Source organism: Melanotaenia boesemani, chromosome 14, assembly GCF_017639745.1.
Source record: "Melanotaenia boesemani isolate fMelBoe1 chromosome 14, fMelBoe1.pri, whole genome shotgun sequence".
Classification (NCBI taxonomy): Eukaryota; Metazoa; Chordata; class Actinopteri; order Atheriniformes; family Melanotaeniidae; genus Melanotaenia; species Melanotaenia boesemani.
Window position 1 is genome coordinate 33,456,996 of NC_055695.1, and position 144,179 is coordinate 33,601,174.

At 43.7% G+C, this 144,179-nt stretch overlaps 2 protein-coding genes and 1 long non-coding RNA gene across 3 annotated transcripts; 1 reads left to right on the forward strand and 2 right to left on the reverse strand.

Annotated features, from left to right (window-relative positions):
• Positions 1-13,570: 13,570 nt before the first annotated feature.
• On the reverse strand, positions 13,571-105,642 carry tbl1xr1a (tbl1x receptor 1a). Its single transcript, XM_042007012.1, has 16 exons — positions 105,285-105,642; positions 50,320-50,378; positions 25,161-25,262; positions 19,844-19,989; positions 19,477-19,702; positions 19,270-19,402; positions 19,027-19,168; positions 18,225-18,288; positions 17,867-17,964; positions 17,725-17,785; positions 17,534-17,655; positions 17,342-17,416; positions 16,941-17,068; positions 16,364-16,529; positions 16,187-16,288; positions 13,571-16,113 (listed from the first exon to the last, which is right to left on the reverse strand). The coding sequence occupies exons 3-16, from the start codon at positions 25,216-25,218 to the stop codon at positions 16,087-16,089; spliced, it is 1,548 nt and encodes a 515-aa protein (XP_041862946.1). The 5' UTR covers positions 25,219-25,262; positions 50,320-50,378; positions 105,285-105,642; the 3' UTR covers positions 13,571-16,086.
• LOC121653487 lies at positions 36,319-42,247 on the forward strand. The gene is made up of 3 exons (XR_006012795.1): positions 36,319-36,449; positions 37,678-37,682; positions 42,236-42,247. It is a non-coding gene; the product is annotated as an uncharacterized LOC121653487 (long non-coding RNA).
• On the reverse strand, positions 42,530-45,493 carry LOC121653484 (E3 SUMO-protein ligase ZBED1-like). The gene is made up of 3 exons (XM_042007007.1): positions 44,206-45,493; positions 43,703-43,853; positions 42,530-43,598 (listed from the first exon to the last, which is right to left on the reverse strand). The coding sequence occupies exons 1-3, from the start codon at positions 45,489-45,491 to the stop codon at positions 43,167-43,169; spliced, it is 1,869 nt and encodes a 622-aa protein (XP_041862941.1). The 5' UTR covers positions 45,492-45,493; the 3' UTR covers positions 42,530-43,166.
• Positions 105,643-144,179: the final 38,537 nt, after the last annotated feature.

A 144,179-nucleotide genomic window follows, 5' to 3' on the forward strand; every position in this document is an offset into this window, starting at 1 on the left:
ATCCGCACACCTACACATCTACACACCACATCTATACACCACATCTACACACTACATCCGCACACCTACACATCTACACACCACATCTGCACACCACATCTACACAATACATCCGCACACCTACACATCTACACACCACATCTACACACCACATCTACACACTACTTCCGCACACCTACACATCTACACACCACATCTACACACCACATCTACACACTACATCCGCACACCTACACATCTACACACTACATCTACACACTACATCCGCACACCTACACATCTACACATCTACACACCACATCTACACACCACATCTACACATCTGCACACCACATCTACACACTACATCTGCACACCTACACATCTACACACCACATCTACACACAACATCTACACACTACATCTACACATCTACACACCACATCTACACATCTACACACCACATCTACACATCTACACACCACATCTACACATCTACACACCTACACATCTGCACAACACATCTACACATCTACACACCACATCTACACACCACATCTACACATCTACACACCACATCTACACATATACACACCACATCTACACATCTACACACCACATCTACACATCTACACACCACATCTACACATCTACACATCTACACACCACATCTACACACTACATCCGCACACCTACACATCTACACACCACATCTACACATCTACACGCCACATCTACACACCACATCTACACACCACATCTACACACCACATCTACACATCTACACACCACATCTACACATATACACACCACATCTACACATCTACACACCACATCTACACATCTACACACCACATCTACACACCACATCTACACACTACATCCGCACACCTACACATCTACACACCACATCTACATCACAAGGGCTGCATGTATGATCTTGGTCTCTACAGGAAGCTGAGACGTGTGAATAAAACAGTCTTCTTGTTAAATTATGAGCCTTCAAGGTCAGTTTGAAGGTTGGAAGGTCAGTATTTCGTGTAGTGCTCATACTGACATGTTGTTCTCCAGATTAAAACCTTTCCAATGATGCATTTGCTTCAGTGAAAGCCAAAGTTTAAAATGGTCTCATTTAATTGGCGGAGACTTTAAGGCCCTAGCTTCAGAGAGCATGTGCAAGACCTAGTATAGAAAATAAAGCTTTTTTTATTTTCTTCAAATTTGGGGGAAGTATAGTTCAAAATGAGTCACTTTTAGAGTTGTAATAATATTCAATATCTAGGACATTCATAAGCTTGAAAGAAGGCCTCAATGCTGGATTTAGGGTCAGCACACAGCCACGGGTCCGAGTCAGGGTTACACAGATTATCGTACCCATCCATTGGCTTTCATTTCAACAACCCTTGAGAAATAATGTGTAAAAGATCAATAAAATGACAAAAGTTTTTTTGAAGCGAAATTTGAATGTAAAAATTATTTACAGAAAGAAAAAGCATTTGTTTTTTAAACTGGACATAAAACATTTTCAGAATTTGCTTGTGCATAAGTAATTAAATGATGCACTGCTGGGTTTTTGAATGGCATTAAGTCCAGTTTGATAAAATAAATTAAAGTAATACAGGATTTAATAAGGGATGTGGTCTATATAGGCCTGTATAATTAAATATTGACCACATTTTTATAGTAATATAGAGAGAAAAAAGAAAAGACCTACCTGGTTGCATGTCAGCGGTTCTGCTCAGCACTTCCCCCGCAATTTCCAGTGGTGTAGCTCCGTCTTCTTCATCAAGCAACGGTTACCTAACTCCCTGAAAAATACCAGATTAGGCACGTAACCGATGCAGAGGATGGACGAAACTGTCCGTCTTCTGCATTGAGCATAAATGAGCCTTAATGCCGCTACCTGAAGGTCATTTGAAACGGAAAGCAGCCCATTGCTGGCAGATGGGCAAAACCAGAATTGGAACGTGCCACATACATAGCAGCGTCCATGGCAACCATGGCAACCGTGGTAGCAAAAAAAAGACTGTTTAGCTTTTCTATTTAATAATCTGTTTAAGGTCCTTTGTGAAGGAGAAGCAGCCTTTTCATTGCTGTTTTGATCATAGTCACAGTTTGAATGTCATAAATTTATGTAGGTTTTTCTGAAAATGCGACGAAATGCTGAAGATTTGAGGTCTGCTTGCGGACTGGTATACAGTCAGACGGGATTGGGAGTCTTCCTGGATCAATGCTGTTGATCAGTGATATGTAAAAATGACAATGTCCCATGCCCCATATGAATGTGCTGATAACCACTGATAATGTTTATTCATTAGAGATCATCTGCATCGGGATTCCATCCAATGCGAGCGCCTCATTGGTTGAGGTCAGTGTCTGACTATACTTCTTGTTATTACCAATATAATCAATTAATTAATAATAGGAGGATAAAATGATCCTTTTAATCATATAGCTAAATTAAGCCATCCAAGAGTCAGTGGGTTTCATACAGAATGATCTGATGAGGTAAAAACACACACACTCTAATAACTTTATTAGAGAATAAACTTTCATAGTGTACCGTAGTTAATTCAGTTAAATCTTCATAAAGATTTTAAAAATGTGTTTTCTGGACTCTTTTGCCTTTTGTTATCGTTTCTAAGCCAGAAAAATCGTACAGACAGCACAACGCAGCGCTTTCAGTGACTTGGACACTGATCATAATTTTGTAGGAATATGTATGAATATCCGTTCACTGTTTTTCATAGGAAATCATATGAACCTTTTGTGAGAGCAGTCCAAGATAGTCTATGACCAGAAGAGTGAATCCTTCACTATAAAATCTCCTTTATCTCCATGGAAACCAGCAGGACCTTCATGGTTCATTTCAAACAAAGGCAGAGTCGTAGGAGAACACGTTAGCAGAGCTTTTAGAGCTGGAATCAAACTTTTCTCCACAAACAGCAAAAGTAAGACCTGGTTTCTGGTTCTGGCTGCTAGCTCCAGAGTTTCTGTCCCACCGTGACGAGACAGACGTCTCTGGAACCATCTGAGTCTCTGCTGTCATGTGAGTCCTGGTTTGTGTGGAGAAATTAGCAGAAGCTCTAAAATGGACAGAGCTGTTTGGTTTGGATGTCAATGCTCGGTTAGAGTTTTTTATAAGTTTCTCCCGGTCATGTTGCTATGCTACATGTTAGCATTGCTGCTTCCTGGTGTTTGCAAACATCTTCTAGACTGTAGGATCTCATGCTAATTTCTGGTGTCATCAAGAAGATGTTAAATCAGAGGACACAAGGGTACAGCTGGACTCTGCAGGACTTTAGAGGAGTTTAGAGCTCTCTGCTGGGCAAACTATGTAATCACACTATTTTTAAATTTCCATCAGGAATAATCTGATTAGGCACAGAGGTGCTCTCAGCTCACAGAAGCAAGATGATGAGACAAAGTGGAGACTAGTGACGTTCTGATTGGTCGAGTACTTTCAGGACCTTATTCAACTTCATGGTTCAGTTCAGTCAGCTGGAGACAAATCAATCAAGACAGAGTCTTAGTCGTGACTAAAACTTAGTAAATATATGAATAATCTCATTTTCAGAGCATTTCAGCTTTAAAGTAAATAAAATCAGTCTCAGCTCATCCCTGCTGGACAAAGCTGTGCAGTACCAACGTCTGATCTGTGTGAGTCCTGCTCATCAGACAGTAGTGACACAAAGCTTTCTCATCTTCCAGGAAAAGGACTTCTCAAAGAAACTTTTTAGGTGTTTTTCTTAAAAGTTCAGAGTCTTTAAAATATGGTTAAGCATATAAGCTAAGCAGCTTGACTGTTACACCACTGTAGTTACTACTGTAGACATAGAGTAGACGAGCCGTGTGGCTGCCATCTTGGACAGGTTGTCACCTCCTTTTATTTACCTGTTTAAAAGGAATAAAAATGACCAGAACTCATTGGGTTCTTGATCTATTTTCCAGCGGTTTTTCTTTTTTGCAAAAGTCAGACAGGTTGCTCTGATACAGGATGCTTAGTTACAGTGAAAACACTTATTTTCATAGTTTACAGGCAGATATTAGCTTAACAGTGATAAAATATTTTGTGATGGTTTTCAGGTACATGATGTATTCAGTGAATCATAAAACACACACATGCATAGAGAGACAGTAATAGTCAGTTTTACTTAATTAAAAAAGTAAATAACTGATTATATAAATATAATCAATAAGACATATATACAGAGATAATTGAAATATTTAAATACATCTGTTACAATATATTCACACACGTACAATATAAACACATTTTGTCACACACTAAAATATCAATAAAATATAAAATGCATAGTAAAAAGGAACATTTCATGATACAGGTGATGTTATTCTGCTGTGCATTTCTGCCTGACGCACCTCCACCAGTGCCTTTGGACGGGTGTGCTATGACACCTCAAGGAACACCTCTGTGGGCCTACGTGGGTCTTCAGCTGGGGACCACCAGTCACTGACGTTTCGCTCCTTCAACCCCAGTAAACATTAAGACCCACTCCACGCAGTCTGGAGTCCACTCCACAAAATGTTTCCACTCGAACGTGGATCTCGAGATGTTTCCTATGTTGGAATGCAGAGATCTTGCAATACTACAAGTGTTTATGGTTGCTGGAGCAACAGTGCTCTGATAATGCATCAAACGTGCAATGGATGACCAGAGATGGATGCCAGTAGCAGAGCAGCTGGACTGGTTGTGGAAGATGAGCTTTCGACCAGAGCCTCTGCGAATGTAGCGAGGGCTGCGAAAAAGTCCAAGTTCCTTAATAATGGGAGTGTTAATTCCAGGAGTGATTACGGGATTCATTCAGCAGAGTTGTGAGCTGGAATAGCTGAATGCCATGCTAACCAGAGAGGGATGCTAGCCAGGCAGCGTTGGTGCCTACAAGAAACGGTGGTAAGGACGACATGTTATCTGTCAGCTGAGCTTAGATTGGGGGATCTTTCAAAGATCAGACCATGAGATGGGCTTGTCTGTGAGACCTTCTCATGATGTCCAACATCCTTGCTGGCCCTGGCACTGCTTTGATGGTAAGTTGTTCCTGTTCAGTTTTTGCTACCTCTGCCACCACCATCGCTCTTCGATCTTCTTTAGAAGCCATTGACCAGAACAAAGGAGTCTTGCCTTTCCCAAGTTCTACTCGACCTTCCTGGACTCTGCCAACCACCTCGAGGTGCTTCACCCTGCCGATTGCCATGTTAACTTCTTCCTGGGCTTTCCACTTCCTTCCTGTTCTTATTTGGGTGCCTGCTGCTCTCATCAGCTGGTCAGAGGATTCCATCAGCCCCAGCATGAACCAAGCCTTCTCTTGCCTGTATACCAAGCAAGGATCCAAGATGGATCGCAGTGACAGTGGTATATACTGGTAACACCATACTTTGTACCTTGTGCAGAGTTGGTGGGGGACTGACCCATATGCAATTGGCAAGGTCCAGCCACACAGCGTGCAGGTCGCCTCTCTCTCTTTTTGCCCTTTGTATCTGCTCCCATATTACTACTGAATGTTCCATGCACCCTGAGAAGTCTGGTACACTTGCCTCCTGGCAGCTGGTGTCAACGTACCTGTTACTTATAAGGTAGCTTGACAACCTCTTGGCCACGATGGAGAAGAAAATCTTCCTTTCAACATTCGGGAGAGCAATACTCCTAAACTGGCTGATGGTACTGGAGTCCCGTTTTTTTCGGGATGAAAACTGTGACAGCTCATTGCCACACGGATGGGATGACTTGGCTTTTCCAAGCCACTCTCATCAAGTTCCACAGGTGTCTCAGGACCCCTGGGCAGTACTTGTACAGCTTGTATGGTATCCTGTTAGGGCCTGGGGCTGAAGCTGCCCTTGCCCTCTGGACCACGTCTGCTAATTTGCTATGTTTGGGAGGACAGCATTGAACAGGAAGGCTGGGGGAGCTGGGCGAGGCACATAGCCAGGGGATCCCAGCGGAGTCAGCCTCATTGGGCCACTGTACTGCTCCCTGATGTGATCTTCAAGCCCTGGTCTGGTAATCTCCACCTTCCCACTTTTCTTGTCCTCTAGCAGCTGTCTTGCATGCTTGAATGGATTTTCGAAGAAACTGCTCCTTTGCTTCTCTGCGGCTGGGGATAACTCCAGTTCTGTGTTGGGGATAACTGGTTCTGGTTCCGTGCTGGGGATAACTCCAGTTCTGGTTCTGTGCTGAAGATAACTCTGGTTCTGGTTCCGTGCTGGGGATAACTCCGGTTCTGGTTCCGTGCTGGGGATAACTCTGGTTCTGGTTCCGTGCTGGGGATAACTCCGGTTCTGGTTCCGTGCTGGGGATAACTCTGGTTCTGGTTCTGTGCTGGGGATAACTCTGGTTCTGGTTCTGTGCTAAAGATAACTCTGATTCTGGTTCTGTGCTGGGTATAACTCTGGTTCTGGTTCTGTGCTGGGGATAACTCTGGTCCTGGTTCTGTGCTGGGGATAACTCTGGTTCTGGTTCCGTGCTTGGGTTTACTTTGGAGATGCTGGAGCTGGTTGTCCAGGAATTATGCCGCACCAACTGCTAAACACAATCAGAATCAGCTTTATTTGCCAAGTATGAACACATACAAGGATTTTTTTTTTTTTTTTTTGCCAGCAGACGTCACTCTAGTAGATGTATTGGGATAAATAATAATTAATATATAAGTATGAAGTAATAAAACAAACTGTTATATAGCGATTTCTACTATACACAGAGCAAAATATTCAAATATAAATTACAACTACAAATATCAATATATAGTAGATGCACTAGAGGGGAGGTATAAAATGAAACGTTAGTGATGAGGTGTAATTATGGATTGTGCTACTGGTTGGCAGTTTATCTGTTCAATAAAGTGACTGCAGTGGGGAAGAAGCTGTTCAGATGCCTGTTAGTCCTGGTCTGCAGGGTTTTGAGGTTCAAAAAGACTGTGTGCAAAGTGAGAGGAATCCTTTATGATGTTCCCTGCTCTCCTTTTAATCCTGGAGGAGTACAGGTCCTGAATAGAGGGCAGGGGGTTTTAATGATGCTCTGCAGTCCTCACAGTGCTCTGTGGTCTGGTTTTGTCCTACTTGGTGGTAGCCCCAGACCACACAGTGATGGAGGAGCAGACAGACTTAATGACTGCTGGATAGACCTGCAGCAGCAGCTCGCAGGGCAGTTCGTGGTTCCTTAGGAGTGGCAGTAAGTACGTTCGGTGCTGGGCCTTCACGAGTGTGTGTTTAATGGTCACAAAATAAAATAAAATGAAAAAGATAAGGTATTATCAAGATAAAATTGTATCTACAAAATTAGATCATTTTTTTGTAATACACTTAATGAATTAGAAAAGGGAGGTCAATACCACAATTTTTACCCATTTTTTATCTTAGTTGTTACTTTAGTGACAAAATTCAATTTATGCGAGATGGGTTGCACCTTGATGCTGATGAATTATCTAGTAATGTGATCACAAAAAATAATGGGTAATAAATCATGTAATTTGCGTTTGAAAATATTTATACTGATACAATATTGAAATTACACAGAACAAGCAAAGAAAAACATTCAGGTGTTGACAAACTTGTTACTGAAACCTGTAGCCGACCTGATTGCTCTGCCTCTTGCTCACGTTAATTTAAGTTTAAAAACATGTGAATGTCCTTTTGAATGGAAAATAGCTCAAATTATTACTTTACCAAAGAATAAGAAAGAATTATTTTACCTAGCACAGGTAATATACTTATAGGTCTACTATTTTTACCTGACAGTAATTCTCTTTCATCATACAAGACAAATAATATATGAACAAATTAAAGTTTATTTTAAGAAAAATGGGTTTAAATCAATATAGCAACATGCATATTAAAAAAGGGTGCTCCACAGCTACGGCACTTGCTTGGATGACAAAAATAGATGACAAAAAAAGTTGGTGCTGTATTGTTAGATTTGAGTGCAGCATTTGATGTTCTTGATCATGATGTATTACTAAGTTGATGGGTTTCAACCAAATGCTATTTGACTGAGGAAAAGTATAGTATACTTTAATGGTGGCTATTCTGAGGGGAGTGCTATGAGCTGCGGCATGCCACAAGGGTCCGCTTTTATTTTCAATATTCATTAATGACCTTCCTTTAATTTTAAATCATGCCACTGCTGTAATGTATGCTAACGACTCAACAACTTATACATCGACACACACACCTGCTGAATTAACTAGGATTTTAAATGATGAGGAAATAGAGTTAACGGAGAAAAGAATGAGAAAAAAAATGTTTCTGAAGAAAAACTAAAACTAAATGTATTGTTTTGGGTTCAAAACATTCACTGAGGGAAGATCCTTAGTTATGATGAACTATGGGTGATGTAGTGCCCCATGCCCCCTCAAAGACCCCGAAGAGGGTGTAGAGCTGGTCCACTGTTCCACAGCTGGGACGAAAACCACACTGCTCCTCCTCAATCCGAAGTTCGACTAGCCGACGGACCCTCCTCTCAAGCACCCCTGAATAGACCTTACCGGCGAGGCTGAGGAGTGTGATCCCCCTGTAGTTGGAGCACACCCTCCGGTCCCCCTTTTTGAAGAGGGGAACCACCACCCCAGTCTGCCAGTCGAGGGGAACTGTCCCCGATGTCCACGGGATGCTGCAGAGGCGTGTCAACCAAGACAGCCCTACAGCATCCAGAGCCTTAAGGAACTTACAGGCGAGGCTGAGGAGTGTGATCCCCCTGTAGTTGGAGCACACCCTCCGGTCCCCCTTTTTGAAGAGGGGAACCACCACCCCAGTCTGCCAGTCGAGGGGAACTGTCCCCGATGTCCACGGGATGCTGCAGAGGCGTGTCAACCAAGACAGCCCTACAGCATCCAGGGGTCTCATTTATAAAACTGTGCGTAGGATTCTTACTAAAAGTGTACTTACGCCCAAAACCGGAAGTTGGCGTACGCCATAAAATATTCTGATTTATAAAACCGTGCGTACGCACAGGTGCAAGCATTTTCCCCTTTATAAATCACACTCGTCCTTGAAGTTTGCGCAGGTGAATTTGGCTCATGTTCCGCCCACTACACACCCACTTTCCACCATAAATGGTCAATGCAAAGTACCTCAGCGTGTATTAAAATGAGCCAGCTGATCCATGTTGTGATCCATGAACAACGGCAACCGCAGGGAAGCGAACCAAAAAACGCAACTTCACAGAGGCAGAAATCGATGCATTAGTGAGTGAGGTGGAGAGTCGAAAAATTATTTTGTTTGGTAGCCACAGTAGTGGCGTGACAAATAAGAGTAAGTGTCGTGAGTGGCAACACATAGTTACCTCAGTTAACTCTGTGAGCGGGACAGAGCGGACCATGGCGAGATCAAAAAGAAACCATCAATGAACTGAAGGAAATCAGAACAACACTGCATAATTTGTGTGACATTATGTTCGACATTTCAAACACATTAAAAGAGCTTGTGAAAAAGTGAACCTTATTGTCTGCTTAATCGCTGCATGACCTCCTCACGGAGCCGTGCCCCGTGTTGGAACTCTCTGTGTCTGGGAGGGGGCTGTGGGTGAGGGTCGGCATTCCGAGGAGGGGGGAGGCCAGGAGGTAGTTGGATGCCGTGCCTCAGTGCCAGGTTGTGCAGCACGCCACACGCCCTCACGATCCTGCGCACCTTTTGGGGATGGTACAATAATCTACCCCCTGACGCATCCAGACACCGCCACCGGCATTTTAAAAGGCCGATGGCGCGCTCTACAGTTGAGCGCGCACGGGAGTGAGCGGTATTGAACAGGGTCTCCTCTGCGCTCTGGGGGTTTGGGAAGGGGGTCAGGAGCCAGCGCCGGAGGGGGTAGCCACTGTCCCCTGCATTTCAATGAAACAGTGCATCAGTGGTCTGCATCTGGCTAAGCTGGTTGTCAATATAAAGTTATTGTCTTACCAAGAAGCCAGCCATCACGTACAGCGCCTGCCTGCAGTCTCTTCTCTACACTGCTTTGCGCTAGGATGTAAGAGTCATGTGTAGAGCCAGGCCATCGTGCAACTACATTTGTCAACATCATGTTGGATTGACATATGACTTGAACATTGATAGTATGCACATGCTTCCTATTGACATACATGAATTCATCGACATATGGGGCCCTTATAGCAATATGAGTGCAGTCAATTGCGCCGATTACATTAGGAAAACCGGACATTGCTGCAAATTGCCTTTTAATGTCGGCCTGTTCTCCTGCAATATAGAGAAATTGGATGTGGAAGAGTGTAGCAGGACGCATAGACAGCGGAGACGGGTTATGAACTCTTGCCGGGTTGAAGTCATGCACGCTGACCAGTGAGCCGAAATCACATCTGCGGTCATACAGCCAGAGCGCAAAATTAATTGGAGACATGGTGACAGGACCCCACGCTGCCACAAGAGGACTCTGGATGCAGTGTGTTGTTAATTCCCCACCTCTCCATCTGTGTCGCCAATTCCCCCAGCCTCCAAAACCAGCGTACGCATGGGTCAGAGCTGCCGTGAAAGACCGCACATTTTCACGTCAAGTTTGTTTTTTATAAATCACAACCTTTGCGTGAAAAGAGGCGTACGCCAGTTTCAGGCCCCATTTTGTGCGTACGCAACGGTTATAAATGAGACCCCAGAGCCTTAAGGAACTCTGGGCGGACCTTGTCCACCTCCGGGGCCTTGCCACCGAGGAGCTTTTTAACCACCTCAGCGACCTCAGCCCCAGAGATAGGAGAGCCAGCACCAGCTAGCCCAGACTCTGCTTCCTCATCAGAAGACGTGTTGGTGGGATTGAGAAGGTCTTCGAAGTATTCCCCCCACCGCCTCACAACGTCCTGAATCGAGGTCAGCAGCCCCCCATCCCCACTGTACACAGTGGTGATGGAGCACTGCTTTCCCATCCTGAGCTGGCAGATGGTGGACCAGAATCTCCTCAAAGCCTTCCGGAAGTCATTCTCCATGGCCTCTCCAAACTCCTCCGATGCCTGAGTTTTTGCCTTAGCGACCGCTGAAGCTGCGCTCCGCTTAGCCAGCCGATACCCATCAGCTGCCTCTGGAGTCCCACAGGCCAAAAAGGCCCGATAGGACTCCTTCTTCAGCTTGACGGCATCCCTCACTGCCGGTGTCCACCAACGAGTTCAGGGGTTACCGCCACGACAGGCACCGACGACCTTACGGCCACAGCTGCGGCTGGCAGCCTCGACAATAGAGGCATGGAACACAACCCATTCGGACTCAATGCCCCCCGCCTCACCCGGGACATGGTTGAAGCTCTGTCGGAGATGGGAGTTGAAACTCTTTCTGACAGGGGACTCTGCCAGACATTCCCAGCAGACCCTCACAACACGCTTGGGTCTGCCAGGCCTGACCGGCATCCTCCCCCTCCATCTGAGCCAACCCACAACCAAGTGGTGATCAGTTGACAGCTCCGCCCCTCTCTTCACCCGAGTGTCCAGGACATGCGGCCACAAGCCCGACGACACGACTACAAAGTCGATCATCGAACTGCGGCCTAGAGTGTCCTGGTGCCAAGTGCACATGTGGACACTCTTATGTCTGAACAAGGTGTTCGTTATGGACAGTCCATGACGAGCACAGAAGTCCAACAACAAAACACCACTCAGATTTAGATTAGGGGGCCGTTCCTCCCAATCACGCCCCTCCAGGTCTCGCTGTCATTGCCCACATAGGCATTGAAGTCCCCCAGCAGAATGAGGGAGTCCCCGGAAGGAGTGCTCTCCAACATCCCCTCCAAGGACTCCAAAAAGTGTGGGCACTCTGAACTGCTATTTGGTGCATAAGCACAAACAACAGTCAGGACCCGTCCCCCCACCCAAAGGCAGAGGGAGGCTACCCTTTTGTCCACCGGGGTAAACCCCAACGTACAGGTGCCAAGTTGGGGGGCAATGAGCATGCCCACAACTGTTCGGCGCCTCTCACAGGGAGCAACTCCAAAATGGAAGAGGGTCCAGCCCCTCTCAAGGACAGTGGTTCCAGAGCCCAAGCCGTGTGTCGAGGTGAGTCCAACTATATCTAGCCGGAACCGCTCAACCTCGCGCACCAGCTCAGGCTCCTTCACCACCAGAGAGGTGACATTCCACGTCTCTAGAGCTAGCTTTTGCAGCCGAGGATCAGACCGCCAGGGTCCCTGCCTCTGGCAGCCGCCCAGCTCACACTGCACCCGACCCCTATGGCCCCTCCTGTAGGTGGTGAGCCCACGGGAGGTGGGGCTCATGTCACCTTTTCAGGCTGAGCCTGACCTAGCCCCATGGGCAAAGGCCCAGCCACCGAGCGCTCGCCTCTGTGCCTCACCTCCAGGCCTGGCTCCAGATGGGGGCCCCAGTGACCCACGTCCGGGCAAGGGAAACCTTGGTCCTTGCTTTCTCATCATCATAGGGGTGATTTGAGCCGCACTTGGTCTGGTCCCTCCCCAAGACACCTGTTTGCCATGGGTGACCCTACCAGGGGCATGAGCCCCCGACAACATAGCTGCTAGGATCGTCAAGACGCACAAACTCCTCCACCACGATAAGGTGGCGGCTCAGTTTTGGGTGTAACTGTAGAGTCAAATGTCCTAGAACAGTCAAGTTGAGCAGATAGTGCAGAGAATGGGTAGAGGTGTGGCTATCATATTGATATCTAAGTCCAGGTTCCACAGTCAGCTAAATCTGGTCTCCAGTTGGTCGGACCAGTAAAATAACAGCATAATAACCTATAAATAATGAAAACTACACAATTTTCTCCTTTAGTACAAAGAAGTACATTACTGAGATGTTTACATTTGACAAACTATCCTTTTAGAAAATATTATGAACCTGAAATTTCTGGAGAAAAATTAGTGAAGTTTTGACTATATTTTCCTTTATTTCCACATTTATTCAAACTTCAGATCAGCATGGATCTACAAACCAACAAACACTTAATTTCAGGTATCTGGAAGAGAAAAATCCAGTATTTTAAATGATCAGAGTAACTTGTTATTTTAATGTACATACGTGTACGTTTCCACATGCGTGTAGTAATCCTGACCACCTGAACTGACTCACCTCATCATACAAGTCACATCTATGAAGTCAGAAAGATGGAACAAGTTCTCCTCCTGCCTTGGGAATGTTTTACCTTTAAACATGAAACCTGGACACAGTGGAGATCAGTTACTCTTATTATAAAATGAAAAGAGTTAATATCTTCTACGCCCCGGGCTGTATGTACGACACCTCCGCTAACGCATGGCCACACTGTACGTAGGCTGCATCGTAAGCGCTGCCCAGTCTGGTTCTGGTTTTAAGTCCAAGCTCAAGACCCACCTCTTCAAATATCTTGCTTTTACTTTTTATCCTGGACTTTTGTCATTTGTTTTTTTATGGATTTTAACTGTTTTACTGTGTAGTTGTTTTATTGTTCAGCTCGGGTTGCAGGAAATTTGCTATACAAATAAATGTGAACCTGAAGCTTCAAACTCATTCAAAACTTTTATTTGCTTCATTAAAACCCATAAAAATTCATTCTTTGTGTTTTGACAAGTAATAAAACACAGACACGTGATTGTCACCCACTTCTGTGATTTTTTTCTTTTCATTTACCCCCCCCCCGACACACACAAATCAAAACTCCAAACTCTTATCAAAATATATTTTATTCTGGACTTTAAGTTTCACTGATCTGATGACATGGATGTGATGCAAGCTGCAGACAAAAGAAAAGAACCAGAACGGCTTGGAGAGCCCTAGCGCAGTGACACATGACGGTGCAGATAAAGGCTGACTCAGCAACCATCAGTAACCAGACCCAACCCCACTATCAACACAGCCGAAGTCTTACCAGTCCAGTTTGAGCAATGCCCAATTGATTACCGGGGAGGGAGAAGGTTCATTACAGATGTTTGTGTAGGGGGAGGCGCTCATGGAGGCAGCTTCTGTTCGGGTTCAGTTACACCTCTGACCGGTTTCTGAGCTTCATCTGAGCAGGGCACGGGTCTGAGGTTTTCCTCGAAAACTGGACATGCTTCAAATCCAAATGAAGGAAGCTGATGGAGATCTCACCTTGTCACTGTGACATGCTGCAACATTCCCGAACATGTATGACTCAATCCTGAACCTGAGACACCGGATCTGCCTCCAGAGCAGCTCCCACTACTAAACATCTGCAGGAATCCCAAAGTTTCAGGAGACATCTGGTCAAAACTTCCTGAAGAATCAGATAAAAACAGGGAAATTTAGTGGGGATTTTCTCCTGGGACAGGAAGCTTTCTGTTGCCGGGTCAACCTCTCCGCATGGAAGTAGCACAACAAAATTTTCCCACGTCATAACACGGCCCAGAAATCAGCAGCTCCTTGATCTACAAAGAAATTACAAAAATGTAATTTTAAATTTGTATAAAATGTGTTGCTGAAACACATAAAACAAACTGAACTTTGGTGACAAAGAGCCCAGAACTGATGAAGATGATGAAGATGCAGCTCGGTCCCAGCATATTATGCACGTGAGGAGAAAACTTACTGAGTGTTTGCTGCCTCACGGCTTCCAGAACATCCTGATATCTGCATGAACACGGGAGGAAAACCCGGACAGGAAGCTTCATCTCAGATCTTAGACTGGTTTGAAACTGGGAACTAAGGTTTGGGGTTGTGGACTGATCAGTTTAACCCAAATGGATTTAGGTCTGACTCACATGTTGTTGGGTTTCTAAAAGTCCAGTTTCTGAGTGGACCTGGTTGAGGTTCTGACCTTTGATTCCTCCCGGTCTTACTTGCCCGTGCGGATGCAGATGTTTGATCAGGAGGGTTTCTGGAGAAGACCACATGTGATCTGAGTCCAGTCCAAATCAGATCTGAATCCGGTCTGGATCTAGTCCGTATCTGGTCTGAATTCGTTTGGATCTGGTCTGAGCAGCTCCAGGCAGAAATCTAACACAGATGGTGGAAATCATGATGATGCTGTTGTTCAGAGGTGTCTGGCGCGTGTGTGCCGGTGTGTGTGTTGGAACATGTTTGGTGTGTGTGTGATCTAGCCACTCCCCCCTCCTCCTCCCAAAGATAAAAAATACAAAAACATTAAAGGAGATCAGAAATTTAAAAAAAACTAAGTGCCGTCCTGTTTGGTGGCGGAGACATGAAGACGTGGAGACATGAAAATGAGAAACGTGGAGACGAGAAACGTTGAGACGTGGAGACGAGAAACATGGAGACATGGAGACGGGAGACGTGGAGGCGAGAAACATGAAGACGTGGAGACGAGAAACATTGAGACGTGGAGACATGAAAATGAGAAACGTGAAGACGTGGAGACATGGAGACATGAAAATGAGAAACGTGAAGACGTGGAGACATGGAGACGAGAAACGTGGAGACAGAGACAAGAAACGTGAAGACGTGGAGACGTGGAGACGAGAAACGTGGAGACAGAGACGAGAAATGTGAAGACGTGGAGACATGGAGACGAGAAACGTGGAGACATGAAAATGAGAAACGTGAAGACGTGGAGACGTGGAGACATGGAGACGAGAAACGTTGAGAAAGAGATGAGAAACGTGGAGACGGAGACGAGAAACGTGAAGACGTGGAGACATGGAGACGAGAAACGTGGAGACAGAGACGAGAAACGTGAAGACGTGGAGACGAGAAACGTGGAGACGTAGAGACGAGAAACATGAAGACATTGAGACGTGGAGATGTAGAGACATGGAGACGTGGAGGTGTGGACGCGCTGTGAGCTGACTGGAATGAAGATCAACACGTTTTTATTGATTTACGTTGTCATGGCGATGGTTAGAGATGGAAAAGATGAAAACAGCTTCCAGAGTTTGGTACATATACGGATCTGTAACTTTTTCTTTCTTTTTTTGTTGTTTTTTGTCTTTTTTTTTGTTTTTTGTCTTTTTTCTGCTGCGTCCCTCCTGAGTCTCTCTGAGAGTCTGCACAGACAGCGAGGGACGCCTCCATCTGTCCATCTGTCCGTCCTTCTGTTCCTCCCCGTGTCTGGACCTGCTGTGTCGGGTACTTCCTGTTCCTGCTTCCTGTTTGTCGTGGGCAGGGCCTTAGTCGTAAGCGTGGGCAGTACGCAGGGCACGCAGGGACAGTCATTTGGCTATGTACACATTCATGGTCGGTCCATGGCTTCCAACAAACAGCAGCTCTATTTCCGAAGATCTAATACACACACCTGGAAGACAGGACAGGATCTGTAGGACGAGTTTGAGACAGGAAGGAAAATGTCCATCCAAACATTAACTTACAGATCCGTCTGATGCGCTGGCTCCCACTTTGTCTCCTGCTGCGTTCCAGCAAACCTCGAATATTCCTCCCGTCCCTCTGTAACTGTGGACTAAAGCTCCCGTCTGGACACAGACAGACCCGTGTTAGTCATGTGGGAATTTCCTGAGACAGCGACAGCTAGCTCCTTCCCGTCCTACCTGCGTATTCCAGATGTGCACACATTTGTCAAAGGAGCCGCTGGCCAGATGGCGGCCGTCGGGGCTGAAAGCCACACTGTAGACCGGCTCCTGGTGTTTGGTCAGAGTGTGGATGCAGATACCTCGATCCACATCCCAGAGACGCACCGTGGAGTCAAACGATGCGCTGCATGGAAACCAGACAGCAGCCGTTACAACGGCCCACCGTCACCGTCTAAAAACTCGCGTAAAAACGGATTTTACTGGAACTAAAACAGAATTTCTTTTTGGTTGTATATGTAGATGATTTGGCTCAGAGAATAAAAAAAGAAAAAAATATTACAAACCTGAAATTTCTTGAAAGAGATAAAAGTGCAGTTTCAACAATAACTTGCCTCCATGTTTATCTATTTTTACATAATTGATTTATAATTTATTTTTTATCTGCTTATTGTAATGAATTTATTTGATATTTAATTATATCTATTCTACGGGAGCGAAAAGAAACAAACGGATGTGCTTTCCCTGAAAATCAGCAGCACGAAGATGTAAAAAACGATGGAACATATCACACACACACACACACACACACACACACCTGGCTAGCATGAGGTTAGCGCTGGGGTTGTTGGTTCCAGGACCTGTTGGACTCCATTTGATGGTGTAGATTTCTTTACTGTGAGCCTGCAGGTCGTGGACACATGAGTCCTGCTTCATACTCCAGATCTTAGGACACAGGGAAAGACCAAAAAACCAGCCATCAGGTGGTGGAGACGAGCAGCGGTTAAAATCAGAAGGGCTGGACTCTCACTGCTTCAATAAAACTAAATGGTATGTGGCCGTGACCGCTTGTTAGTCATTACATCCACTAGAGGGCAATGCAGAGAAATCAGCACCCTGTCGCCATAAACTCAGTAAGTTGATAAATCTGTGTGATCCGGTTTGGTCAGCAACAGCCGTTTAGAGATCAAAGAGTCCATGTATGACATCACAACTCACCTTCAACGTCATGTCATCTGAGCAGGAGGCTAACAGGTTCCCCATGGGGTCCCACTTGATTGCATTTACTTCATTCTGGAAGAGGAGAGGTGAAGGATGAAGCGGAAGAGGTGTGGACCTCCACCCTCCAGTCAGCTCAGCACCAAACATCTGCTTCAACATTTATGGCTGCAGGTGTGGACGCAAACTTACTGTGTGTCCCTGGAATGTCTTTATGGGTCTGTCCTGTCCCAGTTTACAGACGTGGATGCACATGTCCGTACTACATGAAGCAAACGTGTTGTTGCTCTGCCAGTCCACGTCTAACGCCGGAGCTGTGGGACAGGAAGTGGGAGGTTAAACACACTCTGACATCAGGAATCCACCAACGGACGCTACCATACCTGAATGGAAGGGAAACTGTTGCTTGGCTTCTCCTGTGTGAGCGTCCCATATGATTGTTGTCTGCAGAGACAGGACAACCAGTTAATCCACCTCCCACATGACAGGGAAATATCCCACTAATGGAGGAAATGAGCTGTTTACCTTGTCTACCCCTGCACTCAGGATAAAATTGCCTTTTTTATTCCATTTCAGGGCAAAGATGGGACCTTTGTGTTGTCCGAGCGTACTGGCCAGATTACCTGGAATTCAACACAAAATCAGTAAACATCAAATCTGAATGAAACATGTCCAGGAGGAAATTCGGCATGATGTAGTGATGTAAAGCTGCCAGCAGATGGCAGCATCAACCCATCACCACCTGCTCTGTGGTGGCATTTACAGCTGAAACGCCCCAGACATCATCACAGTCACCTTTATACAACTTCTCTACTCAATCCTAGTTTTTCCTGGAGGGAAAACAAACTTTAAGCCTATAGGCTGAGAGTGAAAGCTGTCTTACCGTCTTTCGTCCATATTCTGGCAAAGCCGTCATACGAGCCTGTTGCTAACAGCGTGCCTTCACTCTGTCAGGGAGAAACAGTTCATCAGTACGGACAATCAGACTCCACCAGAGCAGCTTTAAACCCACAACATCCGTCTTCCTCTCAGAGTTTTAATGCCAGCTTGTTCAGATACCAGAGTGATAAACACTGACTACCATCTAACGTTACCATTCTTCAGGTACCGCTGCAGTCTGCTTCCTATATATGGGTCTCTAGCAGGGAACCGAAACCTACGTTTGTAGGCACTTCTTTGATCCATATCAGAGTTTGTTCATTCACACCTCCCCAAACGTGCCGGACTTTCCAAGCAACCAAAGCAGAACATCTTTTACTGCAGAGGGTAGCGGTTCTCTGGGCCGTTCCCGGTTCTCTGGGCCGTTCCCGGTTCTCTGGGCCGTTCCCGGTTCTCTGGGCCGTTCCCGGTTCTCTGGGTCGTTCCCGGTTCTCTGGGCCGTTCCCGGTTCTCTGGGCCGTTCCCGGTTCTCTGGGTCGTTCCCGGTTCTCTGGGCCGTTCCCGGTTCTCTGGGCCGTTACCGGTTCTCTGGGCCGTGTGTGTGTGTGTTTGTGTGAGGGAGGAGAACCCTTCCCACCTCTACGCTGGCTCTCTGTGAGAACCATCACACTGCTGACGTCCGTCTGGACACGTTAACTTCAGACGTTTCGGCAGCATCCACCTCATTTCACAGATTAATATTAATGATTCACATCTTACATCTGGTGTGTGTTAGTGTGTGTGTGTTAATGTGTGTGTTGTCTTACATTCCAGTCCAGTGAGGTGACATCTTTGTTGCTGGGGACGTCCTGTCCTCCCTCCCTTATGCAGTGCCTCAGGACCAGCTGTGTGGAACTGCTCGTACTGTTCTCACTCAGGTTCCAGATACGAGCCGTCGAGTCGCCAGACCTGACGCACACACACACGCACACACACATTTTTACCTCCAGCCCCTTCAGCAGGTTTACGTTAGCGATGTCTCCCTCAGAGAACATGGTCTGTGGTCTCACCCTGACGCCAGCAGATCGCTCACTGGATTCCAGGCACAAATGAAAACCTCCGACTCGTGGCCCCTCAGGACCATGGCCTTGTTCTGAGGGATCTCTACATCTCCATCTACCTCCATCAGGTCTGCATGGTTGTCTGAGGACAGAGTTTGATGGATCAGACACACAGCAGGAGAACAACAAGCTTTCAGGAGATGCAATCCCACCCACTTGCTAAGGCATGGGCTCCATTCTCCTCTCCGTTGGCAGTATTCTCTCCGTTCTTGGTGTTCCCGGCGAGGCTGCCTCCTGCGGCCGACGCCGGTGCTGAAGCTGCAGCTTGCTGCTGAGCCATTTTGTCTCTGTAGGCCTGCTGCCTCGTCTGCACGACGTCCGGCATCACGGCGTCGATGAGGGACAGGGACTCGATGGGCCGCCCGTCAAACAGCGTGCCGTCCTGCAGACAACGTAGATCAGACACAGAGGAAGAGGAGTGAAGCCAGGCAGCATCTCCTACACAAAAACTACAAATCCTTTCTGTAAAAGTCTGAAGCTGTAAAAACGTCTGGAACTACAGAGAAGTGATGCTGGTTCCCACCTCGTTGATGCTGACTTCCGCCTCCACATACTGCAGGCCCTTCTGAATGATGCTGATGAGGGCAGCAGGGGGAACCAGAGCACCGTTGATGTTGGACTGACTGATGTGGCTCTCTATGCCGAAGGTAAAAGCTGAGTGGGAGAATCCTGGGGGGGGACGATGACACAGTTACTGCCAGGCTTAGCAGACCAAGACCATTCAAGACGTCAACTTCTCATCTTCATCCAGGTCTGATACATCACAACCTCATCAGGAGCTTTTACTCTCCAGTCAACCTGAACTTATACTTAAAAATAAGAGCATCAGTAACCCACAGGACAACGGCTGCTTTTAAATATTAATAACAATAAAAAAGAGACAGTGTGAGCTAAAGACATAAAAATTCAATCAAATAAATAAATAATTCAAATCTAGAGCAGGGCTACTCGATTCTGTCCTACGATGGCTGCAGCGCTGCAGGTTTTCCATGTTTCTCTGCTCCAACACACCTGACTCAAATGAATGACCTTCCTAGGCTGTTGGATCCATTTAACTTCGATTGAGCAGGTTAACCTAACATCATGTGTTTGGATGGTGGGAGCATCCGGAAAGAGCCCATGATCAAAGTCCTCTGTGCTAAGAACGAGCTGTCGGACTATCTAGTGTTCCCAGATTATTCACATACATCCTGCTTCCCTTTTAACACTTTCTCCTAGACCTCAGTATTAAAAAAGCTACCATTGTTTCCTCAGAGGTAGATTCCTCCGAGGTAGAGGTTATGTCCTCTGCTTGCCTGTCTTTTAGCAACATAACTCAAAAAGTTATGGACAGAATTGATTACATTTTTGGAAAATGTCAGAAATAGAATGAAGGATCATGTGATTAGATTTTGAGGCTGATCCGGATCGCTGCCTGGATCCAGGATTTTTTACTATTGGGACATAGGAATCACAGCATCTAACTAATCAGTTAATGCCCAGAATTATTGGCAAAGAAAATACAGGAGGACATCATGGTAGATGGTATAATCTGACATATTATGGAACTGGTGGAAATATAGGGGGTACTGGGTGGGCTGGTCTGCGCTCTTCGAGTGCTTTTAGGTTTTATTATGAGTATGAAGCAGCTACAGACATCACTGTTGATTGACTTTAGGTTTATTTTATAAGGTTCTCAGAAATAATATAGAAAAACATTTAAACTGGATTAATGTAGTTTATCTGTCTCTTTTATTAGGAAATGATGTGTTCAAAATAATACCAGTAAAGATGTGACAACACAACAATGTTCACAGGAATGGATTTGGTATCGGCAGATATCCGATTTCAGATATCAGCATCAGACCGGAACCACAAAAGAAGATCAATGCATCGATAGATACAGCAGCATAAAGCCGACCAGAAGAAGAAAGCAGAATTTTCTGACAGTAGTTTTTCATTTCCAGTTATTCCTGCTACTATCTACCTGCTATCCTCACTAAACCAACTCCAGCTCAGCTGCTTTGTGGCGCCACCGTGCATCAGAAACGTCTTCTTGGCTTTATTCCAGCCATAGAGGAGCATTATTTTTCTTCTTTTCACACACACATAGAACTTTCTGCTCACTGGTTGATCTTTGGCTGCTCCTGATTGGACGTTACCGTCAATCTAAGCTCTCTGATTGGTGAAAAGTCTGACTGGAAGTGGCTTCATCATCATGTCTAGGTCTAAATAGAGGTCTCTTAGCAACACAGTAGTGATGGTGATGTTTTTATGATGAAATGTGATAAATAATGCTGTTATCATGGATCATTGTGGATTTACCAGATAGAGTCTCTGAATAAAATTACATTTGGTGGCTGGATTGTAAACCTCCTGGACGGGATAGAAATGCCTGGAAAATGTCTGTAGATCAGCTAAATCAGGGGTGTCAAAGACACAGTGGGCCAAAATGAAAAAGAAATAAAAAATGGAACAAATTGGGGCCAGACTGGCAAGTTTATTTCTACAGGACATTTCATGTACAGGACAATTCAAAGTGGTTCATGTAAACATTAAAATCATTGCAGATGGTGCAAAGAAAAAGTAGTAAAAGACAGCAAATAGCAAAAATCCTAATATAATCATAATAAAATCATATATTACATTAAAATGTATAAAAGAAGAACAAGTCAGTGGATTTAAAAGTGTCTACGTTTGGTGAAAGTTTCATCTCCACTGCCAGCTGAAAAGCTAAATGCTGCTTCTCCATGTTTAGTCTGGACTCTGGTCTGGACTCTGGTTTGGACCCTGGTCTGGAGTTTGGTCTGGACTAGTTGACCAGAGTGGATCTAGGAGCTCTGCCAGGTTTATATTCTCTGAACAAAACACAGATGGATTCTGGGCCTAAACTGTTCTGGGATGTAAACGATCAGAAGGGTTTAAATCTGTTCTGTGACTGGAAACCAGTGTAAACTGGAAACCAGTGTAAACTGGAAACCAGTTTAAACTGGAAACCAGTATAAACTGGAAACCAGTGTAAAGATAGTAAACTGGTGTGATGTGTTCAGATCTCTTAGTCCTGGTTAAAACTCCAGCAGCAGCATCTGGATGAGCTGCAGATGTTTACTGGTCTTACTGGGAAGTCATTTTAAAGACCAGTACGGTAATCCAGCCTACTGGAGATGGATCATGAAGGAGTTTCTACTGGTCTTACTGGGAGACTAAACTTTTAATTCTGTTGATGTTTCTGGTAAAAAGCTTCTTAGTGAAGCTTTGATATGGCTGCTGAAAGTCAGGTCTGAGTCTATCAACACTCCCAGGTTACCACCTTGGTCGGTGGTTTTAAGAGCCCGAGTCTCCAGATGTTTACCAGTGCTGACCCTCTTCTCTTTCTACCAAACAGAATAATTCACTTCTGTCTTCATTTAATTGTAGAAAATTCTCCTCATCCAGGTGTTTATTTGCTCCAGACTCTGACAGAGTAAGTCTGTTGGGCTGCAGTCGTCTGGTGACAGAGACATAAAGTTGTGTATCATCTGCATAACTGTGATGGTTCACTCATTGACTCATTTTCTGTGCCATGTGTGCATCCCAACCATTAACAGGCGAGAGGCAGGTACACCTGGACAGGTCGTCAGTCCACTGCAGCGGAGTGGTTCAATGTTTATTAAAAGCTGATTAAAATGACCTTATTGCACATATTGAACCTTGAACTAACAGAACATGTTATTTATTGCCTATATAACAATATTAATCATTAAATAAATTTTAAAAAGGTTCAAATTTGTTACACTTATTTCTTATGGCTCTATGTACATTTTTTTCCTGTGATTTCAAGTGAAAACATTTTCTACACAACAGCCAGAAATAATTTCCTCTGGCCCCCCATTAGAACTTTTCTAGACCCGGCCCTGCATAGATGAAGTATAAATCCTGCCGACCACCAGCAGCTACTGTTAGAGAAGGTCCTGCCAAAAACAAGACTTTGGGGTAAATATATAAAGGTGTGAACCATGAACAGCTAGTTTCCTCCTTCTCAGCTGATCCATAAACACACGCAGCAAGAGAAAAAAGCCGACAGCCGCCATGATTCATGAAGCAACATGAGAGGAGGAGGAGGAGGAAGCAGACATGTCGGTGCAGAACGCAGGATGAGGTTAAAAAAAAATACGCGAAAAGTGCAGGTATGGTTCATCTTTTCCATCTGGCCTCTCCTCACCTCTCATAAGTTCATAGTGAAGGTTATAGAATCTAACATAGCTGCCAACCTGTTAGGCCACAATGTGAAATTAGATGAGTAAAATTACTGATCATAATCTCTGGTTCATATTTAACTATTTTTTTCTCACAGTTTCCTTTAAAAACTTTTTAAAACTCTGGCGCCTAAAGGGTTAATAACTTCTACCATTTGGAGCCTTGTCCAGGCGTTCGTATCTGTCATGGTGCTTCATTCAAACTGTGTTCTTACGTTGTTTTCCTTCCTCACTGTTTCCACACAGACACTCAGCTGTGAGTCTTTCACATCCACAAACATCTTCTCTGTTTACAAAGTCAACTTTTCATTTAGCCATTTTTTGGGGAGAGGGGTCGTTGACAAAGATGAGCAGCTATGTCAGGCTGCTAGAGAAAAAGCGAGGTATGTCCTCGCAGCCTGTGGTTGACGCACCAACACACTGGCAGTGCATTGTGGGTGTTGTAGTATTATAGTGGTGCATGCGCTCCATCAGCGGGCCAGCTCTAGTGGTGATTAAATATGATCATGCGGGCCAAAGATAATTCATTCATGCGCTGGATGTGGCCCGCGGGCTTTGAGTTTGTCACATGTGACCTAAAGGATAAGCTATACATCACAGTTTACCCCACAGAGTTTCACACTAGAGTTCCTGAGGCACAGATGATATAAGTGATCTGGTGGAGTTTTAAAGGTCCCATATTAAACATTTTTTCATCAATTTCATGTGGGTATCAGAGGTCCCTGGTCCTTAGTTTCATTCATTCCAAATGTAGCTTAGGTGAGCGCTAATGAGAAGGGGTTGTTTCTGTGTCTGAACCTTTAAATGTTCATGAGTGGTGCCTGTCCACACTCTCTCTGGGAGAAGATGTGGTTTTCGCTGGTGTCCGCTTGGTATTTTTAGAGGGCAGACTCAGCTAGCGGGGGGGGGGGGGGGGTGTCGGGGGGGGCTTAAATCACAGCATCCACTACTGGGGCCGCGGTCATTTCCCTTCGTGACGTCACAAAGGGAAAGCAGCAAGCGAGAGAGGTAAAGCATTTTCTTATTTTGGGGCCTCACACGGTCTATGAGGTCACATGACTGTTAGAAAACCTTTAGAAAGTGAATTTTGCATAACACGGGACCTTTAAGGGTTGATAAGTTAAAATAAGTCATGTTCAAATAAATGTGGGGAAAGATGAACAAAGCTGCTCTGTTTGTGCTGATGAGTTACTTTTTCCTAAATCTGTGTGACAGAGGTAAACAACTACCACAGAGACAGAAAAACCTCAGAAAGCCACTAAAATATAAAATCTATGGTTTAAATGGAGCTTGAATAACAGCGAACAATCATCAAACAGCTGATGGAGTTTGTCAGAAAAGAACCTGGTCTGGTTCTCTAAATGTTTACTGTGTCGGGTAAACAGAGTTCACCACGAGCATGCTGGGTAAATAAAGGCTTACATGAAGTTCTAACAACGGTTTAGAGATACTCAGCTGCTGTCCACAATGTGGGCCCTCTAGTGAAGTCTGTTTGCCTGAAATTTAAACTAAAGGGCTAAATTTAGCTGGCAACATATTAAGGCATGTTACCAAGACGATAACAGATTATTTCTTCTAAAACAGGTCAGTAAGGACATGATAAACTTAGTAATATAAGAGGGATACCTGACTCCTGTAGGTATCTGTAGACCAGGAAGTTGACCTCATCACTGCTAATGCTCATCTTTAATCCCGTTACACCATGAGGTCAGCACGCACACATCGAGCCTGGAAAATAGAGAGAGCTTCATGAAGGACAGTGAAACAGCAAATACAAGCCTTCATCACACAACATCTTCAACAACAGCTTCAGTTCCGGAGGTACTGTGGCCTTGCTCCCTGCACAATGTGGTCACTGCCCTTCAATTTTAATTGCAAACACACAGGTCACAAACAGTCAGGATTGGGGAGGAGGAGGCCAATGGGGACCTCTCATACCCCTGGTCGCCGCCAGGGGGGCGGGCAGGGGGAGGTGGCTGCCCTGGGAACTGGGACCCGGATTGACTGAGCTGATGGGGGACTGGTGGCCCTGGGGGATGACCAGCTTGCCTCATGACTGCAGGGGGCTCTGGCTGGGACTCTTCTCTGGGACGGGAGTCATCTTCGATGTGGAGTAGCTTGGGTTGGTGCTCCGGGGCTGGTTGTTGTTGTGATACTTTTTTTTCTTTTTTATTTGGTGATTATTTCAGAACTCTTGATTACTGTCAGCTCTGTTTTTCTGTAAAAGTTGTAGGAAACTTTCTGGTGTGTTTATGTACAGGTGTAACGGTGTGTTGTCTGGTGATAGTGTGGATTGAAGGGTCGTTGCTTCTGTCTGTGGAGTTTTTTTCTTCTTTCTTCTTTCCCTTTTGCTTCTTTTTGCTGTCTTCATTCTTTTTCTGTCCCCTCCGGTCAGGTCCAGCAAGCTTACATAGATTCCATGATTCAACATAAATAAATTAATCAGATTATCAACAGGAGCCTTATACCCATAACCCTCTGGACAGGTTAGAAAGAAAAAAAAAGAAAAACTTATTTGTTTACCTGACTTAATTAATGTATTTATTAATGCATTACTTTTATGACAAAACATGGGAGAGCAAAATAAACATACTTGCTCGCAGGTTAAACTACTGTCATTCATTCATCAACCCCCCTGGGAAAAAAAATCCACATGAGCGACCTCTTTGGAAGCACCTGCCCTCACTATGCGTGCTCGGAAACTCACCATGCACATGCGAGGCCTTTCATGTGTGCAGGAGTTTCTGTCAGGCACCCCTCGCTTGAGGACGGTGGCCCTGGTGGCTGCAGATTGGCCTCCATTGTCGTGTGTAGGGTCATGCTTGTTGTGGTCGCACTAGTATAACGCTTTGGTCTAAGCCCTGCATGCCCAGTGGCGGTCCGACTTGCAGTGAAAACACAAGCCTGAATTGACTGGACCATTCTAAAACATCCGAACCGCACCGGCCTGGACCGAACCGCTCATTTTTACACTTCTCTATGCATTTGTGCTTCGTTATGTAAATGAGGGGGCGTGTCCTTGTGGCAGATCTTCATCTATTGGTCAGTCAACACTGAGCAGGTCACAGGTTGTTAGTGCAGCCTCAGCTGTGCAGCCTGCCTGGCTGTACAGGACCTTCAGCCTGTTGCTCTTTTAGGTGAATTATCACACGATCACTGATGACTGTTTTCTGTTTGCTGTGGATCAGTAACTGAGAGGCTGTTCCAGCTGCAGAGCTGCACAACTAACGGGCTGAACGTTCTGGTGAAGTTGGCTGTGATGCTCAGAGAACGTTGCCTGGATCAATGACAGGAAAACTTATCTAAATGTACCATGAACGCCTTCTGAAAGTTGCAGCTAAAATTTAAAGAACCTTCCCTGAACCACCTGCAGCCGCTGCTCCTGGAGAAAGACATGCTCCTCTCGGACTGTGGAGCAAGCCGAACCTTCATTTAAGTCATTATACGGGTTTCCCTGACATCACATGACATCATCAGACCAAGACCACCCCTAACACATGACATCATCAGATCAAGACCACCCCTAACACATGACATCATCAGACACAGACCACATATAACACATGACATCATCAGACACAGACCACACCTAACACATGACATCATCAGACCAAGACGACACTTAATACAGGACAAGTTACTGACAGGAATTTTATGTTGTGTTTAACCCCCACTGTTTTTAGCTTTTGTGTCAACAAACTGTTTTTGAATGAAGTATCATCACATGATTCTTCCAAAATTTCATAATATCAGTGTAACATCAACTTTTTACATTGTGTTTCAATTTCACCTGAAAGTTGAATATCGCTATATTTTTGTGATTTGTAATTCTGTGTTGGGCAACATACAATGAAACACGCATGTACTCACTGACGATAAAAGTTTGTGTCGCAAACATGAGCAACTTTTACTTTTAATTATACATATCTATACATATATATATATATATATATATATATGTCTCTCAGCTGGGAATGTCAGCTGTGTCTCTGACGGATCCGTGATCAGGTCTCCACCGGCTGCAGGAGCAGAGGCGGCTGTTGGAAGTAGTCCTGGTGAAGCTGTTTGCACCGAGGGCATCCACCACATGAACACAGACATGACGTCATCGTCTTATAATAAACTTGTCATATCTTGAAAACCAAAGCAGCGCAAACATTTTTTTTTCGGCACAAACTAGCACTAATGCAGCGGAAAGTGGGTGTTGCGTGGGGTGGGGTGCCAGCTTCTTGAAGAGCAGGAGGAAGAGATGCTCTCTGCACGAAGCCAGCTGTTGCTCGCCGGTGTGGATAGGGGTTGATGAATTTATGCGTGATGGTGGTTTAACCTGCACAGGAGTATGTTTATTTTGCTCTCTCATGTTTTGGCATAAATGTAACACAATAGCTCATCAATAATCGGGGCAAAGATCAACACGACACCCTTGAACACGGTGATGTTTCATCTTCCAGACCTGAGACGGTTACTGGAGGCTGAATGATGATAAACAGGCCATTATGGTGTCAAGTTGGAGGCTGCTGGTCCATCTGGAGCCGCAACAACCTCAGACAGGTTTGCTTTGATTTTCAATAAGATTTTACTTTCTCATGTTAAACTTCTACTTGGTGATATTATTCTGTATCTGGAACTTTTCACTGAGAACAATAATTGAACAATGAGCCTTAAACAACATCTTTAGAGATTTCTATAAAACTCTGTATACATCACTAGGGCTGCCACAATTAGTCGACTAGTCATGATTATGTCGACTATTTTAATTGTCGACAACTAATTTAATAGTCGAAGCTTCGTTATTTTAAAAAGAAACCTGCAGCGGCATTTTCCACTGCCGCCTCTGCGTTTCTGTCCATGGCACACATGCGCAGTAGAGGTAATCGGGGTCAGACGTGATGTCACCGGAAGTAAAACCAGACGGGCTTTTGTATCATCATGGCTACCCGGCAACGGACTTCTAAAGTGTGGGAACATTTTAAGAAAACAGAAGAAAAAGCTGTCGAATGCGTTATCTGCAAGGCAAAACTTGCCTTCCACAACAGTACAAGTGCGATGCACGAGCACCTGAAAAGGAAGCACATTGTGGCTGATTGCGACAACGAGGAAGATGGACCGTCGTCTAGGTAAGCTAACTGGCTAAGCTAACAACATTAGCGTAAAACTTACTTTCTCATACCGATAGCTGCAAATGTTAACATAAGTGATGACGATTTGATTAACCTTAGTTAGCACACACGTCACATGTCAGGAGTGCTCTGGAAATCCTCCTTCAGTCTGACACCGACAGTCAGAGTGAAAATGAAGATGGAGAATCTGAGGAGGACCGAAAGAACCAAGTTGTGATAAGTGAAGTTCGGCTGTACTTTGGAGAGGCCTCGCTCTCCAAAAAGGATGATCCCCTCAAATGGTGGAGGGAAAATGAAGGGCGTTTCCCCACATTATCAAAGCTAGCCAAATCTTTTCTCTGCATCCCTGCAACATCCACCCCATCAGAGCGGATTTTCTCTGCAGCAGGGAACATCTGCTCTCAAAAGAGAGCAAGCCTTTCAACAAAACATGTAGAAATGCTAACTTTCCTGGCTACAAACAAGAGCCTTCTGTAGTTTGGGACTGTAGAGAGAGCGTGTGGTCAAGTTGACTACAGTTGTGAGTACTGAGTAAAATGCACTTTTTTTTATGTAGTTTTGTTACAGTTCAGTCTGTGAGACCAAAAGTTAATTACTGGTAATATTCCTTATTTTCAAGTGCCTACCTCATTTGATGTGAATGTAGCTCTGTTTGAAGCCAGAGACGAATGATGGAAAAAAAGTATTTTGTGTTGTTTTGGCCAGTGCCTTATCCTTATTCCATCAACTGTTTGCACTTTATGATACGTGTTTGTTGCTACAGGCTGCATATTTCATTAAAGGTTTAATGAACTACCATCTTAATCGTCTTTATTTTAGTTAGCATATACCTCATAATATAATCATATGTAAATTAGATGTAAAATCTAGGTTTTGTATCCAATTTATATATGATCCGATTAGTCGACTAATCGAAAAAATAATCGATGACTAATCGATTATCAAAATAGTCGTTTGTGGCACCCTATACATCACACTTAGATCCATCAGACAATGATATCCATCATTTTCTTAACAACATAGATCTTCCAGGTTTACAGCAGGAACAAGTCACGGCCTTAGATTCCCCCCTCACAGTGGAGGAGCTACATGAAGCCCTTAAACATATGCCCTGTAAAAAAGCCCCAGGTCCGGATGGCTTCCCAGTAGAGTTCTATAAAGAATTCTGGTCAATACTGGCCCCAACATTTTTCAAAATGGTGACACAAATAAAGGAAAATGGTTACTTACCCCCAAACATAAACTCTGCCACCATTACTGTACTATTAAAACCAGGTAAAGACCCCACAATACCATCTAGCTACAGACCCATATCACTGATAAATGCAGACCTTAAAATAATTTGCAAAGCATTAGCTGGAAGGTTAGAGAAAGTAACTCCTCTCATTATACACCCTGATCAAACAGGCTTTATAAAGGGCAGATATTCCTCTGTTAACATGCGGAGACTAATTAATATAATAGATTATTCTACTATCAATAACCTGGAAACAATAATAGTTTCTTTAGATGCAGAGAAAGCTTTTGATCGTGTTAACTGGAAATATTTACTAGCTACTCTAAACAGATTCGGCTTTGGCCCATCTTTCATTAACTGGATTAAAATCTTATACAGTTCTCCTAATGCGAGTGTTAGAACAAATGATCAAATCTCTTCAAGTTTTAATCTACAAAGGGGTACCAGACAAGGTTGTCCACTATCTCCCTCACTTTTTGCTATATTTATTGAACCGCTAGCCGCTGCAATTAGACAAAATAAAGCTATTAAAGGCATTCAGTCCAAAAACATATTTCATAAAATAAGTCTTTATGCTGATGATGTTTTACTATTCCTCCAGAACTCACAAACCTCTCTATCTGAAACAATCTCACTAATTAATAAATTCTCATCACTGTCGGACTACTCCGTTAACTGGTCTAAGAGTACAGTTCTACCCATCAACTGTAGCTTTCAAAATCTACCCAGCATCACCTTAAAATCAGGTAACATTAGATACCTGGGTGTAAATATTCCCTCCAGGCTCTCAGAACTAACAAAACTTAATCACACTCACCTTCTCAAGACTATAGAAGATGATCTTGCTCGCTGGAAATCTCTACCCATTTCACTCATGGGGAGAGTCGCCACCATAAAAATGATGGTTCTACCCAAAATCAACTATTTGTTTTCTATGATTCCTATGAAACCCCCCTCTACCTGGTTTAAATCGCTAGAATCACACATCTCCCGATTTCTCTGGAAAAATAAACCACCCCGGATCAGTTTAAAAACTTTACAGAAGCCGAAAGATAGAGGAGGATTAGACTTGCCTAACTTTCAACATTACTTCCTAGCTAATAGATTGCAATATGTCCTAAAATGGCTCAAACCTAGTCCACTAGATGACCTGTGGATAGACATAGAACAAACATTTTGTGACAATTTGGAAATTTCTGATCTTCCTTTTTTCAGCTTAAGTATAAAAAGCAAAAGTGCTTTAAAAGTGTCAACATCAGCACTTCTCTGACAGCCTGGTGGGAATTTCTCAATAAAACCAACTCCTCAATAATACCATGTAAACTCACACCCATCTGGAACAATCCTGATATTCTACTAAACAAAAATATGCTAAACTTTAACCAATGGATTAACAAAGGAATTAAATACTTTGAACATATTATCCATAATAGAAACATGTTATCTTTTAATACACTCTTATCACAATATGGGATTAACAGCAACAGATTCTTAGAATATCAACAGCTCAAAACCGTAATACACACAAAATTCCCCCTTCACCGAACAGATCTGGAACTTCCTCCAATAGTAGCAGATTTTATGGACCTCTGTACCCCCAAATTACTTTAAAAAATATACAGATTAATGTTAAAAATAGATGACTCAAATTCCCTACCTACTTCAAAATGGGAGATAGATTTATCCATCAATCCTAGTCAACCATTTTGGTTACAAATATGTCTTAATGCCTTTAATATGACAGACAGCCCAAATTTACAACTCATACAATACAAAGTCCTCCATAGAACGCATTATACAGGACAAAGGATGTTCAAGATGGGTCTTAATCACTCCGATATCTGCACACAGTGCACAGGTAACACAGCAGATGATTACTTACACGCTTTATGGCTTTGTGCACCTGTCCAGAAGTTCTGGAATAAGGTCTGTGAGGATTTATCAACATGGGTTAGATGTAACATTCCTGCATGTCCAAAACTTTGTTTACTAGGTGACCTAAGTGACATTAATATAGACACTAACAAAGCACATATGTCTGTATCGGCATCCATTAAACACCAATCAGTTAACTCTCAGTCTTCCTGGACCCCGCTGATTAGTCACATCATGTAGTGGGAAGGGGTGCTGGGGTCTAATCGTTCTGTGGGGGTCAGGGGTGGGGCTGGCTGGGGGGCCTTGGGGGTCCATCGGCCCTGGCTGTTTCTCTGGGTCGGTGGTCGGGGGGGCCATTGAGTAGGGGACGGTGTGGCTGACTGGCTCCGGGGCCTCTCCCAGTTGTGCCCCTCCCCGAGCCCCTCTCCTCCCCCGCCACCCCACATCACACACACTACACATAGGGCACTGTGGGGCGGGTGGAGGCGGTGGGTTTGGCTGGGGGGTCCCCATTGCGGGATCCCCCGGTGGACCCCTGTGACTGCCCGCCCCACTAGATTTTAATCACAACCTAGACATCAATATACATTTAGGGCCTCGGGGGGATGGGCACATGGGCTATGGGTGGGCGGAAAGGAGCCACCGAGGTGGCCCTTCCTCCATCCCCTCCCTTTGTGACCTCTCTCCCCCCGATTTTATTTACATGTTAGACACTACCACATTTAACAGTAGTGCACTACACACATAACACACACTCACACACACTGAGGGAGTCCTGAGGGGGTCCTGCTGCCTGGCAGCAGTGGGACCCATCACCATCTCATGGCTCCTTCCAGTTTTTAATTGCATTATAAATAGCCCATACTCATGCACACACAACTCAGGCTGGGGGGCAGGGGGGCCGGGGTCTTCCTACGCCCTCGTGTCCCGGGATGCACTCGGGGCTGCGGGGGGTGGAGGTTCGGTGCCTGCCTGGAGTCCTGTGTGGGGTGCTGCTGGGCGCCATCTGCCCTGGGGGCTGCCCTCGGTGCCGCATCGGGGGGCTGGTGAGACCCCAGGGAGAATGTATGTGGTTGTGTGGGTGTGTGTATGTGGAGAGGGTCGGGTCTGGGGCCCACCAGGCCCTAGACTCCCTGGGCTGCCCCTGGTGGGGGCGGGGGTGGTGAATGGGTAAGGGTTGGGGTAAAGAGGGTTTCTTTTTTTTTGGGGGGGGGGGGAACCCTGCGGACATGTTCTTGTCCCTGGGGTGCCTAGCCTTGGTGTTGGGTTGGCGTGGCCCACGGTGGTTTTGCCTGGGGCGGTCGGGCCCCGTCGGGTTCCTGGGTGGGCTTTGCTGGGCGGAAAGGGTGGCCCTTGGGCCTGTGAGGCGCCTGCCCTCCGTGCGGCCCGCGCCGCAGCGCCCGGCGCCCGCTGGGCCTGCTCGCCATCGCCCTGGGCTGCCCGGTGCCCCTGCCCCGTCGCGCCGGGGGTTCCAGTCTGGGGACCCCTCTGCTCTGGTCCGGGTGGGCCGCTGCTCTGTCTGCTTTGGCTGTCCCGGGCTTGGTACTCTGTGGATCTGCTTGGCCTTTGGGGCCTCGGGCTCCCCCCGTCCCCCGCTGATGCTTCGGGGTGCAGCGTGATCGCGGCCCCCTTGCGGGTACACATTTCCTCCCTGTTGCATGGCCACACATGCATATTAACACGTGCATGCTCACAAAGGTGCTCGTCTCTCCATCCGCTTCTCACTAGATGTAGCTGATGTTTGTGTGTTGGTACGTTCATCTGCAGGTACGTTTGATGACTATTTTAATTTTTTATATTATCATCATTCTATCTTTCTTTCGGTATCATGTAGTACTGTGGTAGTTTATGTTGTTGTTTTTTTTTTTTGTGATATGTTCTGGGCAGCATAGACAACTGTTATTTCTAGAGATGCACCGGTCAATCGGCCGCCGATCAAAAAGGCCGGTTTTCTATCCAATCGGCCCAGTCGGTGACCGGCCGGTCACTGTCGTCATTTCCGGTTTTTGGCCGGTCACGCTGACACGCATGCGCAGCAGCTCAACGCGGACAGCTCAAAACTGAACCAAAGCAAAACAAAGATGTCGTTGATCTGGACATATTTTACCGTGTGCCAGGACGAACCGAAACAGGCTATGTGTAATGCTTGTAAGTCTAAAGTAAGCCGTGGAGGATCAACGCCTAAGACTTATGGAACAACCAACTTAAGACGCCACTTGGAAAAGAAGCACCCATGCTTGATTAGCAAGTATAAAGAAGACACGGCTGCTAGTGCTAAGACTAAGAGGGATGTACCTGAGTCACAGCAACAACACCCCACCGTCGCCCCTATGTTCGACACGAGTGTTGAGAAGTCTAATGCCACCACTCGAAAAATAATGGAGTACATGGCACTGGACGACCAGCCGTTCAGCGTAGTGCAGGATAAAGGCTTCGTCAACCTGATTAAACACCTGAGTCCACGGTACAAATTACCAAGTAGGCGATACTTTTCTGATACAGCGCTGCCAGAGTTGTTTGAGAAGGTTTCAAGCCATATACGCAAGCTACTCAACGCCACCAAATCTCCGATCAGTTTCATTTGGACTTCTAACGTGAGCTTAATGTCAATGTTGAGTCTGACCGCTCAATGGCTGGATGATGAATTTGAGCTACATCAAGTCCTGCTATACTGTGAAGAATGCCCTGGTTCCCACACTGCGGACAATTTACGAGCCAAATTTGAAAAAATGATGGCAGAGTGGAACATCGACAAGAAGAGGGTTCATGTCGTGTTGCGTGACAACGCTCGGAATATGACCAAGGCACTGGATGACTGCAACTTCCCCAGTCTCCCGTGCATGGCACATACACTCCAGCTAGCGGTGAATGAGGGACTGCAATCTCAACGCGCAATCACCGACGCCGTGGCAACAGGCAGGAGAATAGTCACGCACTTCAAACACTCACCGCTAGCCTACTCGAAACTCCACGTTATCCAGGAGGAGTTGGGTCAACCCAAGAAACGCTTGCAACAAGACGTTCCCACACGTTGGAACAGCACGTTTTACATGTTGCAGTTGCTGTTGGAACAAAAACGCGCCTTGAGCTTATACGCAACAGAACACGAGCTGCCGACAATATTCACCACACACCAGTGGGAGTTAATTGAGAATGTGTTGAGCATCCTTCAACCTTTTGAGGAACTCACAAAGACAATTAGCTCCTCGTCAGCCACCGCCTCGTCCGTCATCCCTGAAATCACTGCACTGAAGCGCCTTTTGGGGAGAGCAGCAGACACCGACCGTGGTGTGGGCACTGCCAAGGCCACGCTGTTGGAAGCGGTCCAGAGACGGTTTGCAGACATCGAGAAGAATCCACTGTACGTTGTGGCCACTGCTATGGATTCTAGGCAAGTAACAACTTACTACTAAGGATGTTTATTAGCCCAGTAGAAAATAATAGAAAGCCTTTATTTGTCAAAACATATTTTTTGTTGCCATTTTAATGCAACAAAAAAGCCTATGTAGCCTATGTACAGAGTGCACAATATTTATGTTTATGTCTGGCTGATGTGTCTGTGTAATATAAAAAAAAAATCCTTTTGTCTGTTGATACAGATACAAAACTTGCTACTTCTCAGCAGAAACAAAAAATGAAGTGAAAAGGGTACTTCTGAACATGCTGGACAGAGTGGACACCAGTGCCATCAGACCCACACCTGATCAGCCTCCTGAGGAACCTGCCATCGCACCTCCAACCAAAAGGGCAAGCCTACTGCTTTCTGTGCATGATGAGATACTGATGGAGAATGCTAGCAATGAGGAGGAACACCTGCTAGGCCGCCCTGCATCTGTTCAGTTACAGCGTTACCTCTCAGAGCTGCCCATCAAGAGATCTGAGGATGAAACTGTAAATGATGTACTAAAATACTGGCGTGAAAACAAAACACACTACCCTGCACTTGCCCCGCTTGCCCAAGCATACCTCTCTGCTCCATGCACAAGCATTGATAGTGAGCGCTTGTTTAGCTTGGCTAGTAATGTCCTTGATGAGAAAAGAAACAGGCTTTCTGGGGAGAAGGCAGAAATGCTGCTGTTTGTGAAGAAGAACCTGCCATTGATGGTTGAGTGATTGCACTGGGAGTGGGACAGAGCACTTTGTTCACAACTTAAAGCTACCTGTTTATTTCAATGTTATTTTTTTATTTAGAGATGTCAAGAGAGGTCAAATGCAAATGTTAAAAATGTTATGAGAACCAGTTTCAATTGACAAGAGCATGTGGTGCACTTTATTTTTTTTATCCTAGGCCTATATTAAATCCTGCACTTATTTTGAAATGTGAAAAGAAATAAAAGGCCTAAAATGTGATTTACTTAGAGAACCAGTTTTCAAGTATGCATGGTGCACTTTATCTTTTGTTTGTCTTAATATTTTAGTTTTTTTCCTATATTGACCTGTAAACTGGACTGAATGTTATGGTCAGTGTTCTAAATAAATCTGCTCAGGGGGCACTGTTGAAACTCACTATATCTTATTTTTGATGTTTTATTCTCAAGCCAAGTAAATATGGTGTCTATTGTATGATTATAATGATTTCTTAGATAGAAAATCGGTATCGGTAAAACCGGTTTTGGCAGGTCAGACCCCCTCAAAAACCGGAAATCGGTATCGGCCAAGAATTTTGCAATCGGTGCATCTCTAGTTATTTCCACATTTTAATCCTGTCCTTTTCTCCCTTTTTTTTTCTCTCTCTCTCTTTCTCTTCCTCTATCTCCCTGTCAGGTTCGGCACTGACATATAAGACTAAAGAAAATAAGATTACAATAAAAATAATAAAAATATCAAGGGCAGCCATGTATATAACATGTCTCCCTTGGTAGAGCAAATCTGTCAAGCAAAATATGGCACACAGACCACCGTTCTGTATGTTAGGATGCTGGACAGGACAGGGTTAAAAAAAAAAAAAAAAAAAGAACAATGAGCCTTGTGCATCATCGAGACTTTTGTCCATTTGCACCAATTTTTCCTCTCGATCTGGATGTCGTTTTGGCTGTTAGTAGAACTCAACGATTAATAGTTTTTAAATCGAATTCCCAATTTAAAATGTTGCAGTTTTACTGCTTTAGACGTATTACCCATCTGAATGTCTTTTACCCGGACACGTCCTCTTTTACCCGGACACGTCCTCTGTTACCCAGACACGTCCTCTTTTACCCAGACACGTCCTCTGTTACCCAGACACGTCCTCTTTTACCCAGACACGTCCTCTGTTACCCAGACACGTCCTCTTTTACCCAGGCACGTCCTCTTTTACCCGGACAAGTCCTCTTTTACCCGGACACGTCCTCTTTTACCCGGACACGTTCTCTTTTACCCGGACACGTCCTCTTTTACCCGGACACATCCGTCCTCTTTTACCCGGACACGTCCTCTTTTACCCGGACACGTTTTCTTTTACTCGGACACGTCCTCTGTTACCCGGACACGTCCTCTTTTACCCAGACACGTCCTCTTTTACCCGGACACATCCGTCCTCTTTTACCCGGACACGTCCTCTTTTACCCGGACACGTTTTCTTTTACTCGGACACGTCCTCTGTTACCCGGACACGTCCTCTTTTACCCGGACACGTTCTCTTTTACCCGGACACGTCCTCTGTTACCCGGACACGTCCTCCTTTACCCGGACACGTCCTCCTTTACCCGGACACGTTCTCTTTTACTCGGACACGTCCTGTTTTACCCGGACACGTCCTCTTTTACCCGGACACATCCGTCCTCTTTTACTCAGACACGTCCTCTTTCACCCGGACACGTCCTCTTTTACCCGGATACGTCCTCCTTTACCGGGATACGTCCTCCTTTACCCGGACACGTCCTCCTTTACCCGGACACGTCCTCTTTTACCCGGACACGTCCTCTTTTACTAGGACACGTCCTCTTTTACCCGGACACGTCCTCCTTTACCCGGACACGTCCTCTTTTACCCGGACACGTCGTCTTTTACTAGGACACGTTCTCTTTTAGAGAGGAGAGCATGAGAAGCATGACCTGGCTGCTACAGCTACGTAGCAAACTATGTGTTTACATCCCATGTCAGCGAAGACACTTTGCTGGTAAGAAATAAACACAACAGAACTTTTATATTTAACACCAAAAACAATGTGTCGAACCACCGGGAAAACCAGCTAGCTAAAGCAATCTGCAGGCTATGAACTCTACGCTCCAGGGCTCAGGCCTGTTACTATGACAACATGATGGAATCAGCCTGTATCATACAAGCTGTTCTGGACAACAGTTTCTAATAATCTCACCTACAGCATCCTCAGTATAATCAGTTTCTTCACTCAGATCTATTCATCAAAGACCTCTCTGTACAGGAGGCAGCATGAGATCCTACTGACCTGAAGATGTTGGCAGACAGCAGGAAGCAGCAAGCTAACATGACAGGACAAACTCAGCTAAAAGACTCTTCCAAGCATCTGCATCCAAACCAAACACAGTTCAAACCCCACGTAAGGAGACTACGAGAACAGCTCTGTACACTTTAGAGCTTCTGCTAATTTCTCCACTTCAAGCAATCAATTCTGGTTATTGATCCGGTTCTTCATAGATTCCCTTATCAATTGATGGCCCACTTTTTTAACAAAAGGAAATTAGTATCTACTACACAGATTTAAGGTCTCGAAAAAAGACTTTAATACCTAAAAAGAACATACTGAGTTTAGAATCTTTGTTAACTCCAAATACTGTAAAGAAAGTACTCAGATTGATAATATTTTATCTGATCAGGATGCCAACACTACAGATCTGGTCTGAAAAGGGTAAATCACTTAAACTATAAACTCTGGATGTTTACATGAAGTTAACCTAGAATGCAGGTCCCTGACTTTTCTTGAAACTATGAGAATAAATAAGAACAAGTTTTAATATTTAGTATAAACAGAGAAAATATGATCATTTATACCTAGTGGTCATTTTGACTGCTCTATTTTTTAGATTCCCAATCATGTGGAAGTATCCTGTAAAGGATGGTATGCAGAGATGGATCCATGCTGCATTACATCATACTAGACCTTGTAGGAATAAACGTTATCATCAAGAAATGGGTGAAACACCTCAAAGGGGTTTTGCAGAGGAGAAGTTTATGGAGGGAGTCTTTCCTTCTCTCTGCACCTGTCGACCACATGCAAGCGCGCTTAATGAAGGCAACAATATTTATACTGTAATGGGCTCGACACACGGGAGGCGACCAGTGACGGCAGCGGTGTCGTGCATCGTGCTCTCAGATCACTTTTCTCCAAGAAATTTGATTGGTTATGATTTTGGTGGGGATTTTGACCTTTTCAAGATTTTGCATGAATTGACAGAAATCTTGCTGTTTACTGTATAAAAGAAAGACGACCCAGGCTTCATCCGAGTTTACAAAATAGGAAACAGCATCCTGGATATCATCATTTGATGGACCTCAAGGCTGATCCAGATAAATCCAGAACCTACGTTCGGACTAATTCAGTCTGGCGCTACGTGGCTGCCTTTTATTCAGCTAAAATGATCCATTCTTCCATGTTCAAAGTGTTTGCAGACTGAACTGTCCAGCCTGCTCTCATTGGTCAGTTCATCAAGCCCCTCGCTGGTTGGCTGTAGCACCAGGCGACAGCGGCAAAAATTCAACTTTTTCTGTTTTCTTGTGTCGCGTCGCCCTGTGTGCACGTCTGCACGAACGAGCGCAACATTTCACATGCACAAATGTCGCCTGTCACTTGGCAGGAGGAGGACAGCGATTTTCGCCCCATCACACAGGTTCCATAGGAAATGATGGAGGAGGAGCAACAGCGCCTCCCGTCTGCCAAGCCCATTATGCTATGAGGCTAAAACAACTATTTGGAAGCAGAACCGATCAGACCGGCTGCACGGAGAGGACGTGCTTTTCTTCCTAGCTTGGTGCTGCAACCACTTCTAGACTTCATAGAATAAAACAAAACGTCTCTCATCTCAGTTTTGCGCATAGACCAATGTGAACACAGAAAGCATGTCACATTTCCTAGGGCTACTGTACTCATTCCTAGGACTAACGTACTCATTCCTAGGGCTACTGTACTCATTCCTAGGGCTACTGTACTCATTCCTAGGACTAACGTACTCATTCCTAGGGCTACTGTACTCATTCCTAGGACTAACGTACTCATTCCTAGGGCTACTGTACTCATTCCTAGGGCTGCTGTACTCATTCCTAGGACTACTGTACTCATTCCTAGGATGACTTTACTCATTCCTAGGACCACTGTACTCATTCCCAGGGCTGCTGTACTCATTCCTAGGACTACTGTACTCATTCCTAGGATGACTTTACTCATTCCTAGGACCACTGTACTCATTCCCAGGGCTACTGTACTCATTCCTCGGACTACTTTACTCATTACTAGGGCTACTGTACTCATTCCTAAGACTACTTTACTCATTCCCAGGACTACTTTAGTCATTCCTAGGGCTACTGTACTCATTCCTAGGGCTACTGTACTAATTCTAAGACTACTGTTCTCATTCCTAGAACTACTTTACTCATTCATAGGATGGCTTTACTCTTCCTAGGACTACTGTACTCATTCCCAGGACTACTTTACTCATTACTAGGGCTACTGTACTCATTCCTAAGACTACTTTACTCATTCCCAGGACTACTTTAGTCATTCCTATGGCTACTGTACTCATTCCTAGGGCTACTGTACTCATTCCCTAGGACTACTTTACCCATTCCTCGGACTACTTTACTCATTACTAGGGCTACTGTACCCATTCCTAAGACTACTTTACTCATTCCCAGGACTACTTTAGTCATTCCTAGGGCTACTTTAGTCATTCCTAGGGCTACTGTACTCATTCCTAGGGCCATTGTACTCATTCCTAGGGCTACTGTACTCATTCCTAGGGCCACTGTACTCATTCCTAGGGCTACTTCACTCATTCCTAGGACTATTGTACTCATTCCTAGGGCCACTGTACTCATTCCTAGGACTATTTTACTCATTCCTAGGGCAACTTCACTCATTCCTAGGACTATTTTACTTATTCCTAGGGCTACTGTACTCATTCCTAGGACTATTTTACTCATTCCTGGGAAAGAAAGCAGTCTAACTTGTAATGATGAAATGAATAAAGATGGTTTTACTGAGTGGAGTTTCTCTAAATATTCTTAAACTTAAAATCTCAGATACAGTGTTGATGTTAATAAAACCTACAAGAATACTGGATCCATTTTAAATTGTGTTTTAAAATGTCATTTTCCATCCCTCTCAGCTGTATCCACAGCTTCATGTTTTTACTAGTGTCCACATAAACTAGCCATCACACTGATTACATAAAACAGCTGATGTTAAAGGTTAGCTTGTGTTTGTGGAACGGATCCATACAGCCCTGAATGATAGCATGCTAATCACGTAAGCTAATTCAGTTTTACTATGAACTCCACTGACTTGCTTTAGTTGGAAATATTCCCAAATTTACTGAGTGAATAAGAAAACATGGGAGTAAAGATGTGCAGTGTGTGTGAGAGAAGATGGACACACCGGTCCTGTTTCAGACTTATGTAATCTTCATCATCACCAACGTCTCAGCATGCTGCCTCCAGGTCTGTGATGATAACAGTTAAGTTTCATGTTCTCTGAGGTTTTTCTGCATTAAAGCTGTGAGTGCTGCAGCAGCAGAACAGAAGTAGAGCTTGCCTCTATTTAAAGGTCTGAGAGCTGATGGTGTGGCTCTATTTTCAGAGATGGAGGGGGAGGGGTTAAACACATTTTTTTATAATCATCCAGTCAAAACTCACATGTCAGCTTAGTTTATCTGTAAAAGCTGTAGGAAATTCTCTGTTGTGTTTCTGTACAGGTGTAGCAGCTGGTTGGTGTTAGGTTGGACTGAAGCTTGTTGCTTCTATCTACTGGATCTTTGTCTTTTTTCTACTTTCCATTTCACTTTGTCCAGTTTTCTCTTTTTTTTCTGTCCCCTCGGGTCTTGTCCATGAATGAATTTATGAATGGCATGTCATCTCCACACTGAGGGAAACATGAAGACACATCTTTAGTTGTCAGGATAGCTCATACAGAGTTTAAACAGTTAGCTACCAGACACACTGAAATCATCCCAACTGTAGGGAAGAGATGTTTCCAGAAGTTTTGCTTCCTGCTCGTTGATTCACATGTGAGTAATTTCATAAAGATAAACGAGAGGGCAGCCGGTGCTTCAGGTGAATAACTGCAACAGTTTGGCTTAAATGCTGTGTCATGTATACCTCCTGATATGATACTGTGTGTGTGTGTGTGTTTGTGTGTGTGTTTTAAAATCATTAAAAGGAAAAAAATAACAATAAAAGAAACATGTTAAAAACACATGTTTAAAATGTATAGGTAAAGTCAAGAAGCCCAAAGGGCTTATTAGCAACTCTCCCCATAATATACTTATATTGTGCAACTACACCCCCCCGACATAATACAGAAATACAGACACATATCTTCTTCTCATATAGGGCTGGGTATCGCCACAAATTTCCAGAAACGATTCGATTCGATTTTTCAAGAGCCAGAATCGATTCGATTTCGATTAAATCCGATTCGATTCAATATTGATTCTTTTACAGTTATTTTTGTAACACAGATTTTTCTTGAATATTACACATGTTCTCAGATAACTATTTTTATAAAACACTGAGGCAACCTTTCAATTATGAATATACATTTTAAAGTTTAATTTACACTGAAAAAATGTCTAAAAACAGCAACATGTCACATGACTACCATTTATTTGTGAAAAGAATACATTAAATGTTTAACACAACAGAGTGTTACTGTAACAGGACTGGGTATAGCCACAAATTGGGTTTACCCTTACACAAACTTTTTAGTCAACAACAATGACCAAATTAAATTAGGTGAGCAAACTGTACACCTTAACTGCAATTGTATTACATGTGCATTGGCTGTGCATGTTACTTATTGTAAACATATTAGCATTTCTGAAAAAAACATCCTTATTCCTGGACAGGTTCTTTTTAAAAGAACAGCAAAAAGATGTGTGAAAAATAAAGTGAGAACTTAAACTGAATCATGTCTAGACAGCTAGTGAACATAGTGTCTAAAAACAACAAGTGAACATCACTTATGCCGTAGGAAGAACATGCACAACCTTTTCATTTTACACAGTTTTTCTGCTGTCTAGTAAATTTACAAAGACCGACAGTCATATCTGTCTCAAATAACTTGAGAATGGACCCAAACAGATCAGAATTGTAAAGGCTCCAAACTTGATTTAAAATTGTGCAAAACAAAGAACATAAGTTTTTTTCAGTCTCTGAGATGGTATTATATAACAACTATAGCTAACTTAAACTGTATAGGTTATGAAACTGAAGACCTTTATGATTGCATTCTTATTTGTTCACAACTGCAAGATTTTTCTGCAAGAAAAGTAACTGGTCTACATGTTGTGGAGTGAGGCAGCTCCTTTGTGCTGTTACAATGTCCCCAGCTGTTGAAAAAACACGCTCTGAGGAGACACTAGTCCCAGGTACACAGAGATACCTCCTTGCTAGACAAGCCAAAAGGGGATACTCCCCTGCATGTGCTTTCCACCAGGTCAGTGGGTTGTCAGAGAGCAGGATCGGTTTTACCTCCCTATATCTGTTCACTTCTTCCTGTGCCTCTTCAGCTGGAGTCTTCTGTGATGTTGCAGGTTTAGATGCATAGGCAGATCCAAGGAGAGTCACCAAGGCTGATTCCCTTAATCTCTTTGGTGAAGGAGGGGTGGCATCCTTAACAGGACCAGGAGGGATGCATTTCTCCTTTGCACCACCACCAGCTTGCTGTTAAAATATGAAAATGATGTCTTAGGGAAAAAAAAATTAACATCAGTCTTTCGTTGTTGTTGTTAATGTAAAAACTTTTTTTTTTCTACATTTTAACTCACGTTAGATGTGTCCACTTGCTCAGGACCTGCAGCTTCAGTCACCAGGCGAGAAAAGGTGTTATCACGGGCCTCACTGGACAAGAAGGGCAGAGTCTTGAAGCGAGGATCTAAGGCTGATGCCACATACAGCTTGTCCTTCAGGGTCAAATACCTTCAAAATATTATATGATTATGTGAATAACCTCATTAGTTGATATTGTGTAATCATTGAGATATATTGTATATGTTTCACAATCAGAATCAGTTTTATTGCCAAGTAGGTTCACCCGTACAAGGAATTTGTTTTGGTGCGTTGATGCCAACAAGAGCAGATATATACAAAAAAAAAAACAAATGGATAAGAAAATAAAAATTTGAACCACCCAATACTAAATTTACAACAATAAAGTATTAAAAAATAAAAAAAAATAAAAGGAAAAGCCGTTACACATACATGCATACATTAACATACTAACATACAGCATGCGTTCTAAAATTTTATAATGTATATTTAATTAGCCTACCTTGAGTTCAAGTTGTTGTATACAGCAGCCTTAAGGTCTTTGATGACAGCTGTGTCATGGGTTGCACCACTCATCTCCAGCAGCAGCTGTGCATGCAGGGGTGCCACAACTGACAGAGTGGGGGTCTTCTCCTCAGACATAACCAGTGTGGCTGCTTTCAGGGGCTGAAGAGCCTTCATCACATCTTCTGCCGTTGTTATGTCTGCCTCAGTCAATGTGCAAAGATCACTCTCTTTCCTGCGAACTTCAGGTGATAGAAGAGCTGCTGAGATGGCTGGCTGTTGCTCCAGGAAGCGCTCCAACATATCCATTGCGCTATTCCACCGAGTCACCACATCAATAACCAGCTTATGTGCAGGCAGATTTAGCATCCGTTGCTTTTCTTTTAGTTTGAGGTTAGCCATAGCACTACGATGAAAGAATGACACGATGTACCTTACTCTCCCGAGCAGGCGTGCAACAGCTGGGATCTTGAGAGCTGCTTGTGAAGCCAGGTTTAGGGTGTGAGCAAAACACCCGACGTGCAACAGAGACGTTAACTCCACAGCTCGGACTATGTTTGCAGCGTTGTCTGTCACGATGACAGGGTCTTTGTCCGTTAGTTCCCACTCCTGTAAAGCATCAGACAGAAGGTCTGACAGATTTTTTGCCGTGTGACTCGTTTGAATCTTCCTGGTTTGTAAAACATGAGACAACAGTAGCCACTCCATATCTATATAGTGGCATGTTATTGTCAGATATGAATCTGTGGCTCTCGATGTCCAGCTGTCACAAGTTAGGGCAACTCTTGTCGCCAACTTCAGCGAAGTTGCAACGCCATTTTTCACCTCTTCATAGAGCTTAGATATGGCCACCTCGCTTAAATGTTTGCGTGTTGGCAACACGTAGCGTGGCTCAAGTAATTTAACGAGGCTTTGGAAGCCGTCATTTTCAACCACGCTAAATGGTCTTAAGTCTTTACATATAAACACTGCGATCGCTTCAGTTATTTTCTGGGCCCGCGACGAGCTTGAAGACAACTTGCACACAAACGCGTTTTCTAGCTTGGTTTGCTTTTGGTCGCTTGCGTTCGGCTGCGTCGTAGGGTGATGCCTCGTTAAATGGTTTCTGAGGTTGGTGGTATTTCCACAATATTTTACCTCGATGTCGCAGAGTTTGCAGACCGCTTTGGTTTTGTCCAGCTCCTCTATGTTGCTTTCACTGGGTTTAAATCCAAAATAAAGCCACACATCTGCCTTCAAACTTGAGGGTGCTTTCAGTAGTGTTGTTTTGCCTTCTCCTGCCATTATTGTCCTCAAAGCCCAAACTCGCGAGATTTCGCTGAGCATAGGCAAGTACCGCGGGAGTACGGTCATGTGACCAGAAATTAAATACTTTATTTTAAATCGATCTCTGAGTTTATTAATCGATTTTCGTTTAATATAATTAAAATCGATTTAAATCAATGAATCGATTTTTTTAACCCAGCCCTATTCTCATACACACAGGTACGTACGATACTACATTAAACCTCATTTAAAAATACTTACAAGCCACAATAGAAAAGTGACTAGGACATCTGAAGGGATGCTTTAAACTTGGTCTTAACGTTTTTAAAGAGGAAGATGATCCTGTTAGATTTTTTTATGTCATTCCACTGCATCGCACCTTGATAAACGAACGAGAATTTAGCAGCAGTGATCCTACAGAAAGGAACGTGTAAGTCATTCTTACTTCTTGTAAGATGTGCATGATAGCAACAGTTAGACTGAAAATAACTTTGAAAAGAAAGAGGAAAAGATGTCGAAAGGCCAACCACTTTATACAAAAGAACCCCTGTTTGGAACTTGTTGATCTCATAAATTGGAAGTAGTTGCAACTGTTTAAATTACGGTTTAGTTGAAGCTAAATAAGAACTGATGGTAATTCTTACAAAGGATTTATGAACTCTACAGATTGTAAGTAAGAAGGGTGCTGGCCCAAATTATCTTACAGTAAGAAATGTCAGGATAAATTAAACTGTAAAATAAGGTTAAGAGTGTGCTGTTTTTTAAATATTGTTTAACCCTTTTTATAATGCCCAATGATTTAGAAATCGTCTTACAAACAAACTCACAACGATTCTTAAAGCAGAACCTTTCATCAGTATAGACGCCTAAAGCTTTCCTGATGAAACTTGTGCAGGTGCATTATCAATGATCTAGATTTTGGCTCTGTCTGCATTGTAAGTCTTGTTCTTATTTCTAAAAATAATGAAATTAGATTTCTTGACATTGAGTGATAACCTGTTTAACTTAAATCAGTGGGAAAAATCAATGAGTCCAGCATTTGTCTTGGTAATATGGGAATCAAAATTTTGGTCAGAGACAAAGAAGTTAGTATCATCAGCAAATAAAACAGGTGACAATATACTTAAAGCATTAGCAAGATCATTAACGTATATTAAAAACAACAAGAGTCCTAAAATGGACCCTTGTGGAACACCACGTTTTAGTTCAGCCAGTTGTGATGGGTTCCCATTAAAAAGAAATAAAATTAAACTGCTCTTCTGTTTAAGTAATTAGCAACCCATTGTAAAACCTGTTTTTAAAAACCATAACAAAACATTTTTGATAATAAAATTTCATGATTACCCGTATCAAAAGCCTTTAATAAATCTCGAAATGTGCCAAAGGCATACTGATTTTTCTCCAGAGCAGTAATTTTCTATCTAAGGTGTAAAAGAGCCATATATGTAGAATATCTCTTCCTAAATCCATATTGGTGTTCGAAAAAGATATTGTTGTTCTAGGTGTTTCATGATTCTATTATATACTAACTTTTCAAGAACTTTAGAAAGTCAAGGCAGTCTGGATATAAGACGATAATTTGAGAATACCGATGGATGATCAGATTTAAAGAGCGGAATAACCTCAACAATTTTAAAGGCTGGAGGGAAAAAAAGGAACGGCGACACCAACAGTCCAGAATAAAATCAAGGAAATGCTGTGAAATGTGAGACATTTGTGTACAATCCACTTTTACCTTTCACACCACATGTTAGATATTAAAGCTGTTTGCAGAAATGAATAAAGACACATTCCATATTAAATCTCCTAAGAGCCACGGGAAAAACAATAGGAATTTCAGGAAAAAGGGAGATGATATTAATACGAACCTCAACCACTAAAACATGTTCTGTCACTGTGAAACAAAACTTCCATGTTATAAAATCCATCCAGATAAATAAGGTGGACAGAGTCTAGCTCATTCTTCCTGCGCTGATATCAGATCTTTGTAAACAAACAACAAATTAATATTTTGTTTTTACTGGTTCCACAGCCTCTACAGCAGGGCTGCCCAACTCCAGTCCTCCAGATCTACTATCCTGGAACTTTTAGATGCAACCCTTCTCCAACACACCTGGATCAAAAGGCTCAGTTCCCTCCTCCACATGCCACTCAGCTCTGCAGACACCTGGCAACGAGCCGTTCAAGTGTGTTGGGGAAGGGCTGCATCCAAAAGTTGCAGGATGGTAGATCTTGAGGACTGGACTTGGGCTCCACTGCTCTACAGCATCCATGGTTCCACAGTGTCCACGGTTCCACAGCCTCCACGGTTCCACAGCCTCTACAGCATCCATGGTTCCACAGCATCCACGGTTCCACAGCCTCTACAGCATCCATGGTTCCACAGCATCCACGGTTCCACAGCCTCTACAGCATCCATGGTTCCACAGTGTCCACGGTTCCACAGCCTCCACGGTTCCACAGCCTCTACAGCATCCATGGTTCCACAGCATCCACAGCCTCTACAGCATCCATGGTTCCACAGCATCCACGGTTCCACAGCCTCTACAGCATCCATGGTTCCACAGTGTCCACGGTTCCACAGCCTCCACGGTTCCACAGCCTCTACAGCATCCATGGTTCCACAGCATCCACAGCCTCTACAGCATCCATGGTTCCACAGCATCCACGGTTCCACAGCCTCTACAGCATCCATGGTTCCACAGCATCCACAGCCTCTACAGCATCCATGGTTCCACAGCATCCACGGTTCCACAGCCTCTACAGCATCCATGGTTCCACAGTGTCCACGGTTCCACAGCCTCCACAGTTCCACAGCCTCTACAGCATCCGTGGTTCCACAGCATCCACAGCCTCTACAGCATCCACGGTTCCACAGCATCCACAGTTCCACAGCCTCTACAGCATCCATGGTTCCACAGCCTCCACGGTTCCACAGCCTCTACAGCATCCATGGTTCCACAGCCTCCACGGTTCCACAGCCTCTACAGCATCCATGGTTCCACAGTGTCCACGGTTCCACAGCCTCCACGGTTCCACAGCCTCTACAGCATCCGTGGTTCCACAGCATCCACAGCCTCTACAGCATCCACGGTTCCACAGCATCCACAGTTCCACAGCCTCTACAGCATCCATGGTTCCACAGCATCCACAGCCTCTACAGCATCCATGGTTCCACAGCATCCACGGTTCCACAGCCTCCACGGTTCCACAGCCTCTACAGCATCCACGGTTCCACAGCCTCTACAGCATCCATGGTTCCACAGCATCCACGGTCCCACAGCATCCGTGGTTCCACGGCCTCCACAGTTCCACAGCATCTACAGCATCCATGGTTCCACAGCGTCCACGGTTCCACAGCATCCATGGTTTCACGGCGTCCACGGTTCCACGGCCTCCACGGTTCCACAGCTTCCACGGTTCCACAAAGTCCATGTTTTCTTGGCGTCTACGGTTACATGACGTCCACAGTTCCACGGTGTTCTACTTTGTTTCTACTGCCCGACCAACTTCATAGAACAGCGGATGTTCATCACGTCTCATCTTCAAACCTAATCTCGAACTAATTCCCATAAAAGACTAAATCTCTGAAACAAAAACCCAGAGGACAGAAAACATGTCCAACATGTAGCAACCCTTTTCTAGAGGAAACCTCCACAGGTTGCATCTTGTAGTGATATTAAAGCCAGTTATATCTTAACGTGGGAATATAGAGCAGTTCATATTTATCATTTTGTCATCCCATGTGGTAATCCTCCATCTCATGTTAGAGACATTTTTCTTCATGAACACTAAACAGAAGCTGAAATTTAAAAGACAAAATCAAGATATTGGTCAGAAAAATCAGTGAGATTTGTTTTTTCTCTAAATCATTCAGACCTTCAGCGGGTCCAGTATGTACGACGTGCACCAAGAAGCAAGACTCAGATGAAGCCGATGAAAGAGTCCTGTCAGTGGAAATGTTACAGTGGAAAACTGGAGTCCGGTCGATTATGTTTGTTCTGGATGTTGACGGAGGTAACGGGAAGATTTCTGAGTGGTGTGGAATCGAACAATAAAGTTTATCTGATACTAGATTTCTACTGTAATTATGCAGCGTTGACTACAACATGACTTCATGGTTCCACCTCTCTGCCGGGAGGAAGATGCTGAAAAGGAACTGGTGGCTCGGTTACCTGGAGATGGTTCGGATTCAGAGCTGCAGATGAGCAGCAGAGTGGTGTTTTCCACCATTTACAGCAGCGCCATGAATTTCCGTATGAAGAGTTAAACTGAAAGCCAGACTGGGAAGCTGCTCCCGCCTCCCACCCCGAAGCAAACTACATACAAAACTCAAATACACATGATGCAGCGCTACTAAAGCAGTAGCTCAAACATCGGTTCTTCATTTTGTGATAAAAGCAGCTAATTTGACAGGTATGTGATTAGATGTATAGGAAAGAAAACTGGATATTTGGACATAAATTCACCGACTGGTGGCAGGAGAAGTTGCCGCGTACATACAGCCTGATGTACAACACAAACATCATCTAGACACCTGCTCATACAACCTGGAAAAGTACTAACTGATGAGTCAAGAACCAGCGAGTTTAGATTTAATAATGTTCTGGTTTACAGGTTCAACAACTCATCAGCTGATCTAAACACCAGTAAATGTCCACAAACATTATGCCTTGAAGTATCTGACCTAACCGAAAAATCTACAGAGCCGAAGCATGTATTGATCTTCTCCAACAACACAGTGGGACACTTCAGCTAACAAAGTAAACAAGCGGGCATGGGCGAGGAGAAAGAAAGTAAAAGACTCGAGACGGTCTCAGTGAGAAGAGTCTAGTTTTACACTCACCACAGTCTGTAGGAACCTGAAGGATGTTCAGTCCAGGGTTTGGACCATAGGCTCAGAATCTGCACAAGAAAAAACTCAGTTAGAGGTCTTTAAACCTTACACATATTAATATTAATAATAAGGTTGTAATAAAACCAAAAGACAATTTATATTCATTTATATAAACATGTAAATGAATATGGATACAAGCAAAAAAATACTTCCACATGAATATCAGATTGTTGTGGTAAATACAGCCAGATGACGTGATTTGATCTCTCTCATGAATTTGGAGGTTTGCTTTGAAAATCCATCATGATAAGTAAAGTCAGACACATATTTATTTATATTTCAAGAAAAATATCAGTAATTGTTGGAAATGTGTTCAAATAAATGTTAAAAACTGATGTTGAAATTTATTCTCCAATAAATGAGCCATGAGTCTGAGTCATGTTTTGTTTTTTTCTACACCAGGGGTCGGCAACTACATTTGGTCTGGGGCCAAATTTTTTCTCCATTCACCCATTGTCTGCTGTTTATCTGGAGTCGGTCGCAGGGCAGCTGCCTAAGCAGGGAAACCCAGACTTCCCTCTCCCCGGCCACATTCACCAGCTCATCCGGAGGGATCCCAAGGTGTTCCCAGACCAGCCGAGAGATGTAGTCCGTCCAGCATGTCCTAGGTCTTCCCTGGACAGTGCCCGGAACACCTCACCAGGGAGGCATCCTGACCAGATGCCCGAGCCACCTCATCTGGCTCCTCTCGATGTGGAGGAGCAGTGGCTCTACTCTGAGCCCCTCCCGGATCACGAGCTTCTCCCCCTATCTCTAAGGAAGAGCCCGGCCACCCTGCAGAGAAAACTCATTTCGGCAACTTGTATTCGCGATCTCGTTCTTTCGGTCACTACCCACAGCTCGTGACCATAGGTGAGGGTAGGAACGTAGATCGACCGGTAAATCGAGAGCTTTGCCTTTTGGCTCAGCTCCTTCTTCACCACGACAGACCGATGCAGAGTCCACATCACTGCAGACACCGCACCGATCCGCCTGTCCATCTCCCGCTCCATCCTTCCCTCACTCATGAACAAGACCCCAAGATACGTGAACTCCTCCACTTGGGGCAGGACCTCATTGCCGACCCGGAGCAGGCACTCCACCCTTTTCCGGCTGAGGACCATGGTCTCGGATTTGGAGGTGCTGATTCTCATCCCAGCCGCTTCACACTCGGCTGTGAGTGTGCATGAGCCGCCACCTTACTGTGGTGGAGGAGTTTGCGTGTCCTGATGATCCTAGTGGCTATGTTGTTGAGGGACCAGATGATGCACGGCTCAAAAACACCCCTATGATGATGACAAACCATGGACCAAGGTTTCCCTCGCCTAGACGTGGGTCACCAAGGCCCCCCTCTGGAGCCAGGCCTGGAGGTGAGGCACAGAGGCGAGCGCTCGGTGGCGGGGCCTTTGCCCATGGGGCTAGGTCAGGCTCAGCCTGAAAAGGTGACATGAGCCCCACCTCCCGTGGGCTCACCACCTACAGGAGGGGCCATAGGGGTCGGGTGCAGTGTGAGCTGGGCGGCTGCCAGAGGCGGGGACCTTGGCGGTCTGATCCTCAGCTGCAGAAGCTAGCTCTAGAGACGTGGAATGTCACCTCTCTGGCGGGGAAGGAGCCTGAGCTGGTGCGCAAGGTTGAGCGGTTCCGGCTAGATATAGTTGGACTCACCTCGACGCACGGCTTGGGCTCTGAAACCACTGTCCTTAGAGGGGCTGGACCCTCTTCCATTCTGGAGTTGCTCCCGGAGAGAGGTGCCAAGCAGGTGTGGGCATGCTCATTGCCCCCCAACTTGGCACCTGTACACTGGGGTTTACCCCGATGGACGAAAGGGTAGCCTCCCTCCGCTGTCAGGTACCCACCCTTTTTGGAGTCCTTGGAGGGGGTGTTGGAAAGCACTCCTTCCAGGGACTCCCTCGTTCTGCTGGGGGACTTCTATGCTCACGTGGGTAAGGGAATTTTGGCCGTTTTTGCCACTTTCCCTTACGAAATGAATGGGCTTTTCCAGGACGTGGACGCTTTCGTCCACGAAACGGTGACGAAGCCTTCGTCATGTCCGCGAACCCGACTTTTCGTGACGTGTCCTCGGACAGGTAATAGACGTGGACGTGGCCATTAGATGGCGCTCACGCTCCATCTAGGACACGAACTGGAACTGCGTCCACGTGCAATGAATTTCGGACACGAACCTGGATATGTGTCCACGGTCAATGACTCTCGATGAGCGATTGTACCCGAAGTGGGATTTCTGTACACCAACTGTCATTTAGGTGTGGGGGGGGTCCCAGATAGGTGCGGGAGGGGTCCCGGTGTCCACGAACTGGAATTTCTGTACACGAACTGGAACTTTAGGCTCTAACCACCGGCTTTCGACGGGAGGGGTCCCAGACAGGTGCGGCGGGGGTCCCGGTGTCCACGAACTGGAATTTCTGTACACGAACTGGAACTTTAGGCTCGAACCACCGGCTTTCGACGGGAGGGGTCCCAGACAGGTGCGGCGGGGGTCCCGGTGTCCACGAACTGGAATTTCTGTACACGAACTGGAACTTTAGGCTCGAACCACCGGCTTTCGACGGGAGGGGTCCCAGACAGGTGCGGCGGGGGTCCCGGTGTCCACGAACTGGAATTTCTGTACACGAACTGGAACTTTAGGCTCGAACCACCGGCTTTCGACGGGAGGGGTCCCAGACAGGTGCGGCGGGGGGTCCCGGTGTCCACGAACTGGAATTTCTGTACACGAACTGGAATTTTAGGCCCGGACCACCGGGAAGGGTCCCAATAGGTGGGGGGGGGGGTCCCCTGTCCACGAACTGGAATTTCTGTACACGAACTGGAATTTTAGCCCTGGACACTCTGTGTTGGACGTGGGAGGGCCCCGTGTCCACGAACTGGAATTTCTGTACACCAACTGGAATTTTGTCCAAAAAAGCTCCGATCAGGCCGCCCTTCGCAGGGTGCTTCCCGCGGACCCCCGAGAGCGCCCCCTAGCGACGGCAGCTCGATCCGAGCAACTTTTGCCCAAAAGCGGTCCGGGGTCCGGTTTGACGTTTGATTCGCGTTTAGGGCACCCCCCCGACGCCGCCTACCAAACGCCGGGCCCCCCGGACCCCCCGGGGCCGAGATATTAAAGCGTGTCCGCAAAGGCGCGAAACGCGGTCCGTCCGGTGTCCCGAGTCCCACACGACGTCCCCTGGCGATCTGGGACGGATCGGACCCTCGGGGTCCGAAATACGAGGGGTCAAATATCTTCAAAAATGCCCCCAAAGCAAGATTCACAGCATTTTCCAATGCTTAATTGATTTGACCTGTGACCTACATACAAATTAAGGCCATAACTTTTTGGTTCTGGGTCCCATCGGGGTCAGACCGGACAGGGGTCATCGGGGGGACGTGCCGAGCGGGCCGCCGTTGCCGCGGCGACGCTAGCACGCTCGGAAAAGGAAGTAGCCTCGGGGAGGGTTTGGGGCCCCCAGCTCTGGGATTCTGACAGGGGACTTGGAGAAAGGGCCAGCGGTCCAAATTTGGTGAAAATTGCACAAAATTTGTCCAAAAAAACCAGCGTCCACGTCCAATGCATTTCCCATTGACGGTACCCTACCGACAACGCCCATTCATTATTATAGACACGTGGACGGCCTCCCGCGGGCACGCCGTGCGTCGCAGCGGCCCGGGGACGCCTGGAACGCGTGCGGGGCGGCCCCCCGAACAACATATCGCGACTGTGTCGCGGCGCGGCGCGCCGAAAAATTTTTGCCCCCCTCTCAAAAACTTTCCAAAAAATCCTCTCAGACTCTTAGAGCAGAAGAAGCCCTGAGGTTTTTTGGGGTGAAAAGGGGGGGGAAATTTTTTCGGGGGCGCTGCGCGCCCCGAAACTTTCAGGGGTTGTAGAGGAGGCCCAGGCGCACGCCCACGCCGAATCTGGGGCCTCTCGGACCCTCGGGGGCCGCGCAGGACCCCCAAAAGCGCTCCATGAAAACCCCATAGACGACTACGGTCGCTTCTGCGTCGGGGTACCACGCGGCCCCCGAACGGGCTACAGACACCAAAATCGCATCAGTCCTAACTGAGGTCGAGCTCTACCGGGGCCAAGTGGAACGGTGGCGATAGGTTATTCCTGTGCGAAAAGCCACACCGTTTTATACTCCCGGACCCGGCCTCCATGTTAAACTGTGGGTCAGAGAGGTCGAGCTCCCTTTTGGGGCCGTACGCGGCCCGGGAAGGGGCTAGAGACCCCAAACTCGGGTCGGTGCAAACTGAGGTCACGCCCTACGAGGGTGCGTTGGGAGGGTGGCGCCAAATCGTTCCTGCGCCGAACGCCGGCCCGTTTCTCACTGCAGAAAAATGGCCTCCTCAGGCCTCCATGTTACAGTATGGGAGGAAACACACATCTAAATATCTCGGCCCGGGAAGGGTCTGGAGACCCCAAACTCGGGTCAGTAATCCCCAAGGACATGCTCTACAAGGGTGCGTTGGGAGGGTGACGCCAAATCGTTCCTGTGCCGAACGCCAGCCCGTTTCTCACTGCAGACAACAGGCCTCCATAGGCCTCCATGTTAAAGTATGGGGGAAACACACATCTAAATATCTGGGCCCGGGAAGGGTCTGGAGACCCCAAACTCGGGTCAGTAATCCCTAAGGACATGCCCTACAAGGGTGCGTTGGGAGGGTGAAGCTAACTCGTTCGTGCGCCGAACGCCAGCACTGCAGAAAACAGGCCTCCATGTTAAAGTATGGGGGAAACACACATCTAAATATCTGGGCCCGGGAAGGGTCTGGAGACCCCAAACTCGGGTCAGTAATCCCCAGGGACATGCCCTACAAGTGTGCGTTGGGAGGGTGAAGCTAAGTCGTTCGTGCGCCGAACGCCAGCACTGCAGAAAACAGGCCTCCATGTTAAAGTATGGGGGAAACACACATCTAAATATCTGGGCCCGGGAAGGGTCTGGAGACCCCAAACTCGGGTCAGTAATCCCCAGGGACATGCCCTACAAGGGTGCGTTGGGAGGGTGAAGCTAAGTCGTTCGTGCGCCGAACGCCAGCACTGCAGAAAACAGGCCTCCATAGGCCTCCATGTTAAAGTATGGGAGGAAACACACATCTAAATATCTGGGCCCGGGAAGGGTCTGGAGACCCCAAACTCGGGTCACTAATCCCTAAGGACATGCCCTACGAGTGTGCGTTGGGAGGGTGAAGCTAACTCGTGCGTGCGCAACGCGACAGGCTTCTACACACATGTAAACAACATGGCCGCCAATGGAAACTGACCTCAAAGTGTTCCAAGTTTTAAAACACTTTGACTTTGTTTCATCACCACCCACGTGTTCCCAAGGCCCCCAGGAACCCCTCATTGAAATCCCAGGTCTCTAGCATTAAAAATGACCGAGCTAGGCCAGTTTGAAAATGTGCGTCCACGACTAATACCTTGACATTGGGACTCAGGTGGAGTTCGTGGACGCAGGCTGTAACTTAGTCATACTTGGTCCTAGAGGCCTGAAACTTGGTAGGCTGACTCAGACTAGGTCCCTGAGTCTGTGATATCATTCCCAGATCGATATCTCTAAAAATGACCGAGTTACAGCCTCTGTCCACGAACCTCACCTGACTTATAATGGAAAGTATTAGACGTGGACGAAGGCTGTAACTTGGTCATACTTGGTCCTAGAGGGCTGAAACTTGGTAGGCTGACTCAGAAGGGCCCCCTGAGTGTGTGTTATCAATATCACATCAATATCTCTAAAAATGACAGAGTTACAGCCTCTGTCCACGTCTAATACTTTGCATTCGATTTCAGGTGGGGTTCGTGGACGCAGGCTGTAACTTGGTCAAACATGAAGATATCGGGCTGAAACTGATACCACACACTCAGGGGACTCCCCTGAGTCCACCCAGCGAGTTTCAGCCTCCTGGGACCATGTTTGACCGAGTTACAGCCCGTGTCCACGACCTGGAATTGGACATTGTGTTACAGTTCCAGGACGTGGACACGGGCTGTAACTCGGTCAAACATGGAGATATCGGGCTGAAACTGATACCACACACTCAGGGGACTCCCCTGAGTCCACCCAGCGAGTTTCAGCCTCCTGGGACCATGTTTGACCGAGTTACAGCCCGTGTCCACGACCTGGAATTGGACATTGTGTTACAGTTCCAGGACGTGGACACGGGCTGTAACTCGGTCATCTTTTAAGATATCGGGCTGAAACTGATACCACAAACTCAGGGGACTCCCCTGAGTCCACCTGGTGAGTTTCAGCCTCCTGGGACCATGTTTGACCAAGTTACAGCCTCTGTCCACGTCTAATACTTTCCATTCAATTTCAGGTGGGGTTCGTGGACACGGGCTATAACTTGGTCAAACATGGAGATATCGGGCTGAAACTCATACCACACACTCAGGGGACTCCCCTGAGTCCACGTAGTGAGTTTCAGCCTCCTGGGACCTTGTTTGACCAAGTTACAGCCTCTGTCCACGTCTAATACTTTCCATTCAATTTCAGGTGGGGTTCGTGGACACGGGCTATAACTTGGTCAAACATGGAGATATCGGGCTGAAACTCATACCACACACTCAGGGGACTCCCCTGAGTCCACGTAGTGAGTTTCAGCCTCCTGGGACCTTGTTTGACCGAGTTACAGCCTCTGTCCACGAACTGCACCTGACTTATAATGGAAAGTATTAGACGTGGACGAAGGCTGTAACTTGGTCAAACTTGGTCCTAGAGGCCTGAAACTTGGTAGGCTGACTCAGAAGGGCCCCCTGAGTGTGTGATATCATTCCCAGATTGATATATCTAAAAATGACCGAGTTACAGCTTCTGTCCACGTCTAATACTTTGTATTGTATGGTCAGGTGGGGTTCGTGGACGCAGGCTGTATCTTGGTCAAACTTGGTCCTAGAGACCTGAAACTTGGTAGGCTGACTCAGTTGAGCCCCCTGAGTGTGTGATATCATTCCCAGATCGATATCTCTAAAAATGACCGAGTTACAGCCTCTGTCCACGAACCTGACCTGACTTATAATGGAAAGTATTAGACGTGGACAGAGGCTGTAACTTGGTCATACTTTGTCCTAGAGGGCTGAAACTTGGTGGGCTGACTCAGACTAGGTCCCTGAGTGTGTGTTATCAATATCACATCGATATCTCTAAAAATGACCGAGTTACAGCCTCTGTCCACGTCTAATACTTTCCATTCAATTTCAGGTGGGGTTCGTGGACACGGGCTATAACTTGGTCAAACATGGAGATATCGGGCTGAAACTCATACCACACACTCAGGGGACTCCCCTGAGTCCACGTAGTGAGTTTCAGCCTCCTGGGACCTTGTTTGACCGAGTTACAGCCTCTGTCCACGAACTGCACCTGACTTATAATGGAAAGTATTAGACGTGGACAGAGGCTGTAACTTGGTCATACTTTGTCCTAGAGACCTGAAACTTGGTAGGCTGGCTCAGAAGGGCCCCCTGAGTGTGTGATATCAATATCACATCGATATCTCTAAAAATGACCAAGTTACAGCTTCTGTCCACGTCTAATACTTTACATTGTATGGTCAAGTGGGGTTCGTGGACGCAGGCTCTAACTTGGTCATACTTGCTCCTAGAGGCCTGAAACTTGGTAGGCTGACTCAGTTGAGCCCCCTGAGTGTATGATATCAATATCAGGTCGATCTGTCCAGAAATGACCGAGTAACAGCCTCTGTCCACGAACCTGACCTGACTTATAATGGAAAGTATTAGACGTGGACGCAGGCTGTAACTTGGTCATTTATGAAGATATCGGGCTGAAACTCATACCACACACTCAGGGGACATACATGAGCACCCCCAGCGAGTTTCAGCCTCCTGGGACCATAAATCACCAAGTTACAGCCCGTGTCCACGTCCTGGAACCGGGACCCAATGTCCAATTCCAGGACGTGGACACGGGCTATAACTCGGTCATTTCTTAAGATATCGTGCTGAAACTGATACCACACACTCAGTGGACTCCCCCGAGTCCACCTAGCGAGTTTCAGCCCACCAGGACCACGTTGGACCCAGTTACAGCCCGCGTCCACCACCTGGAACCGGGACCCAATGTCCAGTTACAGGTGGTGGACGCGGGCTGTAACTTGGTCATACTTGGTCCTAGATTGCTGAAACTTGATAGGCTAGCTCAGAAGGGCCCCCTGAGTGTGTGTTATCAATATCACATCGATATCTCCAAAAATAACTTAGTTACAGCCTCTGTCCACAAACCTCACCTGACGGCCCCATAATAAATCCCTACTCGTGTACAAGAGGCCATAACTTCCCCAAATCTTAACCAAAATGGATGAAAATTAATATTTGGGGTCCTTGAACTATTCCCAACAGGTGTGTGAAGTTTGGTGAGGATCAGACCAGCAGAAAAAGATCGTTAAATGCACTTTGGAGATGACTTTAATGCAAGATGGAGGCCCTCACGTTCGATCAAATAAATACATTTCTCCTGGACAGAAATGGATGAAACTCCAGATTTATGTTCCCAAACCCCCCGTGCTTGTGTCACATTGATTTCAGCTGGATCCGTGGAGATATGAGCCGGTTCTGGCCGCGTGTCCGTCGCGGACTTCCCCCGGTGCTTTTCTCCAATTTGGTAGACGGGACCGGGCTGAGAAGTATCACACATGTCCCCAAATGTCCCAAAAGTAGACCCTGCGATTCTCAGCTCGATCCGTGCAGAAATGCCTGCGCTGTGGCCTCTGAAGCGGGCCCGAGCGTTACTCAGCCTTCTATCCGCTGCACAGTGCTCTGATGCCGGCCAGCGTCTTCCGCTGGTCCCCGGTCGACCAAGTCGGGCTAATAACGGAGAAACCGCCAGTCAGAAAATTATGAAATAATTTACACATGTTCCTCAACATCCAACGAGTCTGTCACACCGATTTCAGCTCGATCCGTGCAGAAATGCCTGCGCTGTGGCCTCCGGACGCGGCCCCGACGTTACTCAGCCTTCTATCCGCTGCACAGTGCTCTGATGCCGGCCAGCGTCTTCCGCTGGTCCCCGGTCGACCAAGTCGGGCTAATAACGGAGAAACCGCCAGTCAGAAAATTATGAAATAATTTACACATGTTCCTCAACATCCAACGAGTCTGTCACACCGATTTCAGCTCGATCCGTGCAGAAATGCCTGCGCTGTGGCCTCCGGACGCGGCCCCGACGTTACTCAGCCTTCTATCCGCTGCACAGTGCTCTGATGCCGGCCAGCGTCTTCCGCTGGTCCCCGGTCGACCAAGTCGGGCTAATAACGGAGAAACCGCCAGTCAGAAAATTATGAAATAATTTACACATGTTCCTCAACATCCAACGAGTCTGTCACACCGATTTCAGCTCGATCCGTGCAGAAATGCCTGCGCTGTGGCCTCCGGACGCGGCCCCGACGTTACTCAGCCTTCTATCCGCTGCACAGTGCTCTGATGCCGGCCAGCGTCTTCCGCTGGTCCCCGGTCGACCAAGTCGGGCTAATAACGGAGAAACCGCCAGTCAGAAAATTATGAAATAATTTACACATGTTCCTCAACATCCAACGAGTCTGTCACACCGATTTCAGCTCGATCCGTGCAGAAATGCCTGCGCTGTGGCCTCCGGACGCGGCCCCGACGTTACTCAGCCTTCTATCCGCTGCACAGTGCTCTGATGCCGGCCAGCGTTTTCCGCTGGTCCCCGGTCTAACAACTGGGGCTTGTAACGGCAAAAAAGCTGGCCAGAAAATTCTGAAAAAATTCACAGATCTTTCCCAACATCGAAAGAGTCTGTCACACCGATTTCATACCGATCTGTCCAGAAATGACCGAGTAACAGCCTCTGTCCACGAACCGCAACTGACGGCCCCATAATAAATTCCTACTCGTGTACAAGAGGCCATAACTTCCCCAAATATGCTCCGAAATGGATGGGAATTCATATTTAAGGTCCTTGTTGAAGGCCAAACAAGTGCTTCAAGTTTGAAACAAATCGGACAAAGTACAGTCCGGTTATGACACTTTGAAACAGGTGTACACGTCTGATACTTGCCATTCAAACTCAGGTCGAGTTCAAGGACACGATTATAACTCGGCCGTACGTGCACGTAGAAAGCTGAAACTCCAGATTCAGACTCCTGGAGGTCCACTCACACGGCCACACTGATTTCATACCGATCTGTCCAGAAATTACCGAGTTATAGCCGCTGTCCACGAAGTCGACCTGGCTTTTTAATGTCAAGTCTCACCCGTGTACAAGAGGTCATAACTTCCCCAAATATGCTCCGAAATGGATGGGAATTAATATTTAAGGTCCTTGTTGAAGGCCAAACAAGTGCTCCAAGTTTGAAACAAATCGGACAAAGTACAGTCCGGTTATGACACTTTGAAACAGGTGTACACGTCTGATACTTGCCATTCAAACTCAGGTCGAGTTCAAGGACACGATTATAACTCGGCCGTACGTGCACGTAGAAAGCTGAAACTCCAGATTCACACTCCTGGAGGTCCACTCACACGGCCACACTGATTTCATACCGATCTGTCCAGAAATTACCGAGTTATAGCCGCTGTCCACGAAGTCGACCTGGCTTTTTAATGTCAAGTCTCACCCGTGTACAAGAGGTCATAACTTCCCCAAATATGCTCCGAAATGGATGGGAATTAATATTTGGGGTCCTTGAACTATTCCAAACAGGTGTGTGAAGTTTGGTGAGGATCAGACCTGTAGAAAAAGATCGCTAAATGCACTTTGGAGATGACTTTGACGCAAGATGGCGGCCGTCACGTTGGAGCAAATAAATAAATTTCTCCCGGACAGAAATGGATGAAACTCCAGATATGTGTTCAGCATCCCCCCGTGCTTGTGTGACTTTAATTTCAGATCGATCCGTTCACATATGTCCACCGTTATGTCCAACAGAAACTGGTGTCCACGGCTGAGACTTTACAATGGCAGCCTTAGGTCCACTTCGTGTACACGGACCTAGCGTAGTCCTGCGGTCACGCAGAAAGCTGAAACTCCACACACGGGGTCCAGGAGGTCCAGTCACACGGCCACACTGATTTCAGACCAATCTGTCCAGAAATGAGCTCGCCATAGCCCCTTTCCTTCCGTCAATGTCTCGGAACGGCCGAACTTTTCAAGATGGCCGCCGAGAGGTTTTCGGACCATTACTGGCGAACGCCTTGCTCTAGAGGGCTGAAATTTACAGGGCGTGTGCGCAGAGGACCCCCGCACGTGTCCTGCGAGTTTCGGCCCGATCGGTTCCGAAACGGCCCCGCCAGAGGCCGCTGTCCGCGGCTCGGTACGTCCGGCCCATGTTCAGGTATAGGGCCGAGGACACGGCACTTAAAAGCTCGGTTCTAAGAACGGCGTTGCCCCACAGACACGAAACTCTCCGGACCGGTTCTGACCCGTCCAAAGAACCCGTCCTGTGAATTTCACACACGCCAGTTCAGGGGAAACCCACTTTCCGGGCTGAATGGGTGTTGGGAATCCCGCCCTCCGGTGGACGCAGCGCGCAACTGCGTTTGCGTCCCCCTCTTTGAGGATTTATTTCGGGGTCACCGCCCGGGGGTACGCGCGCCCTGCCTTCCCGTAGCGTAGAGGAGACCCGGACGAACGCGTGGATACCAGGCACGCCGCCGTGCGTCTCCGGGGGAGCCCGCGCAGGGCTCCCGAAAACGGCCGAAAACGGCACTTTTTCCCCAGTCAAAGGTATAGGGACGTGGACGGCGTTCCGACCCCGTAGGCGCTAGGGGGGTAATGACAGTGAGATCTGCAGGGCCGTGATTGGGAAGTACGGCCCCCCTGATCTGAATCTGAGTGGTGTTTTGTTGTTGGACTTCTGTGCTAGTCATGGATTGTCCATAAGGAACACCTTGTTCAGGCATAAGAGTGTCCACATGTGCACTTGGCACCAGGACACTCTAGGCCGCAGTTCGATGATCGACTTTGTAGTCGTGTCGTCAGACTTGCGGCCGCATGTTCTGGACACTCGGGTGAAGAGAGGAGCGGAGCTGTCAACTGATCACCACTTGGTTGTGGGTTGGCTCAGATGGAGGGGGAGGATGCCGGTCAGGCCTGGTAGACCCAAGCGTGTTGTGAGGGTCTGCTGGGAACGTCTGGCAGAGTCCCCTGTCAGAAAGAGTTTCAACTCCCATCTCCGGCAGAGCTTCAACCATGTCCCGGGTGAGGCGGGGGACTTTGTGTCCGAGTGGGCTGAGTTCCATGCCTCTATTATTGAGGCGGTCAGTCGCAGCTGTGGCCACAAGGTTGTTGGTGCCTGTCGTGGTGGTTTATTCTGAAATCCATCCATAGCGTCAGCAGGCTAATCTTACCTATCTGGCCTCTAGACACTGCCATGTCCCGCCATCAAGAAAATGGGCCGAAAGGACCTTCGAAATTGAACATGAGGCGGCTACTTTGCCGGGTAAACTAAACACAGCACCCACAGCAACAACAAAACTAGTTATTTTCCTCATCTTTTCATCTGGTCTTTTTCCCCCTAAAGCAACTTTTATTTGACCATTTAGTAACCGTGCTGCTCTGGTCGGCTGCCTCCAATATCGGTAAAAACTCCAGCAGAAACAGCTGTTAAACTCTCTGCCTCCACACCAAGTTCAGGAGGCGGAGGAGAGGTGATTACCCCTGTGTGAAGCTGCAGCTAGCTTCAGGCTTAGCTCGCTTCGCTTAACCCAGCAGTTAGCTGCAGCTAGCTTCAGGCTTAGCTTCCTTCGCTTTAGCCAGCGGTGGTGAAGCAGACACAGGACTCTACTGGAACTAGCAGAGCTGTGTGGTGTCTATTGCTAAAGCTGGTAGCAAAACATTTACTAAACAGGAATTTTCTCACAGCGACTATTTTAGGAACGTTCCCCCTTCCCTTCCAGCTCTGCCATTCTTAAAGGGGCCAAGCTATTTTTTAACACAACGCTGTAAACACCACCATGTCTCTGCACATTGACATGTAACTTTTGCCTGGAAATCAGATTGTGAAAATCATTATTAATATTCTCCTTTTTTAACTTTTCCTTTTATTTAAACTTTTATCCTCTACCTGACATTTTTATTTAATTCTATTAAAGTTATTACTCATTCCACATTAAGAGTTTGGCATTAACTTAGCAAAAGAACCTTATTTTGGGCATGTAGGTGCATTTGTCACAGTCGTTAACAGCCTGGATTTGTGCAGTCGACCAGATAATATTGCCCTGGCAGTGCTCACTTAAGTCTCTGTCACTAAAGACGTGGACGGAGAAGTTGAGAGAAAGCGGCTCGAATAGGAGGCAATGTGATTCCACTGCTGTGAAAAGTATACAGAGTAGACCAAGTTAACACTGCATAACTGGCTCCTGGGTAAATAATAAAATATCTGCCCTTTAAAATGTCTGATTTGATACTTTCTTAAAGGTACAGTGTGGAACAGAGTCAAAGATCAGTGATTTTGTCCATTCAGTGAATGTACGGTAGCTGTCAGTAGCCAAATTTCTTCCAGCTGTATAGATGTTTTCATGTGTGAGTGAATCCAGGGCAGCAATAACAGAACTACAGGAAGCTACATACCGTCTTCTTCTATGGTGCTTTTACATGTTACTTATCCCAAACTGTGCTTTAGCTCCTGTCAGACAAGCTGCTCCTGCATTGTTAAAGCTTCAACCAGAGTTGAACTCAGGCCTAAACTTTGAGAACCACATGAAGGGATCCACAAAATCAGCCTACTATCAGCTTAAGAACATATCAAGGGTAAAAGATCTGATGTCTCAGCAGGACCTGGAAAAACTAGTCCAGCTTCCATCTTTAGTCGGCTTGATTATTGTAACAGAGTTTTTACAGGTTCTACCTAAAACATCAGTCAGACACCTGCAGCTGATCCAGAACTCTGCTGCTCCAGTCCTCACTAAGACCAAGAAAGTGGACCACATCAGTCCAGCTCTGAGGTCTTTACACTGGCTGCCGGTCCGTCAGAGGATAGACTTTAAAGTTCTGCTGCTGGTCTATAAAGCTCTGAATGGTTTAGGACCAACATACATCAGAGGCCTCTTGACCCAGTATGAACCTACCAGAACCCTCAGGTCATCTGGATCCAGTTTCTTATCAGTTCCAGAGTCAAAACCAGACATGGAGAAGCTGCATTCAGCTTCTATGCTCCACATGTCTGGAACAAACTCCCAGAAAGCCTCAGATCAGCTGAAACACTCAGTTTATTTAGATTCTCTGCTGCATTTCACTAGTTCTTACCAGGAGTCCAGATCTGCAGCTGGTTCTTTTACAATGAAATCTTAACTTTATTTCTTTATCTGAGCTTTTCTTTCTGTTTTTATGTAATTAATTTTATCTTTTTTTAATCTTTGTTTTTCTAATACACTTGTCTTTTTTCTGCACCTTGCTGTAATGTTTTTATGTTTTGTGTAAAGCACTTTGAATTGTCTTTTACATGAAATGTGCTATACAAATAAATTTGCCTTGTCTTGCCTACTAACAGAAATACCTTGTTGCAGGGCACACACAAATGGAATTGAACACAAAATGGTTAGGTATCTTCACCCCGAGGAACTACATCATCATACTTCAGGACAGAAGGATCAGGCCATCACCTTACCATGTGAAGGTGCTCAAGCATGATCAGTTCCTGAAAATGAACGGATCTTACTTCACTAGCATCAGACCAGACAATAAAGCTGAGGATCCAACTGTCCATGACTTGTGAGCTCTTCAGTTCAGCAGTGATGGCAAGGTCCATTTTAAACGGTCCTTAGAGGACAAGCGTTTGAAAACCACTGATCTAGATGGCGCACTGAGCAGCAATCACAAACAACAGGTGAGTGAAAACATAAAATGCTAAATTAAAGTGGCTAACGCTACTCTGGGCCTAGATCTTTGAACATTTTAGCCAGTGTGGGGTTGGTCTCCACAACCTCGCTCTCAGCCCTGAGCAGGACTCAGCAGAGGGGAGGTGGTGGTGTAGAACCGGGTCCTGACATTTTCTACTGAAACTTTTCAGCATCGACCCAAACAGGAAATGTTCTGAGCTCAGTCGACACCACGGATGGTTAGACAGTTCACAACAACAGCAAACATTAGGCGCATTCCGACAGAGAAGTTCTAAGAACGCAGTTCTAATAACTATCTTAGTTCTATGAACGGCCCTTCTCCAGGGGAACTGTTTCATGTTGCATTCGCACATGAGTTGGGGGCGGGTAGCGGGACCGATGTGACGCATACGTCTGCGACAGTGGCGTGTGACTTTAGCGCCACATAACAACAACACAAAACCCGCTAAAAACAAAACAACACGGCAAGCTAATATGGAGAACGAAGAGATCGTAGTGTTCATGCTCTGCTTGATGGAGATGTTACTGATGGACTATAAAATCAGGCGTCTCACGTCGAGGCTGGAAGGCTCCTGAAAGTCAGAAGATGAAGAATCTAGCGGCAGGAGATCCGCCGCAGACAAAGGAGACGACGTGTAAGTTTAACTTATTAAACATGCGCCGATTGTATACGTGTCTTATGAGTAAACATTTCAGACGGCGGGTTTATTGTAACTCGTGTTCTGTTTCAGATGTTGCTGCAGCTCATTGAACCTCCTCACCGTCCGGCTGGTCCGAAGCAAAGCTGATAACTAGCGGGAAAAGGTTGTTCTCAATTTTACCGATGAGCAGTAGATAGAGAATTTCTGTATGTCCAGGGAGACATTTCAATACATCTGTGGCCGCCTGAAGCTGCACTGGAGAGGATGGACACAACCACCTGCTGCAGATACTGAAGGAGATGGAGAACAGCCTGGATGCTTTACCTCCTGCCTTCCAGCTAATCACAACACACCTCTTCATAATAAGCATCATGTTCTGGAAGTTCGACAGACAGAACATACATGTATACATGATGTACACATTTAAAGAGAAAATGTTCCATAGAAAATGCATCATTTCATTTCATTTTTTTTCTCTTTTTTTTTGTTATGTGTAAAATAAAGATCTCATCATCTGCTATTAAGCTTTGTGTGTTTTATGGAATCATCAGTAGAAAGATGGAGGAGTAATCCGTCACTGGAGGGTTGGTTGTGACTGACTTATGGTTTAGAATTATGAGGACTTAGTCACACAGATTTAGCGTATATGAAGGTAAAGATATAAAAAGGGTGGTGAAATGTTTACAGGTGTGTAATTTGTGTCAGATCTTGGTTAAACATGATTAACTTCGTTCTGTGACATGGAGCATATTATAAAGTTGATAAACTAATGTAATTTACACCCAGGATAAGACTTAAAATGTAGCGACCAAAGATAGATTATTTAATATTTCATAGCTGTGATAAGTTAATAACTACTCAATATTTTTATTAGCTAATATTTTATAGATGTGGCCAAAGCACATCTAACAGACACAAACTGAAAACTTCAGACTCTTTAGTAAGTCATTTATTTTTTTATAGTGAACACAGCAGAGCAAAAATAACTATTTACGTGTGTGTATATGCTGCATATCACACTGGCTTTTCCTGCCGCACGCAGGAGTCATTTGCTGCGGCGTTGCCCGAGTAAACATGTCGGTGGTACAAACTGTCCAATTTACTGTTTTTTCGGTTCGTCCCGCTCCGGTTGTCGTGGTCCTTAATTTATTTGTAGTCTTGTGTGAGTTTTCTACGTGCGCTGCTTCGCGTTATCCCGCTCTCTGACTGAGAGCTGATCGTCAGGAATATTTTTATATTTTGCTGAGAACCTTCAAAACCTCTCTGAAAATCCTCTGTGGCGTAGACGGTCAGAAGAGCTTCGACCTCCTCGTCGGTCCATTTATCGCTTGCTCTGTTGTTGTTTTTGTCCGTATGTGCAACCGTGTTTTTTAAATGTGGCGGGGACACAAAATGCGGAAATCTGGCAAGGGGCGTAGCTACCAGTCACCAAACACCTACGTCATGAGGGTTCCTATAGAACCCCGCTCAGACCCTGCCTTGGAGCAGGAGCTAAAATGGGACCTTGGCGGTCTGATCCTCAGCTGCAGAAGCTAGCTCTAGAGACGTGGAATGTCACCTCTCTGGCGGGGAAGGAGCCTGAGCTGGTGCGCAAGGTTGAGCGGTTCCGGCTAGATATAGTTGGACTCACCTCGACGCACGGCTTGGGCTCTGAAACCACTGTCCTTAGAGGGGCTGGACCCTCTTCCATTCTGGAGTTGCTCCCGGAGAGAGGTGCCAAGCAGGTGTGGGCATGCTCATTGCCCCCCAACTTGGCACCTGTACACTGGGGTTTACCCCGATGGACGAAAGGGTAGCCTCCCTCCGCTGTCAGGTACCCACCCTTTTTGGAGTCCTTGGAGGGGGTGTTGGAAAGCACTCCTTCCAGGGACTCCCTCGTTCTGCTGGGGGACTTCTATGCTCACGTGGGTAATGACAGTGAGATCTGCAGGGCCGTGATTGGGAAGTACGGCCCCCCTGATCTGAATCTGAGTGGTGTTTTGTTGTTGGACTTCTGTGCTAGTCATGGATTGTCCATAAGGAACACCTTGTTCAGGCATAAGAGTGTCCACATGTGCACTTGGCACCAGGACACTCTAGGCCGCAGTTCGATGATCGACTTTGTAGTCGTGTCGTCAGACTTGCGGCCGCATGTTCTGGACACTCGGGTGAAGAGAGGAGCGGAGCTGTCAACTGATCACCACTTGGTTGTGGGTTGGCTCAGATGGAGGGGGAGGATGCCGGTCAGGCCTGGTAGACCCAAGCGTGTTGTGAGGGTCTGCTGGGAACGTCTGGCAGAGTCCCCTGTCAGAAAGAGTTTCAACTCCCATCTCCGGCAGAGCTTCAACCATGTCCCGGGTGAGGCGGGGGACTTTGTGTCCGAGTGGGCTGAGTTCCATGCCTCTATTATTGAGGCGGTCAGTCGCAGCTGTGGCCACAAGGTTGTTGGTGCCTGTCGTGGTGGTTTATTCTGAAATCCATCCATAGCGTCAGCAGGCTAATCTTACCTATCTGGCCTCTAGACACTGCCATGTCCCGCCATCAAGAAAATGGGCCGAAAGGACCTTCGAAATTGAACATGAGGCGGCTACTTTGCCGGGTAAACTAAACACAGCACCCACAGCAACAACAAAACTAGTTATTTTCCTCATCTTTTCATCTGGTCTTTTTCCCCCTAAAGCAACTTTTATTTGACCATTTAGTAACCGTGCTGCTCTGGTCGGCTGCCTCCAATATCGGTAAAAACTCCAGCAGAAACAGCTGTTAAACTCTCTGCCTCCACACCAAGTTCAGGAGGCGGAGGAGAGGTGATTACCCCTGTGTGAAGCTGCAGCTAGCTTCAGGCTTAGCTCGCTTCGCTTAACCCAGCAGTTAGCTGCAGCTAGCTTCAGGCTTAGCTTCCTTCGCTTTAGCCAGCGGTGGTGAAGCAGACACAGGACTCTACTGGAACTAGCAGAGCTGTGTGGTGTCTATTGCTAAAGCTGGTAGCAAAACATTTACTAAACAGGAATTTTCTCACAGCGACTATTTTAGGAACGTTCCCCCTTCCCTTCCAGCTCTGCCATTCTTAAAGGGGCCAAGCTATTTTTTAACACAACGCTGTAAACACCACCATGTCTCTGCACATTGACATGTAACTTTTGCCTGGAAATCAGATTGTGAAAATCATTATTAATATTCTCCTTTTTTAACTTTTCCTTTTATTTAAACTTTTATCCTCTACCTGACATTTTTATTTAATTCTATTAAAGTTATTACTCATTCCACATTAAGAGTTTGGCATTAACTTAGCAAAAGAACCTTATTTTGGGCATGTAGGTGCATTTGTCACAGTCGTTAACAGCCTGGATTTGTGCAGTCGACCAGATAATATTGCCCTGGCAGTGCTCACTTAAGTCTCTGTCACTAAAGACGTGGACGGAGAAGTTGAGAGAAAGCGGCTCGAATAGGAGGCAATGTGATTCCACTGCTGTGAAAAGTATACAGAGTAGACCAAGTTAACACTGCATAACTGGCTCCTGGGTAAATAATAAAATATCTGCCCTTTAAAATGTCTGATTTGATACTTTCTTAAAGGTACAGTGTGGAACAGAGTCAAAGATCAGTGATTTTGTCCATTCAGTGAATGTACGGTAGCTGTCAGTAGCCAAATTTCTTCCAGCTGTATAGATGTTTTCATGTGTGAGTGAATCCAGGGCAGCAATAACAGAACTACAGGAAGCTACATACCGTCTTCTTCTATGGTGCTTTTACATGTTACTTATCCCAAACTGTGCTTTAGCTCCTGTCAGACAAGCTGCTCCTGCATTGTTAAAGCTTCAACCAGAGTTGTCTACTCCATTTTAGTAAAGTCTTACATACCAATAGAAACAGTTTTTAATGATAGATTATGTTTTTCTGTTACTGATCTTTGATTTCACTGCTCCAAACCAACCAAGTCATCAACTTCTCAGACCAGACTGTGATCAGCCATGACAAGAGGTTCTAACTTCCTCCTCACATTTACACACCACCTCTACTACACACTACACCCACATCATAACGGCATACATCCACACAACAGACCCAGAACCAGATCGGTCAGATCCAGGACCAGACCGGTCGGATCCAGAACCAGATCAGTCTGCTCCAGGACTAGATCGTTCAGATCTCGGACCAGTTCTACCGCTATATTGGGGTCCACAGTGGGAATATGACACGTGATAATGACAAGACGGCTTTACGTGACACCTACGCTCAGCTGTGAAATCATGTGGATTTCCAACGGACAGGTTACCTGGTGCAGCTGCAGAGTAAATAAAAACCAGCTTCCCTCCAACAACATGATGTCGATGTTAACACTTAAAAACGCTTTAGCTGCTAACATGCTTTGGAAAACCTCAGAGACCTGAAAAACCTTTTCTCATCTCATCATTCTCTCAAGTCTTGGCTTTCAGGAGAAAAAATATTGTTATTGAAACAAACACACAACAGAAACTATTTCCATGTTTCCACTTTTTCCTCATTTCCAGTTATTCCTGCTACTATTTACCTGCTATCCTCACTAAACCAACTCCTGCTCAGCTGCTTTGTGGCGCCACCGTGCATCAGAAACGTCTTCTTGGCTTTATTCCAGCCATAGAGGAGCATTATTTTTCTTCTTTTCACACACACATAGAACTTTCTGCTCACTGGTTGATCTTTGGCTGCTCCTGATTGGACATTACATCAATCTAAGCTCTCTGATTGGTGGAAAGTCTGACAGGAAGTGGCTTCATCATCATGTTCAGGTCTAAATAGAGGTCTCTTAGCAACATAGTAGTGATGGTGATGTTTTTATGATGAAATGTGATAAATAATGCTGTTATCATGGATCATTGTGGATTTACCAGATAGTCTCTTTTGGAGAAAAGTGACAGTAGGTGTGTTTCCATTACGCCTAGAATTGTGCAAAAGCTAAATATCGCAATAAAAAAACAGTAACCTACATTTCGAAAAAACTCAAATATCGCTCAAATGTCACCAGGAGACCGAGGCCCCGTACAGGCACTTGGTAAATGCATTGAGGAGATTAATGACTGGATGTGTCTGAACTTTCTTCACTTAAACAAAAACAAAACTGAGGTGATGGTTTTTGGAGCCAAAGAGAAACGATTAAAGGTCACCAGAGAGCTTCAGTCTATACACCTAAAAACCACCAACCAGGCCAGAAATCTGGGTGTAGTGATGGACTCAGACCTAAAAACCACCAACCAGGCCAGAAATCTGGGTGTAGTGATGGACTCAGACCTAAAAACCACCAACCAGGCCAGAAATCTGGGTTTAGTGATGGACTCAGGCCTAAACTTTGAGAACCACATGAAGGGATCCACAAAATCAGCCTACTATCAGCTTAGGAACATATCAAGGGTAAAAGATCTGATGTCTCAGCAGGACCTGGAAAAACTAGTCCAGCTTCCATCTTTAGTCGGCTTGATTATTGTAACAGAGTTTTTACAGGTTCTACCTAAAACATCAGTCAGACACCTGCAGCTGATCCAGAACTCTGCTGCTCCAGTCCTCACTAAGACCAAGAAAGTGGACCACATCAGTCCAGCTCTGAGGTCTTTACACTGGCTGCCGGTCCGTCAGAGGATAGACTTTAAAGTTCTGCTGCTGGTCTATAAAGCTCTGAATGGTTTAGGACCAACATACATCAGAGGCCTCTTGACCCAGTATGAACCTACCAGAACCCTCAGGTCATCTGGATCCAGTTTCTTATCAGTTCCAGAGTCAAAACCAGACATGGAGAAGCTGCATTCAGCTTCTATGCTCCACATGTCTGGAACAAACTCCCAGAAAGCCTCAGATCAGCTGAAACACTCAGTTTATTTAGATTCTCTGCTGCATTTCACTAGTTCTTACCAGGAGTCCAGATCTGCAGCTGGTTCTTTTACAATGAAATCTTAACTTTATTTCTTTATCTGAGCTTTTCTTTCTGTTTTTATGTAATTAATTTTATCTTTTTTTAATCTTTGTTTTTCTAATACACTTGTCTTTTTTCTGCACCTTGCTGTAATGTTTTTATGTTTTGTGTAAAGCACTTTGAATTGTCTTTTACATGAAATGTGCTATACAAATAAATTTGCCTTGTCTTGCCTACTAACAGAAATACCTTGTTGCAGGGCACACACAAATGGAATTGAACACAAAATGGTTAGGTATCTTCACCCCGAGGAACTACATCATCATACTTCAGGACAGAAGGATCAGGCCATCACCTTACCATGTGAAGGTGCTCAAGCATGATCAGTTCCTGAAAATGAACGGATCTTACTTCACTAGCATCAGACCAGACAATAAAGCTGAGGATCCAACTGTCCATGACTTGTGAGCTCTTCAGTTCAGCAGTGATGGCAAGGTCCATTTTAAACGGTCCTTAGAGGACAAGCGTTTGAAAACCACTGATCTAGATGGCGCACTGAGCAGCAATCACAAACAACAGGTGAGTGAAAACATAAAATGCTAAATTAAAGTGGCTAACGCTACTCTGGGCCTAGATCTTTGAACATTTTAGCCAGTGTGGGGTTGGTCTCCACAACCTCGCTCTCAGCCCTGAGCAGGACTCAGCAGAGGGGAGGTGGTGGTGTAGAACCGGGTCCTGACATTTTCTACTGAAACTTTTCAGCATCGACCCAAACAGGAAATGTTCTGAGCTCAGTCGACACCACGGATGGTTAGACAGTTCACAACAACAGCAAACATTAGGCGCATTCCGACAGAGAAGTTCTAAGAACGCAGTTCTAATAACTATCTTAGTTCTATGAACGGCCCTTCTCCAGGGGAACTGTTTCATGTTGCATTCGCACATGAGTTGGGGGCGGTAGCGGGACCGATGTGACGCATACGTCTGCGACAGTGGCGTGTGACTTTAGCGCCACATAACAACAACACAAAACCCGCTAAAAACAAAACAACACGGCAAGCTAATATGGAGAACGAAGAGATCGTAGTGTTCATGCTCTGCTTGATGGAGATGTTACTGATGGACTATAAAATCAGGCGTCTCACGTCGAGGCTGGAAGGCTCCTGAAAGTCAGAAGATGAAGAATCTAGCGGCAGGAGATCCGCCGCAGACAAAGGAGACGACGTGTAAGTTTAACTTATTAAACATGCGCCGATTGTATACGTGTCTTATGAGTAAACATTTCAGACGGCGGGTTTATTGTAACTCGTGTTCTGTTTCAGATGTTGCTGCAGCTCATTGAACCTCCTCACCGTCCGGCTGGTCCGAAGCAAAGCTGATAACTAGCGGGAAAAGGTTGTTCTCAATTTTACCGATGAGCAGTAGATAGAGAATTTCTGTATGTCCAGGGAGACATTTCAATACATCTGTGGCCGCCTGAAGCTGCACTGGAGAGGATGGACACAACCACCTGCTGCAGATACTGAAGGAGATGGAGAACAGCCTGGATGCTTTACCTCCTGCCTTCCAGCTAATCACTACACACCTCTTCATAATAAGCATCATGTTCTGGAAGTTCGACAGACAGAACATACATGTATACATGATGTACACATTTAAAGAGAAAATGTTCCATAGAAAATGCATCATTTCATTTCATTTTTTTTCTCTTTTTTTTTGTTATGTGTAAAATAAAGATCTCATCATCTGCTATTAAGCTTTGTGTGTTTTATGGAATCATCAGTAGAAAGATGGAGGAGTAATCCGTCACTGGAGGGTTGGTTGTGACTGACTTATGGTTTAGAATTATGAGGACTTAGTCACACAGATTTAGCGTATATGAAGGTAAAGATATAAAAAGGGTGGTGAAATGTTTACAGGTGTGTAATTTGTGTCAGATCTTGGTTAAACATGATTAACTTCGTTCTGTGACATGGAGCATATTATAAAGTTGATAAACTAATGTAATTTACACCCAGGATAAGACTTAAAATGTAGCGACCAAAGATAGATTATTTAATATTTCATAGCTGTGATAAGTTAATAACTACTCAATATTTTTATTAGCTAATATTTTATAGATGTGGCCAAAGCACATCTAACAGACACAAACTGAAAACTTCAGACTCTTTAGTAAGTCATTTATTTTTTTATAGTGAACACAGCAGAGCAAAAATAACTATTTACGTGTGTGTATATGCTGCATATCACACTGGCTTTTCCTGCCGCACGCAGGAGTCATTTGCTGCGGCGTTGCCCGAGTAAACATGTCGGTGGTACAAACTGTCCAATTTACTGTTTTTTTCGGTTCGTCCCGCTCCGGTTGTCGTGGTCCTTAATTTATTTGTAGTCTTGTGTGAGTTTTCTACGTGCGCTGCTTCGCGTTATCCCGCTCTCTGACTGAGAGCTGATCGTCAGGAATATTTTTATATTTTGCTGAGAACCTTCAAAACCTCTCTGAAAATCCTCTGTGGCGTAGACGGTCAGAAGAGCTTCGACCTCCTCGTCGGTCCATTTATCGCTTGCTCTGTTGTTGTTTTTGTCCGTATGTGCAACCGTGTTTTTTAAATGTGGCGGGGACACAAAATGCGGAAATCTGGCAAGGGGCGTAGCTACCAGTCACCAAACACCTACGTCATGAGGGTTCCTATAGAACCCCGCTCAGACCCTGCCTTGGAGCAGGAGCTAAAATGGTTATAGGAACTGGGGGCTTTGGTCCCTAGTTCCTATATGTCGGAATGCGCGAAAAAACGGCCTGGTTCCTGAAAAGGTTATAGGAACTGCAAAAGGTTCCTACAGTCGGAAAGAGCCTATAATTATGTAACACGATCAGATCTGTGGTCTGTCGGGTCGACCAGGCCCGGGAAGCCACCAAATGCCCACCGTCCCTTTGACCTTCCTGTCAACACCGACAGCAGCTTCATCAGGAAACTCCTGCACGTCTCCGAAGTAAACAGACCTCAAACTTCAGCATCTAAACCCAGTCACATTTATTCTAGTTCAGAGTCCACATTCAGCTCAATCTGGTCTCCAGTGGGTCAGACCAGTAAAATACCAGCATAATAACCTAGAAATAAAAAAACTTTTTCTTTGTTTTAGTAAAAAGAACAAGTATATTGTCAAGATGTTTACATTTAATGAAGTATTCTTTTAGACGACAACATGAACCTGAAAATTCTTTAGAAAAATTTGCATCAACTACATGTCTGCATGTTTTAACGTTATATCTACTTTAATTTCCTACGTTCTTTGTTACTGCTGCTTCCAAGCCACTGGAGCTGGAAAGAATCACCAACCAATAAAGTAGAAACAGCTTTATAAACAGCTTGTTTTTGTTTTTTTAACGTGAACATCAGTGACTATTCTTTAGATACAAATCAAATATTCTGTAGGTGCAAACATAAACCAAATAAAGTCACATCTTAAAACTAATGCATGTTTTACATGCTCTTGATCGCAAACAAAAAGGATGTTTGGATTTATGTATATGATTTGATTCAGCTACTTACATTACATTATATATGTACAGGTCTGGATATCCTCACTAATTTCCTGAAATCAATTCGATTCACACCAGCCAGTTTCGATTCGATTAAATCCCATTTGATTCCATATCGATTCATTTACAGCCAACTGTGTAACACCACCTATTTTCCTTCAATATGAACCCTTAAAGTATCAGCACCGATAGAAAATGACACCCGTGATTCGAACTAGCGCAGCTCCTCAACCGTTTACGCAGATTCTGAAAGCAGAGAAACGTGGCTTTCTGATGATATACGACCTGCTACGGCTGTGGCGGGTGTTCGCGGGAAAGGGCGGGGCAAAGTGAGCAGCCGCGGGAACGGAGACGGATCCAAGCGTCTGTAGGATCGTAGCGGAGATTTAGTGGATTTTCTGCTGTGTGTTAGTATATTTTTTATAGGTTTAGGGTGTTTTTTTCGTGTTTTTGCTGTAATTCATCTTTTTTTTTTTTATATCATTTCATGTTTCTTGCTAACGTTCGTCTTTTTGCCTGTAGTTACATCGGGATAGTCGGCCTAATCATTAGAAGTCATTGTAAAATTTGGTAGATATTGTAAATAATGGACAGATAGAGGAAAGTCCCAGATGATTTCTGGAGGAGGAGACAGCTGCTGCAGGCCCTTCATTTTTCTCTACAAACCTTTTTTTTTTATAAATCTTTTCTAATGTCATGATATGTTTATATTTTTCAGATATTACTCTGACGACGGTCATTTCAGTGATGGTGATAAAAGGCGGGGGCGGAGTCAGATCCATGGCCAAGGTCGAAGGAGCAGATGTGATGATGCTAATGGCGATGCCCATCGCAGCAGATCACCACATCATGAAGAGGCCTGGAAAACAGAGGCAGGCCGTGACACTGCCAACCCTCACCCACCCAGATTTAGCCCTAAACGTAGCCCTGGTGTCCCACCCCCTCTGACCATTAGCACACAAGCACCAGAAGAAATTTTTCCCTCTTCTTTCACACCGAGGTGCTCAAGCTGTTTGTTGTTTGGACCAACATAACCCCACAAGAGATTTCAAAATACCAGCATGATGCTGTTTATGTCTGTCTGCAACCAACCAAAAATGTCCGACTATCGGAGGACAAAAACTTTTTTTTATGTGTCTTTTCCTGTTTCAGTCGTGTCAAGAGAAAGGTTTCGAGCAATCCCCGCTAACTCCAGAAAATGATGCAATCAATGAACTGAAGAAGGAGACGGAGGAAACCGTGTGTACCACCCAAAGCAGCACATCTCAGCAGATGAAAGGCAATCACAATTACGATCTGGGTTTTCAACGATCATAAAAATGAAATGGTCCGATTATTTTTGTCCTTCACAGTTTCCTCCCGTGCTGTTCTCAGTTGCAAATCGAGCGCAGCAGGCATTGAAGCGCTCTGCTGCAGACTCCTCCCACAGCCCCGACTGCTTTAGTTTTATTCAGCGCGAGTTGCAAACACCTCGCCAGTTATGGGCTGGACACACGGGAGCGGAGTCGCTCCTTCTCCATCATTTTCTATCGAACTTGCGCGATGAGGCGGACATCGCTGCCCTCCTCCAGCCGAGCGACAGGCGACAGTCGTGCATGTGAAATGTTGCGCTCGTGCACGCAGACGTGCACACGGGGGCTTGCGATGTGACACAAGAAAATAGAAAAATGTTCCATTTTTGTGAGTCGCGACTAAATAATCCACCAGCTCCCAGAGTCACAGAGAGACAAACGTTATAAACAAACAGAACTTTTTTCTCATTTAACACAGCAAACAATTCAGGATTTAAGAAACTCATCAACACTTTGGACAAATGGCATCACTGCCATCTCAACACCATTTTAGTGGAGTGTCTATCCTGCCCTGTATGATGAGTGTGGTGAGGGTGTTGTGAAAGACGTGGCGACAGTCCGATGTTTCGCCACCACTATGGAACTGTGGTCAAGCCGTATAGAAATGTCTCGCTACCTTTTATTGACGCGGATTTCAACGTGAAAACAAAATGTTTTCAGACTATTTTTTTCCAAGATCACACCGGGCAGAACACAGCTGCTGGTCTCAGAGAAACAATAGCTACGGGGACCTAGTAGAAAGAAACTAGTCTGTATTACCACAGTAAACACTTAAAATGTCACAATGACCCCCCCCCCAACTCTCTCTTTCTCTAATCGTGTTAAATAATCGAGATCTCAATTTCAATCAAAATAATCGTGATTATCATTTTTCCCATAATCGAGCAGCCCTAATCTTCCCCATCGTGTACCTCATCCATGTGTGTAGTCCTTGTAGCACACTGAATGATGGCGGCTGCAGCTGTTAATGGGGACCGTCTGAGAGCTGAACAACCTGTGTCAAGGTTGGAAACATGACTTTGTCTAGCAAGTTGAATACGCAGTGCACATCATTAAACGGAATACTTTCCATTTTGTAGGTCAAATAATTCTTGGCCACTAAGATCTCTTCAGCTTTTAGATCAACATTGTAATGATCTGCCAGACCTCTGAGGTCCTCCTCACAAAGAAAACTGTCTGATCCAGGGTGACAGGCCTGAATACCTCTGAAAACTTCACTGGTAAGAGTTGAAAAACGATCCATCTCAGCAACCATCCTGTCAAGGCATGGTAGAAACAGGTTTCTTTTTAGCTGCTCTGCATCACCGAGCTCCTTGACTAGAGTGCACCACATGGTCATCCATGCGTTTCTGCCTTGGTCTGGCTGCAGCACAAGCTCTCAGCAACGTTCTCATCTGTGCACCTTTGTTTCATAGTGTCACATACAGCTCCTTTGTACTCTTAAGACAGCTTTAGTAAGTTCATCTGTTTCACTGTGGAGATATTTGTGAAGGTTCTCTATGACAGAAAAGCCTGAAACATTATCAACTGGTATACTGTGGAGAATCAAAGTTAGACATTAGGGCTGCCACAATTAGTCGACTAGTCATGATTATGTCGACTATTTTAATTGTCGACAACTAATTTAATAGTCGAAGCTTCGTTATTTTAAAAAGAAACCTGCAGCGGCATTTTCCACTGCCGCCTCTGCGTTTCTGTCCATGGCACACATGCGCAGTAGAGGTAATCGGGGTCAGACGTGATGTCACTGGAAGTAAAACCAGACGGGCTTTTGTATCATCATGGCTACCCGGCAATGGACTTCTAAAGTGTGGGAACATTTTAAGAAAACAGAAGAAAAAGCTGTCGAATGCGTTATCTGCAAGGCAAAACTTGCCTTCCACAACAGTACAAGTGCGATGCACGAGCACCTGAAAAGGAAGCACATTGTGGCTGATTGCGACAACGAGGAAGATGGACCGTCGTCTAGGTAAGCTAACTGGCTAAGCTAACAACATTAGCGTAAAACTTACTTTCTCATACCGATAGCTGCAAATGTTAACATAAGTGATGACGATTTGATTAACCTTAGTTAGCACACACGTCACATGTCAGGTGTGCTCTGGAAATCCTCCTTCAGTCTGACACCGACAGTCAGAGTGAAAATGAAGATGGAGAATCTGAGGAGGACCGAAAGAACCAAGTTGTGATAAGTGAAGTTCGGCTGTACTTTGGAGAGGCCTCGCTCTCCAAAAAGGATGATCCCCTCAAATGGTGGAGGGAAAATGAAGGGCGTTTCCCCACATTATCAAAGCTAGCCAAATCTTTTCTCTGCATCCCTGCAACATCCACCCCATCAGAGCGGATTTTCTCTGCAGCAGGGAACATCTGCTCTCAAAAGAGAGCAAGCCTTTCAACAAACCATGTAGAAATGCTAACTTTCCTGGCTACAAACAAGAGCCTTCTGTAGTTTGGGACTGTAGAGAGAGCGTGTGGTCAAGTTGACTACAGTTGTGAGTACTGAGTAAAATGCACTTTTTTTATGTAGTTTTGTTACAGTTCAGTCTGTGAGACCAAAAGTTAATTACTGGTAATATTCCTTATTTTCAAGTGCCTACCTCATTTGATGTGAATGTAGCTCTGTTTGAAGCCAGAGACGAATGATGGAAAAAAAGTATTTTGTGTTGTTTTGGCCAGTGCCTTATCCTTATTCCATCAACTGTTTGCACTTTATGATACGTGTTTGTTGCTACAGGCTGCATATTTCATTAAAGGTTTAATGAACTACCATCTTAATTGTCTTTATTTTAGTTAGCATATACCTCATAATATAATCATATGTAAATTAGATGTAAAATCTAGGTTTTGTATCCAATTTATATATGATCCGATTAGTCGACTAATCGAAAAAATAATCGATGACTAATCGATTATCAAAATAGTCGTTTGTGGCAGCCCTATTAGACATGTTCCACTGCCATGGGCTCGCTGATGCTAGAGAGCCACTGAAGGACTGCAGAGATTATCTATGATGGCGTTTACAGAACGCAGCTGACATGACCAGCGGGTTTGTGAGAGCTGCACGAGTTCAGACGGCTGTAACTCCAGCTGATGCTGAATGTCTTTGAATTTGTGATGATTCACAAGAGACACACTGAAAGATGAGAACACACTCTCTAAAAGGCCAAACAAATCCCGAGCCTCTGGTCCTGCCTGACAGGTGCGACAGCACTGAGTTGATGTGCACAGAAATGGCCTGGGGATGGTTGGCTTAGAATTTGGCCTGGACACCTCCAACCGTCCCACTCATCACTGTTGCACCATCATACGTGTGCACAACACAGAGCATGCTCAGTGTGAACCAGCTGTTCTTCAGCTGCAGAAGTTCTGCGTTCAGCATCAAAGCCCGGTGGTTCTGTCATGGCCAGCAAACACTCCTTTACTCTGCCTCAGTGACTGAACACATATCGCCAGCTGCTCAGAGTTTCATCTGCAACAACTGAGAACGTTCCAGCATTTGTTCGCTTGCTGTCGCCTCCTCAGCACAGCACTCAATCAGGGAATAAATATGTGCTTCGTGATGGAGCCGAGTACGACTGCGGGAATGGATCAACCTCTTTCAAGAGTTTCATGCATGCCAGGAAGTTTCCTGGACTTCGGCTCAAGACTCCTTCGTGACCACAGAATGGAATATTTTGTTCAGCCCAGAACTGCGACAGCCACAATACAGGTGACGTTTTCCCACCTCTTTGCTTTCAGCTTCACTTGCTGCTAGGGCTGGGCGATATGGCCTAAAAATAAAATCTCCGATTTTTTATAACCAAATCCGATTTCCAATTTTAATCGATTTTTTTTCCTTTGCTTTTACAAAACATAAATAAACTTATTAAAAACATTTATTTGTTTATATAGATGAATGTTAGCAAAAATAAAGCATATATTGTCATAGCTCTTCCACCATATAAACAACTTCATATCTTACATTGAAATATGCGACACAATGCATCCGTGATCTCTTTCCATCTGGATCCTTATCATACAGGATCCACTGCAGAAATAATTCCCCTGATGAAGGTTGTCTCTTAACTAGTGTTTGTGGGTTAAGTTGATTTCTGCATCTCGTAGAGAGCAGCATTTCTCACTGCAGTTATACGTACAGCTAAATCCCAGGCGTGAGTGACGGTCACTTTACTGAAAATCTGTCAGACAAACACCGTTCTGGTGTGGAGGGAGGGCTAAGTCTGCTGCTAACTAACTACGGAAAAAAAATCCCGATTTTCAAAAAAATTAATCTCCAGAAATGGAAAATTTGATTTATCGATTTTATCGATTAATCGCCCAGCCCTACTTGCTGCATTTAACTGTTGGACTCTTTACTCCGAGCCACACTGGTTTTAAAGGCTGGACCGTGAAAGCGTACTCGCTTTATGGACCAATGTTCTTTCACACCTTCTACAGATATCAAAAGCCTTTTCCAATATCTAAAGCCAATATTTACAAATGTGTCATGTTTTCACCAAACCCCCTACATGAAAAACAAGAGGCAGCATCTCTCGATCTGGAATATTCCAACCATGGAAAGCTTACAAACCACAGCTGTGCTGAGACAGTCTGGATTGATTCGGGCCCCAGATGGTTGTTATTAGCATCAACACGGTTGTTCCTCCTGAAGCCTCGACTCGCTGCAGCTGGATCTGCTCTCTCGTCTCATGCTGCACTTTCTCCCTTCTGTTCCTGTTTCTTCCCTGCCTGGTCATCCTGCTCTCTCTCCATCATTCTGCTCATCTTTCTCTGCTACACCTACAAAACAGAATTTACTGAGCTAGCGTCCCTTAATTCAAATCATTGCTAAAGAGCTACGACCTGCGTTAATATGTTAACAGCACCAGAGAAATCCTCTTCCTTTCAATGGGCCTCATTCACCAAAATCTTCTTAAATGTGTTGTTAAGTTGTACTTGAGACGTGTTTCATGAATTTGTTCATTTATGGCGGAATTGTGCGTATATTTCCTCTTAGACTGGTGAATGCTAATCTCTCATAAGCCCTACTTTGCAGGGAAAAACACAGAAAATGTCCATAACAGGTAAAGATTTCTGGGCCGTATGCAGACAGACAGACGTGAGACGGATGGTCGTAAAAACGGCTTTATATGCGAACAGATCACTGCAGCAGCCTGCAGTCCGGTCCATGAACGCATCCTCACGGTGCCATGGCTGCAGGGAAAGAAGCATAGAATCAAATCTCCTGCTGCACCTTCTATAGTTTGTACAGCAGATTTCAACCTGCTGTGGCATCAAGTGACCTCCGGAGGATCCTCCAGGTGACTCTGGTGGGTGTTATTAACCAGGAAATAACCGTGATTTCTACTTCTATCAGATTTGGAAAAACAACACAGAGACAACTAGGTTGCCACCTGAGGGTGGTGGGGAGGAGTGAAGCCTTCACTATAAACCTTCATCTCCATGGAAACCAGCAGGACCTTCATGGTTCATGTCAAACAAAGGCAGAGTTGTAGAGCTAGAATTAGGGCTGGACGATACAGCCTTTAACTGATATCTCCATATTTTCTTTTTCCTTATCCTGACAGATAAACATCTCATTGATTTGAAATCTCCTCTGAAACACTGTAAACGATGAATTCAACATTATCGTGCATAAACAGACACCAGCAGGTTTTAAGTTAACTCTGGTAACTTAGCTTTATTGTGATTTTTATCTGTAACTAACTTTTTATTCTGAACCAGGGACCTGCTCTCAAACTTAATAAAACCAGTTATAAACCATTATATTAGGGGGGTGCCCCAACCCCCCAACATCAACCCCGCCATCCCGTTTATTTTCTAGAAGTATTCAATTAACATCTTGTAAATTTTTCATTCAATTATTTTCTATTCAAATATTTACTTTTTAGACCCGAGCACCGAAGGCGGTGCGAAGGCCTGTTGTAACTGCTCCATTTTTTACGTATTATTAGGGTCCGAGCCATCCGAAGTATGGAAGGACCCCATTGTTCCTGAAATGTTTATTATTATTCTTCTAAGAACTTTGAGGCCAAATTTGACCCCCTAAACACCCATGAAACGTTGTGAAACTTGGCACACACATCAAGCTTGGCGAAAATTTCGATATTCTAAGGTCCACATACACTTCAATGCAAAATTGGCTCAACAGCGCCACCTAGACACCAAAAAAATCCCCAAATGAATGGGGTCCCGAACGTCTACTCCGACGTAGGAAGACGAAACTCGGTACACACGTGTAACACCCTGAGTCGAGCAAAAAAGTAAATCAAACACCTGTTGCCATGGCAACGGGGTGCCCTCCATCTTGGCGTGTACGTCCCTTTTTTTCCCATTTTTCGTACTTTACACGCATCGTATTTGAATGAACTAGTCTGAAGGGATTCGTGCGAGTGACTCCAAACTTGGTGGGAAGCTTCCTGACAAGTTGGGGACCAAACATATTCAAATCTTTCTAATAGCAGAAAGCGTGTAACCGTGGCAACCGACGGAAAAAAGCCTTCTCACCATGACACATGGTTTGCTCATATCTCCATAGGAATACATGAGATCTGCACCAAAGTTCACAGTATTCATACTTGTTGGGTCCCTAACACATTACAACACATGCTGCCATGGCAATATAGCATGTTAGCTAGCATTTTAGCATATTAGCAAAAAATGCTAACTAGGTATATGAACATTTTAGATTCTCATCTGGACGCTTTACCATGTTACTTACCATGTTAACAGGTTCCCTAACATGCTAGGAAAAGGTGTATGAAATGGGTGGCGGGGTCAAGGAGCTCGGACCCGATGGATGCAGCTCGCGACTTCTTTTTCTTCACAAAAGTAAATCGCATTTTAGGGGACCTGAACATGCTTGAAAACTCACCATATTTTGCGTACCCCCCCGAGGGAATGCGTAAATTTACGTTTTGTGGGGTGCTCGGGACTGTTCAGGCAAAATTGAACGAGAGCGCCACCTATTTATGTTGCCCCGCCACTACACGTCATCAATCTTTATGAAATTCGCTACACATATTCTAAATGCTCGAGTGAACAAAAAATCCTCGTGGAGCAACGGCCTAAAACAAACAGAAAGTCGGCCATTTTGGGTCAAAGTAGCCATTTTGGCGTTTTACTGACATCGTTCAAAATCTATCTCCTCCTAGAGATTTAATCGTACCGCCACCAAAATGGCTCAGGATGTTCAGAAGGCATGTCTTTAAAAGTTATCAAAAATTTTCTAATAGGAGGTGGCGTTGAGCGGCAGCGCCTCATCAAGTTTTCATGTTTCGCCATCAAGCACAGAATCCATTATTTCTGAAATACATCATTCATTCTGTACCAAACTGCACATGTTTCTATTCAGTTCCATGTCGACCACATCTACATGTCCAGATGTTGTCATCAACGCTGTATGGCGAGACCGTGGCGCCATGACAAGCTTGGATAAGACGCCATGACATCATTAATCTGTATAAATCCCTCAATTTTCATCCAATCACCATCACACTTACAGTGATTAATCAGGGTCTGCTCCTGAACAGATACATAGAACTACTTCTGGTCTTGGCCTAAGCCCCGCCCACTTGAAACAGGAAGTGCCTTTTTCAGACAGGGGGGTCCCTCTCATCAGGGATTAACCTCACACACTCAAAAGTGCTTCAGATCAGGTCAAACCCTTTCATGATACTACAGAAATAAAACCTCAAGTTCCTTCCTCAAGCAAAGCCATGGCGAATGGCGTCCACCGCCATGAAACAGGAAGTAATTGTAACTGACCCAAAGTACTCCTGATCTCCACCGAACTCGGCAGGGATGACAGTGGTCAGGCCTGGAAGTGATTCAAATAGACATATGCTGGTTATATGGCTCCATAGCGCCACCTATAAATATTAAATCTATCAGCTCCAACCACTGCTTTGAGTGACATTGATGAAATGTGGCATATTTATATAACATGCCAGGACAAACAAAAAGGCCTCTTCATGTCCTGATGTTGTCAACGCCATAGCCCCGCCCCTGGAACAGGAAGTCCCACCATTTTAACACTTTAATATCTGTAAAACCAGTTCAAACTCATTTATATCGTCCCTCATGAACTCATGGTAGAAAATATGACTGACTTCTTGCAGCATGATGGTTAAAATGGCTTCCTGTGATGGTTAAATCATTCGCCATGAAACAGGAAGTGGCTCTAACCCTGCCGTCAGTTGACCAATGGAGGTGATATTTTCCTGTTGTCATTAGAGTTCCAACCTGAATATATTTCTACATGAAAAACGAGTATAGCGCCACCCAGTGGCCACGTGGAATTTTCCTTTTGATGAAATCATGCTCCAGTTTATGAGAATTTAAAACGGTTTGTAAGAAATAAGGTCATGAATGCTTCAGATGTCATCACTGGACAGACTGAGCTGCAATTTGATCCTCTCATGAAGAAATTCCCACCTTGATGGAGATAAACTCTAGAAAAATGGGCACGTGGCTGCGGACGAGAGCGGCCGTGCTGCTGGAGGGAGGTTGCCGGCTGATGGGGCGGTGCAATAGGCCGGAGCGGCGCCAGAGATGCGAGGGCCTTCATCGCTGCTTGCAACTTTAATTTGCTATTTTGTCTTTCCTCTAGAACACGTTTATATTTTGCTCTTTTATAATAAAAACTAAAGCTTGGTTTTATCCAGCTTCTGATGTTGACGTATAATTATGTCGGTGAGCTACACGTTAGAAACGGTCGCATCAACCACCCGGAAATCAGACAGAAAATATCCGCTTTAATAATAACGTCAGTAGGCTTGTCACCATAACAAATGTAGCTGTGTGATTCATTTTCTCAGAAATTATTGCAATAATGTTGTCAGTTTGAGACCATTTTCATCAAATAAAATGACAATGCCAAGTACACCTTTCAAAGATCAATAAACTTCAATTTCTAAAGAACATTTTCCACTGGAACTGGAAGAAATTTTAAATAAAACAAAAAATATAAATAGAACAGACTCTAGTTTTCATTAACAATGAATAAAAACCAAACACAACCAAAAACAATAAGTATGATGGATTATAAAGTCTCTGTTCTGTAAACAAAACTGACCTTCAAAAAATATATTAAATATTAAATACATTAAAAAAATATATTAAAAATATTAAACATGGGGCTCAGACAGGGAAAACCAGCAAAACTGCGAGTAAGTACCACTGTAGTAAAAAAAAGACTAGACAAAATACAAAAATATTTTCCTCATCACTGCGTGTTAGATTGATCTATGAGCAGTCACGCCACACTGCCACGGCGTGATGCTGCCACGGCGTGATGCTGCTGCCTCACTGCCGTGATGCTGCGACACGACTTCTTATTCATATACGCCGGGACACCGGCCCAAAAGTAATGCGGCCTTCTGGGAATCCTCCCGAACCTCCCGATGAGCCGACATTGCTCTTTATGTGTATTTCAGCGTGAGGAATCGGAGGTTTAGCGTGAGAAGCCACTCAAATGCACGAGTCTCACAGCTGATGCATGAGAACTGGCAGCCATGTAAACAAATGCGGCGTAGCGGCTCGTACAGGTGCTTCACCACGGTGTCAAGTATGACGAGAGAGAGCATTCAGTCGAGATACTCCGTAGTAAAACCTACTATCATGCACAGTCTATGGTGAAGTAAGGAAAAAAAAAACACGAATGAAAATTATTGCCGCCGGCAAACTCATCGCACTCATTTTTTCTTATCGTGCAATTAACTGACTTATTGCTTATCGTGACAGGCCTAAACGAGCAGTTGGAGGAGCCTCCTGCTCCGGTGAACTAAGAACTTCATGTTCATCGGGAAACACTCACACCTGAACAATCCATCTCCTCGTCATTGTCGTCATTTCTGAGGCAACTTGCTGGTTAAAATGCAGCTCTTATTTAGCTTCTATCTCTTCAGCTTGTTGCGCTGCAAGAACAAGAAAAAGTTCGTACTGGTCTGGTCATTTCATCCTCCAGGAAAAGCTTCGTCTACAACAGCGCGGGATGACTGCAGGGGGCGTGGCAATGAACGCCTGACCAGGTTATGTCATATTTACCAAGAAACTTGGTCCATGGCAGGGCGGGTTGTGCACGCGGCCGTATCCGTGTCTTTAAATCCCACGTGTTGTTTACATTTACGTATTTTCTCACCACCTCGATCAGCTTCATTAAAACTACCCGTTCAGCCTCGTATCAGGGGAAATGCAGAAGCCACAACTTTCCGCTTAGTTCTTTTCCGCGTTAACTATGCCCACCTCTAATGTCCGACCAATCACACAATACTTCTCGGAGCCCCAAGAGAAGAAAGTTCTGCTCGGCCGATGTGTCGAGAACTGTCCCCGTTCAGGCCCGCGACAGCAAAATGACGTCATTTCCTTCTTGTGGCCTCAAGAACAAGAAAAAGGTTCTCTCTTTTCGTGGAGTATGTAAACTAGCTTGCTAGCTACCGGCATACTCTTGTCTCCATGACAGACATCTCCGTAACCAGCAGAGTCTCTGCTGGTAGAGTCTTTTAGCAGAGTTTCTCCCCGTCATGTTGCTATGCTACATGCTAGCATTGCTGCTTCCTGGTGTCTGCTGGACTGCATGCATCTCTCTTGTGAAGAAGAGCTTGAAGTGATGTTAATCTCAGTAAAAATCACCAACCTGCTGGTAAAACAAACAGCCAGAACAACATTTGCTGTTTCCAGAGTTCACATCAAAATGCTGCCTATTTATTCCAGCAAAGCACGGCCGAGTTTCCAGAAGGAGAGAGAACTGTCCTCCAAACTGTTGTTGTAATCCCCACACACACACAGACTCATGCGTAGATGGATCAATGAATGCAGACTAGTTGAGTTTCCTCTTTAAGACATCTGTTCCCTGAAAATCCAGCAGCCTCAGAGCAAATGTTCCCACTGCAGCAGGTTCACAACAAGTATGTGTGCAGCAGATTTTACCGAAGTTACACCAGACCTGCCTGCTGTCTCCATGGTGACGAGGCTGTAAACGCTGAGACAGGAAGCAGGAAGGCGTCACGCTGCCATGTTATTGTAGTAAATATGCAGAAATACAGCTAAAAACAACACACTCACAGCTTCACTATTAATTTGTCCCTCAAGAGGGGAATTTGCTCTGCAGCAGACACGTACAAAAGTCACATTTTTAAAACACAAGACAAAAACATAAAACATCTAAATGATGAGAAGCTGATTAAAACAGTTAAAAACAATAATACAAATAAATAACCAGCAGAGGTGAAAGCTACCTCCTCCTCTCTGTGGCGTTTACAGCCGGAGGGAGAAGCACAACGGAAAACCCGGATCTGTTTGTTGTAGCTGGAGACAGACGGAGACCAGAAGGAAGTAGCTGGTATCCACGGTTCTGATGTTAGATACGTCATCCATGCTGCCGAATTTCACCCGGCTACTGTAGAAGCTGTGCACACAGTTCTCTCCAGGGAGTCTTTTCCTTGATGGCGAGGTTTCCATAGCAACAAATTATTGAAAAGGAAATGACAGATTCAATATAAGCAGCGTAAAACATTTTCATCAGGCTCCCATCTACCTGGAATTGAAGGCGTTGCTGGCCTTCCTTGCAAAGCAGATCACACCAAACTTCAACTTATTAATTATAGTGTCAAGATATTTGTGGCTGGTCACCAGCTCACCTGGCTGCTTATTAAAGGGGTAGCGCACCATAAAATGTGTTTGTGAGCTGTAAGCAACACAGTATTACTTCATCGTGATGAAAACCACTTATACTGTTTATAAAATGAGTCATTTTTTTATTTCTTCATCTGTAAACTTTCAGACTGAGCGTCTCCTCCTCATACACGTTATTTAACAGGAATTCCTCGGCACACGGACCAAGTGTGGAGGAGGAACAGTTCATGCAGCTGGATTATTACCTACAGGAGCCGGTACAGGCTGATGGGAGAAGAGAGAGAGCGTCTCGTTTGCTCCATTATAACCAGCAGCTCCTAAACTGGGAGAATTAAAAACTTTCCAAACTTTCATTTTTACTAAATGTTTCTTTAAAAAAAATAAAACAGGGCCGCTAACGTTATTATTGTTATTTTTAGGATGTACACTGAGGGAACAAAAGCAGAAACAGCTCCAAATATCAGCTCAATAAAAAGATCCTTATCGGTGGATCCTTACTGCAGCGGATAAAACCCTCTGGAACCTGGAACCTGGAACATGGCCGCGGCCCACCTCACCACCGCGCAGCAGGCCAACTACAACTGAGTCGTCTGCTTGTCGTTTGTATAATAAATGTATAAAAGGGAGGATAAAACACGACCTTGAGGCGAGCCGGTGGAGGATGTTAATGTTCTTTTCACTCTGATCTGTTTGTGAGGAAACTATATGCACTGGCCAAAGGCGTTAACCAGTTTATTGGCTAAGATGTGAGGCTGCATCGTATTAAAAGCTGACGAGAAATCAACAAAAAGCAGTCTAACATGATTCTTACAACTTTCTAAACGCCTACGTACAAGATTAAGTAGCAGCAGCGTCTTTTGGAGGGTCTAATAGCTGCTTGATTTTTGCTAATTTTTCTGCCTTTGACTAGTTTTTGTAATTGTTTCATCACCCGAGAGGCTAAAGCATTGGTCGAAAATCATTCAGTGTGGTGGGTTGTTGGTTTGTGGCATCAAGCACCACGACGGACGTCCTCCGTAAGGACGGCAACTTTGGCTGAAAAAGAGACATTTTAACAATAAAACTAAAAACAGGGCTGCTCAGCTCATGTTTTTAACAGACCACTTCCAAAATGGCCGGGACTTTTTTTAAACACATCATCTTCAGTAAAAGAGACTTTCTGGGGAGGAGGGGACACCAGGCCATTGTTCATCTCGGCATGTTTACTAAATGTGGAATCTTAGATAAAAGTCATTAAGGCTCTGAGCCAGCTCTGAATCTGTAGCCGATGAACTGAACTTTCTTCCTGCTACAAGCCTTAGTTCCAGTGATCATTTCCATGCCGTCCCAAGCAAACCCAAGGCTGTTCGTTTTGAGCTGATGCTCATTTTTCTCTTTTTACTGCCTCTTGCAGGCTCTAGTCTCATGCTTGATTTCCTTCTGTATATTACACAAAACGAATAGATTCCCTTTTCTAAATGTCTCGAGTGTCTTAAAAACCCACAGCTTATTATTGGGATATGTTTTCACAACTTCTTCTGATGTAACAATGTTTTCACATTAGAGAACCTCATGACATCAGGGAACTCATCTGTGTTGACAGAGGACTCGTTGAACATGTCCCAGTCTAGCCAGTGTAGCATCAACCCTGCAGAGGGAGGCAAGCGATATCCCAGACTTTCTTTCTGAGATTCTTACTTTCCCTCGCTTTAAAACATAGTGGTATACGGGGATGAGAGGGATACAGTTACGATCTGAAGAGCTCAAAAGAGGACGGGGGTCCAGGATTGTATCATGCCTGGTGTGGTGTGTGATGTGCTGGTGGATCATGATACAGGTCTGTCTGATCCTGTATCATGATGAAAATCTCATCAACAGAGAGAATAATATTTCAGGTTGGGCATCGAGCATCAATTGGAAACGAAACTTACTTTCCAGTTCTCCCAGAATTGTTCAAATTTTTAAATTTTGATTCTTATTTTCTATGCCCGGTCCGCCGACCAAAAGACAAAGCTGCTGAACACCAACGAAGAAGAATCCACCGGAAGCGTTCGTGTTACCGCCCAGTGATTGGCTACACTTGTGATGGCATGAATGACAGCCTATCATCACCATGTGCGACGTTTTCAGGCCACAGAGAAAAGGAGCGCATGAGTTTTGGCTCGTCAAGCAGGGAGCACTTGTTGTGTATCTTCAGGTGTCCTGGGATGAAAATGCCACATTAAACAGTGGGGACACTTTTCTGTTTTGGCCAGAAAGGTGAGGAATACAAACGTACCCAACATCCCAATCACAGAAAGGTCACATGGCTGTCGGACCGCAAACTGGATTTTAAATATAAAGAAGGAGTTTGCAGACAGACATTTATAAGGACTATACTAGAAAAATACATAACTTGGAATAATTTTGTGGCAAACTTTTTGATATTTTTGAACACTGGACCCTTCTGTGGAAAAGTAATACAGCTGATCATGGAATAGATGATGATGTGACGTCATTACCACAAAAAAGGCAAGAAGGCAGGCGGGCGGGCGATTGGATGGATAGATAGATATTTCTTCATCCCCAAGGGGAAATTAAGTTAACACAGCGACTCTTCAAAGAATCGGAATCGAGAATCATTAAGAACCAGAATCAGAACTGGAATCGTTCAGATTCAAACGATGCCCAATCCTAATTATATGTGATAATATTTTCTGACACATCACTCAGGTTTAGGTAGAAAAATCCAGAACAACATGCTGACCTGGGTATCAGTACTGCTGAGTCCTGCTCTGTGCTGGCTGGTATTAGAACAGCTGCTATCCTGCACTTAACGTACACCCAGACGCACCTGCCCCAGTTACAGTTCTGCAGGTTTTCCTTCCTGGTTCCGGTTCTGATGGAGGTTTTCCTTCCTGGTTCCGGTTCTGATAGAGGTTTTCCTTCCTCGTTCTAGTTCTGATGGAGGTTTTCCTTCCTGGTTCCGGTTCTGATGGAGGTTTTCCTTCCTGGTTCTAGTTCTGATGGAGGTTTTCCTTCCTGGTTCTAGTTCTGATGGAGGTTTTCCTTCCTGGTTCCGGTTCTGATGGAGGTTTTTCTTAGCTAGGTCATTATTTTATGAACTAGTTTATATGAACACGGTTATTGTAAAGTGGACTGATGTGGATCATGTGACGTGGTAGCTCTAACTGGACAATAATGAACTGGATTGAACTGGTCTGTCTGTTGTGAATTGAAGCCGTAAAAATTGAACTGAAACAGAGTTGTAGTAAAACTTAAAAACATTGATTTCTTTAAGTCACAGTTTGATTTAATCCAGATTTTATTATTGATCTGATATCGTTTTATTCCTGATCACTTCATTGATCACCTGATCCAGATATCTGATACATGTGCTCAGATAAACTGCAGGAGGTGGGGGTTGAATCCAATCAGCCTGGGTCAGTCTGCAGCAGAGGGAGGGAAGCGTAGATGGGGGAGGGGTCCAAAGCCTGGACCATAGACTGTATATAAAGGATGGATGGAGCCTCCGTGACGTCACCCGTAGGTTTCTGAAGAGCAAAAGTAAAGCTTGTTGGGCGTTTCCACCATCGCCATCTTGGCAGGGTTACACGTGTCGTTAGTCCTGGAAAATCCAAAAATTGGCAAAGAGGTGGAGCTGAGAGGGAGACTGCGAAGGTGGGGGTGGATGATTGATGTCTATCAAACTCCAAGCTGCCTGTAGCTAAGAGCTAACGGTAGCAAACCAGCTAACAGAGGTAGACGGGCTAAAGCTAAGGCACACTGTTAGCCGGCTAAAAACCGTGTTTGTGCTGCACTCTCCCTTCTTTCTGCTGATATTGGATACCTGTCAATCAAAAGGACACGCCCCTAATTATGCCGAATTTCAAGATTAAAAGAAAGAAATTCACCCCCCTCACAGTTTTCATGAAGGTAAACTTGACCTATTAATCCTAAAATGTTTTTTTTTGTACCAGGCTTTAAACATGTTTATTTCTGCTGTGAAGTTGGTCTTTTTAACATGGGAGTCTATGGGGATTTGCTCTGTTTTGGAGCCCCTAGTGGATAAGGTTTGGTAGAGGTAGAGGTTGTTGCTTAGCCTGGACACATGCTTCCTAATAGTAGGCGCATTCCGACAGAGAAGTTCTAAGAACGCAGTTCTAATAACTGTCCTAGTTCTAAGAACGGTCCTTCTCCGGGGGAACTGTTTCATGTTGCATTCGCACATGAGTTGGGGGCGGTAGCGGGACCGATGTGACGCATACGTCTGCGACAGTGGCGTGTGACTTTAGCGCCACATAACAACAACACAAAACCCGCTAAAAACAAAACAACACGGCAAGCTAATATGGAGAACGAAGAGATCGTAGTGTTCATGCTCTGCTTGATGGAGATGTTACTGATGGACTATAAAATCAGGCGTCTCACGTCGAGGCTGGAAGGCTCCTGAAAGTCAGAAGATGAAGAATCCAGCGGCAGCAGATCCGCCGCAGACAAAGGAGACGACGTGTAAGTTTAACTTATTAAACATGCGCCGATTGTATACGTGTCTTATGGGTAAACATTTCAGATGGTTTTCTACTGTCTGCGTTGAGCAGATTACAATAAATAAATATTTCAGACGGCGGGTTTATTGTAACTCGTGTTCTGTTTCAGACGTTGCTGCAGCTCATTGAACCTCCTCACCGTCCGGCTGGTCCGGAGCAAAGCTAATAACTAGTGGGAAAAGGTTGTTCTCAGTTTTACCGATGAGCAGTAGATAGAGAATTTCTGTATGTCCAGGGAGACATTTCAATACATCTGTGGCCGCCTGAAGCTGCACTGGAGAGGATGGACACAACCACCTGCTGCAGATACTGAAGGAGATGGAGAACAGCCTGGATGCTTTACCTCCTGCCTTCCAGCTAATCACTACACACCTCTTCATAATAAGCATCATGTTCTGGAAGTTCGACAGACAGAACATACATGTATACATGATGTACACATTTAAAGAGAAAATGTTCCATAGAAAATGCATCATTTCATTTTTTTTTTTTTTTTGTGTGTGTGTGTTATGTGTAAAATAAAGATCTCATCATCTGCTATTAAGCTTTGTGTGTTTTATGGACTCATCAGTAGAAAAGTGAAGGAGTAATCCGTCACTGGAGGGTTGGTTGTGACTGACTTATGGTTTAGAATTATGAGGACTTAGTCACACAGATTTAGCGTATATGAAGGTAAAGATATAAAAAGGGTGGTGAAATGTTTACAGGTGTGTAATTTGTGTCAGATCTTGGTTAAACATGATAAACTTTGTTCTGTGATATGGAGCATATTATAAAGTTGATAAACTAATGTAATTTACACCCAGGATAAGACTTAAAACGTAGCGACCAAAGATGGATTATTTAATATTTTATAGCTGTGATAAGTTAATAACTACTCAATATTTTTATTAGCTAATATTTTATAGATGTGGCCAAAGCACATCTAACAGACACAAACTGAAAACTTCAGACTCTTTACTAAGTCATTTATTTTTTTATAGTGAACACAGCAGAGCAAAAATAACTATTTACATGTGTGTGTATCCTGCGTATCACACTGGCTTTTCCTGCCGCACGCAGGAGTCATTTGCTGCGGCGTTGCCCGAGTAAACATGTCGGTGGTACAAGCTGTCGAATTTACTGTTTGTTCGGTTCGTCCCGCTCCGGTTGTCGTGGTCCTTAATTTATTTGTAGTCTTGTGTGAGTTTTCTACGTGCGCTGCTTCGCGTTATCCTGCGTTCTCTGACTGAGAGCTGATCGTCAGGAATATTTTTATATCAAAACCTCTCTGAAAATCCTCTGTGGCGTAGACGGTCAGAAGAGCTTCGACCTCCTCGTCGGTCCATTATTTATGTGGCGGGGACACAAAATGCGGAAATCTGGCAAGGGGCGGAGCTACCAGTCACCAAACACCTACGTCATGAGGGTTCCTATAGAACCCCGTTCAGACCCTGCCTCGGAGCAGGAGCTAAAATGGTTATAGGAACTGAGGGCTTTGGTCCCTAGTTCCTGTATGTCGGAATGCGCGAAAAAACGGCCTGGTTCCTGAAAAGGTTATAGGAACTGCAAAAGGTTCCTACAGTCGGAAAGAGCCTAATGAACTTGCCCCCTCAGGTTCACACACAGTAGCTGCAGCTGACGTTTTATATCAGACATGAGGAAACGTGAAGAAAACCCACAGTGCTCTGCTACAGACTCCTCCCCCTGCTGCAGACTTCTCCCACCGCCCACAGCGCTCTGCTACAGACTCCTCCCACTGCTGCAGACTCCTCCCACAGACTGCAGCGCTCTGCTAGACTCCTTCCACTGCTGCAGACTCCTCCCACACCCCACAGCGCTCTGCTACAGACTCCTCCCACTGCTGCAGACTCCTCCCACAGCCCCGACTGCTTTAGTTTTATTCAGCGCGAGTTGTAAACACCTCTCCAGTTAAAAGATGGACACACGGGAGGTGACGTCGCTCCTTCTCCATCATTTTCTATGGTACTTGCTCGATGAAGCAAAAATCGCCGCCCTCCTCCTGCCAAGCGACAGGCAACATTTGTGCATGTGAAGAAGTGCACACGGGGGCTTACGACGCGACTCAAGAAAATAGAAAAATGTTCAATCTTTGTGAGTCTTGACTAAATAATCCACCAGCTGCCAGAGACACAGAGAGACAAACGTTACAAACAAACAAAACTTTTTTCTCAGTTAACAGTGAATAACCCGGATTTAAGAACCTCATCAACACTTTGGACAAACGGCATCACGGCCATCTGGTCTCCATGTTAGTGGAGTGTCTCTCCTGCCCTGGATGATGAGTGTGGTGAGGATGAAGGACGGGGCAAGAGTCCGATGTTTCGCCACCGCTACGGACCTGTGGTCAAGCTGCACCACGGAGCTGTATGTGACGTGGATTTCAACATGAAAACGAAATGTCTCCAGACCCATTTTTTCCAGATCACACCAGGCAGAACATAGCTGGTCTGAGACAAACAACAGCTACAGGGACCTGGTGGAAAGATGGCTCTACACTGAGGTTTGTTCAGCCCCATCGGCCCGGGATCTCCACATATGCATTTCACAACAGGAACACCAGAGTACGTCTGGGTGGAGGACATGATGACAAGATATAAAGTTCTCCATGGCAACCGTCAGACTTTTTCACACTGCGAAACACAGATGAAGCTGCAGAGAGACTGTCTGGAGTTCACATGTAGAGACATCCCTGTCAGCAGATTAACGGGTCTAATATCACATTATTTATCATATTTATCAATCGGTTCAATTTTTTAAGTTTCCTGATGATGACTGAAATGTTTTATGGAAAATGAAAGTAGAGCTAAGCAATGCAGATCACAAATCATGGCTTTAATTTTCTGGCTGAATCATTATAAACATGGTATAAATCCAGTAAAAGCAGACAGAGAAGCCATCTTCGCCAGCCAGGAATAAACGTTAGCACGGTCCTATGAATTGTTTTTTCCCTGATTCCATGTTTTTCGCATTTCCCCTGAATTCTGTTTTCCCTCTAACCTGACTCTCTCAAAGGAGGGACGTGTCGGCAGTTCAACAGGAAAAAAAAGAAATTATTTTGTCTCTGGAAGTCCTTATGACCCAGTAGCTGGACAGGAAAAAGGGCTAGAGACAGATAATGGGATCCGGCCAGGAATCGAACAGTCGGCAGCTCCATGGAGGAGCTGTAGTCTCTGTACATGATCCAGATGTTCAGTTTAGTTTAGCGTCATAAATAGAGCTGATTAGTCACCGACTATTAAAACGACTAGTCGACCAATCGGATTATTTATCTCATGATTATTTCACTTTCAGCTTTGAAATCTTGCATGAGGTTGTTATGTAAGTCCGACGTTCCTCCTCTTTAAATGTTCGAGCATTGCAGATGTACTTCCGTGGTACACAAGGTCCGCTTTACAAATCTCACATCTATTTAATTACTTACTTATTACTTCGCTCTACCAGATTTACAGCAGGTGTCTGCCTCGTACGGCAGCTGAAGGTCCGTGACGTCGCGTGTCAACAGCGTGTCTGCCCACACCGGCTAGCATGATGCTACGGAGAAAGTTGGGAAAAGCGAAGAGAGTCCTATTTGGGATTTCTTTCAGTGTGACCATGTCAAAGATAAAAGTAAATGCGTTGTAGATGAAGAAGGTGGTTTAATATGTGGAAGGAAAAAAACACGAATCTGAAAGTCCATTTGAAAAGCTGCACAAGAAGGCCAACCAGCCGTACCTGTACCAGGTAGCCTCTCTGCCCCCCTACCCGGAGAGAAGCTTCAACCAGGCCGAGCAGCATGGGGAGGGGACGTGAGTCACACACACACAAACAGACCTACACAAACACTGTCACACGCACACACACAAACACAGTCACACACAAAACCTTGAACAGCTGAATTTGAGATCATTCATTCATAAAGCAAAGGCTTAGATTGGTTTTTGTTTACAATGTTAGACGGTTATGTACGTTTATGTACGTTTATGTACGTTTAGCATAGAAAAGAAAAGCAGATCCACATCCAGCTGACATACATCAGTATCTTAACCTCACAACACATCCAGTATCCTTTTCTTTCTTTTCAATACAAAATAGAAAACAAATTGCATGCTGCGTACTGACAGCGTGTTCCTGGCAAAGCGGTCAAAACCTACCTAACACACTCTCATACACACACCATTTCCTGTCTTATATAGCATTAGACTAATTTGGCTCCTACATGTGTTATTTTAGTTCATCTTGCGGACCAGTCTGGCTCATCTGGAGGGCCAATTACGGACCCCAAGCCATATGCTTCACACCCATGCTCTGGACCCTGAAATGGAAGTGTAGTACTCAATGTATATCTCAGCATCAGCATCGATATTTGCCCTTTTCAAAATGGCCAATATCGGCCGTAGTTTTGCCGATTATACGCCGATTTATTCTTGCTTCTCATAAAACAGTAAATGCTGTTAAGTGTGACTTGTAGCAAGAAGTACAAAACAAGATGTATTTAATTCATCATTCATTTATACAATTCATTTATAGACAGATTTTTTTAAGGTTAAATAATTTCCCAGGTATTTAATGCTTTGTTGCAGGTTTTTGGAAATTCTTCAGTTGTAAAGTTACACTAAAGGACAAAAAATTGTAAAAACAGTAAAACTCTGTCTGTAATTAATTTTTTTGTTGTAAGTGTTAAGGAACGAAAAATAAAGTTAATTTATTCTTTTTTTTTTTTTTTTTTTTAATTAATTGGCCGATTAATCGGTTTTCGGAAATTTTTTCTGACAACTATCGGAATCGGCATCAGCCTGAAAACATCCATATCGGTCGGGTCCTGGTATTAAATACTATTTCTTTCCTTCTGCTGACTGGACAGGTCTGTAAATACATATCTAACTGCAGGACTCCGTTTCTTCCTCCGCTGCTTCTCAACTAAAAATAACTGCATCTGAGAGTCCGTCCAGGAGTAGCCGACAGAAACGTTTGAGTTTATCGGCCGAGAACAACATGAATAATGTCGCGTAACGGAAGTATTTGCCTCAGGTTTTGTCAGATTATTGACAGCTGATTTAAACTTGACAGCTTAAATGATGCTCATGTTTAACCGAACACTGAAATTAAATGTTATCCTGTTATATTTATCATTCTGTACGACTCGCTGGACTTACAGCATCGTGACCGGTGAAGTCATTAAATTTTACGTTTTTGCAAAGAAAAACCCAAAAACTTTAAACATCTTTGCATAAATAACTTCACTGTTCGAACGTAATAGGCCCCCTCCCTGAGCCGCCACAACGGATCTGGCTTTGCCTTGCCCGGACGTGGGTCACCGGGACCCCCTCCGGAGCCAGGCCTGGAGGTGGGACACGGAAACGAGCACCTGGTGGCCCTGTGTGGCCCGGTCAGGCTTAGCCCGAAAGGGTCACATGGGACCCCCTCCTGTGGACTCACCCCCTGCAGGATGGGCCGTAGGTGGGTGCAGTGAGCTGGGCGGCGGCCCTGGCGGTGTGAGCTTGGATTTTATGTTTTTTGTTTAATTTTAGGGACAGTTTTAAAATAGATTAGGTCAAAATGAAAAAAATAACTATAAATTTACACAGGTGTGATTGTGCTGAAAAGAATGGTACCAGACAAGGCAGGTTAAAGTGTTTTTCAAGGTGAAATACAAGCATAAAATCAAAAGTAGACAAAAACAGCCATTTATGCCCTGGTCCCCAGAGGGTCCAAATTAGGGCTGAAACGATTCCTCGAACAATTCGAGTAATTCCATTACTAAGTATCCTCAAGGCAAATTATCTGCCTCGAGTAATTGTGAAATCCATTATCAATACTAAGCGCATCCACCCGGGTGATTTTTTTTTTTTTTCCCCCGCCCGGAAGCTTTTTTCTTCCAAACAATCCCCCTCTTACTGAATAGGGATTTGTTACACAACCCGGCATAGCTGTGCGTAGCTAGCTGCTAACGTTGAAAAAACGAGGACAGGATGGCCGACAGAAAGGAAAATACTGAGGAGTGTAAAGATGAAACACCGCAACCAAAACGACAGAAAGTGTTATGGGACCACTACACACTGAACCGAGAGAAAAGCACAGTGCAGTGTGTTTACTGTAAGAGTGAATTAGCGTAACACAGCAGCACGTCCTCCGTGTAACATCTTAGCAGGAGACGTCCACCAAACGCCGCGGTTCGTCTGCCAGGTCGTCTCCAGCCGACAGGTAAGTATTCATTTCAATGTTGGAAAAGTATATAAATCAGTGATTACTGTCGCAGAAAATGTGCGCAAATGTTTTTAAATACTGTAAAACAGATAAATCTTAGAATGATTCAGGAATTCTGTCCTTTTCAGTAAAGTACAGACTCGAACTTTGGACCGCTTCGTATAGAGGGCTCCATGTTCACCAGAGCAGGCTGCAATGTTACAGACAGCATCTTAAACATGATCACAGACATGCGTCCGGTAGAAGATGAAGGATTTCTACTTTCAACTCTAAATATCAGCTTCCATCCAAAACCTACTTCACCAAGATGATGGAAAAAGTACGAGGATGTGAAAGAAAAGTTAAAAACTGCCCTGAAAGAGACTGACTGCATTATCCTTACAGCAGACATCTGGACAAGTGTTGCCACAGTAGGTGACATGCCACTTTACCGGGGAGGCCTGAAAATGGAGTCTCACAGCCTGACAACCAAGAGACACACAGCTGCAAATACTGCAGACTGGCTGGAAGATGTTATTGCAAAGTTTGACTTTCCAGCACACAAAGTGAAACTGTCCATGACAACGGTGCAAATGTGGCTGCAGCGATGAAAACTGTAGCTCTTACAGTAAGAGTAAGTCAAACTTTGATAACTGCAAACTGTATGTTCTTAATACGATCACTCGATTAATCGTCAAAATAATAGATTACTAAAATAATCCATAGATTACTAAAATAATCCATAGATTACTAAAAAAATTGATAGCTGCAGCTCTCGTTAAAATAAAAAAATCACTATTTAAAACATTTAAATAAAGTAAAAACAAAGCAGAATTTATTACTAACAGAACTTTGTAGAAATAACACACAGATCAACAGTGACCAAACCTTTTCTCATCTCATCGTTCTCTCAAGTCTTGGCTTTCAGGAGAAAAAATATTGTTATTGAAACAAACACACAACAGAAACTATTTCCATGTTTCCACTTTTTCCTCATTTCCACCTCACGGAGATCTGCTGGAGTTTTATGGGTTGATTTAGTCAAATTACGGGCATCAACCAAACTTCTGAAACTACACACTGACTGCATTCTTCTTGTAATCGACATGAAATGCTGCCTGCATGGCTTGTACGTCGCTACGTCTCGTTCCAGACCGCTACCTAACAAAGGAAGACATTTTCATTCACTCTACTTAAGATCATTTTGCCTTTCCATTTTCATTTCACAACACTGGTTACATAACTGTGCTACTCCACCACGCTTCCAGTGTGATTTATTAAGGCCAAGTAATCAGTGTGTCCTACATAGATAACATGACTCAGCTGCCTGCTCTGGAGCTCAACATATTCTCATGTCCTATGTTCAGCAAGCGCCCCGTTCTGCATCCATTACAGTCAAACCCAGAAATCTGAATTTTAACACACATGTACATAAATACGTAGCTTTCCCTCATGTCCATTTTTAAATTTATTTACATATTGATGCTGCAGGAATGGATTTCAAAGACACTGGACCTGGTTATAAATTACTCTGATGGCTGACACTGCCAAGACGGTTCCTGTGTTGGTTACATCTATTAGTCACAGAGGTTCCTACTAGTCGGCATCTATATATTGTCATTATACACGTGTACTAAATAAAAGTGCACAGTCAGGATACGGATTCTTTAAAAATAAATAATCAATAACTAAAACAATGTACATCACTCAGACACAAATTTCTAAAGCCCCATTTCTACCAGCAGGTGCGGGTCGGGTCGGGACGGGACGTAAAACGGGGAAGGGCACCCTAATAGCTGACCCGACCCAGCCTACTTTGTTGGGACCCTTCCGTTGGGGTACCAATCTAACCGAGCCGACCTGAAAGGCTGGAGTATGACACAGCAAACCGCTGATTGGTTGAAAAAAAGTCACTTCCTGTGCATGAAACCAAAGCAGCAACAGATTTTCTTTCTGTTGATTAAATCTCAGTTTGAAATGGCGTCACGAAGCACCGCCAAGAGGAAAAAACACAAAGTGTTGCATGATCGCCATCCCCCTCCTTTGTTTCTGAGTCCTGTTTTGGTTCTGCTTTAAGGAAGGCGCTGTGATGGTGTCATGCTGTTACGTAGCTGAGGCATCTGTCGCTATCTGACAGATACTCCACCTCTCAGGTAAAGTTAACGGTTGGCTGTGGAAACGCAACAAGGTCACAGTTTACAAACCATATCCACACTAACTGTCGCATCCCGCACACGTTGGTGGAAACGAGGCATAAAGCAGTGGCTGGGAACTGGCGCCCATGGGCTAAAAGTGGCCCATTGCCTATAATATCTGACCTACCAGATTCCACTGATAAAAAAAAAAACAGATTGCAAGAGTCATGTGTCAATGTGCAGAGATATGATGCTGTTTACAGCTCTGTGTTAAAAGAACAGCAGGACCCTTTTAAGAATGGTCGCGCTAGAGAGGAGAGGGAGAGATGCACAACGCAGGAGTCAGAGCTGGAGAAAAGGGGAGGGGGAGCGTCGGAGCAGAGGAAGTTGCTGTGAGGAACTTCCTGTTTAGCGATGAATGTTTTGCTACCAGCTTAAGCAATAGACACCACACAGCTCTGCTAGTTCCAGTAGAGTCCCGTGCCTGCTTCACCCCTGCTGGGTAAAGTGAAGGGAGCTAACCTGGAAGCTAGCTGCTGGGTAAAGTGATGGGAGCTAACCTGGAAGCTAGCTGCTGGGTAAAGTGATGGGAGCTAACCTGGAAGCTAGCTGCTGCTAGCTGCTGGGTAAAGTGATGGGAGCTAACCTGGAAGCCAGCTGCTGGGTAAAGTGATGGGAGCTAACCTGGAAGCTAGCTGCTGCTAGCTGCTGGGTAAAGTGATGGGAGCTAACCTGGAAGCCAGCTGCTGGGTAAAGTGATGGGAGCTAACCTGGAAGCTAGCTGCTGCTAGCTGCTGGGTAAAGTGATGGGAGCTAACCTGGAAGCTAGCTGCTGAGTAAAGTGATGGGAGCTAACCTGGAAGCTAGCTGCTGGGTAAAGTGATGGGAGCTAACCTGGAAGCTAGCTGCTGCTGGGTAAAGTGATGGGAGCTAACCTGGAAGCTAGCTGCTGGGTAAAGTGACGGGAGTTAATAATGAAGCTAGATGCTGCTAGCTGCTGGGTAAAGTAAAGGGAGCTAACCCTGATGCTAGCGTTTGTTTATGGTTCAGCTGAGAAAGAGGAAACTAGCGGTTCATGGTTCTCACCGTCACATATTTACCCCGAAGTATAGTTTTTGGCAGGACCTTCTCTAACACGGTAGCTGGCTGGTGGTAGACAGGGTTTATACTTCAGCTATGCAGGGGTGGGTCTATTTTTTTAAGATCTTGATTTTATGTGATATTAAACTGATTACTACAACTAAAATGGTCATCTAATGTAAAAAAAGTGAAGAAAAAAATCCAAGTGAGCCATATATATATATATATATATATACACACACACACACGGACAAAATTGTTGCTACCCTTCGGTTAATGAAAGAAAAACAATGGTCACAGAAATAATTTGAATCCGACAAAAGTAATAATAAATAAAAATTCTATGAAATTTAACCAATGAAAGTCAGACGTTGCTTTTCAACCATGCTTCAACTGAATAATTTAAAAAAATAAACTCATGAAACAGGCCTGGACAAAAATGATGGTACTCTTAACTTAATATTTTGTTGTACAACCTTTTGAGGCAACCACTGCAATCATACGATTCCTGTAACTGTCAATGAGACTTCTGCACCTCTCAGCAGGTATTTTAATCCATTCCTCATAAGCAAACTGCTCCAGTTGTCTCAGGTTTGAAGGAGCCTTTTCCAGACGCCATGTTTCAGCTGCTTCCAAAGATGCTCAATAGGATTTAGTTCAGGGCTCATAGAAGCCACTTTAGAATAGTCCATGTTTTCCTCTTAGCCATTCTTGGTGTTTTTAGCTGTGTTTTGGGTCTTTGTCCTGTTGTAAGACCCATGACCTGCGACTGAGACCAAACTTTCTGACACTGACCAGCACATTTCTCTCTAGAATCCCTTAATAGTCTTGAGATTTCATTGTACCTGCACAGATTCAAGACACCCTGTACCAGATGCAGCAAAGCAGCCCAGAACATGTAGTTCCACATGTAGTTTTGGCTTTTTTATGATTTGTTTTCAACAATGGTTTCTTCCTTGGTCGTCTCCCAACAAGGACGGATGCTGTGATCTGACACTGATGTTCCTTCAGCTTGAAGTTCACCTTTAATCTCTTTAGAAGTTTTTCTGGGCTCTTTTGTTATCGTTCGTATTATCCGTCTCTTTGGTTTGTCATCAGTTTTCCTCCTGCAGCCACGTCCAGGGAGGTTGGCTACAGTCCCATGGATCTTACATTTCTGAATAATATGTACAGCTGTAGCCACAGGAACATCAAGCTGCTTGGAGATGGTCTTATAGCCTTTACCTTTAACATGCTGGTCTATAATTGTCTTTCTACTCTCCTGAGACAACTCTTTCCTTTGCTTCCTCTGGTCCATGTTGAGTGTGGTACACACCATGTCACCAAACAGCACAGTGACCACCTGTAGCCTATATAAAGGCCCACTGACTGGTTACAAGCTTGTAGACACCTGTGATACTAATTAGTGGACACACCTTGGATTAACACGTCCTTTTGGTCACATTATTTTCAGACTTTTCTAGGGGGACCATCGTTTTTGTCCAGAGTTTATTTTTTTAAATAATTCTGTTGACGTAGGGCTGGGCAATATATCGCGATTTTCAAATATATCGAGACTTCATCCGACGCAATATAGAAGGAAGCAATATCGTTTATATTGAGATAGCTTGTTTTGAGTTGAAAGCGTTTTTTCTTTTGCATTTTGCACAGCTGTATTTTTGTTATGGTCATTGAAAAGTATTTTTAATTGACTTTGTTTTAGGAGCATTTAATTTAATATAAAGGTACTATAATTTCAGTCAGCTTTTAATGCACATGTGCTGCTGATCCTTAATAAAAGTGTATTTGGCACTAAAGGCTGTAAATTATATCGTGATTCAGGTAAAAAATATCGATACAAGATTTGGTTCATATCGCCCAGTCCTATGTTGGAGCATGGTTGAAAACCAATGTCTGACTTTCATTGGTTAAATTTCATAGAATTTTTATTTATTATTACATGTTTCAGTGACATTTGAGGTTTCTACTGGCCAACATCCCAGATATCAGTCAAAATAAAAAAAACAGTATCAAAATTGACTAAATCTGAACAATTCTCAGTTCTTTCTTACCCACTGTTAGTGTGTTTCTTTGGAGAATAACAAAATCCATGTAAAATTAAATAGTGTTTAAACTGATTCTGCAGTTTAATAAACGTGTACATCAGAGTAATGTCCAGCTGCTTCTTCTGCAGCATCACACTGAACACAAGTTGAGGTTCTTCTTAAATATTTCTTATACAATCTTCTTATGTAATAAAAGTTAAACAGCTATGCTAATTAGCAACTCAGTTGTTGAGGTAAAACCTCTAACACAAATAATGAATCTACATGGGAGGCACCTTCAGCTATCGGACCCCTCTCTGTGGAACCTGCTCCCAGTTTGGCTTCAGGAAGCAGAACCTTCAGTTACAGGAGTTTTTCCTTCCTGGTTCTAGTTCTGATGGAGGATTTTCTTCCTGGACCTGATGGAGGTTTTCTTTCTAGATTCTGGTTCTGATGAGGATTTCCTGTCTACTGCCTCTTCATGCACTCAGGACAGAGGACTGAATCAAAGATAAGATTTGATCCGATCCGCTGGTTTCCTTAGCTTGTTTATTATTTTATAGTTTATATGAACACAGTTATTATAAACTGCATTACTATAATGGATTTGTGGTGTGTTTTCACCTGGTTACCCCACAGCAACCAGCACCTTCATACAAGCTTCATGTCTTTTAAAGTGACATGAAGGGAATAAAAGTCTGAATTAAATCAAATTAATAGAAGTGGACAGAGAAACCGGTATGAAATAGATAACTGTGGCTAAAATGCTAACTTTACTCCAACTAGTTTCACTTTCATTTGTAACTTTATTAACAGTAAACATAAAATACAATCACAAAGTAACTTAGTTACATAAGCAGTGATGATAATATAAAACATTACAGCTTTAATCAGGAGTCAGTCCGTTTTCATTTACACTCAATAGGTGTAGGAAGGAAGGCGCGCTCACAAACACAAACTACGCACGAGAACTGCCCCACGAACACGTGCACATGACGCGCGCGTCTACTCACGCAATGAAGCTGCCCATCCCCCCACTCACCCAGGACAAAAATACAGAAAATAAGCGGTAAAAACAGCGCAATAACCCGGCCAAACAGCTCGTGAGCACCCGTACGTGATCCCTGCACATCTGTGTTTGATTTATAACGGCGATAAGAAAGTTAAAAAGACGATAAACACTCACCAAAAGGCTCCAAGTCACACAAGGGGGTGCCTTCTGCTCCGTGCTGTTAATATGGAATCTCCTCCACCACCGCTGCTTTTCTACCTCTGATTTCACCTCAAAAAAGCGTTATTACGGCCCTCACGCGCGGCCAACCGCTGCTTAAAATCCCCAGTGAGCGATGTGTTTAGGATGTTTGGTCATATGTAGTGATAAATCCCCTTAAAGATGAGCTGGATGTACAGTTGGGTCTGAGTGTAGGTTTGCTCGCTAGTAGAGAAAAGAGCCAAACGGTTCAGTAGCAGCCAACGGCTTCAGACTGAAACACACAGCAGCTGACCTGCCAGGAGAAAATGAGCGCGAGGCCTGAGCTCCGCTCTGCAGGAAGCACGCTCCACTCACATAAACATCAAAATGGGTGTCGCAGTATGGTGAAGGACGGTGCAGTCCGACTGGGGTTGGCCTCAACTTATCTATACCACGAAATACCACGACAGATGCTAACGTCATTTAGAAAAATTATATATACATTTACACACACACACACACACATATAGGTATATATATATGTGTACATACATATGTATATCCAGATATATATATATATATATATATATATATATATATATATATATATATATATATATATACACACACACACACACACACACACACACATATATATACACACACACACACACACATATATATATATATATATATATATATATATATATATATATATGTTTTTTACAATGTATATGTGTATTAGGGCCCGATGGCCAATATCGGCCGTAGTTTTGCCGATTATACGCCGATTTATTCTTGCTTCTCATAAAACAGTAAATGCTGTTAAGTGTCGGAGTCGTGCAGAATGATGTCCCTGCAGCGTTTGTCCACTAGATGGAGCTCTGGCTCCATTCAATCCCACAATCATCCCCGTCTTTTCAGCAGAGGTAGCTAGTAGCTACAGCCAGGTTACATTAAAGCAGTGGGCCGAGTGGTAACTTGTCGACAGGTAAGTTTATAGTAACGTTATGAAATTAATGACTCAGCATGTCTCCGGTTTCAGTTTAACTCTGGTTGCCATGTGTAATGATGAGTGACGTGTGCGTTGTTGTGTCGGTCAGCTTTTTATTTACGCTGCATTGCTAAAGTTGTGCTAAATTAGCTATAGGCGCTCCCCGTTGTAATGTTATGGCTAACTGCTGTAAGCGGAACTCTTACTTTGAAGTGTGAAGCACTAGAACAGGATGTGCATGTAAAATGTTAGAGCGTTGCAACGTTGACTTGTAGCCATAGTAGCGCATCACAAGCAACCAATAAAGAACCTGCTGATGTCGGCAGTTTACACATATCATGTGATTAAGTTATTCTTTAAAAAAAGCCAGTCATTACACCCGTCTATGTTAGCAATAACATCACTGTTAACCCAACCTAGTATAGCGTTAGCTAAGTAGCCAGTAACTGCAGAAATAACAACCTCAGTCAATGTGACATGTTGACTAGTAGAAACCTCTGTCACTAGTGTGAGTGTGTGTGTGTGTGTGTGTATGTATGTATGTATTGTGATGACAGGCAACGTTGATGAAGAATTCCGATAAAACTGATGATCTGGATAAAAACAGCTTTTTCTTTTAACATTGAAGTGTGAGTGTTTGTGCAGCAGTGATAAAAGTCCTACAGCAGCTTCACTCAAAGTAAACACCTGCTGGTAAAATACATCACTGGCTGCTTGTTTTACTAGTTTTTCTTCTCTTTTTTACATTAGATGATCAGTTTAGTTATAATAATCAGTTCAATATTTCATAAAATCTAGACCTTTAAAAAGGCATCATCTGTGCCCCCCTTTCCTGGTCAGTGCTCCTGGCCCCCCATCAGAACTTTTCTAGACCCGCCCCTGCATTGCTGAAGTATAAACCCTGTTTACCACCAGCCAGTTACTGTTAGAGAAGGTCCTGCCTAAAACTGTACTTTAGGGTAAATATATAACGGTGTGAACCATGAACCGCTAGTTTCCTTTTTCTCAGCTGAACCATAAACACGAGCGAAATAAGAGAGAAAAGCCGATCAGCTGATCACCAAAGCCATCATGATTCATGGAACAACATGAGAGGAGAGGGAGGAAGCAGCTTCGGCACAAACAGAGACCAGAAATCCTCTAGAGCAGCCATGCTGGTACAGAACGTAGGATAATTTAAAAAAGAATGAAAGAAATCGGGAAAAGTGCAGGTGTGGTTCATCTTTTCCATCATGCCTCTCCATGTCCCGCCATCAGAGAAATGCCGGATGTATGGGGCTTGTCATGCCATGCATGCGTTAATAGCTTTAAAAATATTAACGTAATTAATAACATAAATTAGTTGCCACCATTAATGCGCTATTTTTGGCAGCCCTAATACATACATATATATATAAATATGATACAATTTGTATCATAACTTTTCTTCCATGTGCTTTACATTGGACTGGAGGACCCTCTCTTCTGGTTGTATTTACTGACAATAACTCCTTTGCACTGTAGTCAGTAACAGAGAAAGCGAAGCTTTTTAAACCACTGAATAAATATGAAGCAGTTGTCTTGAAATGCTTCAGGGTTATGAAGTGTTTGACATGATAAAATATGGTGACATCTGCTAGCCAACTTTTAACATAGCACCTGCAGAGAATAATAAAGGGTCATGAAACATGAAACATTATGTATGACAATAAAGGTTTAATGTGAATCTTAAATCAGAGAGTTTTTTCTTTCAAAGACCTTAATAATGTACTCATGTTACCCACTAAACCTTAGACTTCTGATGGACGTGCAGATCACGTCTATATCCGTTCGTTGGTCCATGACCAGATCTGGACGTCTACACCACGTGAAAAACAGGTCTGCTGTGTTGACGTCTAACCATGGCCCCACTTGCAGTTTAACATCTGAACGTCAGACTCGGTAACTTTCTTGGACGTCATATAAACGTCTCACACAGCTGCAGAAATTTACATGAATGCCGCATTTTTCATTTAAGACAAATAATTTTTTTATCAACACCATTCATTGATTCAACATTTGTTAATTGTTTTTGTTTTTATTGAGAACGTGATATTTATTTTACATTGAGTCTTTTCGTTGTACTGATTTATTCGGGATTTCGGGCCACAGTTTGTGGAAACCATCTGGCTGTAACTGACATCAGAATGCTCTGCACCTCTTTTTAAACACAGTTTTATGCCGTTATGTTTTCACAGCCACGCCCCCCAGCTGAAGTTTAAATGTGTACGGACTGAGTTAAACACAACTGGCATCATTTGAACCAGTTAACGCCACTCTGATTGGCTGAGGCAGCACATCATCATAACTCAACCAGTCAACGCCGGCGGCCGGCAGTTCTACGGCTGAAGCTTTAGAAGCAGCAACGGTTCATTCTGATCTGCTCACAGGTTGAAGGTGAGTTCAGTCAACTTCATTTTATGTGTAACTGGGTATTTATAGTGTCAGATGTTTTCACTTTGTTGTCTTAAACAACCTAAAACCTGCTCCGCCTACAACTGTCGGCTCTTCCCTTTATTGTTAAAGTTGAATTGGAATGAATCATGAAAACGATGTCTGCACTTAGCAGATGCGAACAAGCGACGTCGTCAGTCGGCAGGTTCTTCTCAGTCACCCGGCGATTACAGTCATGGTCAAAACGTTGGCACCTGAGAGTCAAACTACACTTTCAGGCTACTAGCGAGCAGTTAATGTTTACTGATCCCGTGTGTTAGTAAGTCAAAGGGGAGAGTTCTGAAAAAGTGGACATTGTTGTGACAAATGTGAAAACTGTTGGCGAAAACTGTAAAATACAAGGCAAACTGGCTGCTGTGGTGCTGGAAAGAAGTAAAACAAAAACACAATGCCAGATGTCTACCATGACTATCTGAACATCTGCTGAGATGGTTTGTGTTATTCCAGCGTTGCTAGTGGACGCCACAGCAACATGTAATTTTTTCCTTTTACAGCCAGTGTCGACTTGTTCTGCTGTTTAATTAACAAAAATAAGATTGAACCTGAGTTGTGTATGGGAGGGTGGGAGGCTGGAGGACAGGTTCCCGAGATTCTTGTCCTTTGGCCACTAGACTGTAGAACAGTGATTTCTGACATGTTCCTCACAGCATAAAATGGGGATCTAATATTATATCTTTAGTGATCTTATTTTTTTTATTTTAATTACCTTACAATAGAATTTGTCTCTTTGGGATGAATGTTGCACAGAGCTCAGAAGCAGGAAAAAATGTCCTAAATGAGTTCAAATATGACATAGAAAAGACGTCCACAGCTACCACATTTGGACTACAATTAGCCCCAGTAAAGACGTCCCATGGACGTCAATAATTGACGTTATTTAGATGTCGGAAAAAATACGTCTTCTGGCGTCACAGTCTGCAGGTTGTCTAAAATTGGACGTCCAATATGGCTTGGTGAAGACATCGTTAAGACGACACCTTGTGCAGTAGGTGTGAAGCTAAACAAGTTACAACGCTACTTGGGGACGTCTCATCCTGAACACAAAGAAAAGCAAACAGACTAAAAGGAAATACTTGTGCATCTAGAGACTCTTATAGCAGGAATGTAGAAAATGATGGTGAAGCTAAGAATGTCTGAGAGGGACCAGTTTTATTCAAGAACAGGATCATTTCAGCTGAGTGAGGCTTCAGTCTCTTCCTCTTCTTTGTTACTTCTCCTCCAGCCTTGGAGCTTCTTCTACATGGCTCAAAAGTAGCTGGAATGTGTAGGTATCTCTTGACAAGCTTGTAAATATCAGGATAAACCGCTATTCTTGAGTTCCAGTATTTTAATGGGTTTTCTCCCTGAGTTTGGAGGATTGTGCCCTAAGAAACTGAAGACACTGAGCAGCTATCATGGTACAGTGCTAGTGACAGTCACAGTAAATACACACCGGCTGAGGTAAGTAGTATTGCATAATTTTAATTACTCTTAATTCTTCGAATTTTCAACCAATTTCCAGGCAAATTAGTTGATTAAAAACTTCACCCTCTAGGCACTGTATGATTAATTTAATTAGATGTTTAACCATAAATACAAAGTGCTAATAAATAAAGTTGGATTGGATTTCAGTCAGTTTAAGTAGTTGTGGTTCTAAATAACATTCTAAATAAATAAATATAATCACAATAACGGTCATTATACGATGTGTTTGAGTCATTAGGTCTTTTAGTTGAGTTTCTAGTTTAATCAACAACATGGTTTAGCTACGTTAGTGGCCATTATTAATTTAGGCTTGGTGGGGGGGCACTGGTGAAAGATATTGTTTAAATCGCATACATGTTGTTATGTATCCTTAAAATGTTAATAACTAATATTAAATTAACTGTTATTTCACTGCACATTAATTCATCTGCAGGAATACACAGTATTTAAATATACTATATTTAGTATTTACCCTCCCTTAGCTGCCACCTTATTGTGGTGTAGGGGTTTGCTTGGAGGTGGGGCACGGAGGCGAGAGCCTGGTGGCCGGGCCATATACATTGCCTATATATATATATATACATATATATACATATATATATATATATATATATATATATATATATATATATATATATGTGTGTGTGTGTGTATATTTTTTTTTCCTTGTCCTGTCCAGCATGGCCACAGCAGAATGATGGTCTGGCTGCTGTGTTGTGCTGAATAAATTTGCTTTGCCAAGGGGAGCTTCATGGGTATAAAACTCCTCTTGGTAATCAGATTATTTATTTATTTAATCTTATTTATTTATTTTGAATTATAGAATTTACCTAATCTTGCTGGATTTGACCAGAGAGAACAGGGAAAAAAAGGAGAATAATAAGAAGTAGAAAGGAGAGAATAGGAAGAGGAGACAAAGATCCAGTAGATAGAAGCAACCACCTTCGCTCCAACCTGACAGCAGACAAGCAGCTGCTACACCCGTACAGAAACACAGCAGAGGATTCCCTACAGCTTTTACAGGTAAACTAAGGTGACAATCATCAGGAGTTCCTAAAAAAAATAACAACAACAACAACAACATGTATCACAACAACAACCAAAGTACCAGAGTTCGCCCGACAAGTCTACATGTTCTTTGAGGACTTAGAGGAGGTGTTCGACCGTGTCCCCCAGGGATTCCTATTGGGGGTGCTCTGGAAGTATGGAGTGCCGGACCATCTTGTTCGAGCTGTCTGGCCCCTGTAAGTGCCAGTGCTTGGTCTGCATTGCCGGTGTCATGCCAAGGCAGTTATCCCAGACAGAAGTTGTGTCCCCTGATGAGGGAGCGTGCACCCCTTCAGTAGCATTTAAACATCTTTACTATTATGGACTTCAGCACATAAAAAAAGAAAAGAAGAAGTCTGGGCTTCCCTGCTTAGGCAACTGCCCCGGCGACCCAACTCCGGATAAGTGGTAGAAAATGGATGGATGTATTTGTATTTATGTTTAGCACCTCATTCTTTATATACGTTATGTAATAAATAGATGAGCAGCACTGTACCAACATGACCACCCACTCCACACATCGCTCTAGTGGCCAGCAGCACTGAATGCGACATCTACATACTCGCTCGTCATTGGGTAGTTTGTGATTATGTGTTTTTGGATTTCTGGAGCTTCTAACTGAATTTGTATGTTAAACACAGAAGAGAAACTATAAAATGAAGTCACAACCCTATTAGTGATGGAATGTTTGCTCGTTTCAGAGAGCCGGCTCTTTCGCCTCGGCTCCCAAAGAAGAGTCGGCTCTTTTGGTTCCTGAACTGCTTTTAATTTAGCATCTTTTTTAGTCCCATAATTTACCTCAACCTCTCAAAAATGAATGAATTGTGCTTTGAAAACACTTCTGTGTTCAGCATTTTTATGAGAAGCCTTATATTTGCCTCCTTTTGTGCATTTATTCTAGTAAAAAAAATACTTCCTTTTGTTTACTATTTCAACAAAACTCTTATATTGCACAAATAAACAAAAAACAGCAAACAAATCCACAAAACAGAACGAGAACCAAACTCTAGAAAGCAGCATTAATGTCCTCGGTGCAAGTTGGCTCTAAGGAAAATAAGATTGCGCCATCTTTCTGCTCTCACATAATGGTATGATCCTATATCCTCACATGTGATTGGCTGCCTGTCCATGCGGATGGGCGGAGCTAGGGCTGAACACTGAGAGCTAAGCACACAGCAAAAGGAGAAAAAAAAATGGCAGCCGACTCCTCTCATTCACTACCAAGCATCGGCTCTCAGAGCCGGCTCTTTCGCGCATGGCCCATCACTAAACCCTGAGAGTGAGAGCACACTTTACCAGCATCAGCTACTCACCGAGTATAAATCCAGCACATGTATGATGTCATGAAGCATCATTTGGAGAGTCATGTGGAGACGTCAGCTGTGACACAGCTTTCAAAGATCGATGCAAAGTTGAGCCGTCTGTTTTGAGCATAAAACATCAGTCCACTTCCTGTATTTGGGTGACTGGAAACAGCGTGAGCTTCGTTTGTTGATGGACCAGAGTTCACTTCTTTCATCCAAATCAGAATTTGCACATCCACATCTCCCAAAACAACTTTCTGAGTAAACAAAGCCGTGGCAATGTATAAATGAAGCTGAACTGAGAACATCCACATGCTAGCTTTTAATGCGGAGGGTAGTGGACGTATTTCACGCTCTGATATGTGCATGCACTGTTCCTGTTCCTCAACATGATGTTGTCACTAGTTAAATAATAGATTTTTTTTAGCATTTACATTCCCCTGTGTAGTTATTTTTATTTTAATTTCTATGCTCAATTCAATTCAGCTTTATTTATACATTGCCATTTAACAAAAAAGGCTACGTTCACACCGCAGGTCTTAAATCAGTTTTTTATTTAATTTAATTTACCTTAATTAATTAATTATTAATTTTGCATGGTTGAGCACATTATCACGTATCATCTCAGTAACATTGCTCGGATCCAGTCATTATGCTGCAGTTACAATAACCTCCAGGTTTGCTCGTGATGCACGCTGAATCTTTTTCCTTCTCCAATAATTAACCTGTAAAACCGTCAAAAAATGACTCCTTTCAATAAATATGAAAAGACTGATCCAAGATTAACTGCACAACACTTAAAAGTATTTACAAAACAAATAAAAACAGTAACAAAAGGGAAAAATCAAAACAATAAAAGAAAAGACTGGACTAAAATTCAATAAAAAACTGAGTGATAACAATAAATAATGAATAAATAATCCATAAAACCTCATTAATAATAGTAAATACAAAAAAATGAAATTGAATTAATTAGATTAAACAAAAATAAAAATGATAAAAAGGTTTGTAGCAAATTTGTGAGACATAGGGTTAAATTTCTGGGTGGTAAAGGAGCAGCCGGTGATATTGTCTTAATGTGAGTAATGTTCTGTAAGAAGAACCAGGAATAGATACAAACATTCACACTGATGTACATTCTGCAGATGTAAATGAAGAAAAATAAACTCATAAGCACATGAACTGAAAGCATATGCTCATCAACACACACACCAGTTTAGACAAAGAGACACAGACAGGAAGCCCTGGGGGGCTTCGTAGTGTGAGCTCTGGAGCTGTTACAGGAGAGTGGAGGATGGGTAATGACTTCTATCCATGGTGGGGGAACATCACATGCCTGGCCAGCTTTGACGTGAGAGAGGGTCCCTACAGTCCTGATTTAGCATTTCCTCTGTCTACTGTTCTTATCTGAGAGTTTTAATGACTGTTCCTGTGCTGGTTCTGGGAGGAAAGGCTCCGATACATCGCAGCAGGAGGAGGTCATCTTACTGCCTGTGTGGATCGTCACCGTTCAAGGCGTGAAGGAGGATCCAGGATGTGGAAACAGCTTAACTGAAGCGAATTCTCAACTGAAGCACCTTTCTCAGGGTAATGACTCTTCAGGAAACACACCGCTGTAACATAAGCTGATGTCTACATATATTTTCACGCCAAGTTCCTGATATGAAACTGTTGGATTTATGGAATAGTTTGGTTTGAACCGGGACTTGATTCATTTATCCACACTGCAAAGATATTTTAACATCCTAAAAAAAGAAAACGTCAAACAATATAACCAGTCCTGACTAACCAGTCATTAAAGTTCCAGTTTGTTTCCATGACTCAGAACTGGCCCTTGGCGTAGGTCGCATAGGCTGCCGGCTAGGGCGCCACACACTGGAGGGGGGGACCGCTGTGAGACGTCAAAAAGAAAATATATTAATAATAAACAATAAACCACAAGGAATGAGTGATCCACCAATACTTCTATATAATACTTCTATATACATAATTTGTTGCATGGGCAAGATGGCCCTTTTCAGCAGTTTGGATCAGTGGATGCAGATTTTACTTCCTGGCCAAACTTCCCACATGTGCTCTGCAGAAATACGGGCTAATACTAGAATACAGGTTAATACAGGACAAATATATGATCGAGAAAGTGAAAGACGGCATCATCTGTAATGTTGCACAGCTGCAGGGATGTCCTGCATTAATCTTTCTTGTGACAGTTTTCAATGCTGGAGCTGGATCTGATCTTGGTTCGAATATGTCTGGTTAAATATTTTGGCATCGTCATGCTTGAAAAAGTCACGTGTTTCTCAAAGTTTTCCTTTATGTAAGAAATGCACTAGCTTCCTGATCAGTGTCTGGAGTTGTGCACACCCACAAGTCACCAGTATCCTCTCACCACTGACTCAAAAAAGCTCCAGGAATTAGACCAGTTAAAAGACAATTCTCCCTAAAACCTCTCATGTTCTGCAGGCCACTTCTCTCTGGAGACAGAAAAAAACTTTTTATGCTCACATTTTCCAAAGATTGATCCCCATTGTTGCAGAAACAAACCATTATGACTGAACAGTCCTGATGTGGCGCAAGCTGTTTTTTATTTATAGCAAATAAACAAAAATGTTTGACATTTAAAATCAGAATCAATATAGTCAGTTGAGAACACTTTTTCTACTTTTTATCTCTCATTTTTGTCGCAGACCAGCAGTTTGTCTCAAGATTTGCATGTAATTAGCAGCTGCTCGGTGTTGTGTTACAGCCATGATTCTGTCTCCTACTGATGACATCACTCCCAAATGTGTTGCTTTTAAACAATGGAAACAACTCAGATGAGAATATTCTAGGCAGTGAATACAGATATTCTCCGTAACTCTCATTATAACTAGATGGAAATGTGGCGACAGACGTGCTTACCTGAGCCCAGGAGCTGAAGGATGTTATGTTCCTCTATTAACAAGGAATTTATAGCTTCAGTACATTTTTCCCCAATCATCTATAGTTTGAACATATTAATTGGCTGAATAAGAAACACATATTTTGTTGCTGCACAACCAAGTATACAAGTCTTGGCCCACTTTAGTGTTATTTTACATTACTTGAGTAATATTTCATCCCACCTCTGGCATATTTAGTGCTGTAATGACAAGGTTTCAACAAAGCATGGTTCCATAATATGTCTTCTTGGGCCTTGCAGTAATGACTGTCCTTACCTATGCAGCTATAATTTATTCTCGATAGAGGAGACTGAAATAGTACGCTTGGCTGTTAACTGATTAAATTATTTAATACAGCAGAGATGGAGATGGAGGAAAAACAGATATTGCAAGCACCCCTGTGTGAAGAGGGATTACCAAAAGGGATTACTCATCTTTTATGTGTGTGTTTTTTTGTGCAGGAATGAAAAAGAGAGAGCAGCAGTGTGTGATGTGCTTCATCAGGCCGGTAGGACGAAGAGAAGCTGGCCGCTTAATGTCCTCATCCATCCCTGGTCACCTCGTTACACATTAACATTTACAGCCAGAAAATCCAAGTGAGACAGTTAAAGTCTCTGATGAGTGGAACAGGAAAGACCTGAGGATGAAACAGTGTTAGCGTCTTGCAGCATGTTAATGTCATGCAGCGCGTTAATGACTTGCGGCATGCTAGAATCTTGCAGCCTGCTAGCGTCTTGTAGCATGTTAGAGTCTTGCAGCATGTTAATGTCTTGCAGCACGTTAATGTCATGCAGCGTGTTAATGACTTGTGGCATGCTAGAATCTTGCAGCCTGCTAGCGTCTTGTAGCATGTTAATGTCATGCAGAGTGTTAATGACTGGCGGCATGTTCGGTCTTGCAGCATGTTAATGACTTGCAACGTGTTAATGACTGACGGCATGTTCGGTCTTGCAGCGTGTTAATGTCTTGCAGCATGTTAATGACTTGCAACGTGTTAATGTCATGCAGCGTGTTAATGACTTGCGGCATGTTCGGTCTTGCAGCATGTTAATGTCATGCAGCGTGTTAATGACTGGCGGCATGTTCGGTCTTGCAGCGTGTTAATGTCTTGCAGCATGTTGGTGTCATGCAGCATGTTAGCGTCATGCAGCATGTTAGTGTCTTGCAGCATGTTAATGTCATGCAGCGTGTTAATGACTTGCGGCATGCTAGAATCTTGCAGCCTGCTGGCGTCTTGTAGCATGTTAGAGTCTTGCAGCATGTTAGCGTCTTGCAGCGTGTTAATGTCTTGCAGTATGTTGGTGTCATGCAGCATGTTAGCGTCTTGCAGCATGTTAATGACTTGCAGCATGTTAATGTCATGCAGCTTGTTAATGACTGGCGGCATGTTCGGTCTTGCAGCATGTTAATGACTTGCAACGTGTTAATGTCATGCAGCGTGTTAATGACTTGCGGCATGTTCAGTCTTGCAGCGTGTTAATGCCTTGCAGCATGTTGGTATCATGCAGCATGTTAGCGTCATGCAGCATGTTAGTGTCTTGCAGTGTTTTAATGTCTTGCAGCATGTTAATGTCATGCAGCTTGTTAATGACTTGCGGCATGTTAGCGTCTTGCAATGTGTTAATGACTTGTGGCATGTTAGCATATTGCAGCATGTTAATGACTTGCAGCATGTTAATGTCTTGCAGCATATTGGTGTCATGCAGCATGTTAGTATCTTGCAGCATGTTAATGTCATGCAGCATGTTAATGACTTGCAACATGTTAATGTCATGCAGCATGTTAGCGTCTTGCAGCGTGTTAATGACTTGCGGCATGTTAGCATCTTGCAGCGTGTTAATGACTTGTGGCATGTTAGCGTCTTGCAGCGTGTTAATGACTTGTGGCATGTTAGCGTCTTGCAGTGTGTTAATGACTTGTGGCATGTTAGCGTCTTGCAGTGTGTTAATGACTTGTGGCATGTTAGCGTCTTGCAACATGTTAATGTCATGCAGCATGTTAGCGTCTTGCAGTGTGTTAATGACTTGTGGCATGTTAGCGTCTTGCAGTGTGTTAATGACTTGTGGCATGTTAGCGTCTTGCAACATGTTAATGTCATGCAGCATGTTAGCGTCTTGCAGCGTGTTAATGACTTGTGGCATGTTAGCGTCTTGCAGCGTGTTAATGACTTGTGGCATGTTAGCGTCTTGCAGCGTGTTAATGACTTGTGGCATGTTAGCGTCTTGCAGTGTGTTAATGACTTGTGGCATGTTAGCGTCTTGCAACATGTTAATGTCATGCAGCATGTTAGCGTCTTGCAGTGTGTTAATGACTTGCGGCATGTTAGCGTCTTGCAGCGTGTTAATGACTTGTGGCATGTTAGCGTCTTGCAGTGTGTTAATGACTTGTGGCATGTTAGCGTCTTGCAGTGTGTTAATGACTTGCAACATGTTAGCATCTTGCAGCATGTTAATGACTTGCAGCATGTTAATGTCTTGCAGCATGTTGGTGTCATGCAGCATGTTAGCGTCTTGCAGCATGTTAATATCATGCAGCGTATTAATGATTTGCGGAATGTTAGCGTCTTGCAGCATGTTAATGTCATGCAGCGTGTTAATGATTTGCGGCATGTTAGCGTCTTGCAGCGTGTTAATGACTTGCAGCATGTTAATGTCTTGCAGCATGTTGGTGTCATGCAGCATGTTAGCGTCTTGCAGCATGTTAATATCATGCAGCGTGTTAATGATTTGCGGAATGTTAGCGTCTTGCAGCATGTTAATGTCATGCAGCGTGTTAATGATTTGCGGCATGTTAGCGTCTTGCAGCGTGTTAATGACTTGTGGCATGTTAGCGTCTTGCAGCATGTTAATGTCATGCAGCGTGTTAATGATTTGCGGCATGTTAGCGTCTTGCAGCGTGTTAATGACTTGTGGCATGTTAGCGTCTTACAGCATGTTAATGTCATGCAGCGTGTTAATGATTTGCGGCATGTTAGAGTCTTGCAGCATGTTAATGTCATGCAGCGTGTTAATGATTTGCGGCATGTTAGAGTCTTGCAGAGTGTTAATGACTTGCGGCATGTTAGAGTCTTGCAGAGTGTTAATGACTTGCAGCATGTTAGAGTCTTGCAGAGCGTTAATGACTTGCAGCATGTTAGAGTCTTGCAGCATGTTAGAGTCTTGCAGCATGTTAGAGTCTTGCAGAGTGTTAATGACTTGCAGCATGTTAGAGTCTTGCAGCGTGTTAATGATTTGCAGCATGTTAGAGTCTTAATAAACAGTCTTAACATTTTTAAAATGCTACCAAAAATGATAAGACAATAAAAAGTATTAATCTTTTACTGCAAATTAAACAAAATAATCCTACAGAACAAGTCAAAAAACTCACCACATATAAATAATCTGAACAAACATAATACATACTAAAATTTCTTTTTTTCCTCATCTATCTTTACAATCAGAGTAGCAAGCAGCTTCTCACTTTTAGTATTCTGTATTATTGTTCTTTGTTTGTTTGTTTGTTTGTTTGTTTGTTTGTTTGTTTGTTTCTTTCTTTCTTTCTTTCTTTCTTACTTTCTTTTCACCTCATGGCTCAGCTCGTTGTTGCCTCTAAAACTGGGCCAACAGAAGTTTATTCTCTCTTTTAAAATTTTTTTTTTATCTTAGTTTTTTTCTTTATTCATTAACCACTGCTTCCTCGAGCGCAGACACACCTGCACTTATTCTGTTTAAATAGCTCAAAAACCAGAAGTCAAAGTTATTTAATGTAAAATAAATGAAAAAAGAAACAGTCCTGTTTCATATCCATCCAGACTGAAGCCTCTGCAGCTGCACACGCCATCTAACACATCCAAGTCATGTCACATGACAAATTATGATTGACTTCCATTAAAAGCATGCCTCAGTGGGGAACACTGAGAGGATGTGTGATAGCTCACGTCTCAAACGGTATAACATGCACTATCTCCTCCTGAGAGGTCTGCAGGACGCTCTCACATTAATCAAAGTCCACAAAAGAGCGTTAATATCACATTGGCTGAAGAACTGTGCAGCTGTGTTTGAGTTTGTAATAAAGTCTCCTCCAGGCTGGGATCTAATTACACATGCATAGAGTTAAACTGACTCAGCAATAATATGCTGCCCTGCAAGATAAAACCTCAATATAATGAATATGTAAATCAAAGTAGAACCATGTTCATATTTTGGAGTACTAATCTCTGTCTGACCTAAATACAACCAGGGGAGTTTACTTTTATACAAACACAGTCATCCCTACAGTTAGTGCTTGTCACCAACAGGCAGCCAGACCCTGAATGGGCAAACAGACACCAGAATACAGATCAATAGGAAAGACATCATCATCTTCAATGTACATACGCAAGAAAATATGTTCAGAAAGGAAAAGAAAAATAAAGCTCTTAATCTTGAGTAAAAGTGGTGGTCGTCTGATTCAATTTACCACAACTCAGGTTTCCATAGAATCTGACAGGCACAATGTGGATTGTACAATGGAGCAAATACACCTTCCAGTTGTAGGCTTAGGCAAGACTCCTAACACTAAAACATAACTACCTCCACCATATCATGAGTGCTATCAAACAGAGACACACCCGATGTCGCCTGGTCAAACAAGCTGCTGAGGAACCAAGGCATCCTGGTGAGATAATGTACTTGATAATGTACATGTACACTGGTCCGACTCACTGGGGACCAGATTCAGCTGAATGTGGAACATGACTCTCCTGGGTTAGAGGGTAGGAGGTGTAAGCAAGGGGGCTGTCCGGGACAAAGCTGGCCCTCCTGACCTACTTGTTCAGTCTGTTTCTGTCCCTCCCAGTGCTCCCAGAAACCCAGCACAACCCCATGTTTGTTTTACTAGCTGGTTATTTACAAGAGGAGCGAATCTTAGAATAAGATAATAATAACAGAATAATATTAACATGGTGAAGCTCCTAAGCTCTAAAAGTTCTTGACATTCTTCCATCAACATTTCTTCACTAGAAAAACACAACATTCTTAGTTTTCATATCTTTATAAATGTGAAATGAGCTTGTTTTATCTCCAAGGTTTTCCATGATAAACAGTTTTACTTAAAAAGAGGCCTGACCAGGACCACCATGACACGGGGCCATGTGGTACCATCATCATATTGCATCTGGACTGGTCAGTAAAAGAAAGTCAATTCACATATTACATATTGAAGGATAATTTAATAAAATGGTGGATAAAACAGGTGAAGTGTTGTTTAGGACATGATTCAACAGCATTGTAAATAACTTTTAGACCTGAAACTGGAACAACCAGATTCCTTTTCACTGGCATCTTATAAACTTACTACTCTCTGAATAATTCATAGCAGGAGGAAAAACACCAACAGACCTCCATGAGTCAGAGTGCTGCAGACCCGTTTACAGACCCCACCTACGTCTACTCCTCAGCTTCATTTAAAATGATCGCTGCACCTTTCTGTCTCTGAAAACAAACACGTTTGCAGTATAGCTGAGAATAAAACTCTCACCAGTCTTATTTAGTTTGTGAACAATTGTAAATGGCTTCAGGTGTTAAAGTGTTAAATCAGCAGGGATACCTCTGGATCCTGGATCTGATGCTATCTAAATCAGATTTGTGATATCAGCAAACACCTAATCTGACCTAACCTAAAATGACTGTACCGCTGCAACACCTAAATTTCCCAGCTTGGGATGAATAAAGTACTTCTATCTATCGATCTATCTAATCATTATCTGCTGAATTTATATGATAATGTGTCCTTGTGATTTACAGCATGTTAATAACCCACAAAGGTTTTTATTATTTTTTTAATAATTTTATTTACAAAATCGGCCTACAGAAACTCTCAATAGGGGAGTAAACAGGAGTGTCAGAAAAGACATTCAAGAAGTCTTCACAGATATATAAAAAACAACACAAACATGAGGTTTGAACAGCAGACACACAAAGAGGTTCAGTAAAAATAAGAAGTTACTTGCACACAAATACAGAAAAGTATAGCTGCATAACTACATTCCTACAAAAATACAGGCCAGCATAAAGCATCAATAGCACAGAAAGGTCTTTAAATGGATAAAAAGACTGAATTAAAACAAATGCAATGGACATAAGACACAAGACACAGCAACACGTGGTTAAGTTTAGGCCAGTTTCCAACGTGCTCTGCTGTGTTTATTTACACTCTGCAAACACAGTGTTCACATAACCAAGCAGTCATAATCTGTGTGATCCAGCAAACAAGGTCATTTTTTACATAAGATCTCCCTCTCCGGTCTCAGTATCCATCTATCCGCTTTGCCGCTCCATCCATCTCCACACAGAAACCAGAGGAAGGGTGGGGGAGGGGTAACCGGAGCTTATTGTAAACTGTAAGAGGTGTGCAGCAACTGGGACAGATTATGTCTGCGGAAACGAGGACTGCAGGATCCCACCCATCCCCCACATACAAACACTACAGCTCATTTGCGCCTGGCTAGTCAGCCTGCTGCAATAGATAGATTCCTCCCCACCCCCCATCCTCTGCTCAGTCATTCAGACCTGGGAGAGTCAATAACAAGCTGACATCATCATTGGTTTTGTAGGATACAGTGCTGCCTTTATTCTAGCAGCTATATGTGAGAGAGAGAGCGAGAGCTGCATCTTCTGATGAGGCCAGAGGCTGAGCCACCGAATGCAGGTCAGGAGGTGGAGATAGGTGGACAAACACACCGAGGAAGAGGAGGATGTGGGGGAGGGGAAGAAGGCCTTGGATACCTTTTCTAAAGCTGGATTTATACTCGCGTGGCTCAGCTGCTGGTGAAATGCACTCTCGCATTCAAGTGTATAGTTACGCCGTTGTGTTGCAGCTTCTCTCCCGCGGTGATCACACAAATTCAGCAAGAAGCTCCAGAAATCCGGAAGCACGTAATCACAAACCGACCAATCACAAAGGAGTACTTCTGCAAGCAGGGACGCTCGTCAGGTCTGGAAGAGGTGCGCGTCGAGCCTCTGCGGACCGACGCGGAGACGCCGTACCTGGCTTGATGCGAGTTTAACTGTGTCCAGTGATCCAGACATTTTCACATTTCCAGCCATCCAGAAACTTTCCAGGCATTTTTCTGGAGGGGGTGCAGCTCTGAATGCAAAACGATTAAATGACAACGATTACGTGGTGTTTTTTAATTTGGAATTAATTATTCAGAAATAAATAAATTGGAATTAAAATATTCTCCTTCACGTTTATATAGAAATATTCATTCATTCATTTTCTGAACTAGTCCATTAAGGCTCGCGGGTAAGCTGGAGCCTATCCCAGCATTAACAGGTTTATATAGAAATATTAATTCCAAATTGAGGTTTACATGGAAAACACGTTTAATTGCCTTTAATCAATTCCGCTTCAGATCTGGGGGTTGGGAAGGGTTCTGATTGGACGGGGCCGACATGACATATTTACGTTTACTGGAAGGAAACAAACTCCAGTTCCTGCTTCTTTTCGGTTCATCTGCAGCATGGAAGTCCACATAATAAGAACTATTTCCACTCTGGTGGTGATTCTAAGCTTGAAGCGGCAGCTCAACACCGGCGTCCTGCTTCACTGTGGTCAGCTGAGGAGGAGGAGGGAGTTAGAGTACTGTATCGTCATGGCGACATGACAGGGAAGGAGCATGCTCAGAACGACCGGAATTAAAGCAGAATGAATGTATACATGACTTTGATGTCCCACAAGTCAGACAAACATCACAATTTAACTGTTTCACAATTTTTACTGTGTGGTCTTTTCCTTCTATTTCTTTTATTATAAATTAAAACGACAACAAAACACCACCATTACTTTAAATTTACGAAGGAAAGAAATGTAATGCGATGAAGGGAGGAACGGGGTGTATTTACGGTTAGCATGTGTTAACGTGCGGGTCGGGTCACGTTTTATATCCTACATCTTCGGGTCGGGTCCAGATTTTAACGGGTTGGGTTTGGTGATCATCCTAACGAGTTTGGGCGGGTGCAGGTTGGTAAAACTGGACCCATGCAGGACTCTGCACAGATGAACTCGCCTGCATTGTCTGTACACGCCTCTGTACAGAAGTAGAAGCCACTGATTCACAAAAGGCCATTGTTAACGTTCATGTCTCCTTATTCATCAATTGGGCTTCATTTTATTGGTTCAGAGTAGGCAAGTACTTCCAAATTAATAGCCATGTGAAGCATTCATTACATCCGTAAGAACTGGTCGTGGTGTTATCCTCTACGCTTACATGTCACTTCATGGCCAAATAATTCAGCTCGATGAAGGTCGCATTGAAATGATATGTAAATGACCACGGAAAAAAACACTGGATTTCATTTTAAAGAATGAGATTTAAGCATTAAGACCTGCAGTGTGAATGTAGCCAGAGTCCACTTTTACATCTTTTATCCACTCCACAGATGCCATGTTGGATTCCTTACGATGACTGAAAAGTGCCCCAATAAAATACATAAAGACAGCACAAAGTAATCAATTACACGTCGTTAATATATTCAAATAGGAAATAAACACATTAAATAAATATATCCGTAACTACTATAATGTCCCATTATTTAATATTGGAAATAATACATTTATAATGAATCAAATCTATAATTACTTAAATATGTCAGTAGTACTGTGATGGACTAGTTACCTGTCCAGGTGTACCTGCCTCTCGCTTGTTAATTGCTGGGATAGATTCCAGCTTCCTCGTGACCCTGAACTGGATGAAGCGGTACAGAAAATTGGAAATACATTTAAATAACCGATTACATTTATAATAAATTAAATGTGCTTTTAAGTTTTATATTGATGTAAAAACTAAGGTTAGGCATTATTATAACATTAATGCATCAGTTAATTAATGCCGTTATTTTTTATTGCGCTTTTTTTCTTGTTCTTTTCTGTGTTCTTGCTCTTTGCTGTCCTCTCCACCCACCCGGTCGAGGCAGATGGGCCCCGGGTTCTGGTTCTGCTGGAGGTTTTTCCTTCCTGTTAAAAGGGAGGTTTTCCTTCCCACTGTCACCTCATGCAGCTCAGGATGTGGGGATTGGATTGAAGTGAAGATTTGGTTTTGTAGTTTTCCTTAGCCCGCCTGTGATTCTTTATGAATTGGCTTGTATAAATACTGATTGGATAAAAACGAACTGGCTCGATCGTCTGTAGTAAGTGGAAGTGAAAGTATGTAAGTGTTCTGAGTGTAAGTGTTTTGTGAATTGATGCTATACAAAAAAAGCTGAAATAAGATGAATTCAATGTATTAATGAAAATACTTGTCATGTACTGTACCTTATCTGTCTAACCCATTTATTTGAAGGAAATGTTTTTGCAGGTGAAGGTATTGCTATGCCTGGTTAAAAAAAAAGAAAAGCTATCACAAACAATGGGTAAAACAGGATTCTTCTACTCAAGAGCAATGGATGCAGATTATAGAAGGAATCTATGTGATGGAAAAGTTAACGCACAGACTACAACTACTGGAAGCTCAACAAAAAGCTCAATAAAAATGGAAAAAAAATTCTGACTTTATTCAAAGCATAACAGAGACGAGACCATAGGATGGATGTCCACCATTCTCCTCCTTTGGTTTGGGTTGCCTCTTTCTTCCTTATAATTCAAGGAAGGTGTCACACCGCTATGACATCACTCTATTACACAGCTATCCACCTGATACCCCCACATACTAGGTATGGGTATGGTTTCTCTGGAAATGCAACAGGGATCAGGGTTTACTGAACCAAAGTGTCCTGTAACGAGCTGGACCTGTTAGTGGAAACGTGGCTGTTCACAAAGGATAGTCCGGAAAACGTTCAATGTGTTGATATCCAGTTGCTAGCAGTGTATTAGTGTATATACTGTGAGTGCATGTGTGTGTGTGTGTGTTTGTGTATGGATAGATAGATTAATTGCTGAAGCTTTTTGTGGGGCGTGAAGTATAGCTGTTGAACCAGTTGAGCAGTTTGTGTCTTTGTTTTCATCTCATTCCAAATAAAAAAGTAAACACTTTCCAACGTGTTGAAAGACAGAAATGCAGACATGCAGCCAGACAATCCACAACTTCTCTGTCCTTCCTCATTACACACAGACAATCCCTGTACTGTCTGAACACACACACACACACACGCACACACACACACACACACACACACACACACACACACACACCCGCACGCACACACACACCCACACCCGCACGCACACACACACACACCCACACCCGCACGCACACACACACACACACACACACACCCGCACGCACACACACACACACACACACACACACACACACACACCCGCACACACACACACACACCCGCACGCACACACACACACACACACACACACACACACACACACACACCCGCACGCACACACACACACACACACACAGCCTACACAACATTCTGATCAATTTTCTACACTCGGCTTCGGCATTCCAAACTGGTGTAAGCTTCTTTCCTCCCACTGAACACAGGAAGCCTTGAATGTGTGTGTGTGTGTGTGTGTGTGTGTGTGTGTGTGTGTGTGTGTGTGTGTGTGTGTGTGTGTGTGTTATTGTATATTATGCTGGGCTCCCACCAAACAATTTTCACTGTCTCAGACTAAAAACTGGAAGTCTTTAGGAAATCTTAGAAGTCTTGCTGGAGTCCCAGCGCTCCCGCCATCTCCATCGTTAGCTGGTGCTGGTTCATGTCAGTCTTTCCCTTGTCTTTGATATTATTGCAAGTCGCAGTGATGTAACACAATCAACAACCAATAGAAGAGCTCTGACAAAAGCAGAAACAGGAATCCTGACAGTCAGAACGACTAAAACATACAAAATAAAAAGACGAACAAAATCCGGTGATTCATTTATGTGTTACAGTATCATGATCTAAGAAATGAGAGAAGAATAGAAACTCATTCATCCTCCAGATTCTGACGAGTCGGTGTAACACCTGGTGGAGATGCAAAGCCACACTTAATAATGATGATGTGTGATTCCCTGGAGGGAAACTCTCCCCTTCTTTGCTTTGCTGTGGGCAGATCAGCCCTGTTTCATATCAACTGTCCAACATATCACAAAAAATGCTGAAAGAATCTAGTTGTAGTCGTTGTAAATAGTGAGTCAGTCTTTGTAAAATCTCGGTCTGAGACTAAACACTTGGAGTTAGATGTGAGCAGGTGTGAGCTGATAGTTTTCTAGAGTCTTTTCCAAATCTTTTTAAAGTCTTCTGATGTAAGCCCAGGCCTTGCAGTGTAGGACGTTCTCCGTCAGATCAGCTGTCCTCAGCTCAAAATGGAGGCTCTACATGAACGGACAGAAATAGTCTGACCAGCAGTCAACCTTCAGGGCTGTGTTTGCTGCGTGGACGGCACCTTGTCCTCCATGAATGCACATTTAAGAGTTTTTTTAAATCTTTCATTAGTTTGTTTCTAGCTGATTGTAACAGAAATGCCTCCACCTTCCTTCAGCCTCAGGTCTAACGCACGACAAGAAGACTTATCTGTTACCTACTGCAACTTTACAGGACACCACATTTATGTGAGATGTATGAGCAATATCTGAAAATAACTAGGATCCCTAATTTTAATGTCCCCAACAGTCAAAAGATGTTTGAAGAGTTGTAATGAAATAAAAATGAGTTCGTACAATTCTATCATACATTGTCCACTCTACAAAGATTTTTACATAGATGTGTTGGCTGAAATACAACATTTAATGGCAACAACTTTAAGACTTGGTGGAACACAATGGGTGTTAAATATTATCTGTGTGATAAACTGTAGGAGCTTCGTAGAAGAATTTATTGTGAACAGGTCTGAAAGCTGCTTCATACTCGTAAAGTTGTGTTCATCTATGCACTGACACTGAAAACCTGTCAACCAACACTGCCCAGAGCATCCAGCACCCAGCGTTCGGATGCAGGGAGAGTTCAGTTGAAAAATCTTTAGGCTATGCTTCCCTGACAAGGTGCTGCTCATATTCAGAAGCTCCTCAACAAGGAAATAAAAGACAATATGTTGTCCACACTGCAAACATCCCTGCAGACTATTTGTGACTATTTCTGCAGATCGGACACTCTGTTGCAGCCCTGCAGGTCATCTGGATGTCTAAAGCACAAACGTTTTGTGACAACACCCTGGAACTTGGTGCTGCTCTCTCTCCGCTGTAGCACCATTGATGGTCAGCGGTGCATGCTGGGGGCGTCGTCTCCGGAAGTCCACAACCATCTTCTTCATCTTCTCCACATTCAGAGAGATTGTTGTGTTCGCACCACAAGGCCAAGCGGTCCACCTCGCTCCTGTAGTCTGTCTCATCCTCGTTGCTGATGAGACCCACCACAGTCGTGTCATCTGCTAACTGGATGAGGAGGTTGGAGCTGTGTGTTGGTGTGCAGTCGTGGGTCAGCAGAGTGAAGAGGAGGGGCCTCAGCACACAACCTTGAGGGACCCCGTGTTCAGTGTGGTGATGCTGGATGTGTTCCTGATGACCCAAACTGCCTGTGGTCTCCGGGTCAGGAGGTCCAGCCGGCAGTTGCACTGTGAGGTGTTAATTCCCAGCTGGTCCAGTTTCAGAATGGTAAATGGTAAATGGACTTGTACTTATATAGCGCTTTTCCAGCCAGTTTGACCACAAAAAACGCTTTACACTACTTATCACATTCACCTATTCACACACACATTAACACCCCGATAGGCACATCGGGAGGCAACGTGGGGTTAAGTGTCTTGCCCAAGGACACTTTGGCATGTAGTCAGTGGAAGCCTGGAATCGATCCGCCTACCTTCTGGTTGAAAGACAACTGCTCTTCCTCCTGAGCTAGCCTGAGAATGAGCTGTCAGAGGATGATTGTGTTGAATGCTGAACAGAGTTCTGACATAAGAGTCTTTGTGTCCAGATGTGTGAGGGCTGTGTGGAGGGCAGTGAAGACGGCATCGCTGGTCGAGCATCTGGACTGATATGCAAACTGGAAGGGGTTCAGAAAGGGAGGGAGGACAGACTTTATGTGTTTCATCACTAGCCGTTCAAAGCACTTCATAAGAATGGGAGTGAGGGCTACCGGATGGTAGTCGTGGAAACAGGAGGGCAACGACTTCTTTTGGTGGTTTTGAGGAACGTGGGGATGACAGCCTGGCTCTGCAAGATGTTGAAGATGTCCGTGAAGAGATCCGTGAGCTCCCCGGTCCCTCAGCACACGACCAGGTATGTTATCAGGACCAGAAGCTTTGGAGCATTGATCTTTCTGAGTGTCCTCCTCACACTGTCCGCAGACAGCGTCAACACCTGTTTGCCAGGAGGGGGTGGAGACTTCTGTGCAGGTGTGCTGTTGTGTGTGTCAAAACGAGTGAAGCAGTCATTTAGCTCATTTAGCAGAGAGGTGGAGGTGTCATAAGTCTACAGTGGAGCTTGTAGTCCATGATGGTCTGTATCCCTTCCCACAGGCTTTGTGTGTCTACAGTATCAGAAGCGATGAGCTATCCTGATGGAGTCCTGCTTCTTTGTCTCTTTGATGCCACAAGACTGGTTGGCTCTCCTCATCTCCTGCTCTGAAGGCAGTGTTATGAGTCGTCAGCAGCCTGTGGACCTCCCCATCAACCATGGCTTCTGATTGGCCGGAACAGTGATGGTCTTGAGTACTGTTACATCATCAATGCACTTGGTGATGTAGGCAGTGACAACATCGGTGTCCTCCTGGAGGTCTGTGTTGTTGTAGTAGGTGGTGCCCTGTCTAAACACACTCCAGTCACTGGTGTTAAACCAGTCCATAAGTACCTCCAGGGACACTTCCGGCACCACAGGTACCTCTTTGAGAACGAGTTTGGTGACTTTAACCAGTGGTCTGTAGGCTGGCGTTAGCATGACAGTGATGTGTTCAGAGGCACTGAGATGTGACAGGGCCTAGTAAGCTCCTTTTTGGGTGGTGTAAACCTGGTCCAGTGTGTTGTTTCCACGTGTTGGAAAGTCTATGTGTTTGTGTAGTTTTAGAAACATACTCTTTGGGTCTGCATGGTTAAAATCCCCAGCAAAGATGAGAAAGGCATCAGGGTGGGTCGTCTGCTGCTCACTGATGTGTTGATACAGTTCATTCACTCCTGTTGTTTCCACTGGTGCTCGGAGGAAAGTAAACAGCAACGAGCAGTATAGCTGTAAACTCCCTCCGAAGGTAGAATGGTTAATATATATTGACCATAAACTCCTCATTCCGAATGTAGGAGGAACGGTGCAGTTCTTCCAGTGTGAGGAGAAGGCAGTGCTTGACCTTTTGGGCCGTTTTTATGACCCTTTACAGTGACGTCCTCTGAGCCACTGTACAGCTGGTGTAGCACACACACATGCAGCTAGTGTACAGACCATTTGGTGTACCACACACACATGCAGTACACCAAGATGCTCTCCATAGTACACCTGTAGAAGGACACCAGCAGCCTCTGGGTGGGGTTATTCTTCCTGAGCACCCGCAACCTCGTACATCCACCAACATGCCTGGTCGTCTCTGTGCAGCAGCTGCTTCTTCCTCCTCTCATGCCGTGAATCATTGCGGTTGTCGGTGATCAGCTGGTCGGGTTTTCTCTCTTGCAGTGTGTGTTTATGGTTCAGCTGAGAAGGAGGAAACTAGCGGTTCATGGTTCATATCAACACATATTTACCCCAAAGTCTTGTTGTTGGCAGGACCTTGTCTAACAGTAGCTGCTGGTGGTAGACAGGGTTTATACTTCAGCTATGCAGGGGCGGGTCTAGAAATGTTCTGATGGGGGACCAGGATCCCTTACCTGGAAAAGAGGCGCACAAATCAGACCTTTTTTAGGTCTACATTTTATGAAATATTGAATTGATTATTACAACTAGTGATCATCTGATGTAAAAACAGTGAAGAAAAACTAGTAAAAGAAAACAGCCAATAATCAACAGATGTTTACATTACATGCTGCATTTACTGACCCTGGGACATCTGATGTTTACCAAAGGAAGGTCAGTTAACAGCAAATATGTGTAGCATCGGCTCGTTCTGTTGATATAATACAGTAAAAACACATAAAAACTCACAAATGGTTATTAATCATGATCAATGTATAAGCTGTGATTAATCTGACGAAAAATTTAAATCATTTGACAGCCCTAATTTGCATACACTCATTCTTTAAGACAATATGAAAGTTTGTAAAATCCATAGAATATACATATGAGGTACATTAGATTTGCAGATGCAGGAGCCCCCAAGTGGCTAAGTTCACCACTGTGCACAAGCTGAGTGAATGTAACGATGTGTTCAGGAAGAAGCTGAGAAACAAGTAGCAGGAATGTAAACTTACATTTATATCTCATTGATACTCAAGTACTACAAAGAGTACATGTGCCCCCTAATGTAATGCAAACATGCATGGTGATTATTTCAACACATTTTCATGAAATTCTTCACCAATTAAAACATCATAATCAATATTTCGCTCCACCTCTGTCATTGGATGATGCTAAGTAATCAGGCTGACTGGTAATATTCTACTTCATGTCCGGAAGGCTGCATCTTTCAGAAAACAAACTGAGGAGACATTTAATGCTCTGAATGACTGTGTGGACAAACAGCTGAACAATGAACATATAATAGTCTTTGAGTAAACCATGATGATGGTGAGGACTTCGTCACCTGGATTAAATAATATCTCAAGATTCAGAGAATCCTGAAAAAGCTGATTTTACTGAATAAGGCTGAAGAGCAGGAATGATAAAACTGGGATTATTATGAGGTAGCACTGCAGAAGGAAAAAGGGTATTTTCTTTTTTTCCCCATACAACACTTTGGAAAAACCACTGTAACAAAACACACAAAGAAGAGGGATAGCATTTGTCCTGAGTGGGTGGTGGAAGGAAATCGTGTGGATGAAAAACCAAGAAATCTCATATACACACAAGTAGAGAAATCAACAAACAGAAGGCAAGAATGCAAACAATAAAACACACACATGCACACTGAGATAAGTAGAAATGAGATGACAGAGTGTGTGTGTGCTTTGCTGTGGATGGGAACATGGTGGGATGTTGTACTGGCTGCACAGTAAAGAAAATTAAGGCAATTTCACAGTCTGGTGGGCTGACTGGTGGCTGCTTGTTCTCCTTTCTGCTGCAGGGAAATGTTAGTGGAGTGTAAACGCAACAATGAGTGGATGAGTGGTGCACACTAAACCTGAAGGTATCACTGGAATAAAAGCATGAAGACACGGAGCCATCCGATGCCGTGATATACGTCACATATACGGGAAAATCTACATCACATGCCTGATGGATCTTGTTTTCAGATGTCCCGTAATGGACCATAATGGATCCTGAAAAATCCCTAAATCTGGATACCCATCCGCGAGGTATCCAGAAGATACGGGTGTGTTTGATCCCCTACAGATCTGACTTCTCTCTGCATACTGACCGCATCTTTGGAAATACATCGACCATCCGTGACGGATGCTCGTCGGATATTTGCAAATTTTTTTTATTTATTGCAAATGTGGGAACCCGGTGGCGGATGTTCTCGTTTCCCTCATCCTTTGTTAAATATAGCATGTAGGCTTACATGTTACAATGCTAACACAGTTAACTCATCTTATCTTCTAAGTTCTCACCCTGTCAGACATTTTAAAGTTTTCATCACAATCAAAATTCTTTAATTTTGGTTTCTGTACCATCATTTTGTCTACAGATCACTAGCTGGACCAAATTACACATTACCATTTCAATATGCATTTATGAAATGACTTATTGTCAGATTAAACTGTGTATTATTATTAAATGAACAGTTTATTAAGTAGTGTAATAACAGGTGTGTTTCACATCTTGGAGGCTTGCTGGCTACACCACTGGGAACTCGGTGGTGCACCAGGTGGGACTTATGCTGCTCTGTCAGACTATTTAAAAAGTCCCATTATTTTTAAGTGACTTAATTGTGAGTTAATTTGTGAGTTTTGAGTTAAACTGTGAGTTAATTGAGTTAATTTAAGATGGACTACAGCATGATCTGATGAATAAAGAACCACTGAAGGTGATGCTGTATCTTCTAACAGAAAATATATATAAATTCATCTTGTGATCAGATGACAGACTTTGACAGATTTGTTTATAGATGCTTTACTTCTAATTTCCTCTGTATTTATCCTATAAATCATGAGATAGAAAAAGATTCTAGAAACTTTCTTTGAAAAGAAGAAGAAAGTCAATAAATGAGTCTACACCTCGTCACAGTGGTTAATAATTTCTGTCTAAAATAAGTTGTTTCTATGTGGTTGTGGACATATTTTATCTGAGGGAAGTTCAGACTGATACCTCGCCAGTAAAGAAATGAATGTAGCAGAACAGTTATTCCTGCCAGCAGCCGAAAGAATTTAATTAATAACTTCAAACTGCTAAATTCATGCAATATTTTCAAACATATGAACAGCAGCTGCACATATTACTTTTAGGAAATGGTTCCTGATTTCTAATAAACGTTACAGATAGGGCCTTAGGAATGTGCTGTGGAGTGCATGGTTCCACAGTAGCTGCCAGATGGCTTCCAGTTTTCCAGCATCCAGTTTCTGAATCATCTTGTCCCCGTTTTGGAGCATGCTGGACAGTGCCCTGAAACATTTTTAGATATGTTTGACAACATTTCAGTTAATAATTGTGAAAATTAGAACAAAATCCTTTTTATCCCCTGACCTGCACCCTTAGCAGAGGATCAGGAACAACTGTGGTTTCTACATTTGAGTTTGAGTTTGTTTGTTTTTTTAAAGGGATGGTGTATATTAATTTACATTTGTAATGTAAATTTGCAAGATTTTAGCAAAGCTTATTTCCATCCTTACTTTCTTAAGTGCAGGTCTCAGTCTGTTTGAAATACAATTTGTCCAGATAATATCTGACTGTAAGCCAGAGCAGGCCCAGCCAATAGGTGCATTTCCATTACCCCTAGAATGGCACAAAACCTAAATATCGTAATTAAATACTGGTAATGGAAACACCTAAATTTTGAAAAACCTCTCAGATATCGCTAAACAGTTTCTATGGTCTCATGGGGTGGTTTTTCAGATGTGTCGGTATAGAAGTTTATCGCAAAAGTGTAACGGAAACACTTCACAGAACCACATCATCCGCAAAGTTTGTTCGGGGGCTTGTTTAAAAGATTCATAAAAACAAAGCAGAGAAAAATATCAATGTTTGTTTTTGTGGACACTTTGTCAATGAGGGTCACAGGAGAATGCAAAATTTGAGAAGGACATAAGGTTTAAGTTGTCATTGAATTCAGTAAATTACAGAATACGGGTGTCTGTATAAAGGATATCCTATGAGGGGCCTTTTGCGACATTATTTAGAATTACCCCTCTGTGTTCAACAGGATTTTGAGCAAAGTTTATACCATAAATTGAAGCAAAATGTCTCAGAAAATGTATGTGACAAATATGTCACGTTGGGCTCATGGATTAAAATGGTAAACTAATATATAGACTCAATGCAAAGTGAGATATTTCAAGCATTTATTTTATTATAATTGTGATGATTATGGTTTACAGCCTGTGAAAACACAAAAATCTAAATCTCAGAAAATGAGAATAGTGTGAAAAGGTTCAGTGTTGCAGCCTCTAGGTGCCACTCGGCTAAATAATCCAAATCACCTGCAGACGACTCCCGAGCATTTAAATGCTCAGTCTGTTTAGTAGAATTCACATCATGGGGAAGGTTGCTGACCTGGCCAGAAAGCCATCACTGAGTTCCTCCACAAGGAGGGAAAGCCTCTAAAGGTGACAGCAGAAGAAGCCGGATGCTCTCAAAGTGCTACATCAAAGCTCATCAATAAGAAGCTGAGTGGAAGGAAAAGGTGGAACAACCAGCAGGGATGGAGCAGCCTGGAGAGGATGGTCAGGAAAAGGCCACTCAGAAATATGGGGGAGCTCGGATCCTGGACCTGGACTTCACATGTCGTAGTCCTCTAGTCCAGCTGCTCCTGAACACAACACAACGTCGGCAGCATCTCACCTGGACTAAAGAAACCAGGACCTGGGGCCTTATTTATAAAGCTGGCGTAGGTTGTGTCTTATTTCTGGATTCTGTCATTAAGTTGAAAGATTATAAAGAGATTCTTATGAGTAGTTTCTATTCCATTGTGCTTTGGGCTCCTTGGCCTGGCAGGCTTGTTCCACACGGCATCAATGCTTCGGCCGGGGGGTGTTTGCCCAGATGGCTCCTTACAGCAATGACCTACATAGTGTAAGTTTTCCTGGAGAAAGAGAGAAAAATGAGAGCAAGTCTACAACATTTATGAGTGAATCGTTGTTGTTTGTGGAGCTGAAATATCTCCTCTCATCCCTGCATGTCGGACTGATCACAGCGAATGAACCGTGCTGCTGCGACGTCACGCTGCGTCTTTTTGTGCTTATGGCAGGCAGAAGAAGAAGTTCCTACCTATCCTGTAAGTTTTGTTATTTAAATGTTGGTAGAGGGGGAATAGATATTTTTTATTTGACAGTTTATTTCTCACATGGCTATGCACAAGCGACTCAATACTCAACTCAACTCAAATTAATGCGTCATTGTGTAGAACCTGATTGGCTGTTAGAGCCACCTAATTTGACTCATGTGTGTTGGTTCAGGGATACATGGAAAACCTGCTGGATTGCGGCCCTAGTAGGACCGAATTGAGTAGCCCTGCTCTAGAGTCTGTTTATCTCTCTGGTGAGTGTAATAACCCTAGCCAGATCAGGACCGATGCTCACAAATATTATTAAAGTCATTAGCAGCTGTATTTAAGTCATTAATTACCCTTTTGTTTTTATCCAGAAAATTGTTGGGATAGTCTGTTTTCCCACTTCCCTTTTTAATAATATTATAGAGTAGGTCCTCTATCATTATAGTAAATTGACAGAGTACAATGGAAAGATCCTTTTTACAGGTTTTCATTATTATATTTAATTTACTTTTGTATTCCTTATATTTTTGTTCAGCCTCCACAGTTCTTTTATGCTCAAATTCTTTATATAGTATATTTTTCTTCTTACATGCATTAAGTATTCCTTTGATAATCCAAGGCTTCTGTACATAGTTTTGTTTCATTATCTTTTCTAAGATAACCGGATGGACAGAAAGGCTTCATAGGCTTCATCAGCACTTTCTACATAAACACTATTCCAATTCTGCTTCCGTAATTCTTCTTTGAAATGGTAAATGGTCTGTATTTATATAACGCCTTTACCCAAAGTGCTTTACATCACATTCACACACTGATGGCGGAAGCTGCCATGCAAGGCGATAACCACGACCCATCAGGAGCAATTTGGGGTTCGTGGTCTTGCTCAAGGACACCTCGACATGAGCTCGACAGGCCGTGGATCTAAACGGCAACTCTCAGGCTACAAGATGACTGTGCTACCCACCTCCCTCTGTCCCCTTACAAGCACGGTGGAGTATGACATTATCCTCCTTTGACAGTACAGCAGGTTAGAACGTTGGCTTGGCATTCAGGAGATCAGTGGTTAGAGTCCACTGTTCAGCAACAACTTTTTTTTTATTTATTTATCCCCTGTCGCACTATAGATGTACAGATGTTATCAACTCCATAACCCCTCCCCCTGGAAAAAGGAAGTCCCATCATTTTAACCCTTTCATACCTGTAACACCAATTCAAACTCAGAAATATCACCTTTCATGAGTTCAGTACTGAAACAATGACTGACTTCTTGCACCTATGTTGTCAGATGACTTCCTGTGAGGTTTCAGTCCTTTGCCATAAAAGAGGAGGTTGCTCTAACTCTGACCTCAGTTGACACATGAAATTTGCCAGTTTTCATCAGAGTCCCAACCCAACATGTTTGTACATGAAAAATGACTATAGCGTCATCTTGTGGCCACGTGGAATTTTCATGTTATTAAATTCACAGCCACATTTGTATGAATTCCACATGATCTCCTTCGTGCTCGTTGTTCCCTTTTGCCACCGCCGCTGCCATGGCTGCACAGCTGGCACGCCAGGGGCGGCGATCGCCAGGTGCATTGGCACCCATCAAAATTTCTTGAAGTTTTCTAGCTATTATTATGGGTGCCAATGCAACACATTGCACATATATTACTATCGCTCCGCGTTTAATCCACTTATTTTTAAATCTCCGTTTCTGTCACAAAACTTTGGTGTGTATCTCCTTTCACATTTTCGACTCTATCCCCACAAATGTTACATGAAAACGTGCAACTCGATTGGGAATGGTTTGCTTTGACTTTTTCTCTACAAAAGTCTTATGCTGTTTATGCAATTCACAAAAAACTGCAATTTTTCATCCCATAGGAATGAATTGGATTTGACTGAAAAGAGCCAAACACCCAGGTCACTTTGGAACCCTACCACTCAACCATACCTTTCACATAGAAACATCAATCGGTGTAAACGAGTCACGAAAAATAAAACTTTGACTGACTGAAAGGACATTTTCATATCTTTTACGGTTTTGACACAGTCACAGGTTACGTTTTAGGATAAAATGGCAAAATCTTCAAAATCCATCTCCACTCTAGCCGCACTCTGAAACAATTCTTCTGATCCAAGTTCAAACAAATGTGTCTCACAGCCAGAGCTTCACTCTACAAACACAAAATACATATAAAACAGAGCAAATTAACGTGGATATCAGCTCATTTTTAGCTGGGATGTACAGATTTTGAGCTACAGAGCTCCAAGCACCACAGAGTCGACTTTTTTTCGCCTATTAACTCCAATAAAATAATAATCACATAAAATAACCACTAAGTAGTTGAATTTATTTATTTTTCCTGTTAATTTGTCCTTAAAAGCCACTTGTATGATAATAGGATTAAATGAAGGCTCGAATATTCTCTACAATCTGAGAGCAGAGCGTTTTACTCCAGGAGCAGCGGCTACAGTGGACAGAAAAGAAGTGAAACGGTATTTCAGAACATTTCAAAACAGTTTTTATCTCAATGATTCAGACAACGTTCTCAGAGCATCACAACCTGCTTTACCAGAACCTCCAGCCTGTTAGTTGTGCAGGTCTGCAGCTGGAACAGCCTCTCAGTTACTGCATCCACACTAAATATTAAAAAGTCATCAGTGATTGTTTGATTTTTCAGCTAAAAGTCAGCGATTTTTGCCAACCTGAAACCTTCATTTCCCTCCCACAGCCTCGCTCTGCAGAGCCAGGCAGCCATGCAGGAAGCTCTACCTGCACTAACAGCTGTAACCTGCTCAGTCTTGACTGACCGATAGGCGAGGATCTGGCCCCAGACCCGCCTTGAAAGGCCGCCCCCCTCATTTACATAATGAAGCGGAAATGCATAAGGAAATGTAATAAGGAGACATGGAAATGTAAAAAGGAGACAGAGAAATGAATATGCTTGGAAAAGAAAATGTAAAAGGAAAATAATACAAAATAAATACAGACATAAAAATAAAGGAGGAAAGAATAAAAACATCACCATATAAATAAATAAATTGAACTGAAAATGACACGGAAAAAGTAAATAAATAGGAATATTAACATAAAGTTAATTTAAAACAGCTGAAAATGACAAAAGAAATGTACATTTGTACTGGGTGTGTCCCAAACCGCGCACTTCTATACTTCGAACACTACATTTAAGTGCTTAGTGCGCTGACACAGAAACCTCAGTAAAAACACTGAAAGTACCCGGATGCTGCCCTAAACTCGGCCAAAAATCTAGTGCGAAACGATGGACACTACACGCACTAAACGGACGCCATCTTGCTGACGTAGCGGAAGGGGAGGGACTTTCAACCAGTTTTTCAGAGCTGGCAGCCACCGACTCAGCGGTACCGATGCAGGCGGAGGCTGTTTTCTACTGTTGTAAGTATGAAGATATTTGATCATAATTCTAATATAAACTGCAGCGTGCTTCTTATCTCTTCTATCCCTGATGACAGTTATGGATCTGATCATTTGTTGGAGGCTGCAGTAGAGTTAGCAACGTAAATGTTAGCAGTTTTATAGCCGATTTCGTGGATGTAGATGGGCTATAAGTGTTAAAAATGATTAATACTATAGGTTCCGCATGTTTATTCATGGTTGTTGAACCTCCAGATTAAGCACTGCGGGGTCTCTGGCGTAAACGAAATGGTCCTTGATCTGAAAACTGATTAGGAAACACCGCTGGTTTAGAGAACCGGCCCGTTTCCATGGTAACGCTGACGAAGCCGTAGCTGATTGTACATCACTTTAGATAAGCGTCTGCAAAGTACCCATAAAGTACATAATAATGTTTGCTTTTATATAACCTGCCATTCTGTGTTCACCGTAGGTCACTGTGGCATCAAACCACCGAGCCAGCAGTGGCACTGAGGTATTTACCACCTGCAGGCTACGACGCTGCTGTGGAGAAGAGGAGGTGGCCAGAGAGAAATGTTTAAATAAAAAGTTTAAATAAAATGTTTTCTGCATCCCTGTTTTAGCGTCTTCATTACTGCATTTCATATTTTAAATGATGGTTTCTAGTATAATCGGTTTCCTGTTGCAGACGTGAACGTATCAGTGTAAACACCAATAAAACACATGTATAATGTAAAGTACTTTAATTCAGTTAAGATATCTTTGCTTATTTAAAAGCTGTTTTATTAGTGTTTTAAATTACACTTTATACTAACAGGTATGGTGGAGACATGCAAAGACACATGAACGTGTGCTGATGGATTCTATTGTCATCTACTGAGATAGATTAATACAGTGGAGGCCACGGTTCTTTGTTTCACTAATGAGGCCTTTTAAAAGGCATTTAATAGCATAAAAGTATGATGACATGCAAACACGTATGTTAACGTGGTTTTGGAAGAAAAAAAAAGTATATTAACAGAGCGGCGCTGCTAAGCTGGTACGTCACTACCGGTAAGTGCAAAACGTTAGTGCTCAGTTTGGATCAGGACTTACCCACGATAGTGTCACTACAGAAGGTAGTGCTTAATGCGCACTACACACTACCTTCCAGTGCACTCATGTAAGTGCGCGGTTTGAGACACACTGACTATGTTTTATATGTTTCTTAATGCAAAAACTATTTTTTACATTTTGTTGTATCATTTATTGTTACATCAATTTGTCTTTTATGTTTCTGTATTTATCTCCATATCCTCCTTCTAAGCTGAACGATAAACAAAATAAACAAGAGAAACGGTGCTAGCGACAGAAAAGCCGATCAGCTGATCACAGACTGCCTTCATGAGTCACAACAGGCGAGGGAGGGGCGAGGAGGAGCCACGCAGAGGCCCAGGTCTACCACACCGGGCAGGACTCCAGGTCCACCACACCAGGCAGGACCCCAGGTGCAGGCTGTGCAGAGGCCCCTGAAACAATCCAACACCTCACAGCAGGGTGCAAGATACTGGCAGGCAAAGAATACATGGAACGCCATAACCAAGTAGCCTAAGAAGAGATTTTATATCAGAATCAGAATCAGAAATACTTTATTAATCCCTTTGGAATTCCTCAGGGAACACTTTCATCCATCTTCTACATCATTTAGTGCGTTTTCGGGGGCCTTACGGATCTGTCACTTGACCTAGCAAACGGAACACTACCACCATAAAGTGCAGGGTCAGTGTTGAACTAAATAGCTGACGTGACCAAACAAACAGAGTAGAAGAGCAACAGGAGGAAGATGAAGACAAAGAAAAGAACAATAACTGTAGAGATGAAGTGTGCTTTTGAATAAAGGCTGTGTGAGTGTGTTGGGTGGCTGCAAACAACTTTATTGTGGTGCATCACCACCACAAACTGGTGTCTGAAACTCATTTCAAAACATAGGTGTAACCAGGTGGAGGAAGAATGGAAAGGTGGTATGGACATAATCTACCCCAAAAAAATCCACTTTGTTCAATTTTATTGGTTCAGACAGCAGGGGGACTATTTTTATTTGAGCATCAGTATCCCCGTGTTGAAAGTGCTCATGGGAAAGATTTTGACAGGAAGTGGGCAGGAAGCACTCGGTAGGAAGGAGATTTGCGCATGTCAGCGGTGAGGAACAATTTATATTAATCCTCTGTTATTTAGTTTTTAAGCAAGAAAATACTGTTAGGAAATGATATAATATTATCTAATATGATGGCTTTTGTTCATATTGTGTGTTATTCTGGTGTTAGGAGTGTGAATGATGGAATGAGACCAGCACATGTGGGTTGCAGGTTAATACATGTGCTAGGTAAGACCATTTCACTTTTCTTTTATGTGTATGAGATATTTTTGTACAACGTTAAATGGTCTAACATGTTCTTTATGTGCCATAAGTGTTGTACTTGTATAGGTATGGGAAAAGGCAGTGTGATGGTAATGGTTTGTTTTTATTTATTCATTTAGGTGCCACTGCCGTGTCGTGCACTGTTGTGTTGTATCTTATTGGATTGGCTCAGTTCTGTTTTTTTTTGTTTGTGTCCGCACAACAGAGATATCATTTTTGTTTGTTCTTCTTTTATGGCCATGAGTAAAAGACTCGCGAAATAAAAACAAAAAGGGAAACCAAGATCCCACAAAGAATTTGGAGTCATGTGTGTTCTGTAAACCCGGCTACATAGGAATGAACTCTGAACTCAGCACTGCCCACTAGTGGATGAATTGACTTGATGTCCATGTCAATGTAAAAGACGCATGGACGTATAAAGGGTGACGGTGTACGAAAATGCTTGAGACGGAAGTACCTGTTACCTACATAAGGGAGCATAGATGGGCCTTAAAATAGGGAGCAGCTGATTAGAGGATGGTGTCGTCTGTATACAAGTTCCCTTTAGCTGAGTGAATGTCAATCCCACAAATATATATATATTTTCCATTAAAATAGAAAATAGGAATGGGGCTGAAACAGAACCTGTGGGACTCTGCTAGAAATATTAAAAACATGATTTCAGTCCATCAAAACCTTTGACAGGTCTGTAAACAACATAGTATAGTGCTCCCTTCTGTCCACGTTGTCCACCAGTGTAGCTGCTGTTATGGTGCTGTGCCAGGGTCTGAATCCAGACTGTGTTTCATTCAATTTATTTTTGACTACTAAACAGTCCCTCAGAATGGACATATGGGAAATCTGATGGCGAGAGTTTAAATCTGAGGGGTCCTCAGAGTTAGCCCAAGAGACAGCTACAGGGGTGCTGGAGATCTAACAGAGTTTTAAGGGTTAATGTAGGTTCTTGAGCATTATGTTTTGTTTTTTCAACTCTTTGTTTAACTGTTTTTTCAAAGTTTTTATACAAAACAGACATTTCAAAACACTGAACTCAAATGAGAACAAGAGGGGTTACTGTCCGTATCACTGACTTATTAAATTGGTCTCATGGAGAGTTCTTCTCATAGACGATCCACTTAGCTCAAAGTCTCGTATGGGTCTCTGCTTTAGTCCTGAGAGAATAGCTCAGTTTCTCCTTGAAGTATATTTCCTCTACAATGTATTTCCGCTGATTGTAGCTTGGACGGTCACATTTCAACCCGTTTCTTGTGACTACCGTTTTGCATGCAAGTATCAAACTTTTGAAGAGATAAATATTTTCAGTTTGAGATATGGCTTCAGGTATCAAACCCAGGAACATTTTTTGGGATCCTTGGGGATCTTGACATCAAATACATCTTTGAAAGTCTTAAGAATTCTGTCCCAAAGTGGTTGCAGTTTTGTATATGACCAAAGAACATGTGAGTGACTGGCATTCATGTTTCCACATAGTCTTCAGTATTGCTGCTGTACTCCAAACTGCTTATTTTTTATATGAGGTGTGAAGTTCAGCAAATCAGAATCTTCTGTCCAAATTCTCTCCACCCTTTAGAGCTAGTGGAAGATCGGTATTCTATGTGTAAAACACAGCAATCACTTTCAGACAACTGAATGTTCATTTCCTTCTCCCATTTTAATTTCACATTCAAAGAATTTATACCATTTTGCTTATGTAAACTCTTATACAACTTAGACACAGTTTTTCTAGGGATATGTTTGTATGCAGCTATCAATACGTCCTAAATCCCTGTTATAATGTCCATATCATAAAAATGTCTCAGAGAGCCTTATGTTTTAATATATTCATATACTGCTAATATGTATTATATTAAATGGTATTCAAGAAATTTAAATAATCTTACATTAATATGTAGACTTTTAAAACAATTTCATTTTTCACCTCTCCCTTTCGTCTCTTTTATTTACTCATTAAAATGTAAATAAAATGTAATGAAATTTTATAAGCATTTCTTTCAAGTATTTGTGTTTGTGGGTTTAATTCATATTTCATATTGCCTTTGAAATGAAGATATTAATGCACACTGTACAAATGTGTGATTTTGCATTTCATACCATACACTAGTGGTGTCGTATTGACAGGAAACACTTTGGTATCACCCATTCATAAGAGCTACTGATTTGCCTGAACTCATAATGTTAACATGTGTGTTTGACATTGTTTGTTGGCTGTGATTCCTCATACTGCTCCATGTAGCCTGGCCTGAGTGGCCTCTGTGATCCAGGACTGTAAATTTCAGGGGAAATGGCTGGGTGTGGCATGTTATTAAAGCACAGTTGTGGGTGGACTTTTTTCTTTTTGTATTGTCTACTGTATGTCTTAATTAGTCCCAGAGAGATGTTGTTAATATTTGACAATATTTTGGTGGAAAAAGCAAAAACCACTTGGAAGCATGAGACTGAAGTTTCTTCAAATCTCCACAGACTCAAGGAATTGCTTTTTCTGGAAATCACATCCAGCTGGAATGTTTGGCAAAATACAGGAACGCCATAAACTCCTTGCAGTGGAAAAGGAAAAAAAAAAAAAACACCCTCGGTTATACAAACCTCACATTCTTTTGACACACATGGTTTTTCTTAGCCAGTACCTCATCCTTAATCTGAATTTGATGGAATTTCACTTTCAGAAGTGCCTTGTTTGGGGGAAACTAACGCCAGCTGCGTCTTCTTGTTATAAGTTGTGGGCTGCTGCACATGACAACTTTCTGCTGGCCTCATTCACCTTTTTCCAGTGGACAGCATGAGTGCTGCTTCTGATTGGTCTATGCATAGCACCCAGAAAGTCATCATAAGAGCTGAGGAGTTGTTTTGGGGCTCCTTTCTGCCAAAGTCCTGATTTTAATAAACACAATTAAACCACTGGGTTTCAGTGTCATTCAAAACATGTGATCACAATAAGTAGGGGAAAGGTAAGAAGAGAAAGAAAAATCTTTGGTCCTACCTCTATTTATCCATGCCACGTTGCTTCCTTACACCCACAAACTCCTGTATGAGGGTAAAACTGAATGGTATCACTTTTTAAAGTGGACAGTTATCTAAGAGCAGAGCAAGACGACCATTCTCTGAGGATTACAGAACTGTTGGACTGGCATTAGTCCTGCTTGGCCAAGCCAGACTTACGAAACACAGTCACCAGAGTTCACATACTCTGCTCCGGCATCCTCCATGTGAATACACGCTCACTGTAAAGGCCTGGCCCTGCAGAATAATGTGCATGTTGATGTTTTTTCACCATTTAACCATCAAATCATCCAAACTGCAACAGGTTACAGAAATTTTCTAAAAATTGAAATGGCTATAATTACTTTCTGCTACATCTTGCTTGATGCTGGGCTGTGTCTGCTGGTTCATTGTCAGTGTTTTCTGGGGCACCACAAGGAAATGAACCATACTGTAGATTCTACATCCTATATCACACCTTTGTATTTCATGCTCAGGTCCTCTAACAGAGTCCTGGGAGCTTGAGGGTCCTATGCAGTA

Coding starts and splice junctions, on each gene's coding strand:
- tbl1xr1a (XM_042007012.1), bottom strand. CDS start 25,218: ATGAGCATTAGCAGTGATGAGGTCAACTTCCTGGTCTACAGATACCTA. Junction 17,417..17,533: donor AGACATTCCAGGGACACACA/GTAAGTTTGCGT, acceptor CTCCTCTTCCAG/AATGAAGTAAATGCAATCAA. Junction 16,289..16,363: donor TGCACATCTGGAATACGCAG/GTAGGACGGGAA, acceptor GTCTGTGTCCAG/ACGGGAGCTTTAGTCCACAG.
- LOC121653484 (XM_042007007.1), bottom strand. CDS start 45,491: ATGGCAGGAGAAGGCAAAACAACACTACTGAAAGCACCCTCAAGTTTG. Junction 43,854..44,205: donor TACAACAACTTGAACTCAAG/GTAGGCTAATTA, acceptor AATATTTTGAAG/GTATTTGACCCTGAAGGACA. Junction 43,599..43,702: donor AGCAAGTGGACACATCTAAC/GTGAGTTAAAAT, acceptor ATATTTTAACAG/CAAGCTGGTGGTGGTGCAAA.